The sequence below is a fragment of the Amaranthus tricolor genome, chromosome 1, assembly GCF_026212465.1.
Source record: "Amaranthus tricolor cultivar Red isolate AtriRed21 chromosome 1, ASM2621246v1, whole genome shotgun sequence".
Lineage (NCBI taxonomy): Eukaryota > Viridiplantae > Streptophyta > Magnoliopsida > Caryophyllales > Amaranthaceae > Amaranthus > Amaranthus tricolor.
The window spans coordinates 6,130,701-6,274,879 of record NC_080047.1 but is presented as its reverse complement, the minus strand read 5'-3'; the positions used below and the strand labels follow the sequence as shown (position 1 = coordinate 6,274,879).

General features: G+C 33.4%; 12 protein-coding genes across 22 annotated transcripts; 7 read left to right on the top strand and 5 right to left on the bottom strand.

Moving 5' to 3' along the window:
* The first annotated feature begins 4,378 nt into the window (after positions 1 to 4,378).
* On the top strand, positions 4,379 to 13,704 carry LOC130812579 (protein NUCLEAR FUSION DEFECTIVE 4-like). 2 transcript variants are annotated; one of them, XM_057678102.1, is made up of 2 exons: positions 4,379 to 4,866; positions 11,995 to 13,704. In XM_057678102.1, exons 1-2 carry the CDS (start codon positions 4,494 to 4,496, stop codon positions 13,395 to 13,397), a joined length of 1,776 nt encoding a protein of 591 aa, XP_057534085.1. In that variant the 5' UTR covers positions 4,379 to 4,493; the 3' UTR covers positions 13,398 to 13,704. The 2 variants fall into 2 exon arrangements, with proteins under 2 accessions (XP_057534085.1, XP_057534077.1); XM_057678094.1 differs by lacking the exon at positions 4,379 to 4,866 and adding an exon at positions 7,651 to 8,917 and having other exon boundaries at positions 11,995 to 13,703.
* Positions 13,705 to 20,691: 6,987 nt separating this feature from the next.
* Positions 20,692 to 22,012, top strand: LOC130812570 (serine/threonine-protein phosphatase 7 long form homolog). The gene is made up of 3 exons (XM_057678085.1): positions 20,692 to 20,789; positions 20,865 to 21,284; positions 21,363 to 22,012. The coding sequence occupies exons 2-3, from the start codon at positions 20,865 to 20,867 to the stop codon at positions 21,882 to 21,884; spliced, it is 942 nt and encodes a 313-aa protein (XP_057534068.1). The 5' UTR covers positions 20,692 to 20,789; the 3' UTR covers positions 21,885 to 22,012.
* Positions 22,013 to 32,177: 10,165 nt separating this feature from the next.
* On the top strand, positions 32,178 to 33,040 carry LOC130812561 (VQ motif-containing protein 33-like). Its single transcript, XM_057678076.1, has one exon. The coding sequence runs from the start codon at positions 32,296 to 32,298 to the stop codon at positions 32,893 to 32,895; it is 600 nt and encodes a 199-aa protein (XP_057534059.1). The 5' UTR covers positions 32,178 to 32,295; the 3' UTR covers positions 32,896 to 33,040.
* Positions 33,041 to 36,516: 3,476 nt separating this feature from the next.
* LOC130812550 (protein REDUCED CHLOROPLAST COVERAGE 3) lies at positions 36,517 to 50,452 on the bottom strand. The gene is made up of 22 exons (XM_057678064.1): positions 50,032 to 50,452; positions 49,861 to 49,922; positions 49,189 to 49,281; positions 48,613 to 48,685; positions 45,729 to 46,031; positions 45,315 to 45,376; positions 43,939 to 44,070; positions 43,697 to 43,738; positions 42,794 to 43,300; positions 42,537 to 42,688; positions 41,630 to 42,122; positions 41,483 to 41,545; positions 41,297 to 41,398; positions 40,747 to 41,157; positions 40,534 to 40,635; positions 40,339 to 40,443; positions 39,894 to 40,027; positions 39,608 to 39,791; positions 39,285 to 39,416; positions 39,076 to 39,188; positions 38,538 to 38,619; positions 36,517 to 38,421 (listed from the first exon to the last, which is right to left on the bottom strand). Exons 1-22 carry the CDS (start codon positions 50,102 to 50,104, stop codon positions 36,910 to 36,912), a joined length of 4,932 nt encoding a protein of 1,643 aa, XP_057534047.1. The 5' UTR covers positions 50,105 to 50,452; the 3' UTR covers positions 36,517 to 36,909.
* Positions 50,453 to 56,134: 5,682 nt separating this feature from the next.
* On the bottom strand, positions 56,135 to 80,312 carry LOC130812534 (uncharacterized). Of its 3 annotated transcripts, XR_009042067.1 has the most exons (12): positions 79,966 to 80,312; positions 79,311 to 79,386; positions 78,638 to 78,723; positions 75,743 to 75,836; positions 75,574 to 75,650; positions 75,223 to 75,350; positions 72,651 to 72,722; positions 71,504 to 71,574; positions 70,690 to 70,765; positions 70,244 to 70,387; positions 70,044 to 70,162; positions 56,135 to 56,273 (listed from the first exon to the last, which is right to left on the bottom strand). XR_009042067.1 is itself a non-coding variant. In XM_057678044.1 (11 exons), the coding sequence occupies exons 1-11, from the start codon at positions 80,215 to 80,217 to the stop codon at positions 70,120 to 70,122; spliced, it is 1,119 nt and encodes a 372-aa protein (XP_057534027.1). In that variant the 5' UTR covers positions 80,218 to 80,312; the 3' UTR covers positions 69,893 to 70,119. The 3 variants fall into 3 exon arrangements, 2 of the variants coding, with proteins under 2 accessions (XP_057534027.1, XP_057534038.1); XM_057678044.1 differs by lacking the exon at positions 56,135 to 56,273 and having other exon boundaries at positions 69,893 to 70,162; XM_057678055.1 differs by lacking the exons at positions 56,135 to 56,273; positions 75,223 to 75,350 and having other exon boundaries at positions 69,893 to 70,162; positions 72,658 to 72,722; positions 79,966 to 80,296.
* Positions 56,224 to 69,876, top strand: LOC130812495 (formamidopyrimidine-DNA glycosylase). 7 transcript variants are annotated; one of them, XM_057678030.1, is made up of 11 exons: positions 56,224 to 56,452; positions 57,078 to 57,129; positions 59,324 to 59,381; positions 59,760 to 59,828; positions 59,899 to 60,024; positions 66,353 to 66,403; positions 66,784 to 66,861; positions 66,980 to 67,079; positions 67,132 to 67,221; positions 67,905 to 67,939; positions 68,027 to 69,876. In XM_057678030.1, exons 1-11 carry the CDS (start codon positions 56,224 to 56,226, stop codon positions 68,576 to 68,578), a joined length of 1,440 nt encoding a protein of 479 aa, XP_057534013.1. In that variant the 3' UTR covers positions 68,579 to 69,876. The 7 variants fall into 7 exon arrangements, with proteins under 7 accessions (XP_057534013.1, XP_057533973.1, XP_057533966.1 ...); XM_057677990.1 differs by lacking the exon at positions 67,132 to 67,221; XM_057677983.1 differs by lacking the exon at positions 66,980 to 67,079 and having other exon boundaries at positions 67,119 to 67,221; positions 68,027 to 69,829.
* Positions 80,313 to 81,082: 770 nt separating the features above from the next.
* Positions 81,083 to 85,068, top strand: LOC130812469 (sulfiredoxin, chloroplastic/mitochondrial). 2 transcript variants are annotated; one of them, XM_057677982.1, is made up of 6 exons: positions 81,083 to 81,520; positions 83,482 to 83,548; positions 83,628 to 83,779; positions 84,105 to 84,138; positions 84,247 to 84,340; positions 84,720 to 85,068. In XM_057677982.1, the coding sequence occupies exons 2-6, from the start codon at positions 83,482 to 83,484 to the stop codon at positions 84,733 to 84,735; spliced, it is 363 nt and encodes a 120-aa protein (XP_057533965.1). In that variant the 5' UTR covers positions 81,083 to 81,520; the 3' UTR covers positions 84,736 to 85,068. The 2 variants fall into 2 exon arrangements, with proteins under 2 accessions (XP_057533965.1, XP_057533964.1); XM_057677981.1 differs by having other exon boundaries at positions 81,083 to 81,560.
* A 942-nt stretch (positions 85,069 to 86,010) lies between these two features.
* On the top strand, positions 86,011 to 92,402 carry LOC130812453 (protein FAR1-RELATED SEQUENCE 6). Its single transcript, XM_057677980.1, has 3 exons — positions 86,011 to 86,167; positions 87,654 to 89,867; positions 91,676 to 92,402. The coding sequence occupies exon 2, from the start codon at positions 87,715 to 87,717 to the stop codon at positions 89,713 to 89,715; it is 2,001 nt and encodes a 666-aa protein (XP_057533963.1). The 5' UTR covers positions 86,011 to 86,167; positions 87,654 to 87,714; the 3' UTR covers positions 89,716 to 89,867; positions 91,676 to 92,402.
* A 922-nt stretch (positions 92,403 to 93,324) lies between these two features.
* Positions 93,325 to 97,628, bottom strand: LOC130812437 (zinc finger BED domain-containing protein DAYSLEEPER-like). Its single transcript, XM_057677979.1, has 2 exons — positions 97,348 to 97,628; positions 93,325 to 95,605 (listed from the first exon to the last, which is right to left on the bottom strand). Exon 2 carries the CDS (start codon positions 95,599 to 95,601, stop codon positions 93,628 to 93,630), a length of 1,974 nt encoding a protein of 657 aa, XP_057533962.1. The 5' UTR covers positions 95,602 to 95,605; positions 97,348 to 97,628; the 3' UTR covers positions 93,325 to 93,627.
* Positions 97,629 to 101,380: 3,752 nt separating this feature from the next.
* Positions 101,381 to 112,487, top strand: LOC130812405 (PX domain-containing protein EREX). The gene is made up of 10 exons (XM_057677977.1): positions 101,381 to 101,662; positions 107,773 to 107,883; positions 108,482 to 108,580; positions 108,667 to 108,753; positions 109,196 to 109,304; positions 109,452 to 110,023; positions 110,243 to 110,407; positions 110,491 to 110,733; positions 111,330 to 111,545; positions 112,105 to 112,487. Exons 1-10 carry the CDS (start codon positions 101,471 to 101,473, stop codon positions 112,327 to 112,329), a joined length of 2,019 nt encoding a protein of 672 aa, XP_057533960.1. The 5' UTR covers positions 101,381 to 101,470; the 3' UTR covers positions 112,330 to 112,487.
* A 559-nt stretch (positions 112,488 to 113,046) lies between these two features.
* LOC130812421 (signal recognition particle subunit SRP54 2) lies at positions 113,047 to 120,721 on the bottom strand. Its single transcript, XM_057677978.1, has 9 exons — positions 120,264 to 120,721; positions 119,265 to 119,364; positions 118,709 to 118,862; positions 117,228 to 117,378; positions 116,967 to 117,115; positions 115,562 to 115,662; positions 115,306 to 115,463; positions 114,619 to 114,733; positions 113,047 to 113,747 (listed from the first exon to the last, which is right to left on the bottom strand). Exons 1-9 carry the CDS (start codon positions 120,492 to 120,494, stop codon positions 113,410 to 113,412), a joined length of 1,497 nt encoding a protein of 498 aa, XP_057533961.1. The 5' UTR covers positions 120,495 to 120,721; the 3' UTR covers positions 113,047 to 113,409.
* A 5,936-nt stretch (positions 120,722 to 126,657) lies between these two features.
* On the bottom strand, positions 126,658 to 141,256 carry LOC130812389 (uncharacterized). Its single transcript, XM_057677976.1, has 11 exons — positions 140,673 to 141,256; positions 137,591 to 137,659; positions 135,519 to 135,608; positions 135,310 to 135,425; positions 134,904 to 135,099; positions 133,071 to 133,246; positions 132,867 to 132,996; positions 132,285 to 132,445; positions 128,716 to 128,807; positions 128,191 to 128,290; positions 126,658 to 126,989 (listed from the first exon to the last, which is right to left on the bottom strand). The coding sequence occupies exons 1-11, from the start codon at positions 140,991 to 140,993 to the stop codon at positions 126,944 to 126,946; spliced, it is 1,497 nt and encodes a 498-aa protein (XP_057533959.1). The 5' UTR covers positions 140,994 to 141,256; the 3' UTR covers positions 126,658 to 126,943.
* Between the last annotated feature and the right edge of the window lie 2,923 nt (positions 141,257 to 144,179).

Sequence of the window (144,179 nt, the reverse complement as noted above, 5' to 3'; positions counted from 1 at the left end):
TCACGTAACATATATATTTTTTTTTTAGTAGTGATGTCTCCCAAATTTGAGGACGCTTTCCATAAAGTGGAGTTCGTTCCTACCCTCTTTGTGTTTTGTGGGAATTAGAAATATCTTTAAAAATTGTCTTTTCTAAAGGATAGACTTTTAATTCATGAAAAATTGTGTACAAGTCCAATCAAGTAATGCTATAATAAGCTATTTACTCATCAAATGTATAAGTCAAAGAAAAATAAATTTTAATTATTTTATTAAATAAAAGTTATTAAAAAATGATTTGCAACATATTAAAATTATTAACTGATATTCAACTTTTTCTGCGAGATAGGTTAGTTAATTAGCAGTTAGCATATTGCTGATCATATTATCTATAACCAGGGATGGCAACGGGTCGGATCTGGACCGCGTCCAGGTGGACCCGAATCCAAATCCGTTTTCAGGAACAGGATCCAGATCTAGACTCGGATCCGCGGGTCTAGTTTTGCAAGACCCAGATCCGGATCCGCGAATACTATGGATCCAGTACTGGATCCGGGTCTAAAACGGGTCTGACTTGTTTTTGTTTTTTTTGTATTTTTGAATGTGTTAAGATTGCAATAAAACGATATTTATAGACTAATGTTAATAATATATATAATTTCACAATCAATCACCCAAAAAAACATTATATAAAATTAAAATTAGACCAAATGCACACAACAACAATAAATCACTCTTAAACAATAAAAAGATTAAACTTTTTACACCAAATTAAGACATTAAACATAATTAGCAACATGGTTATTTACAAAAAATGATGAAAATGGATGCCCTTATAATTCCATATGATAATGAATAAGCTCTGAGATAATATCCTTATTTCTGACGTATATTATGACTTTAGACTCAGTGTACAGATTTTACAAATTCAACATACCATATATTAATGGTTTATTTTGAACTTTGTTCTTATAATTTACTTGTTTAGTTGTGTATAACTAGCTTTCTACGATTGACAGTAGTTTAAAGGCTTTAAGCAACTTAATTCTAAATGATATAAACGATTGCTCCTAACAATGACAATTTCTAACAAAACAAATTCCAATAAAGAAATCCAAGAGCAGCAAATGAGCTTAAGACTTCTAAAATAATTGTTCTTAACAATGACAATTTCCAATCGCAAATTAATCTTGTCAGGGGAATTTATTTAAAGAAACTGGAAGTATTAATTACAAGGGATTTAAAATATATATTTTAATATATATTTAATATATATATATATATATATATATATATATATATATATATATAAAGGGTCCTCTAGATCCGCGAGTCCGGGTCTGTGTATTTTTCTCAGATCCGGATCCGGACCCGTGAAACTTAAACGGATCCGGATCCGACCCGGATCCGACATGTCCAATTTTTTAGGACCCAGATCCGTGAAAACGGATACGGATCCACGGATCCAGGTTGGGTCCAATACCCATTGCCATCCCTATCTGTAACACATGAAAATTATTTTGAAATTAAATTTAGCTATCAACATTAAATGGTAAGAAATATAATAGAATATTAGTGTAATCTTAATAGGATAATCTTTCAAAAAATTTAATGATTATGCTTGTTTTATTTCAATCATCTCATTTTCTTCAAAAAAAATGCAATCTAAAGCATTAATTATCATTTAAAGAGGTAATATTATGTGCTAATGAAAAATTGTGAACAAAAATTTTACTTAATGATCAAGTTTCATCACCATGAGAATGACATGGTACTTACATTTCATGAAAAATTTATTACAATTCATTCTCATTACCAATTACCATTATTGTTTGGTACCAACAACCAAATGGATGGTAAGAATTAGGTCTGAATTAGTATCACAATTTTATTTTCTTTTTTGTTTCTAAGCATAGAATTCTAACTAGTAGGGCTACGCATAACAAACCTCTTGTATTAGATCGTTTCACCATGAGACAAGCCCATATAATTTTATTATTTATCTAATTAGTCACTTTAAGATCGAAATTGATCAGTTTAAGGTTATAAGTGATCATTCTATGACTATAAAAAGTTATCAGAAACTTTAAATGATTACTTTAAGACATTATATGTACTTCCTCCATTCCAAATTAGTTGCAACATTAGAAAAATGACACTATTTAATCATCAGTCTTAATTTGTGATTAGTTTTTAATTATAAGTTAAAATATAATCAAGTGAGATCTTGTTTAATTCGTCTCATTGCAAAGATTATTATTATCAAATTTTTATAATTTTTTTTATTATACATAAGTAGAGATATTAAAGATTGAATTAATACATTGGACAGCGTGAAAAAGCAAGCGCTACAAGTAAATTGAAACAGAGTAAGTACATTGGACCATCTCAACAAAAATGGTCTTACTTTAAGGCCGTCTCATTTCAGAATTTGTAAAAATAAAATGCTTTTCCATTTTTAGACTTTAGAATTTTAATAGGACATAGGAGTAAAACAAAATACTTTTTCCAAACTTTAGGCATTTGTAATACTATTATGAGTAAAACACCAAAATGATTACTATCATTCTAATGTGAAACTAAAAGCTTAGTCCAGCTTACTCATATAAACTTCCAATAATTTTTTAGCTCCAAAAATTGACTAGATTACACAATATTTTTCAACCTAAAAATCGTGGAAATACCAACTTATTTTACTTTAAAATTGTCTTTCCTAACCGCAGGACAAAGTCAACTCTGAGGTCTCTCTCCACGTATGTCACCAATCACCATTCTCCATGATCACTAATTTAATGGAGACCTATGACTAGTCACAATTTCACAATTTGTGTTGGAATATATAATAATAAAAACTTCTTAATCAAAGTAAATTTATATTTATCAATAATAATAACTATTACTAAAAAAGATTTACTAATATCATGTTATTCTTCCAAAAGTGCTTACGTGTCACTTCTATATAAAATTATTTCTTTAATTACAACATTTAAGACAATGGAAATTAAAATAGAAATATAATTCTACTATTACTCAATTTGTTTAGAGTGTCCTATTTGCTTCAGCACGCCATTAAATACACTAATTCTACAAAACTAAAATTTTATAAATGTTAATATTATGAAATTTGTATTAAAATGAATTAATGCAAACAAAATCCCACTTAATCAATTTTTAACTCAACTTGAAAAAATAGTATTCGATAAGAGCTTCAAGGGTTTTAGTCGTGTGAATTTGAAATCGGATCATTTTTGGATCGAGTCGTGTTGGGTTCAGGTAACCCAATGAATCAATGATTTTTCATGATTATTTTATCATTAAATTTTTTAAAAACTCTATAGAAGTATACTCTATAATATCTACTCCTTTCGTTTCCTAATGTTCTTCCCATTTAGAATATTTTATTTTGGAGAGAGAAATTTAATTAAGATTTTTAAGACATATATAAATGATAAAATATATCAATGTGAGATCTCGTTAGATTCGTCTTAATGTATACTTTTTTATTATATATTTTTTATAATTTTCTTGTGATGCGTATTTAGAGATATTAAGGTTCAAAATTTACTTTGAAAACTGTGCAAACTGCAAAAAGTAAATGGAAAGAACATTTGAAAACGGAGGGAGTAATATATTAAGTTTATAAGTAATATATTTTCTTATAAAATAGACTAATATTTTAAATTTTAAAGCTACAACAAATAAACGTTAACTTAAAATACAAAATTTAATTAGAACTATAATGAGTTCCGACTAAAAATGATGACGTGAAACTGAAAATAAAAAAAATCAACATGGTGAGGTCTAACCTAGTAACATTCGGTATTTATAATTCAGATCATTTTTGAGGTATGGGTCAAACATTATGGGTTATATAACTCACTAAATACATCAATCGGATTTCGGATTAAAATTTAACATGTTAAGTTTTAACTTATTTTAATAAAAAAAGGTGATTAATGAATACTTGAAAAAGGCAAAAGGAACCCTTTAAAAGAAATAAAGTGAGTATAATATAACCTTTTAAATAGTTTTAATATAAATCATACTCCCTCCAATTTACTATCTTTCATTTGCTTTTTAGTCACTATTCATCTCTTACTCTTAATTTGTATTTTATTATTAATTTATAAGTTAAAATATAATTAAGTGAGATCATGTTTAATTCGTCTCAATACAAGGATTATTCATATTAATTTTTTACAATTTTTAATCATGCACAATCAAAAATATTAAAAATTAAATAAGTGTATTGAATAGAGTGTATAAAGCATATAAGACATTAATAGTGAATACAAGAAAGTATATACACATCTATTTCACATATTCAATAATAATATTGACTATTGAGTATTGGTTATCAACTAAGTTTCTCAATCCCCATATAAGTACCATATACTAGTACTAGTCTAAACTAAATCCTATAAATATTGACAAGTTATACAACCTTCACATCACATTACTAAACTCAACTCTTACAACTAGTACTCCCTATAGGCTATAGCTAGTCGATCGTAATGGCGATGGAAGGTGGTACGAGTGGGGTCCACTTTGTGGGCCGAGTGTTAACCGGGCGGTGGTTCCTGGTGTTTTCAACCCTCCTAGTGATGTCAATGGCTGGGGCTACCTACATGTTTGGATCATACTCAGGCGTCATCAAATCATCTTTAGGGTATGACCAATCTACACTTAATTTATTAAGTTTTTTCAAGGATTTAGGGTCTACCGTGGGTATACCCGCGGGTCTACTCATGGAAATTGCCCCACCTTGGATTGTCCTTGCTGTTGGTGCTGTCCTTAACTTCTTTGGTTACTTCATGATTTGGCTTGGTGTTTCCGGTCATATTTCTAAGCCTACCGTTTGGCAAATGTGCCTCTATATATGCATAGGTACGTTTTTAGTTATATATGTGCGTGTATGTTATTTTTTTTCGTATACTCTATCTGTTCTTTTAAATTTGCTACTGAAACTCTGAAAGTAATATTTTTTCTCACAATATGTCACTTTCAGTAGGAAACTCAAAGTATGTTGCTATTGTTCTCTACATAATCTTGTGCGCTTATATGTGATGGATGATGAGTTATTATATTTTTTGATGCATTTTTGTTTAACGTCAACAATTATCAAAACAAAATATAGGAATATAATAAATCGATTAATCTCTACAAAAAAAAAAATTGAACTAAACAAGACAACGGTAATATAATACTGAAAACTAACGATTAAGTTAGTTCAGCATACATTCAAATATAAGCATTAGATTTATTTTATATTAGTATTTTGAAATCGAATTTGAGCGGATTAATGAATTTTTTTCATTTTAACGTTAGAAGAAATGGATAGTGTATAGAGTAGTTGAATAATTTTGAACAAAGATAAAAATAAAAGTGGGAAATATACCACTTGGGTACATTGACTTTAATTGGGAAACAACCTAACAAATCAAGCTTGCAGAATATTTGGCCCAACCTTAAATTTCCTAGACGATTGGATGATTTAATAGCGACTTTTTAAGCTAACAATATGAATAAGATCACTTTACGGTGGACAATATCCCTTTAAATATAGTATCAATATTTGATTATGTTTCCATTTTATGGGTTAATTGTAGATGGATAAGACTCGTTACATCCGCCATTAGGAGTATCTTCTTATATTTTCTACTTTCTAGCCTACTAATTAAATACTTCATGTTCTTTTTTCATCTTATTTTGTAAAAACTACCACGAACCCTACATACAAACGCTGCAACAAGGAATTATTTTTTAAAAATCTTTTCTAATATATTGGTAAAGTTTTCAAAATTTTATTCGAATGATTATAACTATAATCAAGAGTTTAAACTTTATCCTTAACTTGGGTCTGTTTGACAGACGATGATGATGTACTGAAATTGTAGGTTGGTTTGACCAAATAAAAGTATTGGCTTAAGAATCAATTATTTAAGAAGGCATCATGTAAATAATTAATAAAAAATTATTGTTAGTTGTTGGATGTTTGTTAGAAAAGTTTGTCAAAAAACCAAAAACTAATTAAAAAGTTAGCTTGAGTAGTTTGTTTATTTTGGCTTAAAATCATTTACCGAATACTTTTTTTAGCTAAAATATTTAACACTGGTCAAAAACTAAATTAATTTCTTACCCCCAACAATAAATCAAAATAGTCATTTCATAGAAAAAAAAAATTGCAACCAATTATATTCCTTATTACAAGATTGTAATATATTTAATCACAACCATTTCATACCGACGTGCAAATAGCCAATTAGGTAGCAACCACTAGTATAGCTTTATTTGTCATTTTGTAATCGAGTTAGTTGTCTCCATTGAGTCCTTTGCGTGTACACCGATATTATTGTCTTATTGTATACTAATCTATTGTTATTTTAAAATTTAATAAGATATTTTAATTTAAATGATAATAAAATAAAATTAGATTAATTTTAATGAACAATTTGTCACTTAGTTGCTAATAGTAAATAACGTAATCGCCTAATTGGTGTACTTCAATATTATCTCTTCACTCTGATTGAGTAATTATTGTATTTGTCAGTTATTGTTTGTTAAGGATGGGATAAACTATGAAAGGTTCTTTGTGTCGTGTTCTAAGTTGTTCATTTTGGCATGAATAATCACAATTGGCTATAACGCCATCAAACAATTTTTCCAATAATAAACTGCTATACAAAAGTGTTCATTCTGATTTTCGGTTAGATTTTAGATTGATATATTAGGTCAGTTTAAAATGAGATTTTGTATTGATATTGATTTTAATATAATTGTAAATTATTTTTGAAATCGAGTAAATTTAAATTCGATTACAAGATCAGTTAAATATCGAGTTATTAGAACTATTTTGAACACCTTTAGCTTTCGGTTAACTTTATCCAATCCGAAATAAACTTGGTTATAAAGTTAATTTAAAATTGTTAAAATATTTATATATTCTCATTAGTCGACCCGAGAATCGAGATATTATCCTCGCTTGAACACTCTATTGAACACCTCTAACACTAATAATATCTATTGAACCATTTTTAAATTAAGTGACTTGTGCTATCATTAGGACATGGTTATTGTATCATCATAATTATCCTCAAATTATTTCTAATTATTTATCCTATTTTTGATTAAAAAAAACTCTCAAATATTTATTAATTAATTGTATCATTATGAAAATGAGAGGCAACCATGGTCATTGTATCATCATTAATATAATTATCCTCCAACGACTATCATGTGTGGTGCATCTTTTGTAATTACACTAATCTGTGTTTAAGTTTTAATTAAACATAATTAGGAAGAATCTTTATAGATGCATAGAATAAAATAATTAGAGCTTAAAATATAGTGATAAGAGTATGGACATATTATAAATAAGACAGCTAACACTTTGAACAAGTAGCTCAGCAAATGGACCATTTTTTTACTTATATATTTCAACATCAAATCCTGCGACAATATCCTTGAATTCAAACTTGTTTTCCTAGATTAACATGTACAAGTCAACTATATATTACTCCTAGATATTTAGACTTATTAGTTCTTACCCTTCACACTTCAAACTACACTTTCAAAGTTTCAAATAATAGTGTTTTTGTTAAATGCTTTTTTTATTTCTTGATTAATTTTTTTGCTTTTGACTATTTGATTTAGGAATGGGTAGGGGACTAAAGTTTTATATGGGTTTTGAGTTAATTATTCATGTTTCAATATTTTTAAATTTTAAAGGTTTGATTAGTACTAAAACAGGTCTTTGGGTTATATATAAGTCTAAATTGAGTCCTAATAAATGTAGAATATGAATTTATAATGAATTTAAATTTATTTTGTGTTGTATAATAGATTGCATTTAAAGCAAGTCTGACGAGTTTGGAACGGGTTTAGCAGGGTTGACTCTTAATGGGTCCTAAGAGAAGGAATGGTCTGGGTCTGGGTCAGAAAACCCTAAACCCAGATTAATTTTTTTGGATCCAAAACTAAACCCAGATCCGTTGGGTCGCAAAAAATTGCACCTCAATCTTATTAGGGGCGGGTCCAATGGATCTTGAACCCATGATCATCCCTGATTTGGTTAGTGAATAGAAAAGGCATTTCGTGAATGACTTTTAAAGTTAACCTTTTAAATAAAAATCAAGAGCTACTAAGTAAATTTTTCATTGACTTTTATATTTTTTTACGTTTTCTATGAAAAACAAACAACAAATATTTATTATTTACCAAGTATATATTCATAATAGTTGGTTTGATAGCTAATAAATCAACCAATATTACATCCTTTAATATTAACAAACTAACAGTCATTTGCTAAATTAACACATAATAATTCTCATCATTTATTTTCTTAACTCAAAGACATGTGATACTATTGTACTAGCTAGTAGTATTGTTACTAGCATATGAGTAAAGCTTACCACTATAAATACATTCTTTTCACTTCAACATTAGTATACTCGATCAACAACCTTCACAATTTCTTCCACGAATAAACTTTACTATATACCAAAATCTAACACGACCAACATTTTTAGCTAGCGTACTTTATTTATAGCCATGGTGTTTGAAGGTGGCGGAGGTGATGGTGGCAAACTCGGGCTTCCCTTTATAGCCCGAGTCATAACCGGGAGGTGGTTCTTAGTATTTTCCTCCCTCCTAGTGATGTCCGCGGGAGGGGCAACCTACATGTTTGGGTTATACTCTAAGGACATAAAAACGTCCTTAGGGTATGACCAAACTACCCTTAATCTCCTCAGTTTCTTTAAGGATTTAGGGTCTACGGTAGGGATCCCGGCTGGGCTACTGATGGAAGTTGCCCCTCCTTGGGTGGTCTTAGCGGTGGGTGCATTTCTTAACTTTTTTGGTTACTTCATGATTTGGCTTGCCGTCACTTCTCGTATTGCCAAGCCTGCTCTTTGGCAAATGTGCTTATACATTTGTGTAGGTATGTCTAGTTTTATGCGTGGTTAATGTTTATCCCTCCATCCCATTCAATATGATGTGAAAGTCGCGTTTTGTTTTAGTTGGGCACATATCGTATCACTTTTCTCAGGAAAAACTTGAGTTCATTTCTCGTTATTGCTCTCTAGCTAACGCTCAACTTACCCGATACTAAAAATATGACACATTTCTTAAAAAAGCTCTTTATTATGAATAAGTCCGATTTATAAATTTAACATTCTTGAAATATATTTTAATTCTAATTTTTTTATTGTGAGATAAGGAAAATCTTATATAGGCAGTAAGAGGGAAACATTACATAAATATTTCTATAGGTGGTGAGAATCGAATTTATATCACAAATTTACAATAATAGAAGGAAAAACTCTACCTCATAATTTTGAAAAATAACTTTAATTGAAAATAGTTTTTTAACTTTTAACTGAAAAGTGTATTTATAGTTAATAAGAATGAAAGAGATTGAATTGATCATAGTCCTTGATTTGTTTGATTTTTTAGTTCTTTTACGCAAAATGTAGCTATTTCTTACTAATTTTATCATTCAAAGAAGTATTGTAAAATCACTATCTAGTATCTAGAACATATGAGCTTGATTATATCTTTGAGGGTACATATCAAAAAAAAAAAAAAAGGAGTTCATATTTATATAGAATTACAAAAATTAGATTAATTATCAGGGGAGAAGTTAGGTCTGGGTCGGTCATATTTCAAGTCATTTAATTTAAAAGTTATTATTGTTGAATCATCTAACACATTATATAAAAAACAATTTGAGTTGATTTAGTTTACATATAGAGATAATGATCTACCCACCTTATACTAAAGTCTTAGGTTCTTTATTACGAATAATTAAAAAATAAATTAAACAATAAAGACTCCTATATTTTTAGAATAAAAATATCTTAACATCCATCATCATCATGGTTTAATTTCATATCGATTTGCAATTACTTCGTGTGCTTAGAAAGTATTCCATTGTGAACAACACCAAATATATAATGTGATATGATACATAATACATATATAAATGTTCCTTGGTGGACGGGAAAAGCCATTGAATATATATGAATTTAGAATTTTGATGAGATTTGTGAAATCTAAATCTCGAGTCTTTAGACGTTTATTGGCTTGCATTGTGTCGTTATTGTACCACTAGCCCACTAGTAAACATGAAATGAGGATACCTTAAATTACTTAATAGGAGAAAAGAGTTAAAGAATGTATTAAATATTTTGAGGTTTTAATTATCACATATTAAGTTTTTGGTTGAGTTGGTTTCTTAATATGATATCAGTAGCTAACATGATAAACAAGTCACAGGTTCGAATCTCAACTACCCCTCAAATTTAAGTGGAATATTCCGCACCAGTTTAGAGGAGGTCATTTGTTACATTTACATTTCAAACAAAAAGGCTCTTATATAAGAGGGCGTGTTAGAGTATATAACATATCATAAAACCTCAATCGTTAGCTTAAGTTTTTGGTTGAGTTGGTTCATTAATATATAACATATTTGGGGCCTTAGGTATTTTAAGTTGGTTTAAAATCGAGTCTATGTCCACATTTAATTTTATATAATGGTAAACTCATTTTTAAAATCGGATCAAAATTAAATTCGGTCCAAAGTCGTGTATATGTCTATTCGTCGGCCTGTTGTGAACGCTTCACCTCTTTTAATGCAGCGTTGTTTTGTTTGACTATCGACTTCTGATAGATTTAGCTAGCAACCAAGAAAACACTAAACATAATCCCATATGGCCATATATATATATATATATATATATATATATATATATATATATGGTCAAGTTCTAGTGAAAACCAAGCTTATATGAGAATCCTGAGAACCAAAAAATGTATTACCTTTTTACAGGTGTTACTTTTGCACAAAAAATGTGTCACTTTTGTTTTTAAAAAAATCTGATACTTTTTACTAAAAAAGTGTAACTTTCAGAAAAAAAAATATAAATGCAAAGTAACACGTTTTTCTGGAAAAGTAACACATTTTTATATAAAAAGTAATACCTTTTTATGGTTCTCACGGTTCTCATATAAGGATAGTTTTCACTTGAACTTCGACCAATATATATACTTTCTTAGTTCGAAATTATTTGTATTAGAAATATTGCACTGAGATTTTGTTTGATTCGTTGCAATGCAAAAACTATTAATATTAAATTTTTATAATTTTTTATCATATATAATTAGATATTTTAAAGGTTGAATTAATATATTCGAATATATAAAAAGTCAAACATAGTAAGTATTTTAGAGGGAAAGAATATTAAATTACTAATTCATCGCGGCAATATTTGTCCTTAACAAAATTAAAATGAAATAGCTGGCGCCTTACTAATAATTAATGATGAGCATGGATCAATATTGTCCTTTACATCTTTTCTTTGCTCTGTCTTCTATTCTGCTGTTTATCACCATTTGAATATCCAATAAAAGGTCTTATTTGATCATTTACTAGCTAGCTCCCTAATAAAACAAAAATGTTGTATGCAAGAGTTGACCTCTAAGATAAGATGAGTATACCAATTATGCTCAATTGACTATAGTGGATTATGGTGAATTTTTATACATATTCAGATGGATAGGCGTGAGTATAAAATATAAATATTTTACTGCTATAGGTGATAAGGTAAGTGATGGGTATGAAAATTTTAGGTGAGTATGGCTCTAGGAGAGGACATATCATTTACCTGTTCATTTTGTCATCCCTAGTTATTGTTCATCTCCTTTATTATTCTAACTTTTCTAGATCAGAACTTTCTATAAAAGTGTATAATTGAGCGTTTAGACTAATTTATAATATGATATTTCAAATTAGATCAATCTATAGTTGATTTTATGTACATAAATATCATACCAAATTAATTTGTACTTTAATCATCATTTTCACTCCCACATCTTTATAAAAATCTAACATAAATAAATTTAATTATGATTGATTATAAATTTAATTATAAAAATCTAACATAAATTTAATTATAAAAATCTAACATAAATAAATTTAATTATAAATAAATAAATCTCATTTTCAAATTTAATTAGGTGCAAACTCTCAAGCCTTTGCAAACACGGGTGCACTTGTCACGTGTGTGAAGAACTTTCCAGAGAGCCGAGGAGTTGTCTTAGGCTTACTCAAGGGTTTTGTTGGTCTAAGTGGAGCAATCATAACCCAATTCTACTTGGCATTATATGGTGGTAAAAATTCCAAAGCCTTAATCCTTCTTATTGGTTGGTTACCTGCCGTTATTTCACTTGCATTCCTACGTACCATCCGTTTTATGAAGGTTGTTCGACAAAAAAATGAGATCAAAATATTCTATGAAATGTTATATATCTCTCTTGGTCTCGCCGGTTTTCTTATGATCATGATCATACTTCAAAAACAACTCACTTTCAAGCGATCTGAGTACATTGCTAGTGGTGTTGCCGTGGTTATTTTCCTTCTTTTACCTATTTACACCGTGTTTAAGGAGGAATTTAGGTTGTGGAGGAACAAACAACAGGTTTTGGAAAGTATCTCTAAGGTTAATGTTATGGTAAATAATGGTCAACATAAGGAGGAAATGGTAAATGAGCAACCTATCGTACAACGACAGGCAGATTCTTGTTTTCAAAACGTTTTTAGGCCTCCGGAAAGAGGAGAAGACTATACGATACTACAAGCACTTTTTAGTATCGACATGATTATTCTCTTTGTTGCTACGATATGTGGAGTTGGTGGTACATTGACAGCCATCGACAACTTAGGTCAAATTGGGTTATCACTCGGGTACCCCGCTAAGAGCATTAGCACATTTGTTTCCTTAGTAAGCATATGGAACTATCTGGGTAGAGTCGTGGCGGGTTTTTTTTCGGAGTACTTGTTAAAAAAGTACAAGCTTCCAAGACCTCTTTTCCTTACTTTCATGCTCTTACTTTCGTGCCTTGGCCACCTTCTAATTGCTTTCAATGTTCCTAATGGGCTTTATATAGCATCTGTGGTTATTGGGTTTTGCTTTGGGGCCCAATGGCCCTTACTATTTGGAATCATCTCAGAAGTATTTGGGCTCAAATATTATTCAACTTTATACAATTTTGGGTCGGTAGCAAGCCCAATAGGAGGATATATTCTTAATGTAAGAGTAACGGGCTATTTATATGATAAAGAAGCCTCAAAACAAATGAATGCTTTGAACCGGATAAGGAAACAAGGGGAAGAGCTAAATTGTGTGGGCCCAGAATGTTTCCGTTTGGCATTTCTTATAATCACGGGTGCTACTATTTTTGGTATGTTTATTTCATTAATATTGGTGATTAGAACAAGAAAGTTCTACAAGAGTGATATTTATAGAAAGTTTAGGGAGGTTGCACAACCAATAGTGGCTGACATGATCAATGGTTCCACTGTTCCGGTGCCGGAATATGGACCAAAAAAGCCTGAGACGAAGGCGGTCGAAAGTTCATAGTGTAATAAGACATACTATATATAGAAGTTCATTAGGTTTTATTTTCATGTAGTGAGTTTTCAAGAAGTTTCTATTTATAGTAACTAACAACCATTAAGTTTATAAGCTAAATGAAATCTAGACATGGAATCTTACAATGTAAAGAGAAAGGATGTATTCAAGTAAGTGAGCTACTTTTATCTTTTATGTGGAGTGATAATCAAATCTCTTTTTGCAAACGAGTATTATTTATTGGTCTGTTTTTATGATAAGTGTTTGATTCTCACTCTTACGTGTGGGGAATAATTCTTGCCCATAATAACGAAAAAATATTTTACTTCCTTGTCTCATCTTTGTAAATTATTGTGTGTTCTTACATTTTAATTAACTAGTAAGCTATGCATTGTACGGAATATTTTTTTCTATATATTACCTCCATTCCACTGAAAAAGAGATATTTGCTTTTTTATGCTATTAAAATGCACTTATTCAATACTTAATATTTCATATTATACATAAAGAAATATTATAAAAAGTGGATATTAATAATCTTTTGCATTGAGGTGAATAAAACAAGATCTCACTTGACTATGTTTCAATTTATAGATTAAGAAGAAAATACAAATTAAAAGGTAATAAGTGAATAGTGTCAAAAAGTAAAGGGAAATTATCAATGGTATTCCTGTGTTTTTGTACTTTATCATTGGTGCTCATGTGTTTTTTCGATTATTAATGGTACCCCCATTATTTAATGCTAATTACAACCGTGACATTAATTATGATTAGAAATTGTAGATGGTAACATAAATTGTAGACAATATTGTTGAGAGGAAGTCTTAGTAAATAACGGTAATTTGTAAAGTTAACAAATCACCCTTATGTGATAGGATTTGATAGAGTGAGAGTTTTGTGATTTTAATTTACTTTTTTTTGATTTTTTTGATTTTATTATTATTATTATTTTTTTTTTTCAAGTTGATTTACAAATCACGATTATTGATTAGGAATTATTGTATTATTGATAAGCGTCATAAATAGTAAATAGTAATGTCAACCAAACGAGAAGCGACACATACATTGGGAAACATTGATGCTCAAAAATAGAACAAATTAGTTAAATGATAATTTGAAAAGGCGCCAGAAAAGTAATTATTGACTCTAATTTATGATTGTAAAAATTGTACATTTACGTTGTAAAATGTTGTTTGCCTTTAATTATATTCATTTTTTGAATATCCTACACTAATTTGTAATATTTTTAAACTTTTAAAAAACATACTCCCTCCGTTCCTTTTTTATCTTCCACATTACTATTACGGGTAGTTTCAAAAGTTCTTCCACTTTAGAATACTTTCTATTTTTAGAAAGTTTTTATCTCACTTTTACCCCTTAAAATCCCCCTTTTCTTTTAATGTACCCATTTTCTTTTATTTATAATTATTTTCTCTCTCATACTTCCAATACAATCATTACTTCACACTACTATTTAATTAAAATAATACCCACTACAACCTCATACTTCCAATACAATCATTACTTCCCACTATTATATAATTAAAATAATACCCACTACCACCAAAGATTCTCTTTTTCTTAATCTTTGTGAAATACCCAAATAGGAAGAACAAATAGGAACAGAGGGAGTATTTTTTTAATAAATGTCCCATATTCATAGGACAATCAATGTGCATAAACGTCGTTTACACATCATACAATAAATGTATATTAAGTCTAATAAAGATAATGATGGTTTATTGTGAGATAATTTCATTTGAGAATTTGTGATGAAAAAATGTGAACGAAAAACTTTTTTATATCAATTTTTCATTATCATGAGAATAATTGATACATTAATAAAAATTTATATTATAAATTATTCTTATTACCATCATTTAATGGAACAATCAAATGGGTTAGAAATATAAAAAAATAGAAATGTTTTGCACATAAATTCTTGTGAGAGACGGTCTCTTTGAGAAACCAATTTTAATTGGGCCGGTCATTATATTTTTTAAAATATTGTAAGTAGACATTAAGATTGATCTAAGTAGACATTTAAGATATTGATAATAAGCACTAAAAATACGTTAAGTATGCATAAGGATAATGTAAGTAGGTATTAAGAATACGGTAAGTAAACATTAATCTTTAATGGATTGGATTTGAGATACGTCTCTCAAACAGACGGTCTTTTAAGAGACTAGCTGGTTGTGGCACACACAAAAGAATTGAATGAGACAATTACTATTAGGATAAAGACGTGGGTGCATGGTTTGGTACAAGTCATGTATCCACATATTTAGAAGTTCGAATTAACATTACATTCATGCATTTATTAGTAGCAATCCTGTTATTGTATGAATAGTAGTAGTAGTAATAGTGTACCAACACTTTTGGACATTCATCAAGAATTATGCCCCCAAGCCGCATGCTACCATTTTCAGCACGTTATATATTTGTTCTAAGCAACATTTCAAATACATAATCTTTTTATTGATTAAAATAAGTGATTTTAAGCGTAATTTATATTTTTTATAGGTATTATGATCAAGACTTCATACTTTAGTAATTATATAAATTAGTTTTCTCAATATATATAATCAGAGTATATTATTTATCGCTTTCAAAGTGAGTATATGTTTTTCATTAATATTTATTGACAACTAGTCTTGCAGAAATAACAATATTGAGAATTCAAATTTGAAATAGAATTCATTTCCAATTATTATTTTATGTAGTTTAAGCTAGGATGTCACTATAGAAATCCCCCTACATGAAAATTATTTGACTGGACTTTTTGCTTGATTTTTTGTGTCAATAATTTTTATAAAATTATATTTATATGAATCAAATATTAATACTCTCTGTAACTTTAAATTTGCTATATAATTTAAACTTTTTTTACTAATTTTTTTTATTAAGGTTGTTTCACCATAAGATAGGATCAATTACGTCAGTTCAAACTCTTTCGAAAATCCTATACAAGAATAAATTCAAATTTTATTATTTTCTTATTTATAGATTATTTATATAAGTTCGTTTCACGATAAGACAATCTTATAGAAAGCTTATTTTTTTAAAGTTGTTTAATGTAGGAATCATCAAGAAAAATGCTTTATTTGTAAAAATAACCGAGATTTGATTCAAGTATCTACGACAATAACTCAACCAGAACTGTAGTGATGTGATGTGTGCGCTGTGATATTGAATTTTGTATTCAATGACCTCCCTAAATTAGGGGCCGATCTAGCATGCTGTGGCGCTCGCAAATGACTTTACTCATATTTTTTAAAAAATTAAAAATTAACAAATTTTTTATTAAGAGTGTCTCATCGTGAGACGGTTTAATATGGGCTGGCCCAATATTTACTTTAATAAAAACTGAAAAAAATTGTTTTTAATTTACTTAATCAGTTGTTTTTTATTAAAAAAGCATTAATTGAGATGTTTATATGGGCCCGTCTCATGGTGAGATGGCCTCATACTAGACTTGTTGAATATTAGGGCATAAACTAAACGCCAATTACTACTGTGCATCCGTGGCTTGCCGTCTTAGTCTACCACCATGAACCACCGATTTTCGGTTTCCACCAGCCAAATTGCCCATCCAATTTTACAAATTATAGTCAACTTTATATTAAAAGTGTGTTTTTTTTATTAACCCAATTTTACAAATCTATTCAATTTTGCAAATTATTGTCAACTATGATAATATAAATAATCTTGATTAATTGCAATTACTATCAATTTTTTGAATAAATTGTATATATATATTCTTGATTACTTTCAATTATTATCAATTTTTTAAATTAGTTGTATATATGTTCTTGATTAATTGTTTGGTTATTATAAAATATTTTTCTATAGAATTAAATTGAAAACAATATTTTATTGTATTAATGATTTTTATTTTTTAAATTTTTATTTTGTCGATTGTGCTCTCACTGAATTTGAATCCTGGGTTCGTCACTGCCCTAAAATTGTCATTTGGATGCGGCAAATCATAAACAACACAATTTCTCCGTTTCACATTAGTTATGGGATTAGAATTATTGTACTATTCATTCATCACTTTTAATTTATAAATTAAAATATATAGTAGTCAGATAGTGTTGTTTAATTCGTTTCAATGTAAAAATTGCTTCATTTTTTATAATTTTTTACTCCTTATAGAAGTACAAAATTTGAGATACTAAATATTGGATTAGCTAGTGTAGTAAATTGCGTAAAAAACAAACGTTACAAGTAAGTTAGAATGAAGAAAGTATTTTAGATGATATCCTTTCTATCTCAAAAATTCATAAATTCTAGACTGGGATAATTTTAGCGTGAGAGGCATTACATACATAAGTTAAATATCCTAAGTAATAATATTACAAAACGTTCACTATAATCAATTTTACAAAACGTCTTTAATAATAGCTGATTTATAAATTAGCTTAATAATTAAACAAAAAAAAAAAGTCATTGCCACCAAATGATGAAACAAGCTAACAAATCAGGTAAACAAACAATTACCAAATACCCTATATTCAGTTGAATTTAGTTGCATATTACCATATCTAAACTAATTGGAATTTGTGTGTCTAAGTTGATTAGTGTCTTTAATCAACTTATTAAATATTATCATGCATGTATCTAAAATTTTACATATGTACTTGTCCTCCCTATGGTTTATGATCAAATTATAATAGTGAATCTATTCCCAATCTATGGCCAAAATAAAAAAAAATTTCCACTTTCCTTAAAATGGGAAAGTATTTCCAAGTTTACCGTCCACGTAGGATTGCTTTGAGAAATTTTTTTTTTTTTTTTTAATAAAACCGCTACATGAAATGGCGGTTTTATTCATGCATCTGAAGTAAAACGCCATCTGAGATGGCGGTTTGGTTAAGTGAATTTTTTTTAAAAAAAAAAAAAAAAAAAAATTAATATGTGGAGTAAACCGCCACTTGAAGTGGCGGTTTGGTATCAATACAAAACAACAGCTTCCTTCGACATTTTTCACAATTCATTTTGCTCTTCTTGCTTCTTGCCGGTATAACCCTAAAAAAAAAATTTCTTCACTCTCATTTACTTTAAATTTACAATTACTCTCATTCCACTAAACTAATCAACTACATTCCCATCTTCTCCTTGTGTACTAGTTTATTTTCATCCTCATTTAAGGTATGAATAAAATCCTAATTTTTGTTCAATATGCAAATTGTTTATTTTGTTCCTTATTGTTTTGAATTGAAGTTATAAAAACGTTAAATGTTTGTTACATTCTATTGTTTTCATGATTTATGCTTACGTTTTACACATTTGTAGTTGAATTTTAGGATTTGTTTTGTATGCATATAAAGTGTTTGATGAAATGCTTCAATGAAAGTTTATTACTTTGTAGGGTTAGTTTAATGGTTTTTGTATATATTCATGCTATTTTTAGCTACTAGGGGTGAAATGAACTTTCTAACAAGTGTTGTAATACCTTAATATCACAAATTCTTGTATTCAAATTTACACTTCCCTTACTCACATTCAACAATTAAGTGTATGTGAAATCAAATGAAAAATATGTTTGTACTTGCAGAATATGGATCATTATCCCGTTATAGTGTATTGGGGTGGGGAAGTAAGTTATACTGGATCCGATGTTGGATATAATGGAGGATTAAATACAGTGATGTTTATCCGTCGTCAAAATACGACTTTTGAGGTGTTTGTTAGCAAAGTGTATGATGTAATTGGTTGTGATCGCAACTCTTATATGTTAAAAATGGAGATGAAATACCCGGGGACTGGGAAAAATGTGTTAGTCCCTATGAAGAATGATGAAAGCATAAGTGCTCTTGCTTATGCGGCATCACAAGCCCCTGGAACGGCAATTGAGGTTTATGTTGAATTGGTTGCAAATTTGGATAATGCGAGGGAAGTCATGACTAGCATGGAACTTCCAGAATCAGGTCCTAGTGTACGCCATGATACATTCACAGAAATGTTAAGTAACCCGAATTACGTTAGTGAGCACTTGGATGAGTTTACCTCTCCAACTCATTCACGTGGCATTGGTGGTGGTGTAATGAACACCTTTTCCACGAGTCACTTGGGTAGGCTTAATGCGAACGAGGTTGACTCTTTAGATCAGGAGGATGAGCATATTGATTTTGATTCAGAAGAGGATGATGAAAGAAGAGAAGCTCTAGATGCAGCGATTAGAGATGGTGCTCCATCTCAAGATTGGCTTAGAATTGATGAGGTTGATCAAAGAAAGTATGTTTTTTTTTTTAATAATATGTTGCATCTAATAATATTTATATAATTATTATAACACTTATGTATGTAACAGCGATCATGGTGATGCCGGGCCCAGTTGATCCATCAGTGCTTACGCTTCAGGCGACCCACAGGAGCGTAGCTGCGTGGGAGGGCTCCACTGCCCAATTGGTTACTCGTCAGCACTACCAGGCGAGTACGTTACGGTGGGAGGTGGATGACAGGGTGTTAGACGTAGTCGAGCTAGCTGGTTTCAGATACATTCACCGGTTGTTGGGCGGGGGCTTGGAGCTCGATCGAGCTCTTATCACTGCATTGGTGGAGAGGTGGAGGCCAGAGACATATACATTCCACCTCACAGTTGGCGAGGCAACGATCACGTTGCAAGATGTGGCAGTTATCATGGGACTACCGGTTGAAGGACAAGCCGTCATTGGTCATGGGGAGGGAAATTGGCCAGCATTAGTACATGAGCTGCTAGGGGTTAGGCCGGAAGACCCTCAAGACCCCACCCAGCCCAAGATCATCGTTGGATCGTCATTGAAGCTGACTTGGCTCCGACAGCATTTTAGCGCGCTTGAGGATGATGCAGATGATGTGACGGTTGACAGACATGCCCGCGCTTACATCTTGTACCTGTTTGGATGCATCTTGTTTCCAGACAAGAGCGGCGACTCGGTACAACTGATCTATCTCCCTCTACTGGGAGATTTGGAGCGCGTAGATGAGTACAGTTGGGGAAGTGCTACCCTGGCGTATCTGTATCGTAACTTATGTCGAGCATCTCGTAAGGGTGCCAAGGACATTGGTGGATGCTTGATGTTATTACAGATATGGTCATGGGAGCACATTCATATAGGGAGGCCAATTATTCGGACGGTTCGACCGGATGGGCAAAATGATCAGGAAGATGACGCGGATGATTTTGAACCGATATTAGGGTCACAGCATCGGCGCGGGGTGGATCCTTTGGCAATAAGGTAGCAACACTCAATTCACTATTCAAATTCATAATTTCACTATTTTATGATAGATGAAAATGTTAATCAATGTTTATTTGTTTGCAGCTGGCTTCGCGTATATCTTTCGAGATCCCACTCCCCACATACTCTCGTCTACTACAGGGACGCACTAGATCGACAACGGGACGAGCAGGTTAGTAACATTTACTATTTGTATTAGTTATGAATAAATTGTATACATTACTAAGCATATTGATTTCTATTACAGATGACATGGCAGCCTTACACAGCGGCTAAGATGGAAGCTTTACCGCACATATGTACATCGGGCCACGAGATTTGGAGATCGCGTTGTCCTCTTATTTGCTTTGACATCGTCGAGCTACATCTACCGGATCGTGTCATGCGTCAATTCGGTTTGGAGCAAGTAATCCCGCAAGCCTGTGACACCCAACCTCAACTACATGCGATCGATCGGAGGACTGGGGACAAGAACTACCTCGTACGACATAGATCGCATGTAGATGCGTGGAACGACCGAGCATCTACATTGGTTGGAGGAGATAACTTCACAGGTCATAGCTCTGCTATGTACATGAGTTGGTACAGGCGCATCTCGATATTACGCCTAACGAACACCGCATTTGCGCAGCCAGGATCACATTACCATCCGACATCTACGTTTCTGGTACGTTTTCTTTCAACACTCATAACAAATAGTAATAGTTTTAAGTAACTCTTTTAACAATATAGTGATAACAAACAGGCTGAGCGCATCCGATCGGTGCTCATACAATGTAATGACACGATTCAAGGGGCCGCTACATCGCCAGTTGAAGTGGGGTATCGGCTATGTTCTCAGACCTTAGGCTCCATTAACGCGTCGTTGACCGATGCATTGAGTCAGGCGGGTTATGAGTACCTCATACCGACTCCACCCGTCATTGGCGAGGTAGATGACGCATTCCACACTCCTTCTCCAAGGAGTTCAGCCCATCGAGGTAGCTCTTCCGGAGGATCCAGTTCTCGGTCCACAAGAGGCCACCAGCGTTCATCTACTCGAGGTCGGTCTTCCAGATCGCCATCGACATCCGCTACTATGTCGCCGTTCGTTCCCCCGTCTTCCATCAACACTCCTCCTCCACATCCATCGCCTCCGCAAAGGATTATCACATATCAGCGTGCTAGTCAACGACGAGCTCCTGCTCTTAATGTCATTGCGGAGGTTGACGAGTTCACACCATCATCATCCACCGGTGCGCAAAACAAAAGGGGCCGGGGGTTGTAGTTTAACAAACTTTGTATATTCTTATATGACTTGAACTTCTTGTATGAGTTTCCATAATTGTAATATATCTTTGTATTATTTTCATATTTATTTTTTTTAGAACAAGCCGGTTCGTAATTGATTATTATGGAATTGATGGTATTGAACTACTTTAATGCATGTTGCGTTCAATATTTTAAAATGAAAGAAAAAAAAATAAAAAAAAAAAAATCAGGCCACAAGCAAACCGCCACATGAAGTGGCGGTTTACCTGGACCAAACCGCCACCTGAGATGGCGGCTTGCCTTCACCAAACCACCACTTCATGTGGCGTTTTTGTGCTTAAGGCAAACCGCCATCTCAAGTGGCGGTTTTGTCTGAAAAAATTTAAAAAAAAAATAAATTTTCCACGTGGACGGTATTGTGGGAAATAATTTCCCAAAAAATGCAAAGTGGGAATTAATCTGTTTTTTAGCATTAATCTGGGAATAGACTCTATAATAGTGCATGAAAATAAAAATAATTATAGATTTAAAGTGGGACATGAGTCTTTGATAATATTACACATAATATATATAACTATGTTTGATTTTAAAAGGATTCATAGTCCATAGAGAGAGAGAAAATATATAGAAAAAAATTATTTTATTAGTAATAAATACTTCCTCTTATTCAAATTATTAGTCTCATATACCTTTTAATATTTGTTGAGGTAATATTTTAACCATTAATATCTCTAATCATGTTTAATTAAAAATTATAAAAATTTGATATTAATAATCCTTATATTGAGGCGAATCAAACAAAATCTCACTTGACTATATTTTAACTTATAGATTAAAAATAAGATATATATTAAGAGTGATAAGTGAATAGTAAGCTTAAAAGTAAATGAGACTAATAGAATAATAGGAGGGAGTATGTTATTACACTTCTATATGATTAATATAACTTGCAACTTAAAACATATTCGCTTAGGAACAATATTATGTATATTTTCAATTTAAACATGAAATATTCTAAATTTACTATTTATTTAGGGCACTAAAACACATTAAAAGATGCTTTTAGAGATAATCGGGGCGGGCCAAGTCTAAATGGGCTTGAGTTGCCTTGACTCGTCAATCCTTCTTGACCCACTTTGCCCCGCCCCTTTAAGAGCATCTATTTTGATGATCTAATTTTAGATCACATGACCTAACAATAGAAATTTTGCTATTAATAGTGACCTAAATTGGGGCGGCTTGGGAAAAAGATTGAGTAATTGGGTTGTTATGTGACCCGCTTAGCTGAACGATCACTTAATTTTTTCCAAAAATTATGCCACGTGTCGCGCAGGGATTGGATGATGAAAAAAGAAAGTCTAGCTCCCTGACACGGCTGTTGCTCCCGCTTCCACCTGGCGGCTTCTGATTCACTGCCAAAAAGTAGTCGTTTATTGTATTTAACGGCTATTTTCGTATATAATTAATTTTTTATAAAAAAAATTATACCAACAGTCAGATTTTTTCGAGATCTATAAAATGAGACCCATTTTAATATTTTTGACATAATTTTATATGTACATATTTTCTTTTTATTTTCCTACTTTCTTTTGTTAAAAAAATACCAAAATAATCATTTCAAAAATCTCAAAAAAAAAAAAAAAGGATTCAAATAACCCAAATTATGGAAGAAATCCAATTAAAAAAAATCAAGAAAAAAATCTTCTAACAATCAAAGTGCTCAAATTCAGTATCAAAATCCTCCATTTAATTCTCCATTTTCTCAAAATACTCTAAATTCTTCTTACTATATTCCTCAAAATATCCCAAATTCATCTTATTATGTTCCTTAAGATACCCGAAATTCTTAAACTATGTTTCACCACCATCATCATCTCACAATGTCAACTCTAATATTGATAGCTATTCAATTCCGATAAGAGGTGAAAGTTTACACGAAAATGAGATGGAGTATGATGATGATGATGATGATGAAAATGATCAAGATGATCAATATGGTGAAGATGGAGGAAATTCTATTCATCATGTTGATGCTAGTCTCTACACCCAACCATCATTTCAAGATCTACTTTCACAATTTGGTTCACCACCGAGCTTCACTCAATTGGTTCAACCATCTCAACAGCAACCTAATGATAAAGCCCCTATACCTTCAAAGAAAAGTTGGGATTTGATTGAAGATATTACTCTCATATGTTAAGTCATGAACACAAGTACAGATCCAATTGTGAGCACCAACCAAAAGATAAGAGTGAGGTGGCAAAAAGTTAAGGAAGCTTATGAAGCAGCGAGGATGGAACGACCCCTTATGATCCCACGAAGAACCGCCGACATGCTTAAATGTCGTTGGGGTAGAGTTGCTCCAGCATGTTTGAAGTGGTCTGGAAGTTATGACGAGGCTCTTAGGAGGAAGAAGAGTCGCACGAGAGACGAAGATGTGCTTAAGAAGCGCATTTAATCCATCAAAGAAAACACGGTAACTTTAACTTGATTAAGCAATGGAAAATTTTAGGAAAGTATAACAAGTGGAAGCAAGTGGTAAAAAGTAATCAAAAAAAAACGATTGGATCAACAACCAACTGGTGGTGTTAGTAGTGAAAGTCGTAGGAAAAGATCAAGGACGGAAGAAGATTCTAAAACACCAACAAGTAAACCTCAAGGAGGATCATCTACTCGCCCCGAGGGTATGAAGAAGGCTAAGGCTCGCATGACTGGGAAAATGGTTGCAGATCAATCAATTCAAGCTTTGAGTGCATTTGGAGAGAGTCTTCGACTTAATTCAGAAATGATGAAGGAGAAGACAGAACTTCAAAAACAAAAAGAAGCCCGAAAACAAAAACAACTTCAAATGGAAGAATATCGAATGAATTGGGATATCTATCAAACATTAAGCAAAAAGAAAACTCTTCAGCCATGGGAAGCTAATATGATGGTTCAACTTGGACAATACTTTTAGAAATAGAATCGTCAGTAGATGGTTTAATTATGTATGTCTTAATTATGTTTTAATTATGTATTATTTTTAATGATGGTTTGATTATGTAATGTTTTAAAATGATGTTTTAATTATGTAATGTTTTAAGAGGATCTTTTAATTATGTAAGGTTTTTATGCATTAGTTCTTTTCTTTCCATCACCTTTTGGCATGCATTAGTTCTTTTCTTTCCATCACCTTTTAGCATGCATTAGTTTTTTCCTTTCCATCACCCTTTGGCATGCATTAGTTCTTTTCTTTCCATCACCTTTTGACATGTATTAGTTTTTTCCTTTCCATCACCTTTTGGCATGCATAATATTATATATATGCATATCCACATTCAATTGAATGTATAACTTCAACATGAGTTTTTATAAGTTTAATTTTTCCTCATCCACTTCAAGTTCTTCATCTTCTGATGAAGAGAATGAACTAATAGATAATATGGTTAATTATGCCTTTCAATACGCTATTCCTCCTATTGTTTCAACACTACAACCAAGGGTGAGAACCAACAAAAAATGTCGAATTCAAAGAGACCATTCAAAAGGTCATTCCAAACTATTTAATGACTATTTTGCTGAAAATCCTACATATTCTTCTCGATTGTTTCGACGCAGGTTTAGGATGAGGAAACATGTATATTTATGAAAAATGGAAGTTGTTTCCAACAACGATCCATGGTTCACTACCAACATTGATGCAACTAGTAAAAAAGTCTAAGTGCTTTACAAAATTGTATTGCAGCTCTTCGTATGGTAGCATACGGGGTGGCTGCTGATCAAGTTGATGAGTACCTCTGAATTAGCAAAAGCACAGCACGAAAAGCACTCACTCATTTCACAAAGGGAACAATCAACCAATTTGGGCAATATTATTTGAGAAAACCAACACCATAAGATCTGACGAGATTATTGGCCTTTATTGAAGAACGAGGATTCTCTGGCATGATTTGGTAGTGTTGATTGCATGCATTGGGAGTGGAAGAATTGCCGAGCAGCATGGAAAGGGAAATATCAAGGCCGAGCTGGTGTTGCAACATTAATTTTTGAAGCAGTCGCTAATCATGACTTATGGATATGGCATGCCTATTTTGGGATGCCAGGTTCATATAATGTCTACATTTATATTTATTAATTATTATTAAAGTCTACATTTATTTTTATTAAAAGATATTAGTTTTATTAAAAGAATATTTTTTTTAATTAATAAAAAGTAGATCTATTTTAATCAAATAAAAAGTTATATTAACTTTGTACATGAAAATATTATTTTATAAAAATAAAAATAAATGTTAGATAAATTAAGGGAGAGAAATTATAGTGGTGTAGAAAAAAAGTAAGAAAGAGAGGATAATGACTTTTAAAAAAAGATCATTATTAATAAAATTAGGTTGAAAGATAAACTTTTAGGAGAAAAAAATAGTAAAATCACCTTTTTATTAGATCACCATAAATGATGCTCTAAGTATTCATCTTAACTTGTCCCATTCTGGCTGATTGAATAGCTTTAGTTAGATATTATGATGTCATACAACATACTGATGTGTTAATTTGAATAATTATTAATTAATTAATATTAATATGATGTGTTTTTAGCATTAAGGGATTAGTCCAAGTGAATTTCACTGAGATAATGACATAACCTGTAGTGTTGGTTTATAGCTTGAGTTTAATCTATTTTATAGTTATACAACCATATTTTGGTATATAATTTTTAACTAATATAAAACTAAAAATAATAATATTGTTTATCCCATATAATTAGTACTTTTATTTTTAACATAATTTACAATATATTCTACACAATACTCCTTAATTATTGATTGCCTATGACTTCCTTATTTTCCTCATCATTTTAAAAAAAAAAGTGAATTAGGTAATCAATAATAAGATAATTAACATCATTCTCTATGTTAATTAGCTTTCATATCAATTTTTTTAATGGGACTCTTGTATATAAATATTGTACTATATTGTACCTTATCCAATTTAGCTTCAATTTGAAAAAAATTAAAATTTGAATAAAGTAAATATATATCGTCATGTAATCAACTACTCCTATCATCCACAAAGATAACATTATTTGTAAAGACTTTCTAAGATTAATATTTATTATTTTTCAATATTTTTATCAATTGTATGATATTATAGTATATAGTATGATATGATGATTAAAGTCAAATAAAAGAGACAAAATAATAAAATTAAAAGTCTTAATTTCACATGTATGGGGAAAAGATACCAAAATTGAGAAAACAAATTCATACAAAGTTGCAAGCAAAGACCTATAACTATAAGGGAAGCAATCCAAAAATGGCGTTTTTCTTTTGGGATTCATTTACCTATTGCCAATGTGTATTTCCTTCACGCAAACAATTTAATCAAGTAAAGAAAGACTATTATCACGTACTCTCTTTGTCCTCAATAAATTATCACACTTGTGTTATATTAAAAAAGATTAATTAATAATAAAATCATTTAAATTATATCAATAATATAAAAGAAAGTGTAATAGTGTGTGAAAGAGAAAAAACTAATGAAACCTTTCTCTAAAAAAAGTTATAATAAAATAAAAGCGATAAATTAAAAAGAAAAATAGGATAATTTTAAGGGATAGAGTGTGTAGATGAAAAGAAACATCCTATGGATTGGAAAGGCAAGTACTCCATCATTTTCCTATGATACACAACAATTCCATCATATGTACTCCACACCACAGCTAGCTTGATTACAAAGAAACCATACTACAAACATGCACATAAAATGATGAAATACATAACTACTTCTATTGTCTAGTAAGTTAAAATAATACTCCCTTTTATTCATTTTAGGTGTCCAATCCGTTTTTAGACACTATTTATTTATCATTCTTAATTTATAAGTTAAAACATAATCATGTGGAATCTTATTTGATTCGTTTTGACGTAAAAATTATTAATATCAACTTTTTATAGTTTTTAATTATATATAACTCGATATATTAAGGATCGAATAAGTGCATTGGATAGAGTGCCTAAAGTAAATGAGACACTTAAGATGAATAGGAGGGAGTATGTATTTTTACTTTTTAAAATGTATGTGTATATTTAATACATATATTTGATAAATAAATTTTTTTATTAAATATAAATAATTAATATAAAAAAACTCAAACAATGCACGTAATTATAAGCATGGAAATATGACATATGTGATTGCTTTGTAAATTTGATAGCAACAATTGTATGATTATTATAGTATATAACATATCCTTTCTTCTCCATTTCTTTTTATTCTTTCTCTATCTCCTCCTATTTTTTTACTATTTTTCTCTCTATTAAAAATTAACGGGTCTGAGTAGGGATGGTCATGGGTTCAGGACCCTGTTGGACTCGCCCTTGTTTTAAGGGTTCGGGTCTTATTTTTTGAAGCCCGTCGGATCCGGGTCGAATTTGGATCCAGAAAATATTTGACGGGTCCGGATCCGGGTCCCAAAGTGCAGATCTGAATCCGAACCCAGACCCTAGACCCGCCCCTCAGACCCGGACTTGGACCCTATACAATTAAATATTTTTTTTACTTTTTGGTAATTATTTTGTATTTGAATTTCATGGACTCGAACAAGTGTTTGTAATACGATAATAAGTTGTTTACAAAGATACAAAAAGACTCGCAAAAGGTTCAATTTTGACAATCAAAGAGACTCCCGTTAAGGACTCATTAAGGACCCTAGACTCATCAGATCCGGAGGGTCTGGGTCTGAAAATTTTGGACCCTGACCCTTAGGGTCCGAATCCAAGTCTAAATCTATAAAAAATGAAAGGGTCGGGGTTCGAGTTTGGCTAGACCCGCTCCAGACCTGGCCCATAACCATCCCTAGGTCTGAGTCTGAATCTAATTGCACTCGACCCAAACCTGACACATGACCTTCTATATTCTATACTCTTAGCTTTACAAATATACAAACACCTTGAAATTAATAAATATGCATTAAAATTAGGTTGGGATGGTTATCCCACATCAACAAATTAAAGATAGCATACACACTTTATATGTTATTGGAGCCTTTTTTTCATTGTCATATGGTTTTGGGATGGTGTATACCCCTTAGCTTGTGAAGTGCATGTGTGTACCTCGTATTTTCCCCAATAATTACTGACATTCACAATAAATCCAACCTAATTAAGATAGGTTTTTTAGGCGTCCCTCAAAATTGGGCTAAGGTAATACGACAAAGAAGAGTAAATTAGAAGTATTTATGCATGCAGGATGATATTATATGAAGGAGTCTTAGGTAGGCTATCTTAATTAAGTGATGGTGTGTTTCTGTCCTGAGGCTGAGGAGTCTGAGTGTGTTTTCTCTTCTCTCTCGTTTACCGTTTTCAATGCCATACTGACCCCGTTATGACACTCTTACACATTCCAGCTCATGCCTCACGCTTTTCATTTATTTTCCCCCTTCCTTCTCTTTTCAAATTCTAAACTTCACCCTATTTTATTATGCACTAATTTAATAATATTAATTATTTTAATTTATAATTTTACTTGATTGTACTTGCATTGTCAAGTAAAAATAATTACTATTAATTATTTTTTTCATTTCTTTTCAAATGTCTTATTAATTTTTAATACTATTTAGCAGTTATTTTTAATTTATATTTTATTTTCATATATTAAAACATAATCAAATGAGATCTTATTTTATTCGTTTCAACATAATATATATGTATAATTATATATGTATATATGTATATGTATAATTTTTAACAAGTCTAATCATACAAGATTTTTTCATTTAAATTTCCAACTCTATTTGTGACATTGCTCTTGTCTGCATATTCCATCAATACTAAGACTTTTATGGGTGATTTTAGTGTTATTAATTGGTTTGTTCTTTAATAGCATTGACTTTTTCTATTAGGTCTTAAGCTTGTTTTAAATTTGAATTTAAAATTTCTATTTAGTACTTCTTCCGTTTTTACTTGCACCATGGCCAGTTCTTTGCATAATAGAGGTAGTCAACCGTTTAGGGTCTCCAAAAATAAGGGAATTTAATTTTTCAAATATTAAATGATACTATTTAAACATTTTTTAAGTGATTGTTTGTAAACCTTTTTTATATTTAAATAATTTTAGAATATTATATTACAATATATTTTGTTTTAAGCTATTTATCTTGAAGTGGAATTTTTTTATCTTTTGATATAATAAAGGGGCCCCTTTTAAAAGACATTGAAAAATAAGTAGGGTTTCTAAATCTTTTCTCCGCCCCTGTCTTGCACCAAACATATTTTTGCGTTATCCAATAGTTTGTCGAATCACTTATATCTAGAGGTATGCATAAATAAAAAATTATAAAAAATTGATATATATATATATATATATATATATATATATATATATATATATATATATATATATATATATATATATATATATATATATATATATATATATATATATATATATATTATGTAAATATGCGATGAGACAAATAACACATGATCCTACATGACTATGTTTTTTCTCATATAATAGCCAAAATATATAAACTACCATAAAATGATATTTAATGCAAAAGTTGGTTTAGGTGCAAGTAGAAAATAAGAGAAAAAGTATTATAATGGTAGCTCTTAAAAGTCAATCACTGTAAAATTAGTTTAAGATTATAATATAAAATGAGAAATAAAAAAATAATTATATATTAAAAAAATGTCTGACATTTTAGCCTATTTTCTATATCGTTGTTTGATGCAACTCTAAACGACAGGTTTTTAGGTACGATATAGCTTTCATATATAGTTGAATCTAATAATTTCTCTGTTTTCATATGTTATTCTCAAATAGAATTTACGAATTTTAGTGTTAAACTTTGACTATAATTTCTCATCAATCGACATGAAAAAATATATTCATGTGGGATCTTATTAGATTTGTCACAATATGTATAATCTAAGTATCAACTTTTTTAGAATGTTTAAAAACTCGCAATTAAAATTACTTGACTTTTAAGTTTGTATTGTAGTCAGCAAAAAAAGATAAATGAAAAGAACAAATGAAAACAGCGATAGTACAACATGTTATAGATATAAGTGATGTCAACTAACCTTGAATGAATATATATCCATCTATAGCAAAGGTGAAAGAAGAATTGAAAAGAGGGCAATGTGAATCAAACCCCAACAGGCTAACACTTCATCTAAAATAAATGATACTTACTCGAACTGAAACAACAAAGACTTGATTCTATTGCATCTACAATTACTTACCCACAAACATGATCGATAAACCACATTTTTTGGTTAATCTACCTACAATCCACATAATGGCTTATTACTAGAAATCCTTTTTGGTGGGGAATGGGGGAATTTAATTTACGAAATGAACAAAGACATAAATGCAAATTTCAAAGTTTGAATTCTCCAGCAACATTAATAAATATGAAAACAAAAATTATTATATAGAATAGCCCATACTCACAAAACCTGTAAATTTTTAACCAACCCAAATTCAATCAAACTCGCTTTTTTCAAAAATTTAAATATATTTATTGATTTTCAGTTATATTTTTTGCGCAAGAAAAAATACTCTATTATTTTTCCGTCAAATTTTTAGATGAGTCACTATTTTATAACTATGACTTGAAAAATCTCTTTGTAGCACACAATTCCAATAAAAACTTGAAAAATCAATCGAACTAAATTTAACCAACCTAATATATATATATATATATATATATATATATATATATATATATATATATATATATATATATATATATATATAAATATATATATATATATATATATATATATATATATATATATATATATATATATATATATATATAACAAGATGATAAATAAATATATTTTGACACTTATATATCTATCTATGAAAACCATGTTTATATTTCTCTATTCTAATATAAAATTTTATTTCATAAATTGTATTGCTATCGACTCATAATATTCGGATCCTAACTTGTGAGGAATATTGGATTGATGACTATGACTATAACTGTTAGTTATGGAAAATATAACAACTATTTGTAACTAAAAGTATTTATTCGGGTTATTTGGTCAATTTTGGGTCAGATATTTCAGATCGGTTCAAAATTAGGTCTTGTGTCCACATTAATTTTTTCATTATTTTAATTTTATTTTTTTCACGGTCAAATCTATTTTCAACACCTCTATTTCTAACCTGAAGTAATAGTAACATTTATATGATGACTAAACATGTCTTTATTGCATGACAAAAATCCTCACTTTCCCACGCGGTACGTACGCCATTTTACACTCACACTATTATTAAACCCACTTCTTCTGAGTTCTAGCTAGCTGGATTCTCTTCTTTTTTTCCCTCTTCATATACTAACTTCCAAACAAACAATCCCTTAAAACCCATAACAAAAATCCTCACAAATTCCATGCTTTCTTTCTAATTTTCAACATCACCATAATATCATGTCTTATAATTCTAACTCAACCAACAACATCAAACAACAACATAATTCCATGCATAATTCATCTTCTTATGAACCCACAAACACCACTTTTGTCCAAGCTAACCCATCTAACTTCCGGGCCATTGTTCAACACCTAACCGGGTCTCATTCTGTTTCCTCCTCCTCACAACCCGGGTCGGGTATTTCCGATGTCGGGATTCGACAAACGACGTCGTTTAAGCTCCATGAGAGAAGGCAACACCACCACCAACAACAACAAGGTGTTATGAGAAAGTTGGAGATGATCAAGCTTAATGAAAGCCCTAATTATTATGGGCCGGGTAATGGGCTTTTTCGGGCTAGAGTTGGTAATGAGATGAGCCAAATGGCTATGATTTCACCCAATTCTACATTAGATGGGCTGGGCCTTGGGATTGGAAGCCCGAGCCCAAGGGCTGATCCTAGGTGTAGTTTGAGTGAAGAAGAAGAAAGGGTTGTTATTGTTGAGAAAGGGTTTTATTTGCATCCAATTAGTCCTTTAAGTATTGCTTCAAGAGATTGTAAGCCTCAACTTTTGCCCTTATTTCCCCTTCATTCTCCTAGAGATGGTCAAGATTAAAAATTGAATTTTTATTTTTTTATTAATAAATTTCTTGTTATTTGTAATTTGAAATTCAAAAAAAACTAATTATTTGGTGCATCAAATCAAATTAATTTCTAATTAATAGTTGTGTCTTATTATCATAATGTCTTTTTTATTATACAGGCTCACCGTGAGATACGTCTTATATATAAATTAAATAATCCAATAATATAAATTATTATTATATTAATTTCTTATTTGAATTCGTGGCACCGAAATACAATCTATTATAAGAAGAGTAGTTTATATATATATATATATATATAAATATATATATATATATATATATATATATATATATATATATATATATATATAGGTGTGTTATTTTGAGCACTTCATTACAATGTAGACTTCTTAGTATACATACAATATGCTTGAGTTGACTAGGATTGTTACTAATTGAATACATTTTCTGTTGAGCATTATTACTAAAATTGGAAAGGAACTAAATTGAGTGCATAAGGTAGTGATATGATCAAGTTTGGTCTATCCAAAAAAAAAAGTACTACGTAAATTAGAGTTTCATATGAAATGCAATATGGGTAGAATACAATAGTGCTAAGCTATATGGTTCTTCAAAAAGAAATAATTGCCAAATATATATAGTTTAAATGGGGTCTGATACTTAAAACAAAAAAGTATTAAGTAATAATTTTTAAGATAAGAACTGCATTTAAAGTTAAATTTAATGTTATACAAAAAATAGAATAAAGTAAGGTGTTGATAAATTATTATAAATAGGACAAGAAAAATATGTATTAAAAACATTATAATCAAGATAGACATGCATTTCGATATTCGATAAATCTTGAAATTCTCAATCGATGTATTGCTAGCGGTAACCTAATAAATAAAAGGTGTAACTATTAAGTAGTTACACCATTCATGACTTACTTTTTTCACGTCAAAAAGTAATTTGAATATTTATTTGTTATCATAAACCCCACGAGAAAATGATATTTGAATTTGGTATGTATTTAAAGACTTAGTTTTAATAAGTTGTGATTTGTAAGCATGCTTTTATGGAATTGTCGTCACGTAGACTATTTAACTTATGTGTATAACTGATTGCTAAATCAAATTACACCCTTATAAGATTAATTTACCAAATCATCATACATTGAGGGAATATAGCCATTAGAAGCCCATGATGTTAAATACTTTGTTTAGACATTTGAAGAGGTCATAACACAATGTACTTTAACTAGTGATGTTATATTATCTTCATACATCTTGAACTGAAAATTATGTTGGTTTGCACTTCATACTTTGATAATCATATGTAGGGTTTACCAATAATTTGATACATTGTGTATTAAAAGGAATTAAATTGAAAATTATAATTAATTAAGTTGAAAACAAGCCATAATATATCCTAAACTAGTTTGGAAAAAGGTTTCCTTAAGCCTTTAACCTTATCTTTGTAAATACATTGCAACAGCCAATATGGAGTACTCAAATCAATTGAGTTGATTGCTTATACAAATTTTGACATCTCCTTTAGTAGTGCGTGTCATCCACCACCAACCATTATTATATTTAGGATTTGGTTGACGTTTTTATCTTTATTTTCTGATAATTTTATTATTGGATTTGTACATAAAAAAAATTAAAAATTAAATTAAAAAAAAAAAACTTACACAAATTTAGGAGTGTTTCATTTTAAAACCAATAGATGTTATAAAGTATAGTCCATCAATTTTACATATTAATTTATTCCTTTGTAATTCTTTATTGTGCATCAATCTTATATGTTAATTTATTCTTTGTAATTCTTTATTGTACATGAAATCACATATGAATTATTTTTCCAAATAATTTAATGTCAACACTTCTCATTTGATAGAATGCATTATCAAAGGACAAGAAGAAGAATTATATGGTCTAAGTATGTTGACCAATTATCTCGCTCGTTTCTTCCAATTTGCTATAATTTTTTATTTAAATTCTCTGAAGAATTTAAAAATAACAAAATTTGGATAGTCATTCTCAAATTTCCAACTATAACTATTTTAAAAACAATGGTGAAATTTGATTTATATACAATTTAATTTATTCGTCTTACTAACCTAACAATTCAAACCAAAATAAAAATTGTACGTATACTGTATATGAATGCATGTAACTAAAATTGTACGTATTCTGTGCATGCCCACTCCATTCATTAGGGATACTTCTATACATAAAGAGGTATGGGGTAGGCCATATGCCTATCTATACATTATACTAAAGCAAAATACGGATGACATAAGCACACTTAAAAACTGATGAGTTGTCAACTTTTCAATAAATTTTTTCCCTTCATTTATCAAAAATGATGTCATGATTTGCTAATAGAGTAAATGGGAAATATGTGACTTATCATTTTATTAGCTTTCAATAACTTGTCTGAGTGGAATGCATATGACTTTTTATTGTTCAATACATAATAATAATTTACTAGCTTTCATTTTGAAAACAAAAAATTTGTTCTTTGTAATTATAATTTGCTAGCTTTCGTTTTAGAAACCAAAAAAATAATTTGTCACTTACAATTTTATAGTGATCACTAAGATAATTGAGCTAATTACATAGGTCCGTCTCAACATTAAGATAGTCTCATACAAGACAAGTTATGTTTAACTTTATATTTGTATTACTATTTAAATTATTTTTTAAATATATAAATGTTATCATCATTTAAAATATTTTATTTTAATTAATATTGTTGTAATATGTGTTCAAAACAATTTATTAAAATTATAATTTAGTTTTAACATAGTTTGTTATGCTTACTTAGTAAAGATTAAAATAATATTAAAATGACATTATTTAACATCATACATAACTTATAAAAAAGTATTTTAAAAATCAAAAATAAATTAAATATTAGCTATTATATGCTATTAATAATTCATAGAAAATGAATATATAACCAATAATTTACAATTTATTTTCTTTATTTTTTTAAATAATGAAAAATAATAAATAAAAAAAATCGTACATCGCACAGGGATTATCTAGTTAGAAAACTAAAATCTAAGTTCGGGTTTGTGTAGGCCTTGCCTGACTTGAAAACTTTTTAAATGTGACTAAAAACTCTGACGTAGCTGACAAGCTCCGAATTACACGTTCAACTAGAGCTTGAGAACCTTGTGAGCTTGAGTCAAAACGAGACTCAATCTAAACTCGAAATTAAACTTAAATTATTACTTTTAAAAACTTAGAGGTAATTGTTGTTAAAAATAATTAAAAAGGTTTCATTACATTGAGATAATTCAAAGTAACAAATTGCTAATAAAAAACTTTATAATTAAAAATGTACTAGAAAACAATTAGTGAGCACGTATATTATTTTTTTTGAGTGGATTCTAGGCAAGCTCGGTTACATTAGACTTACAAGCCAATTACCTCTATATAATTGTCGATAATAAACTTCATAAATAATCTTGACTCTAAAGTCTAAAATATCAACGAAATACATAAATATATACTTATGCCCTTGTAATAGGGGTTTGATTCTCACCAACTACCGCCTACGGAAAAATCGATTCCCCCTCGCCCTCCCCTTCTTAATCAATGAAATGGAAATACATATTAAATTGAACTGTGAAATAAGTTCATCAAGCAAGCATAATATTACATTAATGAATAACTGATAAATATTTATTTTTCCCATCCTCATTACACAATATTTGAAACTACTTAATATTAAAGCAAAAAGAACGAGTAAATTATTTGCTGCTGTTAAACCCAACCAACATCTAAAACTCCAATAGTGCTTCTTCATCAATATATCATCCTATTACTCCCTTTAACAAAGATGATCATTTCCTCTCCATCAAAAACATATTACTCCGTTCGTTTCTCTGAGTTTGCACCATATGACTCAAAAAACTCTCACATATTTGAATTATATGGTGCTTTCTCATAGGGCCTGAGCAACATCCGCAAAAATAATGGTGCACCTTGAATTATGGAAAAGAATAACTTAAACCCAACACTTTTTCAAGTGCATATTGATTGTTGTTGATTGTATAAATTACTTCCAACACCATTTGCTGCTATATGCTGTCGATTTCTCCTCCTCTTCGAAACAACGACAAACCCTTCTCCATCCCCGACTTTGTTGGTTAACTTAGCATTCATCTCGGAATCATTCACATTTATAGCCTCGTCTGCTTTTTCTTCGTTTCCTTGAAAAATCTTGATGATTGCACTGTCATTTGCTATAGCTTCTGAAGAATTCTGCCAGTTTGTGGACTTTTTAACACTCCTAGAAGACTCGTTTGAACGATCTGAACTGTTTTGGACTGATTTTACGATAAAACTAAGCAGTATTTGTCTTGCTAACTCCGCCTTCTCTGCCTCAGAAGTACTCTTCTTTGATCTATCATCTTTTGCCCCTTCTTTTCCATCGAATTCCACTACGTTCTTCATTGCATCAGGGGATGAAATCACGTCAGAAGTTAGTTTCTGAGGCACAAATTCAGGTGCATCAGGGTTCATGAGTGTCAAACCGGGCTTGTTAACAGGTGCGTAATGGTTTGTTCGGTAATATAAAGGTGATCTTGGACCGCATGCAACCCTAGCTGTAATCGGAGGAAACTCGACTGGCTCCAACAACAAGCCTTGGCTCACTCTTACATCATAAAAATTAGTCACTCCTCCATAGTTGGTTGGGTTAAATGGTTGAGCCGAAGCTGAAAGTTTAGACCCTTTTGATTCCGAGACCTTTTCCTGACTATCCAAACCCGAAACTTCTTCGTTTTCGGAAATCACAGCTGTTTCTCGTGGTTGAGAAGAATCGGTGCTGTCATCAGAAACTTTATCGTATTCTTCAGCAGTATTCTTCACAACCTCCACATCATTTTTTTCCCCATTTTCTTTGGAAGATTCTGGAACTTTCTTATTCTCTTCTACAATTGTCGCTTCTTCCTTTTGCGCCAGGGGCTTAAGAATAGTTCCGGGAGGTGACATAGCAACTTCTTTGTAGGAAAAAGCCTTAGAAGCCATAGCAGTAAGCGTAGTTGGAACTACGGAAGAAACTTTCTTGGATTGAATTTGAGCCCTTGATTTCTTCTGAGGCGAAGATTCCTTTATGATTACGTTCTGGTTCATCATTCGCTGCTGATCTCTTGGAACAACACCAGATATTTGCCCATTTTCTTTTGATTGTTTCACTCTTACTTTCAGATGATTAGGTCGTCTTCTACGAAACTTATTATCGTTTGCATTGGCATTAGCAGAGCGTACTTTTGAGTTAGCTTCTTGCCACCCCTCATCTGAACTTGTATCGATAGCCTCTCCATATACGACCTGTTCACCAAAAGTAACATCACTGTCATTTGAATTTGATTCTTCAGGAATTGATTCTTCCGCAACTTCCTCCTTATTAACGGCAGTTGTTTCTTTCACAGAAACAGTATTTGTTATGTCAAAGTCTTCAGTTACCGAGCCATTGGCTACAGGACCCTGACCCTGACCCTGACCCTGTGAATTTTCAGAAACCTGCATTATCTGAAAAACCATACACTTACATTAAGATTAATGTAAAAATTATCTGAACGTACAAATAGATTAGGAGCAATTATCATGAATGAAGTTAGCATAATCATAAACAACTTATTAGATACCTTTGAACGCCGATGTTTCTTCTGACCGTCACCACCTTTTGGGTCATGATCAGGACTGATATAATCAAGGAGATCAGATACACTGTCAAAAAAACAGATGAAAACAGTTACTACTTCAATACATAGTTGACAAACATAATATACTTGGTAAATATAACAGGATTCAAAGAAAATCGTCCTAATGCAATGCTCTTCCTTCTCAATTCTCATTTATGATGAAGAACGGAAAGATTGCGTCCCACCAAGAAGTATGATCTGATATGCAAACTAAGATTTCGATTTTAGTAGTGTTGTGTCATATCTCAGTGACATTCTTTGGGAGCATATACTCGAAAAATTACTAGTATTTTCCCAAAATGAAGTAGGGTAACTTTCTCTAGGAAGCTTTATGGTCTGATCTTAAGTATTGTCAATTACTTTTACTTATCATCCTATTGAATTAACTTAGTTTGTTGTAGCTAGCATCATGATTACCTTACATTTACCATTTGCATTACTTCCAACTAGCTACAACAACTCAGCCAAACATTTTTAGTACCTAAGATGCCCTTTGCTAGCAATCGAAGCATCCGGTTTTGGTGTTCCGGTTCTTGCCAGTTCCTGCTGTTCAATTACCTTCGATTCAAAATATTCCAGCCATGCTGCTGCATCCTGTAAAACCAATCGACTCCACGAGATAAGTATTGAGACCTCAAATTTCGATTTAAATAAAAGTTTACGTAAATAATGATTTAAGTTCTAAAGTACCTGAGTACGAAGATCTTCTGGTCCAAGCTTGGCTTGAAGAATTTTGAGCGTAGTTTGCTCATGCTGAACACTTAGTGAGTAGGCCTCCATAAGTGAAAGTGCAATTGCTATGGCATGATAACTTGCGGCAGTCTGAAAACAATAATGTCAAAACATTTTACTCACTCAAAACCATTTCAAACATCCTGAAATCGGTCATTTTGTTGCAAATTGGAGTTACACTTAACTAGGAGTAGATAAGCAACATTCAAGAAATTGTTTGTCTAAACTAAGTAAGATGTATTTTGTTGCAAATGAGCATTGAAAGGAAATCGATAAGATACCTGGATATGGTCCGCCCCTAAGAGTCGCTTATTGCAATTCAAAGCTTCATGGAGATAACGGAGAGCAAGGTTAACATTACCCATACCCTCTTCCATCATGGCTACATTTATATAAGTTGCAGCACTGTTTGGATGGGATAGCCCACAAGTGAAGTGAAGCAAAAATAATGCACGGTTGACATACCTAAAAACAAAGAACATCGATTTAATAAGAGATTTAACAGGGGACAGAGAGATGAATATATAGATAGCATAAAATGTAGGCCAGTGAAGCAGAAATACATACTTGAGAGCTAATTCAATGTGTTGCAGACGATAATAAAATACTGAAAGATCCCCGTAACTCTTCATTGTATCAGGATGATCAGGCCCGAGTTCCCTTTCATTTATATCTAATGCCTTCTGCTGATATATGGTAGCCTGAAAATGATAGGAACTTACTTTAAGCACTAATGCACTATGATTGTTGAGATCGTACTTGGGAGATGCAAATTCATTAGGATAAATATGAGATATAAGCAGTCAGCATATACCAGATAACTATTGCGTGTACTATATTTAGGTTGAAAAACATGTGCATTGTGCAGCATGAAATTAATTCAAAAGGTCGAAGGAAAAGCATAATGACAGTTTCAAGCATTTTTCTGTCAGAAATGTATACATGTTGAGAAGATAAAAATTACTTGAAAACAAAAAAAAATGATGAGCAATATCCATGGAATTTACGTTACCTGATTGAAATCTCCTGTGTGGTATAAGACTACAGCAAGAAGACTATAGGCACCAGCAGTTGTTCGATGATAGGGGCCACATACAGCTATGATCTTTGCCAGAGCCTTCACATTCAGATCATAAGAATTCATTCAGAAATAACAAAAATATTAAGCTGAAAGCTGGAAAGACAACATTGTAACTCTTATACGTACCTTTGTTCCATAATTAACGGCATCTTCTAGCTTCCCCTTGTCCAATGCTACCTTGGATGATTCCAACAGAGTTCGACCATCTGCAGAAGAACATATCACATGCTGCGGAGGATCATAAAAGGAGCAAACCATTAGAGAGAAGGAAATTGAAAAAAGAAAAGGAGAGGATAGGGAAAAGAGAATCAGAGATGGATGAGGAGCGTAAATATTCACCTTGCAGACAGGTATCATGCTGACGATATCATCTTTCCTAAACGGGTTTGGAGAATCCATATCATAGTCTCTTGGAACCAACTCAAGACCAACCTTGTGGCAGAGGCCTCGAAGAATTGCCAACTTTCTCAAGTGACGAAATTCATCGTTGAGCTTCCACCCGAACCTGCGTAAGAGGAATGCCTTCAACCATCTAAGTTTGAGCTCGTAGTCCTGACGTTCAACTTTTTCATTGTTATTTGTTGACTGGGACCCGAATAAGATATTCAAAGACGTAGCTATTGCTGCTGGTGTTTGTGATATGTCATCAACAGAGGCGATGGAAGCTTTTACGACATACTTGAAAGCCCTTGTGACCATCTCATGGACACATAGTGATTGTATGTGAGCAAGCTTCTCAGCTAACTCAACCTAAAGCACAAGGAAGAAAATAAGAACATCGCTACAACATGTAGAAAGATCATTACAGAAATAAAGGATTAAACAATAAGGGACTGAAAAACAAATCAAAACGAGACTAATAGTTATAATGACTTAAACATTTCCTCACCACACGACCCAAGGAACGCATCTTGAGTCCCCGGAGATGCATGAAATCTGTAAGTGTTCGTCCATCAACGGGAGAAAGTTCTAGTGATGCAAAATCTGTTACCTGAGCTCATATAAATATTTTCTTTTAGGCAAAAAAGGGGAAAAAACTCTTGGAAATCATATTATGCTTGAAAATTTGTAGTACCAGCTTCGGTAAAGCAATATCATCGTAATAGCTTTGAACCATAGTAAGAAGTTCATCTACAGTCTGTGACAGAAACAAAGACAAAAGCATCAGCAAATAATTCCACCACATCAAAGATCTTTCAATAAGTAATAAAATTCTAAGCACCTTAAGATGGAGGCCAGTCCCTGTTTCCTTCAGCCGTAAGAAGGCTTCTTTAGAAAGTATCTTTCCTAGCTCAGAAGCTTCCAGATCTTTACTGAGTCCTTCATCAGATTCAAGGCCAGAAACTTGCGATTCTTTCTCCTGCAGTCCTTCAGACGAGTCCACACTGTTTGGCTTTTTGTCTCTTTTCTTTAGCGATTTGAATTCCTTTCCTAAACCTTTAACATACAATTCACTATTTTTGGGATTTTCAGATTCTTTGGGATTTTTCTCACTTTCCTGCTTCTGCAAATATTGCACCCAACATGAAGCAAGTTCCCATCTAACACCCACTTCAGCCTCCTCTTGTTTTCCCTCCTCTAAATTAGCTAAGCTATCATCAAGTATTTTTATGATTTGAGATCTTGAAGTTTCTAGTTCATCAGGTTGCGACAGGACAGAAGCGCTTTCTCCTGAGACTTCCGCATTGACCGGCTTGTGTAAGGGCATCCTTAAGCTGTGAACAAAAGTAGGACGCCAAAACATTGTGCATTTAGTAAACTAGTAGACCAATGCAACAACAACAATGCCAAAGCCTTAATCCCAAAAGATTGGGGTCGGCCACATGAACCAAAAAACTATGCGTCACATTGCTGGTCCTGAGGCCAGATTAGGAGAGGGTTATCGATAGGTTTGTAACAACCAGCTGAGTAAAACCTACTCACATCCCGTGATCATAAATAAAAAAAACTAGTAGACAAATATAAGCTGAAATTTTTCCAAGTGTCCTATACAAAGATATTTTCACAGGCATGTTGTTAATTGGAGTAAAACTGCTAATAAATTTCCCCAACACCTGTTGGGGATTCTCCGGTCTTACCCCCGAATCAAAAAGTTTGACACTACAAAAGAGTAAAGATCAGAAAATAACCTGTATACATTGAGGGCATTAGCTCCTCCATCAGGCTGATCATTAATTTCGATATCATGGTGCTCGATGTTATTCTTAACAACTCCGACAACTCGAACAGTTGCAGTGTACCCACAATACCTTAAAGTAACAGTTCCAAGTGAAGAAATATCCTGAAAAGCAAAACAAACAAACAAACAAACAAAAAGGTTTACCAACATTATTAACAAATCATAACCAAATCAGGTGAAGCTTTAAAATGGTTTAAATCAACTTACTCGAACAGTCACATTTTCATCAGCAGTCAATCCTTTGATCAAGTTCCTTTGAGCAACACCTTTAGCAAATGTTTCAGACAAGTCACAGAAGAGAATCTTATCATCAGGCTTGAGGTTGGCATCAGCTGATTCGCGCTTAACTACAATATACAGATCACCTACACGGCATTCATGAGAATCTCTTGGAGAAGATTCTGATTCCACCAAATGACAAATGGTATCTACTGCTTTAAAAATTGAAACGTCGACAAATAAACTATGGAGCAAGAAAGCCTTCCGATCACGAATCACTCTCGCTTCCTCGGTTTTGCAAGGCATGCTAGCCAAAGCAGCAAACTCTGTTGCCCAAGGTCTAAGATCATGTTCACCGTCTCTTCCTTGGCCTCCTCCATTTCCACCCCAGTTCTCATCCTCGGTCGGTAAGGATGAGAAGTTCAATGGATTTTCCGCAACAGAAGGTGGAGTGAGCCAGCAATTTGCACGGAATCCATAAGGAAGATTGCCGAACTGAAAAATTCACATAATTTCATAAGTTTCATTTCTTGGTTCTTGAGAAATGCAAAACACTACTCTCAAATTAGGATGTCCAAAAAAATTGACTTCTTTCTTAATATAGCAATGTTTTGTGATTACAAAATTCCATTTACACAATGTCATAAGTAGCTCCCATCTAGGCAGGGATCGGATATACACAACATTATCTGCAACTTCTTATGATTGCTTTTTTTAATTTTCCCCATTTAACTAAAAAACAGGATAAACTTAAAGAGTACCAGAGCCATGACAAAAACATACATAAGTAAAATCATGTCATGCATTTGAAAGTAACAATACATGCTTATGGGAAGTACATACAATATGCCAAGTGATTTCAAATTTGGGAACTAGTAAAGGGTCAAATACCTTATTGTGCTCCACAAAAGCTTTGATTAGAGCATCATATGCCTGTGAAGTAAAAAAACATACAATTCAAATCAGTAATCTGCTAGTTGAGAATTACTCCTCCATCCCTCTAATATTGCTACATTTGTAGCAAAAACCTCTCATGTCGTTTTTCACAATATAGCAAACTGATAGGGACTGAGGAGTAAGATTGAACAACTTCATATGATCATTCAGATATCTTAGTTATCAAGAATGCTCACATTAGCAAATGCCTGGCTGTATTGATGCAGGAGATCCACTAGGGAATGAGACTGTACCAACTGCTTGCCCAAAGTGTAGAACCCTTTTGTGGATGCAACCACTTGTATTATCTTGGCATTGCAAATCTTGATCTATATTCAATTGCATTAGTGAACTACTCACATATAGAATCACTACAACAACATATACAATATGAAACATGAATGTTCACATGAAAAGTTCAGATCAAATAACTGTTTAATCAAACCATAATCAAGCTTGGGACTTAAACCAATACTACTACCTCCTTACCAAAGATATGTTCCATATTTTTATTCATATGAGTATTCAGTATTCAACCCAAAATCAGGGTGCTGATGTTCTTTAAATCAAATTATTCAGTCTCTTGCTATGCGTCTTTTTACTAAGGGCATATTCTTTTCAACTTATTCGTACTTTTATTGAATTCAGCTTATAACCAATAACTTCTAATGTTAATTGTGTTAACAATTTCAATTGAAAATATTCCAATAAAAATATCAACATTTTCACACTAAAAAATTATACTTTGTCCTTGTGATTTTGATATCACCAATTTTTAATAGAAAACTAAATCTAATCCAAGTATGACTTGACTAGACCGCACGTACAAAAATCATATTAGATTATTTTTACGGCTAGTCTCTTGAGAGACCGTCTCTTTGAGAGACCGTCTCTTTGAGAGACGTATCTCAAGCCCAGCCCATTAAAGATTAATATCTACTTACCGTATTCTTAATGCCTACTTACTTTATCCTTTATACTTATTTATCGTATCCTTAATGCGTACTTTCAATATCTTAAATGTCTACCGACATAATTCTTAATGCCTACTTATAATATTTTAAAAAATATATAATGGGCCGGCCCAATTAGAGATGGTCTCTCAAGGAGACTGTCTCTCACAAGAATTTGTGTTAACTTTATATATACACAAGACTCAAATTAACCTAACCTAAAATACCCAAATAGCTAGAGCCCGGCATACAAATCCGGGGTTAGGTTAGATGTCTAGATGACATACAAATCATACCCGTATCCTCTCCTAAGAGACGGCAGGAGGAATGAGATCAACTAGACCCCAAATAGCTAGAGCCCGGCCAAGAAAGTGAAGAAAATCACCGAGATTACATCAACCCAAAATGAAATGGAACAAACAACTCATAATCATGTGGAAGAAATTCAATGGCTAAATGAGCATAGTATGGGGTTTGGAGAAAATGACCAGACTTAAATTATGACACAGACACTGACACTGACACTGAAATTGACACACACCCAGAAATGGCAAACAAAAATTTACTGTTCAAAGGACCTATTAAAGGTAAGAAATATTCTTAAATTGATGAGGATATACCTGTAGTTCAAAATAATCTCCATCACGTTTGTCTTCCAATTTTCTTTCACATTTCTTGATACCTGCATTCCACCTACACTGTAAGTAATCGACAAAAAACCCTAAACACAACGACAAACAATATTCAAAATTAAGGGAAATTCAATAAAATACATTAAATTTTGGGCATTATTAGATCAATTTCTGTGCATAATTTGGATCGATTTGATTTGTTTTTTATCAATTGTGGTTGAAAATTCACCAAAACATGATTGCAATCAGAAATCTAGTCAGAATTTTAGTAAATTTTCAACCACAAACTGAAAAAATACAAATCAAAACAATCCAAATCATGTGCATACAGTGACAAAAAATAAAAAGAATAAAAAAATCTAGCCAATAGGAAAATTTTGAACAAAGAAAAGTGGGACCCACCTAAGACTGGAGGAGTGATGTGAGAAAAAGAGAAAAAGTCATAAAATTCAGACAATTTAGGTGTTGGGTGAAGGGCAGCCATGTCATTATCTTCAGAAATAACCGATATGGACGGCCCGTTTTTGATTCTGGGTTCTTCATTTGATGGGTTTGTGGGGCCCACTTGGGCCTTTGCTTTTTTAGATTTGTGGTCAGCTGAAGTGGGCCGTTGTCCCTTAGGCTTGTTGAACCATGTTGTACACGCGATTATGTCCAGTAGCCTTCTTACGTGGGCCATAGCTTGGGCCTCACTCACATATTCATCTGCAAATATACATAATATATTAATATTACTGGTCAAATTTACTTTTTGCATAATTTTTAACTGTTGATCTTGTATAAGACCGTCTCACAGTAAAAAGACCTCAAAACAAAAAGGTCATAAGATAAAAGTTTTTATTATTGGGCTATATAACCTAAGTATGAGGCATGTTTCATGGTGAGACAGTCTCATACAAAACGGGTTGTTGCATTTATTATATTATATTACCTATTCATTTCCTCTGACCTTGTGGAAAATTTAGGCAATTATTAAAATATTTATTATGTATTTTTTTGCTCTTATAGCTACTTTTCTTTAGGTCTTTAAGACCATATTTTAACCATATAAATATAAAATCATCTTTATTATAAAATGCATATAAAAATAAATTGATTAATAATATAGATAATCATTAGCTTCAAAGATATTAATAATCAAACATATATGATACGTTTAATTGTCAAAATTAAATGATAGAAATGATAATAAAAAATTTATTTAATTTTGTTAGGACAATTTCTTAACAAGTTTAATGACCGTGTTTATTCTCCTTTAGTTATCTCATTTTCTTCGCGAAATTTATTTTAATGTATTACCATTTGAAAAGATGTAATTAAATATAATCGAAAATTGTAGGAAAAATTTATGATTAAAGTTTCGTTATCATGAGAATGACATAGTACTTTTTACAAAAATATGCACAATTAATCATTCTCATTAGCATCATTTAATACCAACAAAGAAACATTAATGGATTTGAAGTGATGAATAAAGATATGAAATATTGATCATAGTACTACTACGTCAAAAAAAATATGTGAATAATGAGCGTGAAGTTTCAATTGTGACAATACCTAGTTCTTTATCATTATTTAATAATTAAATAGAATAAAAGATGGTACTACTAAAATATAAAAAGTTAAAAAAAAATCATATTTAAATACAAAAGATCAAACACTATCGAGTACATAGGGATTTGGGAGAAGGTCCATCCGAGCTAGATGGTTCGTCTCCCTTTCCTTATGTTTGTATTTTATGTTTTCTTTGTTTCAGTTGGGTTCGAAACGATATTCATCTTAGATAATTTATCTTCTTATCATTACAAATTGTATTCCTTTTCTTTTGAATTGTACTAGGGTATTTTTGATAATATTTTTTTTATAAAAATACCAACACTAATACATAGGTTTTGGGGTCAATGCATGAAAATACATCATTAATTATTTGGTTATTATGAAATTCAAAGAAAATAATATGCATGAACCATACATGCATAAAAAGTTGATAACCATAATTATTTGATAATAATTACATATGGTAGGTTAAAATATGCTAAGAAAATATTTTAATTAATCAATAAAAATTATTCCTTTTGCATTTAAATATTTCATGAGAATGTAGTTGGAAACCTACCGAATGCAAGAGAACACATGTTTTCTCATATTGTTTTTACTACATATGTAACTCAATATCATAACCTCACAACAATCTGGAATATTTCTTTATATTGGGAATTGATTTTTTTTAAATAATTAATAAAAAATTTGTCTTTCACTTTGTTCAGGGGAGCTCTGTTCGGATACCATTAAAAAAACTCAGGTGCAACACAACTAGAGTTTTTCAACCACTATTTTACTTTACTTGTCTGATTTTTTTTATTTGTAATATTTTTATTAATGTACAAAATCGTACATGTTATAGTTAAACATTGCAATAATTAAAATAAACCCAAGAAAATGATTTTTTTTCAAAAATTTGTATACAATCAAATTTACATCTTTACTTTTAAATTTCAGTTATTAAAAATAGCTATTAACTAAGCATATAATAATCTTTTAACGGTAAATTTTAATGTCATTTTCAACCCTTCTATAGAAAGCAATTAGAAAAAATATTCTTGAATAAATGGTTAAATTATAAATAAATAATTAATTGTTAGTCTCACCAACTAATTTGGATGATAGTTATTGTATAAATAAATTCAATCATGAATACTTAATCTCTTGAGTATAGATAGCTTTAAAACTCATACAAGAGGACATCATATTAAGTAAATTAAAGCACGAAACTACCTCTATTTCTTTAAATTTATAATATAAGCGTTTATAATATTTAGTTTAATGTTATAAACTCAAGCGAAATTAAAAAATGACAATTTTACAATTTTTTTTACATAATATGCTGAAAAAAGAAAATGGTTAGGTAAAAATAAAACCCAAAATCTTACTGAAAAGAAAGTAATATTTACTCTAACTAATATAAGACTCAATTTTTAACCTTACGCCCACTTTTAAGTCAACTTTTTAATGTACAAAACTTAATTTCTAAAGCTTAAACAATACTTAGCGCAAATTTCTCTACTTCATCAATCATTTATAGGCTATTAAACTCTAAAGTAACCCTAAAATTAAAAAAAAAATGGAATGTGTTCCCCTTTTTACAACCAAACGTACCTCGAAGGATACGTGGATCATTTTATTATTAAATATGTATAATTAAAAAAAATAATCAACCCACGTGTAACATGATTTAATTTAATTTTAATGTACAAAATCGTTGAAAAGAAATTGCATAGCCACCTACCTTCAATCATCTTCAATTGACATGGCTTCAAAGAAGTAATCTCCATCTTCTCATTCAATTTATGTCCTTTTACCTGAAATCATGGGTTTCACTTTTTTTTATTCATATGAATTTATTATTTTAATCACACAGAAAAATATCTACCAAACAAATGATATATAATGTTTTATTTATGGCCGGGCTCATATTTAATACTTCTTCCTATTTATTGAAAAAGAGACATTTGTTTTTTGACACCATTTACTTATTATTGTTAATTTGTATTTTATTTTTAATTTATAAATTAAAAATATAGTCAAGTGAGATATTATTTTATTCATTTTAATGCAAAGATTATTAATATCCATTTTTTATAATCTTTCGTTATAAATAATAAGGGATATTAAGCATTAAATAAGTGTATTATATAGCGTGGAAAAGTAAATATTCCATTTTAGTGAGTAGGAGTATGAATATATGATTATAAGCAAAATTCATCCATGAATAATTTACAACACAAATGGAAATTATGAAATTAATAAAGGGGAATTGTTAGCATTTTATTTTAGAGTACTAAAAGTGAAACATTATACTAACCTCATGTGACAAAGAGTAATTGGTAATATGACATGTTTCCACATTTGAAGCTAATAACCTTCTTATATCAAGTATCTTATCAGTTGATATGCCCTGCATATTAATTACCCAACAACAATACAACTAATCAAAATTCAATTCCATAATTCATCTCCATTCTTCTATGTATTTATTTATCTGTCCTCTTTATTTTGAAATAAAGAAAAACTATTGATAATAATATAAATTTTTTACTTATTTATTCTGAATAATTTTCATATTTTTTGAAAGGAAATAATAATTTCACATTTTAATTATTTTTTTAAAATTTAATATTTATTATTTATTTGCTCTCAGCACATCTGGTAATTGCAGTTCAACCCTAAACCTCAACAACCAAATCCATCAATCTAACATCAAATATGCCGAGAACAAATACATAATAAGTATAGGATATATATATATATATATATATATATATATATATATATATATATATATATATATATATATATATATATATATATATATATATATATATATATATATATATATATATATATATATATATATATATATATATATATATATATATATATATATATATTATATATATATATATATATATATATATATATATATAATTTTTCATAGCGAATGAATAAAAAATTAGATTATTTTCGATAATGTTACCTTGAGAGTGACTAGAGAATCATATGGGGTGATAACAGTAATGTCAATAACAGAAGGCACAACTGCAAAATCAGGAAAATCCATAGTCAGTAAACATAAACAATCATTCAACAATGGTGAAAAATAAATGATAATAATTAATAAAAATAAAAATAAAATATAATAATAGACCTTTTTCTTCTTTCTTTTTCTTTTCTGATTTGGGTTTGTTGTGTCCCTTATTGCGACCGGATTTAGGGGCCATTGTCTCTTATGTTTAGGGTAAGAGTTGATGAAGAACAGAATAAGGTAGCAAAAACAGAGTAGGAGAAGAGCGTAGGATTGAATAAGAAAAAAAGAAGATAGGAAGATAAGGGGAGGTGTTGGGGGTTTTGGTAGCTTTGAAGATATGTGGGAAATCTTAGCCTCTCAGTTCTTATTGCTTGAGATATTGTCTTTTTTCTCACTTTCTTTATCTCTTCTATTTCCCTCATATCCCATACTATAACTAGTAACATGTGATGTGGGCTCTAACCTTTTTAAATAGAGAATGAGAGCATGAATTTTTTTTTTAATAATTTGCCAATACAGTCTTAAAATTTAGCATTTTTACGAATTATAATGTTAAATGTTTATTTTTTACGAATTACAACACTAAAATATTAAAGTTTACAGGTTCAGCACAAAACACAAAATTTCGACCATTTTTTAAGTTAAGTGGTCGGAGTTTTGTGTTTTGGGCTTGAACCTATAAACTTTAATACTTTGTTGGATGTGATTTGCTAAAAATAAATATTAAGGTTGTAATTCGCAAATTATTTTTTTTATTATTATTATTGAAACACGAAGAGAAATAAAGGTCATGTAAGAAGTGAGCTTAAAATTTTATTTGAGGAAAATGATATTTGCTATAACTAAATAAAACCCGTTAAAATTTTAAATTTTTTAAATTTTCAACTATGCAAAAGGTGTACATCCAAACTTTTCAATTTAATATAAATAAAGTTGTTTATTATGACAATTTGTTATGTTTATTATTTGGATGGAGCTAAAAATTTATGGAGTATTTTTATTTGGATTATTATGAATTAACGTAAAATGACTCGTTTATTATGCGCACTTTTTATTTATGTAAAGTTGTACGTAAAGTTTGTTGCGGAATGAAATAGTGATATATCTGCTTTAGCATTGATGCTATATGATGGAACATACGTACAATTATGAGTATTAATCAAGTTTAGATGGTATCTTAATGACTTAACGTATAATACGATGAAAGAATACAGTGGTGTCAAATAATCTTTTAATAAGTACTTTGAGTTTTATTACGAAAATATATTGTATAATTGTAGTATTATTGAGCTTGTTAAGAAAGTGTACTCAACATTAGGCATTGATCTGGTTCAATCGACTATCATTTGTATTATAAATGACAGCATTTTGCAGGATTTAGTTTCAGGTTTCTATTTAAGATGCAACTACATTTAATTATATTATAGAAGACTTAGCTGCATATTTTATTTATATGGCGTATTGAATGATCATGATGTATTCTATATAGAAAATTGATATTTGAGAGTTATAAAGAGAATGAATGAGAGAAGTTAGAAGGTATGTAGTGATTGGTTTTTATTAAAAAAATATATTTTTTAAAATTATTTAAACATTTAATAAATATATTTAAGTGACACAAAAATAAATTAATTACATGAGTCCGTCTTATAGTAAGACGATCTCATACTAGACGAGTTACATCCTTTTTGGATTGTCTCAAATTAATTGTTAACTTTTTTATTAGGAAGATTTTATCTAATCAAAACCTAATTAATGTAAAAGAAAATCAAAATAGTAACAATAATTTTAGTATGATTAAAATGGGAGTGTAGAGTATTTAATTATCCTCAACATCATCATCCAAATGAGTCCTACCCAAGACAGAATATAAAAAGGACGAAAAAGAAAATATATTAATACCCTTATCAGCAGGAGTATTTGATTATTCTATTAGAATATATAACATATCTTAAAACTTCAGCCATAAACTTAAGCTGATGGATGAGACTTCATGATATACTATATACTCTAATATTCTAAAAGGAAATACTAATAGCCAAATATAAAAGAATGTGTTTTATTTTATTAATATACTTCTATTAACCAATATTCACACCTAATTAAAAAAAACTCATTTAAAGCAATTAAAATGAAATGAAGTACAATATATATACTTCAATTTATACTACGGGAAAACAGATTAATTAAACAGAAGCTAAAAAATATTTCCATCATATCATTAACATTTAGAAAAATTGTAAGGATGAGAAGGCAATTGTGTGGGAAGTTCTATTGAGTTTGTAGGGACAGATTAAATTGTTTTTAGTATGAGGAGCCATATATCAACTTACACAATGATGATGGAAAGGGCATAAAAAAGGGAGGTCAAATTTATGCCACGTGGCTGCTAGATAATGTATTCACTCAATTATTATTTTTGGACGTTAAAGGCTTTTTTAAAGCTACAATACTAAATTTTTATTTTATTTAAAAACTTACTATACTTATTTTGAGTGTTTGATCAACTATAAAGCTAAAAGTCAAATCTTTTTGATTCGTTAGTTATAAAACAGTTCAATTTTTGGGATCGACTAACTCAAAGTATTAAGTGTTTTTGTTGTTTTCAAGTTATTTTAATAAGATAGACATTTACACAAATAATGGATTATTAGTTATTTAGGTGTTAATTATTAGTTATTTGGATAAAAATAATGGATCAAGTAGTCAAAAATCATTACAAAAAGTTGTTCTGAGCAACTTTTGCATTTTGACTTAAAAATCATTTAACAAATGAGTATTTTTGATATTAAAGTAATTAACTAATAAATCAAAAGTCAATAAAAAAATTAATTGGCCAGACAAAACCTTAATTAAGAAGCGTTTGACAAATAGTTATTAGCCATCGATTCTTGGCTTTTTAGTTGACTCATTCGATCATCTAAAAGCGTTGATTGTTTTTATCGATTTTTTAACTGATGGATAAGCCAATTATTCAGAAAATATTTGACACAATTAGTCACTGAAAAAAAACTAACAAAACTATTTTTCATTTTCACTTAAAAGCTAAAAAATTATTTTCCTCACATTTTTTTTTAATTTCTAACCAACCTCAAGCTAAAAACCAAAATTCCAATATAGTTGACCCAAAGAGAAATCAAGATACATGAGATGTTTCGTAAACCTAAATCTATTTATCTATATTTTTACCTGAGGCTATAATATGTAGTAGTATTGTAAAAAGAGAAATCAAGATACATGAGATGTTTTGTACACGACTAATAGCTGATAAATGTTAGTTGGTTTAACTAAACAAATTTATATACTTAGAAGTAACTTGTTTAAAAATAATAGATTTATAACAACAAACAATTTTAATTAACTAATTTACCAAACACTAGCATTACATAGTGCGATCCTTCAATTATCTATACGTGCTTAAGAAACTAAATTATCCGATAAATAATTTTATCAAGCACTTATTAAAATTTTCGTTTCGGGTTGTACGATCAAAGACTGCATGATTGATGGCTCGAGCCGTCGAGGAAGGAGTACTAATAGGTCGTGATAGCATTGTGCTCAAAGTTCACCAAATATGGCATTTGATAACGCATGAGCACATGGGGGGTGAATAAGGTGAGTCGTGTCGTGCTGTGGGCAAAACTAAAATTTATTTATTTATATTGTTTTATCAAAAATAATTATAAAATGATAGGTTTTGCTTGTTATGCCGATGAGAGCCACGGTGTACTGTATGTCGTGCCGTTTCATTTTTAAAAGATGTTGAATGGGCCTTCTCGTGGTTCATCTTGACGGTTCGTTTCATACATGGCTGCAAGCCTGCAAGTTTTGTTGTGTCATGCCAAGAGCGAGTTGTGCCCTAGCCACTAGCTGCTGACCAACCTGGTTTTCTAGTTACCCGCATTTTGATCTGACAATTAGAATAATATATAAAATTTATAGATTTATAGGAGAAAGACAGATTTTAGAATAATATTTTCTATCGTCTATTAAATAAAAAATATGAAAATGAGTTTATAAATGAAATTAAAAGAGTAAATATGAGAGTAAATACAAAAATAAAAATGTATCAAAATCTTATAAACAATCCAACATAACAAGTGTAGCAAAATTAAAAGACAAATTAAGAGAATAATAATAACATTATTTATTATTGAGCTTGATATTGAGTATACCCTTTATCCCAATAAATTTCATATAATTATTGTGTTTTTTTTGAGTGAATTTGCTATATTTATTCATTAGATAAAATTACGATAGATAAAATGAATGCGCCAACTAAATTAAAATGAATTTCCTATCATTTATTATTTTTTTTGTTTGGTAAATATTGGTTTATTTGTTGTATTAATCACTAACTAATGCAATACTCCACTTGACTTACAAAAAACCTTGGTTGATCGGAGTGATATCACTTGAGCTGCTCAATTCTAGACCATGACAAATTTTTGTTATACCAACAAGTTGAAATCAAGGCATGCTAAATGCATGCAATTAGATTCAATAATTATTCCTTAATCAATAAGTTTAGGAGTTTCTTATAATTAATACCTAACCTTTGACCTAATGACTAATGCTTGAGGATTATTGAGGCCTTGCATGCATTCTTCCCTTAATCATATTTAATTTTATAAAGATATAATCATATAACATGTTGGATTGTTTCTTATATTCCACTCCCTCCTGTCATAAAAAATTGTCACAATTATATGTTACATAAGGATTAAAAAATAATTGGATCATTTGAATTATGTGGATAATATTAAAAGAGAATTAAATATATAGATACAAAAAATAAAAGTGATGAAAACATTTACAGAAAAATAATTATAGCAAAATAAAAGAAACAGAGTAAAAGGAAAATGTGACAATTTCTTAAGTACAAAAGGAAAACGTGACAATTTCTCTTTCGGCCTTGATAGTCAATACATTATATATTGGGGTGTTTGGCAAACAACTAATAGCTGGTAGCTGATAACTGATTATAGTGGCTAATTTGATCAACTCATATTAAATCTACTGCCATGAGCAGTTTGTTCAAAATTAGTCTATTCATAACAATAAGTTTTTTCAATCAGTTAGTTTACCAAACATTAGTATGAAATATTAATATTTATATCAATATAAGCTAAAATTACCTATCAGCTATTTAGCACATTTTCATTAAATCCGCTGCTAGGAACCTACAGCACGTATAAATGTCGTGTTTGTTATGCGATGCCCATTAGTAAATACTATTTTATTTCTAAAGTATATGTCGTCTTGTGTGTTTCTTTTATTACAACAATAAATTGGACATATAATTGTTTTTATAAACTTTTTAAAATTTGAAATTTAAAGACACGTTAATACATACTACTGATTAGGATAGACCTTGAGATATGAGAGGTATAGGGCACAACATTAATTATAGACCTCTAATTATTAATATACTATTACGAACCTTTAATCACTAACTATAATAAAAGCATTGTTCTATAATATTTTTGTTGGAGACTACTTGTCCTCTTATTATAGGGTCGACCCTGTTAATAATGTCATTCATTTAATTACTCCTCCTAGAAAATAAAATCAACATAAATTATATATTTGATAGTTTGAAAATGGAAAGTAAATAATTTTAAATACACCATCTTGTTTAGATAATAACCAAAAAAAATATTATATGAATTATATTAAAAGAGACCATAAAAAATAATATTAGTAAACAATATTTTCATAAGAATTTAAAAAATCAATAAATAGTTCTAAATTGAAAATATAGCAATTTTATTGAGATAGTGAGATTGCACATTTACACTTTACATTATGCCTCGTTTGATTGATAATACTAAATGGTTAAAAAAGCCCTATTGAACTTGTTTTTTTTTTTTTCACAATTTTCATTATCACATGTTAATACCATATTTTTAAATAATAAATAACTAAATTTCGTGAAAAAATAATTAGACTAAAAACATACTTGCCCAAATACCTAAATAATTACACAAATTTTAAAAGAGATAATTTTATAGTGATATTATCTCTATTAAGCTGAACAATATACATTAAATCTATTAAAATAATCAATTATAATTTTAAAGTAATCAATTAGAAAAATAAACTTTATATCGTATAACTCTCTATTAATAAATAAACTATTTATAATCTCGTATAAAACGAACTAACGTAGTTATTTTATTTCAGGTAAAAAACATTATATGGATAGACGGTAATAACATACAAGTATATCTGTTACTTGTCTCGGGACAACAGTTGAGTAGACCTAAAACGAAAGAAAAGCGCGCGAAACGCCCCCATTCCTCCTTCGCCATGCCAGAACTTCCGGAGGTAGAGGCAGCTAGATCCGCCATTGCTGAACACTGTATCGGTAAGAAGATTGTCAAAGCAATTATAGCAGATGATACCAAGGTCATCGTTGGTGTCACTCGTTCCGATTTTGAAGCTTCTATTCTCAATAAAACCATCGTTGCTGCTCATCGCAAGGGCAAAAACATGTGGCTTCAGCTTAATTCCCCTCCTTTTCCTTCCTTCCAATTCGGTACTCTTTTAAAACCCTAGATTCTTTTTAATTTCCCCTCCTTTGGTGCTAATTTAGGGTTTAAGTAAATATTGGGAGAATTTGTATGGACTAATTTAATTTACGATTTATAAGTAATAAGATGCGCTACATTTGTTTGGTTTCTGAATTTCGGTGTCAGTATCCTTGTGCTTTTTACTTGATTGATTATTTGAGTTAGTGGAATATGGAAATGTGAATGTAGAGATAGTTGGCAATTACGTTGCTTTTGATTGCGGATTTGTGATAGGGTACATTGCATGATTTTTGTCTTCTGTGGGAATAATTTGTCTTGTTAGGTTTTTAGGTTGAAAATCAAGAAAGCGGATGAATTCTCATAATCTAGATACACTACATTCCACCTCAACACAATAAAACGGTCTTACAAATTCAAAAACAATCAATTTTATTTTTGGGTTTACTATAGAATAGTTTGGTTAACATATTTAGCCTGTTAGGAATTGGGATGTAGGGACTAATGAGTAACTGTCACAATAGATGGTACTTAAGGAACAATGATATGCTTTATGTGTGATAAGGTATTCTTACCTTTATATTTCTTCAGAACAACATCTTTATAAATTCAATGCCTAATTTGTTGTTATAGGGATGGCAGGTGCTGTGTACATCAAAGGTGTAGCAGTTACTAAATATAAAAGGTTTGTTAACATTTTGATTTGAGTAATTGTTGCTGTGCATTGTTTTTCTCATTGCTGATCAATTGTCATTGTGATTGTAATCATCTTGGGTTGTAGTGTGTGCTTGGTTTTTAATGGTTTGTGAGAGTAGCACTGGATCATCAAGGTGAAATTGTGTGCTAAACAATGATAATTGAGTATTCTCTGGAGGTTCAGACCAACTTCATAGTGTTTGACTTTGACTTTGACTTTGACTAAAACTTTATAGTAGGAGTTTGGTACTTTGTGGAGATAAAGTTATCTTATAGATGTCAGTTGGGCAATTTTTTTAGTTTGGAGGTAGGTTAGGCAATCCCTACCTACCATCAAGGGAAAGAGAATTAGAATGAAATTATGTCACAAGGGTGAAAGATTAAGCCCTCACCCAAAGGCTAATCAAACTTTTGTGAGTTGACCAAATTTAATAAGTTCTTTACCAATATGTTTGGATTGAAGGAAATAGAGGGAAAGGACGGGAGAGAAATAGGAGATTACATTTCCTTTATTTGGAAACCAATAAGGGAAGGGATGAAATGGAGAGAAGGGAATTGGAAGGAGGAACTCCTTCACATATTAACCATAATAAATCCTTTTAACATTGGAAAGATTTGAAAGGAAAACACACCAATCTTCTCTCTTTTCCCTTTTCCTTCATTTCCTTCCCTTCCCCTCCCCTTCCTTTCCTTCTAAAATTTTTATCCAAATAGAGCGTAAGTGATTTATCCCGTCTCTTTAAAGAACGAAAAATCATTTAGCCACTTTTAGCCACTTTTAGCCACTTACATTAGCCTATTGTAATTTTTTTATATAGTCTTCTTATATTTGGTATCATTTATATGATTTGCAAGAAAAGCCTGTAAATCTGTTTGAATTGATTGCTGATTTTCTTTTGGTATGTGCTACAGTGTGTTGTTCCTAGGGTTTTATTCTTGTTGTCGAAGAAAGCAGATAACTACCTTATGGGACAATGGACAATATCCAGATCTGCGAGATTCTTTGACTTGTTATTTGCGAAATTTAAGGATCTTTCTAACTATGGATTGAACCAAAACACAAACTCCCAAACTCCGCCCGTGAGTGTTTGTCGCGTATAGCGGGTAAAGGAGGAGTGTGAGTAGTAGGTTAGTAATAATTAATTCAGTAAAGCTTAGTCACAACCTGATCATGAACCAAAAATCAATTGAAATTGATGTTTTGGTTCATGTAGTCGACCTTAGTATTTTGGGATTAAGACTCTGACATTACTGAATGTGGCATATGAAGCTTTAACCTTGGTTTGAATAGCTTGAAATTTTTTCTCTTTTGGTGCTAAATATTCGTTGATTTCAATTATATGTAGCCATGTGGGCGTTTATAAGTATGCAAGTACACCAAATGATTCTTCTAGGAAGTTTAGGAAAATGGGCATTACTTTATAAGATACCTTTATAAGCTAATGATAGACACTCTCTTGTAAAAGTCATTCAAAACTGAAAGTCTTAGATTTACATTGTTACAAGATACCTTTTGTTCCATTTCCATCAAAGAAATTTATGGAACTGATTAAGTGAATCTTCACTGAAGATTGATGTACAACACCCCCTCTCCCAGTCCTTTACCCTGCACTGTATTAGAGCCTTTTTGGAGTTGTTTGGTAATGTCAATGTAGATGCTATGTTACAGTGACACATTTTATTAGCTTAAGATGTTTGTTAATAGCCTTTTCGTAAAACTATTTTCATCACATCTTATTAGCTTAAGATGTTTGTTAATAGCCTTTCCGCAAAACTATTTTTCATTTATCTCTACAACTCTTGCATTTTTTGTCAGTTGATGTTCTTATTTGGCCCATATTCCACTCAGGAAGCAAGCTGTTGTACTACATTGTAACTTAAAATTTTGGTTGGCCTTTTTAGGTCTTGTTTTTTGACCTGATATTTGAGTTTCTTGTGAAAACTTATGTTGAAATCTGACATTCTATGCTTCTATAGTACTTCAACTGTTATTTTAGCCTTGTAATTTGACAGACATATTTTGCTTTATTGCTTGGTTGTTTTCTGGATGTCTCCTTTCTGCATCATCTCTATTCAGATGATGAGGTCCTCTTTATGAATGCTCTGTTTTTGCCATTGCTTATTATTTAAAGCTTAGTATGGAAAAAAGGGAATCCATATGTTTTGTATTCTATTGTCCGCAGATCTGCTGTTAAGGATACTGATGAATGGCCCTCAAAATATTCCATGTTCTTCATTGAAGTAAGAGTTCTTAAATTCTGCAAACATTTCTTATTTTGTTCATGTTCAGCCCTAAGCAGGTTAGGTAAGTTGACAGTTATTTTTTAATTGGTTATGATTCAAAGGCTGAACTTGTTTATGGGTGGCAACAACTTGTTTTTAGTGTTGGAAGTTTCCTGAACTATCTAATTGCTTCGATTTCAAAACCTTAACTTGGTTGCGGGCATGAAGTCTCAACTTGACTTTAGAACTGTTAGATGGTACCTTCATCTACGCTGAAAGAAGAGGTTTCTCTTTGTTGGACTCATATATGTGCTCTTTGACTTTTTTTTTATCTGTTTGATATCACTAGGCGTGTGTGGCTGATCTTCAATCGATATATATATATTTTTTTTGCAGTTAGATGATGGTCTGGAGCTTTCGTTCACAGACAAGAGGCGATTTGCCACTGTGCGGTTGCTGGATAATGTATACACTGATTCCCAATTCGACTATTTCCGCATTAAGTGCACTCTCTAATTATGGCTTTGTGGTACAGCCTGCTTCTGTTCCACCAATATCTGCACTTGGTCCTGATGCTTTGTTGGAATCCATGACAGAAGGGGAGTTTTTTAATTCCTTAAGCAAAAAGAAGACTGCTATTAAGGCTGTACTGCTTGACCAGGTCAGAATCTTATGTAAAGTTAATGCAAATCTACAATCAAGAGTGTAACGAACCATTTTCCGTTGATTGCTAGGCTTATGTAAAGAATCAACTATATCAGAGTATAATGAAATCAGTAATGAACTTTCCAGAAACAATCCACACAAAATTGATTGAGTATATTGCTGTGAAAATCAGAGCAACAAAAGCATACCCCACTTCGAGAGGAGGCTCTCTCCAAAACAAACTTAATAACCAACTTTCTGATGCCCATTATAATCCATGCCTCAAGTATTTAAGCAAACAGAAATAACAAACTAATGACATCACTCACAAAAATAATGACATCATAAAATATTCAAAATATTAATTAACTAATTCTTAGCTGTCCTTTTCCTTGAGTATGTGAAAACGATCGGTGGTTTATTGGGCCGACCCTGTTGAGTCCTTGCATCACCTCCGCCACAAAGAGCCACCTTGTCCTCAAGGTGAAAATCAGGAAAGCGAGCATCCAGAGAAGCATAATCCTCCCAAGTGGCCTCAAAATCTGGCAGCCCTAACCATTTAACCAGCACCTCCGCAGTTGCAACTCCCCCATTAGATTCATTACGAACCCCCAATACCTCCTCTGGTTCAGCCACCAAGATCATATCCTCCGTAAGTTGAGTAGGAACAGTAGGGTTCACCTGAGCAGAACCAATGGCTTTCTTGAGCTGTGAAATGTGAAAAACCGGGTGTATCTTGGCTTCTGGAGGTAAGGCTAACTTATATGCCACCTTCCCCACTCTCTCCAATACTTCAAAGGGTCCAAAGTAACGAGCAGCCAGCTTTTCATGTAGCCTGGTAACCACCGATTTCTGGCGGTAAGGTTGTAATTTCAGGAACACACGATCCCCCACTGCAAATTCCATATCCCTTCTTTTAGCATCAGCCTGTTTTTTCATGATTTGCTGAGCCAGAAGTAAATGAGCCTTCAAATCATCGAGTATGGCATCCCGTTCCTGCAGCTGTTCTTCAAGAGATGAATTGGCAGTACTACCCTTCTCAAAACGGATCAATGCAGGAGGATCTCGCCCATATAGAGCTTTGAAAGGGGTACAAGATATTGAGTTGTGATGGGAAGTGTTATACCAGTATTCTGCCCAATCCAGCCATTTACTCCAACTCTTAGGCTTATCTCCAACTAAGCACCTTAGATATGTTTCAACTCCCTTATTCACCACTTCGCTCTGACCATCCGTTTGTGGGTGGTACGCTGTACTTCTTTTCAAGTGAGTGCCTTGAAGGCGAAATAACCCCTGCCAAAAGTAACTCATGAAGATTTTATCGCGATCAGAGACAATAGTGGAAGGAAAACCATGTAATCTGACAACCTCATGAATAAACACTGCTGCTACTCCTTGAGCCGTAAACAGATGCTTGAGAGGAATGAAATGAGCATATTTAGATAGGCGATCCACTACCACTAATATCGTATCGTAACCATGTGATTTCGGCAGCTTCTCAATGAAATCCATCGATAGGTCTTCCCAAACCTGAGATGGGATGGGTAGAGGTTGTAGTAATCCTGCCGGGCTGAGGGTTGAGTGTTTGTTGCGCTGGCAAATAATGCAAGAGGATATATACTTAGAGACACAACGCCGCATTCCCGGCCAATACCATTCTCTAGCCAAACGTTGATAAGTTTTAAAATCCCCTGAATGACCACCAATGGCAGAGTCATGATATTCCGCCAATAATTTAGTGACCAATTGCGAATTACCAGGGATAACCAACCTCCCTTTGTATTTAAGATTTCCATGCTCAATATGATAGCCTTTAGGCACCGTTTCCCCTTGTTGAATAGCACGAACCAATTCCTGAATAAATGGGTCCGTGTGCAGTTCCTGTTGAAATTCTTCCCATTTGATCCCACCAGCTGAGATGAGAGCGTTGCAATCGAACTCGGGTTGTTCCTTACGTGACAAAGCATCGGCCACCTTGTTATGAGCCCCCGGTTTATACTGAATTTCAAATTCATACCCCAAGAGTTTACTCATCCATCTTTGATACTCCGTTCCCACTTCTTTCTGAGCCATGAGAAACCTGAGACTTTGTTGATCTGTGCGAATAATGAACTTCCTTCCCAAAAGATACTGGCGCCATTTCATTACTGACAGAACGATTGCCATCAACTCCTTCTCATATATTGATTTTTGCCGCGCTCGTTGCCCTAAGACTTTGCTGAAGAAGGCTAGGGGATGATCTAATTGCATAAGCACCGCTCCTAGCCCAAATCCAGATGCGTCTGCTTCAATGACAAACAACTGATCAAAATCTGGTATGGCCAATACTGGCACCTGGGTCATAGCGCACTTCAAGGCTATAAAGGCTTGGGTGGTCTCCTCACTCCACTTGAATTGATCTTTCTTGAGTTGGGCAGTGAGGGGTGCTGCTATGGATGCATAACCCTTCACAAATTTACGATAATAGCCCGTTAAACCCAAGAATCCTCGGAGTTCCCTAATGTTTGCAGGAATAGGCCATGAGGTTACTGCTGATACTTTTGATTGATCCACCGCCACTCCCGCTTGTGAAATAACATGTCCCAGGTACGCCACCTCCTTCTTCCCTATTTCACATTTCTTCCAATTGGCGAACAATTGATGACTAGAAAGTAACTCTAATACTTGTTGTAAATGCAGTATATGGGCATCCCAAGACTTGCTGTAAATCAAGATGTCATCGAAAAAGACCAAAACAAACTTCCTCAAGCACGGTCGGAATACCTCATTCATGACTGCCTGGAATGTGGCAGGAGCGTTAGTCAATCCAAAAGGCATCACCAAGAATTCATAGTGACCCTCGTGTGTACGGAAAGCTGTTTTGTGAATATCTTCGCATCTCATTCGTATCTGATGATATCCCGATTTTAGGTCTAGTTTACTGAACACCTCAGCCCCACTCAACTCATCCAATAACTCATCTATGACCGGAATCGGAAACTTGTTTGGGACAGTCGCCTTGTTGAGTGCCCGATAATCCACACAAAAACGCCACGACCCATCCTTCTTCTTCACCAACAAGACCGGACTGGAAAAAGGGCTCCTGGAGGGTTGAATTATACCAGCTGTCAACATATCTGCAATTAAAGACTCTATCTCATTTTTCTGTCCTTGAGGATATCTATAAGGTCTCCTGCTAATAGGATCGGTACCCTCTTTGAGTACTATGGCATGATCGTGAGTTCTCTTAGGAGGTAAACCCGAAGGCATGTTGAATACGTGTTTAAACTCCTGCAACACCATACGTAGTACTGAGGGGATTTGCCCCATATCCAACTCATCATTCTTCTGTTGGTCACTTGACAACTGGTTGAATTCCACTAAGTACCCTCCCCCCTTTTTCTGTAAGGTTCGTATCATGGCTTTCAATGAAATTTTTGTTCTCCCCAGTGAAGGATCCCCCTTAAGTGTTATATGTTCACTCCCCAGCTGAAACTTTAAGGTTTGGGTTTTCCAATTAGTCATTATGGTTCCCAATTTCTCGAGCCATTGAATCCCTAAAATAACATCAGAATTTCCCAAGGGAAGAGGGAAGAAATCCTCCATAATAGTCATACCTGGAAGCTGCAGACTCACCCCTTTGCACAGCACAGTACCCCTTACTGACTCCCCTGTTCCCAACCACACACCAAAGGATTTTGTTGGGGAAAGTGGAACCCCCAATGTTTCAATAACTTCCCTTGAAATGAAATTGTGCGTAGCCCCCGGATCGATCATCACTACTACTTCCTTGCCTAGTATAAGACCCAGCATTTTCAAAGTTCGAGGGCTCGTGAAACCCATCACTGAGTTAAAAGATATTTCGGGTTGTATTTCTTCCACTAACTCCGTATGCGCCAACTCCTCGGTTTGCATCTCTGTATTTAACTCTAACTCCTCTCCGTGTTCATCATCCTGCGAAATCAACACACTAAGTTCTTTTCGTCGACATCTATGGCCAACCATCCATTTATCGTCGCATCTAAAGCATAAACCCTTCTCTCTCTTCTGTTGGACCTCCCGTTCCGTCAATCTCCTTATTTCTCCAGGTTTGTGGTGTATATTTGTGGAGGTGTAAGTTTTAATTTGGGGTGTAATTTGGTTCTGGGTGGAAATGGGGACACTCGTGGAGTAAGAGGATGAGGGAAAAGTGTTTAGGGTTTTTGGGTTGTATTTTGAAAAAGGGGAAGTTTGGTATTGGGCTGAATGTTTGCGGGAAGGCCCAATTCGTAATTTCTCTTCTATTTTTGCCGCCAATTCCATTGCATGGTCCAATGTAATTGGGCCTAATAATCTGATTTCGGCCCGTATCTCCTCCTTGAGGCCATTAATAAACTGACCCATTGCAATTTCTTCGGGAACCCCTTCCAAAGGAGCCAAGAGTTCAATGAACCTTCTTCGATATTCGTTCACTTCCCCTACCTGACGATTACTCAACCATTGTTCATGGAGAGTGCCGGTGGAGGTAGATCGGAACTTCCTCAGGATTAACCCCTTCATTTCGCCCCAAGTGGTCATAGGATGACGCTTGTGCTCCCATTGATACCAAAATAGCGCGTCACCCTCCAGCGCCACCACCGCCGCCTCCAGCCTGTCCTCCTTTGAGAGCCGATAAAACTTAAAGAAGCGTTCAGCACGGAGGATCCATCCATCTGGGTTCTCTCCATTAAAGGCGGGCATGTCCAGCCTCTTAAACCGCCAGTTAGCACCGTTGCCTTGGTTCCCTCCCAATCCACCTTCATCAAGAATACGATTAGGAATGGGCGTACCTCTTGTTTGTGCCCTAGCATCCGATTCCCCTGACTCTCCTTCGACACGTGAACAAAGGGCTCCCAACGTGTCACGCACCTCTCGCTGGAAGCGCTCCTGGTCATCGCGATTGTGCGCTACTCGCCCATCTAACTGTAGTGAAAAAGCCGCCAGTTCTCGCCGGAGATGTTCAGAAAGCTGTTGCTGTTGTTCAGCTCGAGAAGTGGCTAGGGCATTTGCAATCTCCTCAGCCACGATTGCACGCATTTCCGTCATCCCCTGCTCCAGTTGTTCGATTCTCTGAGTTACCGTTGATGGCGCCATCGACCTGTCCCTCGATCGACGATGCTCTGATACCAGGTTTGTAAAGAATCAACTATATCAGAGTATAATGAAATCAGTAATGAACTTTCCAGAAACAATCCACACAAAATTGATTGAGTATATTGCTGTGAAAATCAGAGCAACAAAAGCATACCCCACTTCGAGAGGAGGCTCTCTCCAAAACAAACTTAATAACCAACTTTCTGATGCCCATTATAATCCATGCCTCAAGTATTTAAGCAAACAGAAATAACAAACTAATGACATCACTCACAAAAATAATGACATCATAAAATATTCAAAATATTAATTAACTAATTCTTAGCTGTCCTTTTCCTTGAGTATGTGAAAACGATCGGTGGTTTATTGGGCCGACCCTGTTGAGTCCTTGCAGCTTATTTGTTTCTGACATCCTAACTTGGAAAAATAATTCTAGTATTTTATGGTTGGGCCTTTTTTTTTTCCTGCAATCTCTAAGCAAGCTATTTCGATCACACTCTATGTGCTTTAAAAATCTCCTCCTTATGCGATCTAGTTTTTGACCTGATCTTGAGCTGAAATTGAAATGCCTTGTGTAGTCCTAACATGTTTTTTTTTTATCACGTACTACACTCATAAATGTCCAAAGATTCTTACTTGAAAAACAGGGACGGTAGGAGTTTCATTCTAATGGGTTCAATTGACCCCACTTGGATTTAAAATTAATTCAATAAAAATAAAATTTTCCACAATATGTTAAAAAAATATAGTTCAAAAATTTAAAAGTTGAACCAAAATATCTTAAAATATTCTAATACAAAACGTTATTGAGGACAATTATTGGAAAGAAAAACATAATATATAGACGTTTGCTAGGTTTTTGTTATGTAATTTAATCGGACTATTTTATTTTTTAGTAAGTTAAAAAACGTATTGATTTTTTTAAATATTTCCTATTTTGATTTATATACAAGGTTGACATTAAAATTGACTTTGACATTGAACATTTGGACCCCGCTCAATATGATACCTACATCTGCCACTTTCGAAAAATACCCTTTTGACTTTTTTCAAGGCTACTATCGTTCTATCTGCCTCCCCTTGCTTTGTCATTGAGGCTAACTTCTTGATCTATGGCCATTTCTGTTGTACACTGTACTCAGGCATAGTTTTTGTTATTTGTTATCAATTCATGGTGCCATCCTTCAAAATTTGATGTCTGTCAATTGCTGTAACTTCTTTTCTTTCCATTAATTCCAATTTTTCTTTTTTAGAGTTTTATTTCTGGTATTGGGAATTGGATCGCAGATGAAGTGCTGTATCAAGTAAGTTCACAACTAGAAATTTATACTTAGTGCATTAAATCTTGCTTATATTTAAGTTCTTGTAAGGCCAACCAAGTTCAATTCACAATTAAAAGCAAGTGTAGATTCGGGCAAGTGAGTTTGGATAATGACCAATAACATTAGATTAGGAGTTTTCTGGTTAAAAACTACTGTAAGTTAAGAACAAAACCCGAGTATGTAATCATCTTTGAGATTTGTCGATATTTTTGGGGTTCTCTCTATAAACACGGAAATTTTTGTTATCAATTTACCCTTGCAGTAGTTTCTTTTTAAGTGAACTTTTATGCGTTTTGTTAGACATAAAGCTGCTTCAGTTATCTTATCCAAGGGAACTTATGATTTTACTTAATTTTTCACAGGCAAGGATTCATCCTTCACAAAGTGCCTCTTCCCTTTCAAAAGATGAGAGTTCCAGACTGCTGAAATCCATAAAGGAGGTGGGTCGTCCTTATACTTGGCTTCTTTCTAAGAAAATAGAAAGTGCTTTAGTATGAAATTTCCATCTTAAAGGAAGTTTAATCAAATTATGAGTATATTTAGACCCAACATTTGTAGGTTATACATCTTGCGGTTGAAGTTGATGCTGATGCTCAACAATTCCCTTTTGATTGGTTGTTTCATTTTCGTTGGGGTAAAAAACCTGGAAAAGTTGATGGTAAGATTTCTAATAAACCATCATTTTCCATTTGACTAGGTACTTGAAAAAGCTGTTGAGGTTGGGGCTGATAGTAGTCAGTATCCAACTAGTTGGATTTTTCACTCACGGGAAAAGAAGCCCGGAAAGGCTTTTGTTGAGGGTTTGGCTTCTGACTCAGAATTATTTCCCTTGATTTTACTTAAGTCAATTTTTTGAAGATGATTGCATCTTTGCATTCTGCATGGTAGATCATTTTGAATTTGCCGACTTTGTCAAATGTTTGTGGTTATTGTGAAGTTTGCATCTCTTGAGGCTAAAACCTTTTTCATTCATGGGTCATATGACATCCAATTATCTTATAGGTTATCTAGTACTCTAGTTGTTTGATAACAGATTTTATGTGGATGTTAAACTGCCCTCATAGCCTTACAGGAGATGGCTGCTTGATCTGTATGAAGACGCTCAAATTCAGCCTTGATTGTGATGTCTTGGTAGTTGGATTAGTTGGTAACTGATATTGTGACTAGTGGCCACGGAATTATGTTGATCAAACGTTTCAGTTCAACTCTTTATTTTCTGAAAACTAGGACGTTATTTTGGTTCAAATCTTGTTATGTAATTATGTAATTATGTCCATATCCAACCTGAAATGCTCACATAATCAAATTTGGAAACTTGTTGGTACTTTGCAAGTCATGCACTCATGCTTTTATTTACCTCTCCTGTGATTCTGCCGATAGTTTCACCTTACGAATTCATATTTGTTCATTGGATATGGAAGTTCGCTTTTTCTGGCAAAAAACTTGAAATTAAATTTCAACTGTATTTTTTCACATTGTTCAGGAAAGAAGATCGACTTTGTCACTGTAGGGGGAAGGGTAGGTCGTCCTTCTTTTTTGATTGAGAAAAATCCTTTGCACTATGTAGTGCAGTAATTAATTAACTGCAGTTTCCTTCTTTGTCAGACAACAGCATATGTACCGGAACTCCAGAAGCTTAATGGAGTGCAAGCCACAAAAGCGCCTGCTAAACCACGGAAACAAGCTTCTAAAAAGAACAATAATGATGATCACAATGATAACGTTGATGAAAATGCCCATAATGGTCATGGAGATGGGGATGACGTGGAAGAGGCAATAGAGAATGCGAAAGCTAAGCAATCGAAGAATAGAAAAGGTGAAAAGCAGCCTCCTAAAAGGATGAAATCCACTAAAAAAGATGAAGATAAAAACGATGATGAAGAAGAAGATGGTGAATGTGAAAAGAAGGCAACCCAAACTCGAAATCGCAGGGCTACCGCCAAAAGGAAATCACAAGAAACTGAAGAAAGTAAAGCTGATAATAACAGCAACACATCCAGGAGCAGGGGAAAGAAGGTTAAAACTATGTCAAAGTCTAACAAAAATAATGTTTCTGATGCTAGTGATGATGATGGTAACGAGAGCAAGGATCAGAAGAAACAAATGAAAGGTGACACCAAAAAGCCCCAGAGGCAGACCAAAACAAAATCAAAATAGGGTAGGCTTTCGGGTAGCACAAGTGGCTTGTGTACATTCTTGCTACCTGGACAGGTAAAGCCAAGCTTCTACAAGCATCAATTTTGGAAGCCGGTCATTCAATATGTATTTAGCAGAACAGTAAGTAACTTAACGTCAAGTAAGTTCATTTTGCAGTGTCGGTTGTTGGGCAGTAACTTAACGTCAAGTTAGTTCATTTTGCAGTGTTGGTTGTTGGGCTTAATGATCCCTTAGTAAACTCCGATGCTCTCTTGTATCTTCTAGCTTCTAGGCTATTGATGAGATGTATTCTGTCGTATTACGAACATCATGATTTGGCCTATCCTTTTTCCTAATATAACGACTTTGATTGGTCGATCAACTGTAGCAAATAGCTTTTGCAGAGAGCACAGCACTCAGCAGCTGGTGATTCTTTCAGAGAAGTGGGAATACAGTATGATTCATGAATTGATGAATATGACTAGGCCTATGCCTATCCTTTGTTTGTTGCATGATATGAACGTGCTTGTTTTTTTTGAGTGGACTTTGAAGGTAATGGAAACCAGTTGATTATAGCAATGTGATTAGAATAAGATGGCCACTTTAAACTGCCTGGCTAATGATTGCTTGCACTTTAATATTTGAAGTAAAACATGAATCTCGTGGTTGCACTTTTTACTTTAATAGATAATAGATAGGAATGGATCAACTTGAATCTTTTCTATTAAAGGAATTCATTGGAAACTATCATGAAAAGTTTGTCTCTATTGAACATCTTTTTTTGGTACTTTTCTTACGTTGGACAACAAATGACAATGTTTATCATACAATTTAATGACTTTCAAAGTTAAAATGGCATTCAATTATATTTTGAAAATAATTATAGAACTCTTAAACTTGGGATTCTAGGTTCATTAGTAGTATTATTCTTGAATTTATGTTGGCTATATACCACTCTGGCTTCACCTTTTCAATGGAATGGTTGAAGTTTGGTTGGGTTATTTTGTTAATATAACAAGAAACCTATCTATAGAAAGAAACTTAGCAAAAATCTTTGGGACTTCTTGAATTAAAAAATATAAAAAATCGAGTCTTATTTTAGTTGAAAGTAAATACCACCTTTTCAAATAAGCTCGATCTCACTTATTCACCTCTTCCATCGGCTTAGCCAGTAAAATAAAAAAGGCATATTGAAAAGGACAAAGGTTAATTTGATGTGTGAATAGTTTTGAGTTTTAATCTATGGATTATACTGGTCGAGTTAGTTTAGATCCCTATTTAAGAGAGCAAAGGTGGCTCAAGTCTCTTGATTCTTGGACAACAGATTACAGTAAATGGCCAGAAACTTAAGATCTCTTATATAAACAAAATTGAATATACATGAATTTATGAGGTTTTAGGAAAAATAAGTTCAAAAAGGGCTATTCAAGTTTAATCATGACTAGCGGAGGCCAATAAGTTTTTACATGGGTTAGCAAGTTCTTACCGTTGGGCTATTACATATGCACTTTGTGACTATCCTTCGACCACTCTCGTAATTAGCTTCTAGATTTTGAAACTGATCATAAGAAGAAGAATCTCAAAGCCTCGATTACTTTCTCAGGCCTGTTCACATAATATCAATCAACTTCTGACAAAGACGGTCTTGGAGAGCAAGTCTCTATTTGAACAAGGGAATATACTTACCAGTCTTCTTGTGGCATATGACCTGCTCCTTCTATTAGTTTAAGCTTAATGACTGAAGGATTACTCTTTTGAAATTCTTCTGCAACTGATTGCGGAAGATATTTGTCCGATATACCCCATGCTACCAGTGTAGGTTTATCCCAGCTGCAATATTGATAATGACTATCATTAATCACACTGTAATATCGAATTATGATTTTCTGTTACTCATGCACAATTTGTTAACCCTTCGTTACAATTTCCAATACATGTATGAGATTGAGGTGCTATTTAAGTTCCTGTGCTTAATTTGCAGACCAATAGCCACTTCCAGCATTTGTTTACAACAAGATAAATGTTAAGTTTGATGCCATTTAGGAAACATGAAACTTTACTTTCCTGATGCATATTAGAGTTGATAAAAATATAGCCATGTGACAGGTCAAGCTTTAGAGTTGTAATGGTACCTTCCTGAGGCAAATCCTGCAGCTATTTGAGTTGCTACCTCTTTGAAGTTCATTCGTCTGGCGGCTTCGAGCAAGGCTACAACACATCAAAATCACTCCTTCAGCAAGACGGTTGCACATATTTTTTATATTTAAGAAAAGATGCATTTTTTATATTTAAGATAAGATACACAGCTATGATTGCGTTCTGCCAAGGGTCAATAGAAAACAACTTCTTTGTTATTACAAGGTTGTTGCATACATCTAACCCACCCAGACCCTGTACACGTCGGAGTTGGAACAGTGGGAGCCACTTAATTACATTGGGTACTAGGATGGTGTTGCATTGTATGTAGCTGTGATTCTCAAATACGTGTTTGAAAAATATTCTCATAAATGTACAAAATCCAGATTACTCATTGTGAAAGGCAAGGATAAATACTTTTAACTGCCATTTTCTGTCTGCTAAATTAAAAGGGAGTCTACATAAACAAGTTCATTTTGTCAGTTATTGCCCCAAACTGACCATCGGAAGACGGCTAATAGTCAATCTCAGTGAAAAGCTTATCAACTGAATGGGCAGCTTGCCTGTAAAGGATGTCGAGACTTCAAGCTCCAAGTCTAGTTATCTGGGCCACAGACAGAATTAACCAGAACACTTCAGTCTCAAGTTTTAGGAGAGTCATGGAAGTCTACTTCCCCTCGAAACTGTTGGAGACTAACCCACTACATTTTTGGGCTAACCTCATAAGTCATATCCAACATTTTTATAAATTGTACTAATCAAAAAAAAGTTATAAATTGTGACAAACAAGAAAGGAAATAGAAGACAAACCAAATCCTGGACCACTGCTTTCCAGATATGGTAACCGGTATACATCAGCTTTCTCCAGCTTCAGAACATAACTGTCATAAAAATAGAGTCGAAAAAAGTTTCAAGCTTAAACAAGAAGCTCTTATTAAAGAAATTGGGACCCTTCAGAATTTTGAAATATTTTCTACATGAGGCATGTTTACAGGTTAGCTAATAAAGTTGCAGATCAACTTTCAATTTAAAAAACAGTATGCTATACATACAGAAGCCAGTTTCTGCGTAACTCTTATAGATTATGTGTCCCTTTACATTAAGCACAAACTGTTTCAGATTCACCATGACATATCAAAAAGTAAAAGCATGAACTTCCCAGCTAAATCAATAAATTAAAGTACAAGTATCATAAGGATGTTCCAGTACCAAAATATCGGCCTCTGCCTTCTGTTCAGCTATTCACCCCTCTAAACTTATGCATCAGCATGGTTGTTTTAGTGATATTCAATTTCTCACTTGTAATCCAATTGGTATCAGACTTGTACATTACACAGGGAATTCTTTTATCTCAACCATAAGAATGGAAATTTCCATGACTCCAACAGCAGTATATCATTATTCAGCTATTTCATTAGTTCTCAAAGTCACAAACAAAAAATCAGGAAAAAAAAAATTATGTTAAAAACTGTTTTTTGACTTTTTTTTCCTACTAGGAAGTTATTGCTAGCTGATGTACCTTAGATGTATTTGTTCATGTCCTTGGGGAATGGATTACTAAGCTTACAATTTCAAGAAAACTATTGAAAGGGATGAAAAGGTGTTCCTGAAATAATGTGGATGGCACTGAGTTCAAAGTTGCATGAAGAGAAGCCTCCTTGTGTAGTTGCAAATTGAAACATGCATATACCATCTAGAAATATCATGTCTAGAGAGATGAAAAAAACATGCTCGGTGATTTTTTTGCTTCCCATCAGAAATTCTTAAGATTAATCTAAAGGACAACTAGGTCAATAGTAATTAACACATTCCACGCAATGGGCAAGCAGAAAGTGATCCAAGTCGCAATTCATCAACTATCTTCTCAACAAAAGAAAAAAAAGACATGCATGGTAATAATGGGATATAGGCATATAGAGATAAGAAATGTTCATGAAGAGTTGAATTGTGCACGTACGGGCTACCTCCTTCTATGAACCGCTCGGCCATAATAGCATTCTGGCTTGTGAATTCGCCAAATAGAGGAATCCTGTAGATAAAAGCCATTTAATTTACTCAGAAATTTGATTCAACAAGAAAGAAAAACAAATGACAAATGTAGATCTACAGTTTCACCAATTGAAATTATTTTATACAAAAAACTTTCATGGATCTTTCAATCAGATAAAAGTCTCCTAATGCTAATGAGTGAAAAAGAGATCAGATTGCATCATTATTTGTGCAGGTTTATCAGTTTTCAAGCAGCACCTGTCCAAGGGCTCTGGACAATACCAACATGAACTACAATTTCTTTACGCATCTACAACAGTTCATTGAAATTAGGCTAGGCAGAGTAAAGTTTTCAATTATGTAGCTAGAGATTAGAACTTTCTAGAACCTAAAAATACCAGGCACTACCCACTCCATCCCACTGGATAGTGTTAAAGTGCACATATATACAGTGGCCAGAGCAAATGCAAGTCCTGAGAAATGGTAGGTCCTTTACTGCCTACTGTACTTTATTTTGTCAGAGCTACACACTTCAAAGTTCAATCTTCAAAGACAGGTCAGTTTCCAATGTGACTTAATAATTACTATACAAGCTTAATGGAGTTTAGTCATCCAAATGACATCATATTGACTCGATTCAAAGATGCTTTGACTGGATGATTATCATTTCTACCCTAGAAACTTCGTTTTATGTCATATTATGATGCCTTCTTTAAGAACTTTCAGGCCCTCAACAGCTCAACTACCGTAGTGCATATGCCTACCAACCTAAGGGTTATATCATGTGCTGATGAATGAAGATAAATTTGAAGTGGCAAAGTCATCTTGCTAACATTATGTAATTCAGGTAGTTAAGCATCCTCGAAACAGCATCAAGGCCTAGCATTTGGAGCCATTTTCAAGTTTGGCTAAGGCTAAGGCGAAGGTTAAGGCATGAGGCCATGACAAGGACACACAAGACCGCTAACAGCACAGAGCCAGACGGTAGGATCACTAACAGACTCAATGAGAAATCCACCAACAAGGGCAGAATTAGGGCCAATTCAAAAGCAAAAAGAGACAAGGCATCAATTTACTTGGGGAATTAACAATGTGGTAGGCAAAAATAAGGGCAAACACCCTCTCAAGTCTCACCAATCAAGAGCTGAAGTTAAAGTACAACTACCTCAAATAGCCAGGTTTGGACTTTCGAGTCTTCCAAGAGATCTTAAAGGAACATCAGTATAAGAAATTGCAGGGAGGAATTCCTAATTCATTTTTAATAAGTGTGCATCCAGCTTTGAGTATCAACCTTAATTGGAAATGTTAACTGTATATGATCTGACATAAACCTTTTAAGAGATTGTAGCTCATTATATAGCACTTACAAATTAATCAGTGGAATTTCTCTTGAGTGTCTAACTCAGATAGTCTCAGAAAAGCTATGGCCAAGTCATGAACAGAGGAAAACTTCAAGATACTGAGAAGAATCTTTTAAAAAAATTTGAAAGACTCACAAAGAAATTCTAAGTGTGGTCCACATGGCAAGCTAGATGGCCTAGATCACACAGATATCAAACTTAAAATTGCTCCAATAAAGCCCATCTTGAGATCTAATTTCATGTCTTAGACTTTCACTGTTAAACTTGATGAAACCGGAAAAGATTTTATTAAAGTTTATAATCTCCAAAACCAATGATCACAACCCACAACATTCCTTGTCAACAACACATTTATAAGCTGTGGCCAACTTTTTCACCACACCAGTGATAAAGCTAGGAAACTATCAAGCTGAGGTTTCTTGGTCCTAACCATCCTAAAGACATTCAGGATACAAATTCATTGAAATAATGACTTGCAAAATTTTCCAAAAGAGCCCATATAAAAGAAACTTCCCGTGTGACCCTTCTAAGAGCAAGTAACAAAGCTTGACGAAAAATGTAGGGAAGTCAAATTGGGTTGTACAGCATCCAGGCTCAAAGATATCATACCAATACCTGTTGAGTATTGACCTCTGCCAACACTAAGATTCATGCTCAGAAAACGTTAATAGACCTTACAAGACAATCAAGACTAGCGTTTTGTCAGTAATTTGTAATCACTTCCAAGGCCAAGAAGTCCTTTTAAATTCACTCAAGCACTTACGGCGAATTTCAAAAATTTGCAAAAGAACTGGAAACTAAGCTTCCTTAGGTACTAAGAATCTTCTCCATAATTTTAAGGTCTCAATTATTCTCGGACCTCTAATAACCTCATAATATTTTTATTAGGTATTACTACTTGCTAAGTGCTTAAGAAACTTGTGGAGAAGTTCAAAAAAACCCAATGTGGTTTTAAATAAATTCTTATGTCTACACTTTTCAGACCTCAATCAAAAGCCAAACATCTTCACACAATTTTCCTTTTTTTTTTTGAAGAAACACACACCACCCTGAAAAAAGTTTCTGAACAAAAGATTAAAGGAATGCAAGCCTCACATATCTCAAATGCAAGAATTTAAGTTAAGAACTATTGATTCATACATGAACATAATGACACATATAGTAGTTATAGAGCTAAACCTCAGCTGCTGAAACAGTCCAGGGACTGGAGATGAGGCTGTTAGTGGACTATTCAGTATTGCGAGTTTAGATATCCTGCTGGGATTTTTCAATGCCCAAGTCAATCCGTAGGAACCTACTAAGAAACCCTACAAGAATACAAAATTTATAAAGCATATATAGATAAGGTGACAACTTGCTGATCTAGTATCTTTTCATCACTCAAGACTTATTATGCTATAATAAAACACCCAAAATGGGAAAAATGCTGTTGAACTGACAAACTACAAAAAAGTTAGTTGTATGGTTCAAAGATGGCTCACAAACAACAGTTGAATCAGGGACATTATAAATAGCACATGTCATTCACACCTGTACGACCAAAAGGAAAGGGGATTTCACTCCCACAACTTCAAGTAATTTATCCAACTCATCATGGAACTCCTTTTCTGTCAAGTAGGTTTTAAGTGTCAGAAACTTATCCATACATGGACAATTCGATTTTAACTCAGAAAGAGAGAGAGATGAATAAAGCATAAACCTGTATAGTCAAAGCCATATTTTGGATATGGCTTATCACTGAATCCAAAGCCTATCCAGTCAGGTGCCACGCAGTGAAATCCAGCATCAGCCATCTACCACGGACAACCGTATTGTCAGATACAGATCAAAGTTTATTAAGATAGAACACTTTAATAAAGCTAATTCATTTGCTTCTAAATTTCCAATAGATTATTTCTGGACTATATAGGAAAGAAAGATTCAAGGAAAAACTACACTAAGATAGTTAGCATAAACAAAGAAAATAAAAAATTTAAGTTCTTCAAGAATGTAGAATAAATACTCGCATCGGACAAGGAAACAGAAGAATTTGCAGGGCAGTAAAACCACAGTATCTCAAAAAAAAAATACAAGTCTTCACAACAATGCTAAAAGTTGCAAATGAAACATAGGCAAATGAAGCAACAAGGTGATAATCGTACTAGCATACGCTGATAAAAGGTTGGTTGATATTGAGCTAATAAAGTGTAAAACATAATACACAATTTTCTTAATGAAGATTCAAAGGGAATGCTCCTAATTGTCGGTCAAAACATTGAGATATAACCAATAAAGGAAAGCTACTACATCATTGGCATCATAACATTAATTAGTAAGACAAAACAACCCTTCAACAACAGCCACTCACTTATTTGGGTCTGGGATGATAATAAATGTCTTCTTTGGCCTTATTCTTGAGACCCCCTCACGTACTCTTTAGCTGTTTATATAGTAGACAAATCATTGCTTCTTCAAAGCAATTCTTGCATTGGCATTATACGGATTATTAACGATGGGATGTGGCGTTGGAGTGGCAAAAAGAAAGGAGTGTGAGCTAGAAGGTATATTTTACTTTTCTTACAGCTGCTTCCTACTTTATTTGGAAGTTCTGCAAGTCTTTTTGTGGGGAAAATATGGTTGCAGAAGAGAATATCGAGATGGAGGTGCTGAAAAGACTAAAACTTCTTTTAAGCTCTAAAGCTATTGTTGAGACCATAATGCAAAAATAAGGCCGCGTCACATCGATTGTGTTGTAAAGTTTTAAAATAAACGAACCAATATTTACTGCATTGTAAAGGTGTAAAAAAACCACGTTTTGAGCCATTCATAGGAACATCTCATGTTTTCGGCCGAAGTTTAACGTTACGATGACCACATCATCATGTCATTTCCGCAATCGCGATTATTATCGCATTTTTATTACGGCTGAGAGAGTCTAAGTTTAGAGTAGCGTATTGTTGAGTAGTTTTTCTCATTTCATTTGTTTCTTTTGTCCAATTCTAAAGTTGGATTTTCCTAGTTTATCTTTGTACTTCAAACAATTTTGGATTGTTGCCTTTCCCTCATTATTGTAGTTTTTCTGTTACCAAGTATTGAGCTAAACGGGTAAAAAAATGTTTACCTTTGAGCCAAAGAGGAAGACAACCAATTTTGTCAAAGAAACAAGAAAGGCGTCTTTCATTGCCAAAAAACCAACATGTTTCCCATATATCAGTTATCAACAAGGGCGGAGCAAAAATCCATATTAATTTTTTAGGCATGGTCACTTTACATTTTCTAAAATTTTGAGGCTTAAAACAAGTATCAAACTTAAGTAAATGTAAAATAAACTGATATACACTAATATATGAGGCCCCCTAATGTAGGGGGCAGTATGATCGGACACCTTACACATGCCCAAAACCACCCAGAACAACCTTTGGTTACAAAGAGTTTCTTTGGTTACAAGTGCATTCATTCGATCATTTCCATTAAAGACTCCTTCAGGGACTCAAACCTTAAATCAAAAATCTATTACTTGCAACTTCAAAACATATGAATACCCCTTCCTCCTACAGAAATGACTGTTTTGAGTTTTCACAAGTTTGAGAAAGATAAGTCGACTGGAAAATTTTTATGTTATAATTTATATTCACAATGGGCTCTATTTTCTATCTTTTTTGTTTCACAAAAATTTTATGGTGTTCAGTGAATCATTAGGGAACTGGAATGTTGCTTGGTGTTGAGTGAATCATAGCAACCACTGTTCTAGTTCAAAGTAAATTACTTCCTCCATTTTATATTAGTAGCATTAGCAACCAAAGGGAATACACACATATTAAGAAAGAGAGAGAGAGGGTATTGGGGCATGGGGGAAAAGAGAGAAGAAAATGAGAGAATGTAGATTGAGCAACATATCTATAATAGTAATGTCGCAAGTAATATGACAATTCCTAAAATGGGAACTGTTGCAACTACTTGCACACATAGTAAGAATGAGAGTTCGAATAAGACAAAGGTGACCCATAACTTTTAAGGGACTTGTAGAATATTGATGTTATTTTGGGGCATCCCAAGTAGGAAAGATATATAGTGTTTGTACCAAAAGATGGTTTGACTGACTAGTCAGGTGTTTTCTCTATACATCAATAACAACATTTCGTGACCCCAATGCTATTAAATGGCTCCCAACTGTAGGGGTTTTGGGGGATCAAATATATGCTTAGTGTGGACAGAATTAAATGATGCCCCGTAGTTTAGAATATCAGTTTCAAGTTCTCAATTTCGGATCATTGACCTCGCACCTTTTCTTTTCTTTATTTAGATAGTAGAAACATGTACATCCTCCTCCTGTTCGTTTTGGTAGCAATGTTTGACCAATAAAGTTTTCATATCATAGTGTCATTCATTGCAACTAAAAAAATTGGAGGAGTATTTAAATCGTGTAAATTCACAAGAAACGCGGCTATAAACATTGAAACTGCCAGATTAGGAAAGATAAAGTTCACACAATTAGTCGGAACTCTGCACCATATTGTACACAAAAAACAGCAACCATGTCCGTGGACGCCCTAAATATGATTTAATCAGGCATCCAGGGTGATAAACAATCCAGTAAATTGTAGTAGGTACAAACCTGTGACATAACAACTCGATAACTATAAGATTGTGTTGGAGCCCCATGAAGGAAAACAATGCTTCCACGTATACTATCACGTGAACCTGCAGCAAAAGATACATCAGACAATTAAGTAGTAACACACCCTCACATCCAAACTTAACTTAATTTATGACAAAAGACTCTAATTAGGACTTCAACTTAAGTTCAGTTTCGTACTTCATTTTTTATGTGTTAAATAGTTGATCAATACTCATAACTCATACGTGCATCAGTGCTTCAATTCAGTTCAATTCATTTTTCCACTCATAAGTCATAGGAGTATAAATTATTATTTAAGTTCAGTTTAGTTCAATTTAGCACTGATAAGTGTTAAGTTCGAGCAGTTCAATAGAAGTTCTGCACTAATAAGTTCACTTCAGTTCAGTTAGACCTAGAGAACGATCCCTTAACGTGACACCCTCGCGAAAGAATAATTCTCCTTTGCCCTTTTCTGCATTAACATTTTAGTGCCATTGTGCCATACATATTATTGCAAGACTATTTAAGCTCACAGCAATGGCTTTATGTAAAAGGTGCAAGTCCAAAACACTTGAGATGTCAGAAATTTTCCAAGGATTTAATAAAAATAATGGTCAGAAAGATCACAATTTCAACAAATAAAAATAAATGGAGGGAGTGTTAGTGTTACCTGTTTCTCTAACAAACCATATTAAGTCACCGGATTTTTTAAACCGCCCATATTCCTTTCCCTTGTCCTCTATCCTCTAAAACAAATCACATAAACACATAAATACACTTAAAATTACTACTATAAGCCTTCATTTTTCAATTACACACAAAAAATTGGTAGGAGTATCAAATACTATTAACAAAGTGACATTTCACTACTAGTAGAGTATCAAATACAACATTCTATCAATACCAAAATTAACCCAAGGTCACCAAGTAAAATAAAGTCGAATGTACACAACCTTATTCTAAAAGCAATCATCTATGCTACTAAGGAAAACACTTTAACAATTGGCCTTCAATTTTGATAATTATGTCTCATGATGATCAAAGCCAAACTACTAATGAATATTATATTATCTAAACATGGGAATCTAGGCCCGGGCATGCTACACCATGGACCGGGTCTTTTGTTCAAAAACCCTAATAATTTTGAATCTTGTGAACATATACTTCTAAGTTAGAACATGTATCCTGAGTCTCACTGATTCTAAAATACATCAATCAATATCAAAATTTAACCAAATATAATCAATCAAACTCGATATTCAACAACAAAAATGAAACTACAAATAACAATCAATCAAATCACAAAGATGATTGAAAATACTGACAGATATCATCTGGCCGACATTGCCATCCTCAGCGGGGCTTTCAGGGAGTTGAATGGCGCTTTTGCTGGAAGGATTGTCAGTGACGAAACCAAATGGATTAAACGACGGCGTCTTACTGTCCTCATTGTCGCCACTTTTGGCGAAGATTCTAACAGGAGCGGTCCTTCTTGCTGAGCTCCAATGGCGGATGCTATTAGCAGCGGCAGTGGAAGAGAATGGGGGAGAGAGAAGAGACCAAGTAAAGGCAGCCATTAGAGTAGATGAAAGAGATGGCGGGAGATGAATTAACTGTTTTGAGAATTCTTAACGACCACTTGTTTTTTAAAGGCTCGTTTTAATGTGATTCTTATTTTTTATTATTATCGGGCTAAGCTGAAGAATTTAGACAAGGCGGAAATTAATTAGTTGGTTAAAATTGAATTCTTTAATTGTAAACATAAAATAGAAATGAACTCCCGTACAAAGCATGAATGAAAGAGTACCTAGAAATTCATGTTTAAATTTAATGTATAAATATATGTATTTTAAACTTTTTGTTAAAAATTTATTTCAAAAATTTTATAATACAACATATGTAAATGTCATTGCTTTCTACTTATTAGATTTTTGAGCGATCAATAATAATAACAATAATAATTATTAATATTGTAGAATTATTCTTCTTTATGAGTATTATTTGTTATTTTCCTTCTCTTTAAATCTTGTTAATAGTCCCTATGATAAAATAAATCGGGTATAATAATGATGATATTATATACTTCTTCCGTTCTAAAATACTTGCAATATTTGTTTTTTAACGCTGTTTAATACACTAATTTAATTTTTAGTATCTATAATTATGTATAATAAAAAATTATAAAAATTTAATTTTAATAGTCTTTGCATCGAGACGAATCAAATAAGATCTCACTTGACTATATTTTAACTTATAAATTATGAGAGATAAATAAATAGTGCAAGTATTTTTAATGTTGCAAGTAAATTGTAACAAAGAAAATAAAATCTTATAAAATTATCATTTGAAATTTTCCAATTAAATTATTATACTGTATGATTATATAAATTAATAAGATTGGTTAATTTTGAGTCTTTTGACTATTTTATATGTATTATAACCACATGTTTAGGGAGCAGTGGATATGAATTTATGATTGTTGTGGTGTTTACCCAAAGCAAAAGAAGGACACAAAAGTGAGTCTCGTGGATTGAGGGTTGTGGTTGTAATATATTTCTCCGTTTCCATATTCTTCTCAAATGTATAATTTAGGAATTTAAGTGTCAACTAGATTTTTTATTGATCTATATAAAAAATAATATTTATGTGAGATTATTGATAAATTTGTCTCAATATATATTTTTAAATATTAACTTTTTATAATTTTTTAAAAACTCACAATTAAAATTATTTGACGTTTAAATTTGCATTTGCGTTTAGATCAGTATAATAAAGTACTCAAAAAGTCAAAATGGGTCGAGGCTGATTAAGAGCACTCTTAAACATAAATTTGTGGCTTTGATTTGTATTTGAGAAAGGGCAACAACAGTCAGATTTGTGGTGAGTTGCCATTCTTTCCCCCTTTCTCCGTTTGTATGAGGTTCCTTTTCTTGCTCCCTCCTCTTTCTTCTTCTTGCTCAATTTTCTTTTTCTTAAGGTTGCATTAAGTTTGCATTGATCTTTTTCATTATGATTAATGTAAACTAGTTATTTTGAATTGGGGATTTTTACCCAGTTATTTTTCTTGTGAAAATTGATGTATCGGCTTGGTTTTGATTGTTTTTCATATTCTTATTGTTACCCAATTTGTGTTATTGATGCTCAAATGTTGTCATGATAATGTGAATTAAGTTTTTGTTCTTGTTGCTCAATTTAGTTTTAAGTATTAGAGTTGTTTCCATATGTTGAAGATATGAATTTAAGGGTTTTGGAATGAATTTTTAGATTTATGATGTATTTTATTTATTATGTTTTGTTGGAAAATTCTTGCCTTTGGTGTCTAAACCTTTACCGTAAAGGTTTGTGGTATTCCCAGATAAAAGTTTTATCACAAATTCTTGCGAGAGACCGGTCTCTTTGAGACTACCATCTCTTATTTGGGCCGGCCTATTATATATTTTTAAAAGTATTATAAGTAGGCATTAAGAATGATCTAAGCAGACATAAGTAGGCATTACGGATATGGTAAGTAACCATTGAGGGTAGTGTAAGTAGGCATTATAGATTCGGTAAGTAGGCATTAATCTTTAATGGATTGGGCTTGAAATACGTCAATAAAGAGACGATCTCTCAAGAGACTAGCTGAAGTTTTATTAAAATGAAGTTTTTGAAGTATTATAAGCAAAAATTATACATGAAACAGTAGTTTGGAGTTTATTTTGCATTCAAATGTATCCTCTAATCTCTATTATATAATATCTATAACTAAAAAAAAGAACATTGAGGTTGAGTTACAAGGGTTTTAGAGTTTAGAGATTATACGTTTATTTGGAAATTTGCTTATTTTGCTAGCTAGTAGCATCAACTAATTTGCTAGTTGGTAAGCCACCTACAAGTTGTTAAATAGATGTTTCGGTAAAAACTACTTGTTGGTTGTTGACTGTTTATTAGAGCAATAGTCGGTCAAAAAGGACAAAAACCAATGGAAAAACTACTCTAAGAATCCTTTTGATTTTAGCTTAAAAGTTATCTTTTCAACCAGCTTAAAAGTCGTTAACTAAGCACATTCATTAAGTTGTTTGGCCTACAAAAGGCCAAAAGACGAAAGTAAACTAAAAAACTAGCAAAAAGCCATTTGAAGAACACAACCTACATCTAAAGTGTTGTGTTTAGGGTGTTTGAATTTGTTATATACATATTCAATGTTGTAATAGAGTACTAATTATTATTTGTAGGTCTTTGTTTTGTACTGGTACCAAACTACCAAAACTGTGAACATCATTTAGAGGTTTTTTAAATTTGTGTTTGCACTTGCTACAAGGTACATCTGGCACCCTTGGTTAAGTTCTAATAAGGAAAACTTATGTTTAGTTTTCGTAAAAGTCTTGTATAGACTTGATTTACACTATTTTGGTGTGCACCGCCTAATAATAACGAGAATTTCCCACTAATTGTACTTGATTGTACTTGTCAAGTAAAAATACTTCTTATTTTAATATCTTTTAAGATTGGTGCACACTAAAATGGTGCAGATTAAGTTCATACAAGACTTTTTCTTAGATTTCGAAGTCAACCTTTGAGTTCAACGGTTGTTGGTTTGTACTTAATGTGAATTGGATGTCTTGAACTTAGCATGGAGATGGAAATGAGAACTTTGATTGTATAGTAGACATACATGTTTATTAGGACAAATTTATGAAATATATGCATTTCAATTTGCGTGACAAATTGATCAAGTTCATTTTATTATAATATTGAGATTAGTTATTAAGCAAGGTGGCTGGCAAGATAATATTGAGTTGAGTAACTATTTGATATCATGATTTTAATGTTGATTGTAAACTTTTCATTTGTACTTCTAGATGGCAAGCTTTTATCTCCAAGGCCCGGCTATTTTTAGAAGCATTTCCGTGTCTGCTTCATCTAATGGTATATATCGATTTGTTTCTGCTCACTCTTGTATTACTATTTTTAGAAGCATTTCAAGCTTTTATCATATTGTCTACAGGGGTCCCCTCATCAACTCAGCAAGGCGGGCCGGTATTTTTGGAACTCCCATTGGATAAAATACGGAGACCCCTAATGCGTACGAGAGCAAATGATCCTCAAAAGGTCCAAGAACTCATGGATAGCATTAAGGAAATTGGTCTTCAAGTCCCTGTAAGTATCTTTGATTGTAGCATACTGATCTGTAAGTACTATGTATTTCATAATTCTTATGTAGGGTATTCTGATTAAAGTAAATGTTGGCACTGAATATTTTCTAGTGTATTGAGCACCCCTCGCCCTCTCATGTTTTTTCTTGGTTCAACGTTGATGACTATTTTGTGTCAAGGAACCAAGTCAACTAAAAGCTTAAGCTGATGCCGCCTAGGTGGGAGTCATCTAATGACATTAGTGACAAGTAAAGAAATGTTGCATTCTGTTTTCTGGGTTCTGTTGGGTTTTTTTTTTTTTTCTGAACAAAATCCTTTTCTGTTTTCAGATTGATGTTCTTGAGGTTGATGGGGTATTCTATGGTAAGTAACTTCTGGTTGATCTTTACCTGTGCTTGTAATATTAATCGCTTGTGGTTAATAATAGTAAAAATTTATAAGATATTTGTTGCTCTATTCTTTTTGCTGCAGGGTTCTCTGGCTGCCACCGATACGAGGCTCATCAGCGGTTAGGACTCCCAACCATCCGCTGCAAAGTTCGGCGTGGAACAAAAGAAACCTTAAGGTTACACTGCTGTTTCTAATGTGCTCGTGTTTTGTACTGTTAGAGTATATAACATATTCTAGAGCATCAACCATCAGCATAAGCTTTTGGTTGAATTAGTTCCTTGACATAGTATCAGAGCCAATGTGACAAGAGGTCGCAGGCTCAAATCTCAACCACCCCTCAAATTAAAGTAAAATATTTCGCACCATGTATAAGGAGGGCATGTGATCCATCCACACTTCTAGCCTAATGGGCTCTCGTATGAGGGGGCGTGTTAGAGTATATAACATATTCTGGGGCCTCAACCATCAGCTTAAGCTTTTGATTGAATTGGTTCCTTGACATATACCTCTTTATTTGGAACGAGATTCTAAAGTCTTTGAAACCTGTGTTGCAGGCATCATCTTCGATGAACCCCATAGAGTAATCTTCGTTCTCAGTTTCGAGCACTGTCATATGCTTCCAGTAAAGTCGAACGAAATCAAGAGTTTAAAACAGCAATGGGCAGTATTTCATGCAGCATTGCTTTGCTCTTAGAATTATGCACCAGGCACCAGGCTTTGTCATGTTAGAACTCCTATTCATCCTAAGGGATTATGCACACATATCTAAAGCTGTTGTAGCAATATCTTACCTTTCTCTAAATGGAACTGTAATGTATATTATGTTTTTGCAATGTTGTAATCCCTCGGTTTGACATTATTGCTCGCCTAATAAACTATATATTTTAATAACTTTTTATCGTACCTCTGTCCAATTGTTGCCCGGGCAAGGTTCTATTGCTTGCATCAGTTCACTCTTCACACCAAGTTACTGGCTTGCTCAACTTAGTTCGAGTTGTTTTGGCACTTGAAATAGCAATCTCAATGGTACTCTTTGCTAGAATGCCTTGAGCGTCTTCAAGCAAAATGGTGTAAAGAAGAATTCTTTCTTTTGTATATTCCAATCGCAGATGCTTATAAATATTTGTGAAGTTTTGTGCAATTCTTATAGGCATGAACTTTTGTAAAATGTCGTTAGTCGCAAATCTTAAAAAAATTTCACAAAATAACATTGCACTTTTGGAACTTAAGTTGTTGTAATATTATTGCTTAAAAAATGTTAGATTATACGTTAAGTAGTGAAATTTCATTATCCATGTCCTTTTCATTAAAATACATTAAGTAGTGAAATTTCATTATCCATGTCCTTTTCATTAAAATACAGTAACTTTTTTTTCTTAAAATTCCACAAAATAGCATTGTAATTTTGGAATTTAAATTGATGTATCATTAGTGCCCAAAAAATATTAAATATACATTAAGTTGTGAAATTCAAAAAATACAACGTTATTTTGTGGAATTTTTTTTAAGATTTATTATCACTAGCCTTTTATAAAAGTTCATGCCTAATATGTAAAATATCCCATTAAAATATAGTATAGGTCACCGTTAAAAAAAGCAAAACTCACACGGTGAGCCAAAAAACATGTAGTAAAACCCGTTGGACCGAGAGGCTATTTGACACGACTAAGACCCATCTTCTCAAGCGTTTGGTTCCTTATTTTTCTATGAACACGAGTCAACCCCAATTCCCAACTAACCCAAGTGCACAGTTTTTCGTAAGCCTTGAAAAAGGGCTAATTGAAGTAGATGTAGAATTATGGAACGAAATATAGAATTTTTCGTTTTCATTTTGATAATGGAGTAAAAGAATAAGAAATAATTCTGTACAATCATCAATATTTCCTTCAAAAACCCAGGAAAAAAAGAAATTGGGTTCTTCAAATTCCAGTTCTAACTTCCAAGTTGAGTCTACAATCAGGCTGAGATTTCTTCCAGTAAATTGGTATATTTTTCAATTCAGGTACAATGTCATGCTTCAATTGGGGTTTTCTTTTTCTTTCTTTTCATGCATATTCCTTCTTGTAATTTGCTCAATCAAAGGGGAAAAGCATTTCTATGAAATTGAATTTTTTAGGGTAAAATAGTCATATTCTTGTTCTAGCTGGATTCTAGATTATTTCGATTATTAATTATGATTTGCCCTAAAATTTATAATAGCAGTTGATTGTTCTTTAGTTACTGGATTGTTATTAACTTTACCATTCGGATTGTTTCCATTGTTGAAATTTGAACACTTTTGTGCAAATTATCTGCTGTTGATACTTCAAAGTTATAGCTTACCTTTGGTTTATTTAGTATTTTAGTAAATTTGCAACCTTTTGGGAATTTATAGATGACCAACACCATTTTTGCACCTTATGTACTACATAGATATTGAGCATCATAATTATGGTGCTGTAATGTTGATGGGAATTTCAGACCCTATTTTATTGATATGAAAGGTCAGAGGTTTGAGTCCTTGGAGCAGCCTCTTGAAGAAATGCAGGGCAAGGTTTGCCTCCATTACACCTTTGTGGTGGGACCCTTTCCATGACTCTCAGCGGGGACGTTTCGGGTTGCCCTGCTTTCTTTACTTTATTCTGCTCTGGGAATGGGAAAATTGTTGAAATTTTATTCTTCATAAAATGTGGGATTACATTTGAGACTTATGGGGTCAAGTTGATTTCATTTGTGTTCTTTAGTTATCTACAGCCTAAGTACATATTTGGGTTCAGTGAGTTTTCAACTGAATTTCTATTATACTTTCTGAAAATTATGAGTTATCACTTATCAGAAATAATTTAGTTTTGAATTTAATGTGGGTAGGCATTTGAACTTACTATAGGAACTTATTGAAACTTATCCCTTCCATAAGCAATGGGACTTCCACTCATAGTGCAAAATTGTAGTAACGGTCACGGTTGCGGTAATGGATATGGTGATGTGGTGGGAATGACGTGGTTGCCGTACCGCCAAATATTGGTCTTAAGTCTAAACCATGAACATCGCTTGGAAAGTCCTAAAATGCAGTTTTTACACCTTTACGATGCGGGTAGTACTGATTCGGTATATTTGAAAACCGTTACGATACAGCCGATACGGAACGATGCGTTCTTATTTTTGCACTATGCTTCCACTACATTTGCTAGAACTAGAAAGAAGAAGAATTTTATGCTAGTTTTCTACTCTGATAAGTTAGTTATGAACTCTAATAATTTGATATTCATAAGAAAAGGAACTGGCTGTTCAATTTTCTTTTTCTGTGACTGGATGGTTCTTTTACTGACTAAGCATTTATATTTAGACATTTCTATTCTCATTTAGGTGGAAGTCACTTAACCGCATTGGGGTAATTGTAATGTTGTACTCTCTTTAAAAATATTAATTCTTAGTAGATTTGAATACTGGTTAGTTGCCAAAAAAATTATACGCGATTATTGGTCACATAATGATTATTTTATCTCCAGGAGCCTTGACCTCTACGACTCTACCTTGTCTTTTTTTCTTTGGCGCCTACTCCCTCACAAGATGGAAGATGAATCACGTAACGTTGGACAAGTACCAGATATTGATGGCAGTATAACTCTGGAGAGTGGCAATGACAGGGTAGAATTAGATGCCCAAAACATATCTACTGATGGAAGAAAAGAATTTGTTGCTCCTTCTATTGGGATGGAATTCGAGTCATATGATGATGCATACAACTATTATGTCTGTTATGCCAAGGAGTTGGGTTTTCGTGTTAGAGTGAAAAATTCATGGTTCAAAAGGAACAGTAAGGAGAAGTATGGTGCAGTACTTTGTTGTAGCAGCCAAGGTTTTAAACGAATCAAAGATGTAAATCGTTTGAGGAAGGAAACTCGTACTGGCTGTCCAGCAATGGTTAGAATGAGATTAGTAGACTCAAAAAGATGGAGAATTCTTGAAGTTACACTTGAACACAACCATTTGTTGGGATTCAAAATGTACAAGGCAATAAAGACGGTTGATGTGGACTCGAAGAAGAAGCCTCTCTCGAATTCTAATGCGGAGGGGCAGACAATTAAGTTATACAAGGCAGTTGTGATAGATAATTTAGAAACCGAATACTTAAATATTGGTGCAAAAGAAATACAGGGTTTTGCTAACCATCCAAATCAGCTGAACCTCAAGAAAGGTGATGCACAAGCTATATACAATTACCTTTGTCGTATGCAGTTGACTAATTCAAACTTCTTTTACGTGATGGATTTCAGTGATGAAGGGTATATTAAACATGTCTTCTGGATTGATGCTAGGTCTAGGGCTGCATGTGGTTATTTTGGTGATGTTATTTTCTTGGATAACAGTTACTTGGCTAATAAATATGAAATTCCCTTGGTGGTGTTTGTTGGAGTAAATCAACATGGCCAAACGGTGTTGTTGGGTTGTGGTCTGCTTGCCGGAGAGACAACAGAGTCATACACGTGGTTGTTGAAAACATGGCTCAAATGTATGTCTGGTCGCTCGCCACAGACTGTGATTACTGATATGTCTCAGGCTTTGAAGAATGCCATTAGTAATGTAATCCCTAGATCACTTCATCGTTATGGTATTTCGCATATTATGAGAAAAGTCCCCGAAAAATTAGGAGGGTTGCACAATTATGACGCTATCAGGAAGGCGCTGACTAAAATAGTATATGAAACTCTGAAGGTGGGTGAATTTGAGGCTGCTTGGGGACATATGGTTCAACAATATGGGATATCTAATCACGAGTGGCTCTGTTGTTTGCATGAGGATCGGGCTCGATGGGCACCTGTCTACTTGAAAGACACCTTCTTTGCCGGTATGTCAACAGCTCGACCTGCTGATATTCTTCATCCGTTTTTTGAGAAGTATGTACATAAACAAACCCCCTTAAAAGAATTTCTGGACAAATATGAGTTAGCTTTACATAAGAAGCACAAGGAAGAAACCCTGTCTGACGTCGAGTCGAGAAGTTCAAACTTGCCGCTTAAAACAAGGTGCTCTTTTGAACAGCAGCTTTCTAAGATCTATACAAAGGATATATTCCAGAAATTTCAGCTTGAGGTGGAGGAGATGTATTCCTGTTTTAGCACGACACAGATCCATGTTGACGGGCCATACATTATATTTTTGGTGAAAGAACGTCTTATTGTCGAGGGCAACAAGAGAGAGATTCGAGACTATGAAGTATATTACAATAGAGCATCGGCAGAAGTTCGTTGTATTTGCAGCTGCTTTAACTTTAATGGTTACCTCTGTCGACATGCATTATGTGTGCTTAACTATAATGGGGTAGAGGAGATCCCCGCAAAATATATTTTGTCGAGATGGAAAAAAGATTTTAAACGCTTGTATGTCCTAGATAACAATACAAACGTTGTAGATACCAATGATCAGATTCAATGGTTTGATCAATTGTATCAAAGTTCATTACGAGTTGTCGAGGAAGGGGTCATCTCTCTAGATCATTATAGGAGTGCTTTGCAAGCCTTTGAGGAGTCATTGAACAGAGTGTACAGTGTAGAAGAAAAACATGAATAGTATGAAAATATTATGTTCATAAATGTCGGTGCTGCTTGGATGTTTCGGTACAGAAATGGGTTCTTTCTCCCTTCACTGGATCTTTCTTCCGATCAAATGCTGTCATTTCTAATGTGCTACAAGAAGCAAGCTACATCACAGGAAATGTCAAGGTAAGTCGACCATAACTGAGTCATGGATACGTATTACTTAATTTTGGCTAAGCCTGACACTATCTGCTGCACGTTTGTTGTTGAAATGGTAACTTTTTTTTGGGGTGTGATAGGATAGGCCGAGGGAGGGGGTCAATGAGAGTCAATGCAATTAAATTAACACATCAGAGTATAAATATTTGCATATTATGTTTGTGCTGAGGGATTATGTCTTGTTTTCTCGTTATTTCACCCTCTTTCTCATAACACCATCTTTCCACAAAAGTTTGAACATGTGATTTTGACTGTGAATATGTCATTTATGTGGAGCATTGTTACCTGAAACGATAATCGGTTTGGAAACGGGAACAAGGAACGCAATCTAGAATGACTCGGAAATGATTAGGAACGAGATACATTATATATAAAGAACATATATTTAAAAACAAAATTAAATTAAAATGATTTTTTGCATAAAGAAATTGTTTTTAAATGGAAATTTTAAAGCTTTAGGTTCCATCTCGTTGTTTCCTCCTTTTTTTCCTTTAATTTGTAAAGGAAGGCCAAAAAACCTTTTAAAAAAGGTCAACTACACCGAGACGTCACCTTGAGCAATTTGGGTTGCATTTCGTGGTGATTGGGGAAGGACATTCCTGGATCGCGGGATGTGGTTACATTCCACGTTTCATGTAAGCTTTGGTTTTGTGAAATTCAGTTTCAGGATAACTATTTTCCTCCAACACATCCTTAAGGATCTTATAGAGGAATAGGAACTTTCGAGCTTTTAAGACTAACATTAAAAATATATACGATAACATCTAAATACATCTAAAATTTAAATTAGGAAATCAAATTCATACTGTCTACTTCAGATTGATGAAACCCTCACTTTTTTTTTCTTTTTTCACCAATATCTTGTATCATACTTGTAAACAAGGAATATATTTAACTTATCTTTTTGTTGTAAAACATGTTTTACACACAAAAGAATATACTCATAAACATGTTTTAAATCGTTCAGACTTGAGAGCGTTTTTGGATGTTTAGCAAGACTTTAGGGTTAATAAAATCCTAGATCATGGTACCTACTACGCGACTTCACCAACTAAGCTATGGTGTCGTGATATCTATGTCATTTAAATGCGGTGCGACTGTGATATCTTTATTGTGCTCGTTCATCCCATCTTTAACGACACTGAGAAAGTTTCCCAGCTTCATTGTGCTATATCCTAGAACATTTTTCTCTTTAGTTCTGCACTTTTGATTATGCTTTGTGAGTTCAGACTTCAGTTAACGGAATATGTATTTGTGGAGCCATGCAGGAGCTATAGTGATCATAATACCTCGTAGTTCTCATCCTTGATAGATTTTATGTCTACTTATATTTTGCTACTTCGCTAATTAATGGATGAACAATTTGCAATTTACAACCTTTTAGTTTGGGGGGCGTTTGTGAATTACACCCTTCAACTTACTGAAGTGAACACCATTGCAGCCAACTGAGCCAAGTCACCCGATTTCGGTGAATTATTCCCAAACTACCATTTGACTTTCCTGAAAAGCCAAGGGGACTAAGGAGCAAGTCAAAGGGTATTATGGGTGAAATTCACCAGAATTCGGTCACTTGGCTGCAATGATGTTTACTTCAGTAAATTGAAAGCCGAAATTTTGAAAGTAAAACTTTAAGGTTGTAATTCGTAAACTAAAAGTGAAGGTTGTAGTTTGCATTGCAAAAGACTCTGGATGGATATTTGTTTGGGTTTTTACATGTTATTGAATTTCTGCATTTATTTTGCATGGTAACTTGCTTTTTACCTTTTCTTTGCTAGATGGACATGGTAATTCTCAACACTGCTAGCTTTCAGGAGGTGACGTTTTCATGAAGCTGAAAGAGATCGACGAACATGGCGGAATTACATTAGATTTTCCATCAAAATGGCAAAGACTGAAGTAGAAAAACTCGCAGATTTTGCTGTTGATGTGGTTTCTAAGTCTTAGCATGCTGAACAACATGATAAGCCCATGATTATATGCTCTTTAGGCTTATATTCAACGATTGTTCTTAGAAAATAGACCATTATTCTTGTAAAGGCTCTTCCTCCTGTGGAATCTTTGACCTTTCACTACTTATCATGAGTTCATGACCATTAGTCCCTAAGGCTGTGTTCGGAGTTCTAGGGTCAAGTTTTCGAGTTTCATCAATGAGTTGCACATTCTATTATTAATGTTATTAAATGACTTGGCGGTGTTTGTAGGTCCAGTTTGAAACAACCTTAACTTAATAGTTGATGGTGATAACGAAAATTGTTTTCAATTGGTCAGTATTATACGCAACTTCACATAAATACGAATAATACATGATTAAATACGTTATTTTTTAATAATGCTTGTTGTAATCTAAAACCAAACCAAATAAGGCCCTATTTATTTTTTAACCATTCATAAATATTTCATATGTTCATATGAATTTCTGGTTACAAGTCCATTAAGATAAGTTGCAAATTTAAAAGGACTGGTTACAAGTCTATTAAGATAAGTTCTAAGTTTAAAGCAAATTTAAAAGGACGAAAATAACATTACATTATTCATAAACTTACGTAATACTCACTTATTCTAAATTGTTTTTTTTTGATGCTATTCACCAATTACCATTAACATGTAATTTGTTTTCAATCTATAAGTTAAAATAGTCATGTAAAATCATGTTTGATTTGTCTCATTGTAATTTTAAATGTCAACTTTCTATAATTTTAAATTAAACACAACCAAATATATTTAGGGTCAAAATAGTGCATTAACAAATATGCAAAACCAAATGAAATATTTAATTAGCATAAGAGTGAGCAGTAACATAATCTCTCATTCCCTTGATCTACAAAGCCCAACCCAATTTACAAAATCACCTACTACGTGCACGTAGTTTGCAAAGACACCTACTATAATTTTTAGTAGGTATTTTGAACTAGTTAAAATAAGTATTTTTGCATATTGAAGTAGATATATAAACACCTATTGTACATACTATAAACTCCTACACCAAATAACCTTAACATCTACAATACATAATATAAACTTACTAGTCTCCTGAGAGACCTCAGACTCAGCCCATCAAAGCTTAATTAAAATAAAAGATGATTATGGGTTGACCAAATTAGGGATGGTCTCTCAAAGAAATCGCCTCTCACAAGAATTTGTGAATATAAAGTCTTACAACACATGCCCCCATTCCCCAATACCCAATTAAAACTGTTTCTTTAAAAGATAATCTCTCACAACGATTTGTGTTTATATTTTGTTCATCAGTAATCTGTCCGCTAAACAAAACAACCATATTCACACATGCCCCCATTCCCCAATACCCAAAAAAAAGTATGGCAAATTCCTAAACTTTCTTGTTCCTTGGTTGATAAATATCTTAACATCATAGAATGGACGGATTCAGGTAGTAAATATAAATATAGTCAAAACCATGAAAATATGAAATGTTTTGCATAAATTTTTTATTTAATTAAATTATTGACATCATTTTTTTGGATCCACTATTGGATCATAGAACATTAACCAAAGGAGTAATACAACTACAACGAATCCAACGAAAGAATAATGAAAAATACATCTAATCCTAATTTGTAAATAATAGTAATTACTTCTATCTTCAAAATTGTGGAAGCAGAAATTAGTGGTGACTAGCAAAACCCCCAACAGCTGTTAGGTTGCAATTTGCAAACAAAACTTGAGCTTGTATGATCGAGATATTAGATCTAAAACAAAGTTAAAAAACTTACTGAGTTTCCATCTTTAAACCAACTCTTGAGATATCTGATAAGGATGTATTACTATCCTGCTCCTGTACTCCATGCTGCAACCAATTTTTAGCACAAATGAGGGCTTCTAATGTATCATGCTTCAGGGAGCTCATCTGACAATCCAACTTCTGGCTTGCTGTACTAAAAACTGAATTCCCCGAAATTGTAGCAAACGGTATTGATAATAAGTCAGCAGCCATATGGGAAAGATTTGGGTATTTGGTTTGGTTTAACTTCCACCATTCAAGAATGTTAAACTCCGGTTTGTCTCTTGGCAAAAGCGACTCTTCTAGATACTGATCAAGTTCTTTGTTGCTCGCAATGGAGGTATCTATTGTGGAAATATAAATGTCCAAACCTGATTGACCATTGTCAATGGAAAAATCTACTAACTGTATATTCAGTGCCATGTACTCGAAATAAAGGTCGTATATACGCTTCATAACAGCGTTAAAAGCCGTATTAAAATCATTCCCGAAAATTTTGAGAAAACAGTGTTCCACCAGCCTCAGCTTATATCTAGGATCCATTACTACTGCCATGGTTAAATCCACATAACAATCTTTCCAATACCTGTAAAACATGTCATACAAAGGTTTGGCAAAGTGGCTTATAAAAGGATCCTTGTCCAAGCTTCCAAAAGCAAGCTTCCTCAAAACTGTATAAGCTTCAAGGAAAAAAGTATCAGCAGTAGGGTAGTTTTCAGTTGTGAGAATGGCAGATGCGTCTAAAAATAGTTTCAAATAGGTACATAGGACCTCTATACACATCCAGTCATCCACTGAAGGAGCTTGCTTGTAATCAGGACCATCAGTTTCTAGACGGGAAAAAACTTCCTTAACCTCGCACGCTGTGGACAGCATATAGTAAGTTGAATCCCACATTTGTGGATTATCAATGACTAAACTCTGCCCCAAAGGGACTTTGAGTTGTTGACTAAGATCCATGGCTTTTATATACTTCACACAGTCACGAACTTTGGTAACAGCTTCTTTTGAAGCGCAAAGGGCTTCGATTGCCATACGATTAATGGCACGGGCATAGCAATTTGATATTATCGTTCGACCATTCGGCATATATTGACATGTTTTAGAAAGCAGGGAGCTAAGATTCTCAGTAACAGATTTTTCTGCACAAGACATATCTATAGAAAGTGCAAACAGCTTGCTCGTCAAACCCCACTCAGACAGGCAGGAAATAACAGCATCATTGAAAGCAACCTGTGATTTAGGGAATGGTACTAGAACAAATTTGAGAACCCGGCAATGAAACTTCCAATCCACATCAATAAAGCTCCCAGTCAGAATAGCATAACCTACAGTGTGGTCTGAAGTCCAGAGATCTATAGAGAGGCTGACACGCGAAGGGATTTCAGCAAGAGTATTAACAAGAGAATTCTTCATTCTAGTATACATGGTGACAATTTTATTCTGCACAGCGTCAAAACTCACCATAGATAAGTGTGGTTGAAGCAACCGAGCAAAGCCAATGAATCCAGGATCTTCCACCATGGATACTGGGTATTCATGAAGTATAATCATTCTAGCTATTTCACTAACATAGCGTTCTTGATCTAAGGCGACGGTTACAGACCCAGGGGATGCTCTGTAGCGCTTTTTTGATGGAGCTCTAACAATGCCATTTTGAGACGCTGAAAGTTCGTTCCTAGCACGATCTGCTGGGCAGATACCTAATATGTGTCGCTTGAGGTGGCTGGTTCCTGATTGTTTTTTACCAGTAATGTAAGCAAATGACTTCTGGCACTTCTTACAAATAGCCCTGGTACAGTCAGCACTAACAATTTCAGTAGTAAAGTTATCCCAAACAATAGACTTTTTTCTCCTGCACTTATTTGGCTGCAAGTCTGAAGTCATCACATCGATATTAGCAGTTGTAACAAGGCCTGTACAATTCACTGTGCCATCATCATCACCATTAGCAAGCATCATCTTCCTGTTATAGCCATTAACATCAGCATGTGTCATTTCATTGCCATAGCCATTATCATCAGCATGTGTCATCTCATTGTTATAGCCATTACCATAAGATTGTAATTTTTCCTTTAAAGTTGGATTTTTTTCTAGGTTTACTTAGATGGATTTTTATATTTTTTGATGAGTTCACTCATTATTTGACCTTAAACAATCTTAAAAGAGAAATAATTTGATGTCTAATGTTGATTTTCTCATCTCAAGCTAGATGCCGAAATGCTTTCTTCAAAATTATGAACTTTTAGGGTAATTGAGTTATGTCTTTTTCAAAATATGCCACTAAAACTTTGTGCTTTTGATCTCTTGCAGTAAGTAATGCATCTGCAATGTTATACTACTTATTGCGAGAGATCAAAAGCACAAAGTTCTAATGACATGATGTGGACAGGACATAACTCAATTACTCCAAAACTTCATAAATTTGAAGAAAGCAATTCAACATCTAGCTTGAGATGAGAAAATCAACATTAGACATGTTGATGTAATTGGTGACTTGAGTGCACCAAGTAAATTCTATACAATATGCGAGCATAGTGATGGAATCCCATGGGTGGATTTATGTGAGTTAAGTGTGTGCATTAAGTATGCACATTAAGAGGGAAGTTTATGGTGGTGTTTAAGAGTGTGTTCAATGCATTAAGTTATGAGTGTATTGATAGGTCTCTTAAACATGGATATTAAGTTGGCATGATGAATGATAGTTAATGAGAAGACTAAAGGGTGAAGATTCTTGTACAAGGCATCAAAGTAATGAAGCATCACCTTGATCGAGCATTGGATTCAGTTTTTGACTCTTGGTGTTCTTTGGAGCTGTTTATTATGGAGTTAATCTCTTGGATTAAGTATGCAATACTCATTACCTAATCACCTCTATAAATAGAGATCTCATATGCCATTGTAACACATTTACAAAATACCCCAAGCCTAAACACGTAGTCTATATCTCTTCTCTATTGTAATTCTCTATATTTGAGAGTTCATTAAACTCTTTTGTGATAATATAACCGAGATACTATACACCGGAGGACGTAGCATCAATTGGGTGAACCTCGTTAAATCTTTATGTAATTTTTATTGCATTATTATCTCCTACAAACATTATTTTCATTGAAAGTGTAATTTGTTATCACAAGACTTCATACACCCGAACTTGGTAATATTGGAGTTTGAAACATAGTTTGAACTCTAATATAGAGTCGTTTTTCAAGGCATCAAATCTCTTTTAAGATTGTTTCAAGGTCAAATAATGAGTAAACTCATCAAAACATATAAAAACCCACCCCCTAGAGAATTAAAGTAAAACTAGAAAAAACTCCCACTTCAAAGGAAAAATTACATGCATCCAATAAATCATCAAAGAACCAAAGATACCAAAATAAAATCATCAGGTTTTCAAAACAGAATATCACTCAGGGAATCACAATCAAGTAAAAAACGATTCCGAAACACTTTAGAAAACCCATTTAAACAATTTACAAGCCATATGAAATAACAAAACTATATAAAATTATCACAAAACTTCACAACTTTCATACCTAAATTTACAACCCTATTCAATCATCACAATATAGCAAAATTAACTCCAACAGAAATAATAATAATAACAAAATGTAACTTGAGGCATTACCGACAAATAAAAAAGGATTATAAATCTTTAAAATAACATTTTAAATAATTCACAATCCATGACATGACCATAATTACCTTAAACGCCAAACGTTGCACCGAACCACAACAGTACGGAACGACGACCAAATAGCCGGCGCAATGTTCCGATTGATTATTTCAGAACCTTGCAAGCCCTCCAAAATTGGTATTGAGAAGAAGAAAAAAATGCAGTCTAAGAACTAGAACCCTAACAAAAGAGCAAACGAAAATGGAAGAGAGGAGAGGATGAATAAAGATTACAGTTAGAGGTTTATTCGAGGTTTAACAAATGCGCCGCTCCTTATTCTTATACTTGACTAATCTTAATCTTGATTCTTAATTACGACTAATTCAAGCGCTCTCCGTCCTTAAAAATCTCAAGTACTATAATTTATTTAAAATTAAGGAAAGTAGGTAAAAGACTAAATATAGTTGTGTTTGTAAGCGGGTTTGAACGGGTAACAGACTGAAACTTAATGTAAAAAATTTATGTACTGATTAAAAAATTTGTAGGTTTTGTAGATTTACTTTATTTATAATTAAGTATATAATTTTTTTAAGGTTTTATTTTTTAAAATTATAATTTATAATAAAAATTTTAGCTTTGTTGATATAAAAATGTAATTTTCTCACCTTTATTCAATAATAATTATAAATTACTTAAAAAATGACTTCTTATGAACATTTATATAAGATAATAAGTGCATAAACTTTTTGGACTAAAACAATAATATACAATCTAAAAGTTATTTGAAATAACTACTCTTATCTTAATATATAAATTAAAAGGTATATAAATATAAATATATATTACAATTATGCGGACGGATAAGCTTACTAGCTAATAACTTTTTTATGTCTTTATCTTCGTCGATAATCTTTAACATGTTGTTTTTTGAGTCTAATGGGCGAGTGTGACGAATAACCTGCCAATGATTAACTACATTTAAGTAAAAAAAAAAGTAAATTTTATGAAGAATAGGGATAAATGTATAGTTGAGATGAAAATATAAGCTAAAATATAATTGAAATTTAAGGAAGAAGGTGAGTCAATGACCAAAAACATATTTGGCTAAATTCAAAGAGACATATTAAAATAGAAAATAAGGCTAATTTCTTTGGGACATAGAGGAATATTATGAGTATAGTCAACAAAATATTGCTCATGGTAAAAATCGGCTCGTTTGGTAGTTCGTATTAAAGGATGAGAATGATAATAAAAACTTAGTATAATTTTGGTATGAAAATCTCAACAGGTTTAATGCAACATCTTATGAAATTGAGAAATGAGAAATCAAAAAAAAAGTATGATGAGTTTCAAATACCCTTTTCAAGGAAAAATAATGACAAAATCCAAAATACGTGCTCACAAGTCCACCAAAAAGTTTACTCCCACACAATGACGAGATTGGTTAGGTGGAAAAACCCCAACCTCTTTGCTTCTTGGATCCTCCTTATGTCAGAAAAGTTTCGTCATGTTCACATTAAGAAACAAACCACGAGATAGTCCTTCATACCTAATAACGTGTAGGGCCTTGGCTGACCATGAGGGTGTCACCAATAATGGTACTATCATCAAGGTACCATGCCCGGAAGTTTAGTTTACAAGACTGATTATTTCAAAACCAAGGAATACAAAATAAGGAGGAAGAGCAAAGAGCCAAGAGGATCTCCTTGTTGAACATATTGACAACTCTTAGAGCTGTTCATGGGCGAGTTACACGCCAAGCTCAAAAAACAAGCGGGTTTGGATAATAATTTCGGAACAAATAAATATTTAGGCGGGTACTACCCAACAGCTAAGTTAAACAGGTGGGCAGCGACACAAAAATAACACCCACTGGTAAATCTATCTGCCCGCTTCTTTTATAATTATATAGTTTTTCTAATTTTTATTTTATGACATTGAAAATTTTATGCTTTATTAATTGGTTTTTTTTTCTTTAAGTTATGTATTTTGTGTTCTTTAGAGCCTCTTGTAATTATGAATTGTAATTAGTTAGTCTTGATTTTCAGTATTTTGTATATTGTCCAAGCAAGTTTCTACCTATTTTTCTTATGGTATCTACTAAACTTTGGATAATGTATTGTATTATTTTAATTGTTGTTAAGACTTAACTTTAAACTTTGTATTGTTTTTTTAGTTTTTATAATGGTAATGCCCATGACCAAATCACATTCTAAGTTAAAGATTCGTTTGTCCGAGGGTCTCGCCCGTTAAGAAAGAGGGCAGGTAGCGGCAAATAAGATATGCCCGCTAAAACAAGGCTTTTGAAATTTTAGGCCCGCAGATATGTTTCTAAGGGCAAGCTAGTCCGCTGCTTTCCCAAACCCGCTCATGAACGCCACTAGAATAGAGAATATAGTCCCGATAATACAACCTAGCAGGATGGGAGCCTGAGAGTAGCATAACTCATCCCAAGGAGCAAGAGAAGGACATTGCACCCTTGTCTCAAACAATATAACACTCCTATCAACAAGGTTTAAAGCATCCTTAAAATCCACTAAAAGCATAACAACATCACCCCTGCATTCAATAAGCATATTAACAGAATGAAAAATAGCCTCACCTCCTCCTTATGCGCCAACACCAAACTAAAAATACTTAAGATAGGCATGTAAGGCTTCCCCGACAACGAATTAACAACCTTAGAAACAAGCCTGCACCACTCTGTACCAACAACAATTAGGCGAACTCCACCCCGGCTTAAAGTAAAAACAACACAAATATTGATATTAATATGGATATACTAATATCATTAATAACAATCATTGTTGTTAAAATCACGAGTTAAATTGTAGAATCGTACCCCAGATTGGACCCAATGACTAGGATCGTCAGTGGAATCGAAATTAGTGGGATCGTTGTTGGCATAGTTAGAATCGGCTAGGATCATTGGCAAGATCGTTAGGAATGTTGGTAGGATCGTTTAAAACTATTAATTTAAATTTTTTTTGCAGTATCTTTGTTCTTTTTTGCTTACTATGATTTATTATTATATCCTTGTATGTATGTGTTCTAAATACATTATGTGTAATGTATATCTTATATCAGTGGCGGGCCTAATATTTGAAACATGGGGTTGCGAGCCTAATAAAAGCGTTTTGATTCTCATTAACAAGTAAAACATAACTTGGAAGACAACAACATAAATAAAATAAAACGAAGACGAAACTCAACTGACTCATTACAAGAATTAACAAATAGAGCATTTCTTGATGATATTTAATTTTATTCACGAACAACAATCTATGAAATCATACACAAATACAAATTCTAATCTAAATTAAAAATTATCATAATTTAAAGCAAATAAAATTAAAATTGTCATAATTTAAAGCAAATACAACTAAAATTATTATAATTTTAAAAAAATTAAAATTCTAATTCATGAACAAATAATACCCAAATCATACACAAATAAAATTGAAATTATCATAATTTATAGCAAATTAAAATTACACCCAAATCAAATCATACTCAAATTCACAATACAAAACTTAATTAAGGAAATTGAATAGTCATTAGTTTACTTCTTTTAATAAGTCATTAATTGTAATTGTTCTTGTAAACTATAAATTATATTAATGTTATAAATTATCAAATATAAATGTTGTAGCTTAGTGGTATTGAAATGGGATTATTTATTCACATTTTGAACTAGGTCACCAACTTGTCAATTCTACAAATTTGTAGGATCGTCCGATCCCACCAGTTGATTTCGAGCTACTTAGAATCACGATCCTGACAACCTTGATAACAATAATACTAGTACTCATTCCATTTCATTTTAAAATTTGCGTTTTTCAGTAATATATAATATTAAAATATTAATATTAGTTTATTTCGATTTATATAATTTCAATATATACTTTATATAATTTTCTATGTAGTTTATTATTTTTTAGATATTAAAACTTGAATTATAGTTAAAAATTATGTAAAAAGTACCAAAATATAACCAAGATTGCAAATTAGGAACATACCTCGTTATTCAACACGTGCCAAACGATCCGAGTATAAAAATGGTTAATAGACACGTGCAAAACACGTGGTTTAGTCTAGTAGCTCCCATTTCTTTTAACTGTAGTAGCCAACTAGCCATAGTTCCACACTTAACAATTCAATTCCTCGCCAAAAACTTGCAAAAAACCAAGAAATTTCAGTCCAGAAAAGATCATGAATGCATATGGGATGGATTTCTTATTTGACGATTTGGGAGTATCAGATCAATTCTTGTATGAAACCCTGACTCGTGAATTTCACTCTTCTTCACCCCTTCAACAAGAAAAAGTTGAATCCGCCTTTCGCCATGATGGTACTTCCCCTTTACCTTTGGGTATGGATTGGAGTCCCCCTCCTCAAAAATGGGTATGCCTTTTTATTTGTTTATTTTTGATTTTTTATGGCTTATATGCTAATTTATTGATTTCTGGGATTTGGGTTGTTTAAATTAATTTACTATTTACTTGATTATTGTGAGTTTCTGTCACATTTAATGTTAGTGAGCTGATTTTTTGATGAAATTTTAACTTGGGGTTTTGTTAATTAGGGTTTTGGGATTTTACTTAGAGGATTCAGGATGATACAAGGGGTGTGCTAGAATGTGGGGGTTTTATTTGGATCGAATTTAGTTGTGTGAAATTTGTGTAGCTAGAATGTTTTCTAAGATGTTGGAATGAAGTAAAGAGGCAGTCCGGTGCACAAAGCTTTCCACCACTAGGGTCTAATGATGTAAAGTGGTATAAGCATTCCACATTGTCGGATGTTTTCTAAGATGTTGGAATGAGAGAAGGAATATGCAATTGATGAGAAATTTTATTTACCGCAAGTGCTACGATTAGGCCTGGTGTATTGGGCCGGGGCCCACTGGAGACCCCGATCCAACCCTAAATTATTAGGGTTTTTCTGAGAGACCTTCTATAGTATAGACGCCTCTCAAAAGAGCCCAACCCACATTCTCGACTTACTATATTTATAAAATATCTTAATTTTAAAAGAAATTACTGTTTTTAAAAAAATCATGCGCGTGTCATTCCTAAGAGAAGAAAAATGCTGTCTTGTTGAAAAATGAAAAGTTTTCTGATTAACTGTATATTCCCAAGCAAGCATCATTTATTAATAAATCAGATTTTTTCATCTCCCATCTTCAACTATTGAACATACACACCTTCTACAACCTCAAAATATTGTCTAACAATGGAAGAAATGATGCTTAAATTCGATTGTGTTTTTTTTTTTTAAATAAAGCTTCATCAATGGTGGAAGAAAACAGTGATGTTGAAAAAAACAACAATGTATACTATTTGGGGAAGGTAATAAAAGATGTTGTGGTTCTGATTTTTTTTAAATAATTAAGGTTCATCAATGGTGGAAAACAGTGATGTTGAAGAAGACAACTATGGCTAATTTTTGGAGAATTGTAATAAAAGCATTTGTAGTTATATTTTCATATATTTGGGGATATAACCAAAATATAATTGGTATTTTAACTGTGAATGTTTGACATAGGTCGATGTAGTTGGGGGTAAACATTGTGTAGTAACAATATATTTGGAGTTATAACATAATACATTTGGAGTTATAACATAATATATTTGTGGTTATAAGTAACATACTCCCTCCGTACCATTTAATTTGCAGCATTTTCCATTTTGGTCCGTTCCACTTAATTTGCATTATTTTTATTTTTGGACTATGGCCCACCACTTTCTTTTATTCTTATCCATACATTTTTACTATCTTCTAGTTTCAACCACACAATTCATTCTCTACCATTATCTACCTTTTTATTAAAAAACAACTACTTTCTCTTTGCTTCAAATTATATGGGACAGAGTAGTATATATAATAACTTAGGGTTATAACATAATATATTTGGTTTTAAAACAACATATATTTAGGGTTATAACATAATGTATTTTTGGATTATAACAACATATATTTGGGGTTATAACATAATGTATTTTTGGATTATAACAACATATATTTATAGTTATACAATAATATAATTGGTATTATAACTGTGAACATTTGACATAGGTTAATGAGTTGAGAGTATAACATTGTCTAGTGTGGGTTATAACATTTTTAGTTGGTTTTATAGCATAATTTAGTTGGGAGTATAACATTGTTTAATTGGGGTTACAACATAGTTTATTAGGGTTTATAACATAGTTTAATTGTGATTATAATATTGTTTAGTTTGGGGTATAACATTATTTAGTTGGGATTATAACATTGCTTTATAGATCCAATATATTATAAACTACACACAATTATAAACACAAATACAATCTACTATAAACCTATATGTATAACATTATAAATCCAGATACACACTATTATAATTCCAACATAATCCCAAATATGAATACATAACAATACGACAAATACCAATATTATAAACCCAAATACACAATATTATAAATCCAAATACATAATATTATAACTCCAGCTACTATAAGCCTTTTGTTTGGGTACTTAATCAGCCACCTTTGACTGTTAAGGGTTGTTATTTTGATCCTTAGAAGAAATTTTTTTGATCTTCTTTGCGAGTACAGAAGCCAAGACATCACCATCACTTATCTTTCCCAATTTTAAACCCTAAAATCAAGAACAAGTAAAATCAAAAACAAACAAATTAAAATATTAAAATACAAACTTTAATTAGCTTAAAACACTAACTTACTTTCCTTCTTCAACATCACTATTTCCACCATAGTTGTCTTCTTCAACATCACTATTTCCACTATTGATGAAGTTTAATTTAAAAAAAAATAAGAGGATTGTAATTCCAACTAATATATTATATATAACACAATTAACCCAAAAAAAGTGAAAATGAAAGCTTTGAAAACGAAAATGGTGAAGATGAAGCATAAATACATACCTTTGATGGTCTTATAAATGTTGAAGAAGATAAATAGAAAATAAACAACAATGGAGTTTGAGAGAGAAAGATGGAGATTGAAAATCACTAATGGAGTTTGAGAGAGGACCATGAGTGGTTTATGTCAGGAAAAAGTGAAATGAAAACTGAAAATGGAAGTTGAAAAGTTAAGAGGAGCGCGTGTTTAGAAAATTTAGTAATTTTTTTTTTTAATTTATAAATTGGGTTAGTCCAAACTTGAGATGACTCTTGTATAAACGGTCTCAAGTAAGAATTTGTGTAATTATTAGAGTTTTAAAAGAGTTGGGTTGAATAAAAGTTGGGCTGAATAGGGGTTCTATTGAAATAAAATAATAAGTGATTCTCCTAAGAAACTGTCTTTATAAGAGACAGCTCTCCAGGCCTAGGTCCAACAATTTAAAATAGAGAAAAATTTAAAAATTGATGCGCGTGTTTGTCCCTATTTGGAGTTGGTGTTATAACCTATTGAAGTTGGTGTTATAACCTATTGAAATTGGTATTATAATCTGTTAAAATTGGTATTTAAAATTGGTGTTATAACGTATTAAAGTTGGTATTTGGAGTTGGTATTATAACCAATTTGGAATTGGTGTTATAACCTATTGAAGTTGATATTATAACCTATTAGAGTTGGTATTATTACCTATTAAATTTGGTATTTGGAGTTGACATTTTAACCAATTATAATCTATTATAACCTATTAGAGTTGGCATTATAACCTATTCAACTTTAATAGGTTATAATGCCAACTTCAATAGCTTTAACACCAACTTCAAATAGGAAAATTACTTGCTAGACACGACGAAAGACAAATTTTTTAAAATAAATTAATTAAACATGAATCTGAACATGATAATGAACATGAAATCAGAAAATAAAGAAAACAAATAACACAAATTATAGTAGTAAATTGCTTGCTATGGAGGAGGAATGTATCTAGAATAGAAAGGAATGCAAAAAAGTGTATTTCTGATAAATTAGGGCTAAAGGAAAGAGAGATTGCAAAAGTGGAAAACAACGTAAAACTCTAAAAAACTGAATAATTGCATCAAGTGTTTCTCAAAATATTAAGGGAAATTCTATATGGTAAACACCAACTATGGCAAAAGGCGAGTGGTAGCGATTATTAAAATTTTTTCCACAAAATAGTACTCAACTCTTGGAAAAGTAGCTATCGTAACATTATTAAGCCAAAAACGTTTAATTTCTGTTAACTATGGAAATGACATAAATACCCCTGTTTCATTTCATTAAAAATCAGCACCTCCTTCCTCTTCCATTGAATGTGTTCTTGTTTGTTCTTGTTTCTCCACTAATGTTCTTCCTCTTCCATTGAGATTTGAGAGTGTTTGTGGGAGGGGTTGGGTATTGGGAACCAAAAAAGAGGCTAATCTGTTCACGATGGAGCAATTTGTATTAATTAGGTATGTTTAGGTTAAATGGATATTGCATATCCCTAATCCCTGCAGGCTGCATAGATAATATATATGGATCGAATCAACGACTAGTAATAAAAGTTCTGCTGCTTCAGAGTGTCCCTTCATCATTCATGCCTGTCTAAGGAACTTCTCCAATAATTGTAATGGGAATCTAAAATTTGAGTTCCACTTTTGAAATTAATGTGTTTTGTAGTTTGAAATTAATTGCAAAGAAATTATCCGATAAAAATAGAATATAAGTTTATATGGTTGTATTTAATTTTTTTTTTTTGGTTAAATTGCAATTAATTTGTTTGAGGTAAAGGTAGTTTAATTGAATTGGTAGTTTAAATTGTGAAATTATCCAATAATTGTAATGGTAGTTTAAATTGTGAAATTGGTAGGGAAGATGATTGAATATTTGGGATTCACATGAATATATATGAAATTTTTTAGAAAAGAAAGGGGATTAGGAGAATTATCAATTATGGGAAAAGATATTGACGATGAGGGAATTTCTAGGATGCAACCATGTGAGAGATTTAGTTTTAGTGTAAGAATTAAGATATGAATGGAAGCCATGGAAACTCAAGAACACACTGAAATGAAGAGGAAGAAGATGCTTCCTTTTATTGAAATTAAACAAGGGCATTCGTGTCATTTCACCATTCAACGGCTAATAAACGTTTTTTGCTTAATGTAGTTACTGTAGTGAGTTTTCAAACAATTAAGTGCTATTTTGTGGAAAAAAATTTAAGATTAGTTACCACTCGGCTTTCCCTATAGTTGGTGCTTACCAAATATTAAATAACTACCGTTTCTTGTAACTTGTAACAGTCTACCCTTGCTAACCTAAAATTGACTAAATAAATAAAATAAATAATTAAAACAATTGAAATGCTCCAAAATCTAACGAAACAACTTTCCAAAAGGTAACTCCGACTCAGCGTCCAAGAAATATAGGTGGAAGCCAAGTCGACTTTTGTGCGCCCAATATTCCTGCTTCTAGAAGTTAACACCGACTCATCGTTAAGAAAAACTAGGGTGAAACCGAGTCGGCTTAAAGTGCGTTCTCCAGCTTCAGCACCGACGAAGACTCGACATTTAGGTAACCTCCACCTGAAGTCGAGTATTGGAGATGTTTTAAGCTCCATTTTGCATTTATCTTGATTGCATCCCTACATATTAAATCAACCAAGTCTTGTACTAAAAATTCTTTAAAATCACACATAATAATTCAGTTGCTCAAAAACCATTGTAATAACATATAACAGAGCAACAAAGCTATATTCACCTAAAACATTTCAGTATTCCAGTAAACTAAACTACCAAAAGAAGTACATAAATATGTAATTTAAATTGCACTTATCAACAATCATGGTGGCTAAAAGATGAAGAATGGTGATATATTTGTCTAATGATAATATCATGAGTAGTTTCGTACTTAGATGTTTGGTATGTAAGATTAAGGTTGTGATTCACATGGAATTTTAAGCGAACTTGATACAGAGTTATATTAAAGTTCTAAGAGTTATAACCATGCCTTTTGGTTATAGGTTGTGCGTAAAATGAGAATGAATATAATTTGTCATTTGCAGTATGCATTGTCGAATTGTCATTGAGTTGCAGTAGAGTTTCATAGTTAGTTTTGAAGAATCCGTTATTTATTCTGAAAGGAAATACTGCGATGATACGAGTGGTGAAATATTTGGGTTGAACCTTTCCCTTCAAGGTATGTGGCCATCGACATGGCTGGTTGGCGTGAACCCTTTCGGCTTCTAATGATCCATGATCTTGTCAACAATTGATACTGCAATGTCCCATGAGCTCTTTGCAGGGTTTGGAACAAAAATTAAAGTGTAGTTCAGTTGTTGGTGGATAAGGTAAAGAATTTGAATTGTGTGGATTATATTAAAAGAAGAAGAAATGTGTGAGAATTAAACAAATTGGTGGGGACAAAGGAAATGTAGCAAACTAAGTGGTACGGACAAATATGAGAAATGTAGCAACTCGGGGACTTAGGGAGTATAATTTATGTATGCCTATTCATGGCTCATTGTTTGCTGTTGGTTATACTTAATATATTGCTTTTCACCTTGTGTTTAGATTATTGTCTTGATTTGACTTGCGGTAATTGAATTTTCTGCAGGAAGGACGTAAGACCGTTTGGCCTCATGATCCTCACACCGGATGGAGCTACTGTGTAACTGTTCCTTCTTGGACTACCATGTCAAATTCAAGAGGCTCTGGTCCAGTTGTGGTATGTATTAAATTTATTTGTTGTATTAAATTTATTTGAACTCATTTGTCACTTGGATTCCTAATGAAAAAACAAGCAGTTACAGAGCTTGCCTTTGATTTCTGTTTCATGCTATAATCGTGTGGGGTCAATTCTAGTCTAGATGATAATATATGTAGATAATCCTTGTTCATTCTTCCTTCTAAATATTTCATTCAAACTTCAAAAAAGCTAGTTTCAAGAAAATGCTGGCCATCAAACTTTCTTTCATCTTCCTTAATAATTTTTTAGCGTATGTTTCTAACATTGGAGCAAAGGTTGCCTTTGTTTTGTGGTTAAAGTCCTTGTCCCTTCTTTTTTGGATCATTTTTTGGGACTGCTGTGGGAGGCTGGACTGGTTGAAGTAATATACTATTATTTATGCTTTGATTTAGGCGGTATGCCTCATGCCTGTTCTGTACATTTGGGCATATATTCAAAATACTGTTTTCTTTCTTTTGATGGTTCTAGTAAGTGGTATTCACTATAGTCATTCCTGTCCATATAGCCTCCCCACTGTATGATTTTTATTCGTACATGGCTCCTTTTTGGATTTTGTTCACACTATTTTATGGGACAGTATTACAGGGTTCAAGTGGGCATACAAACACCAGAAGCAGTTACAACCACTCGATTAATATTACGAAGATTTAGTGAATTCGTGAAGCTGTTTTCAGAGGTTAGATTAAATTATTCATTAGCTTTAATGCTGTTGTAGGACATTAACTATAGCTCTAATTAATATATAGCTCCTCCTTTTCACAGCTCCAAAAATTATTTCCCAAGAAAGTTCTTCCTGCACCTCCTCCAAGGAAGCTCTTAGGAGTTCAAAGCCAGATTTTGGTTGAAGAGGTAAAATTTTTATTAAAAATGATCGCTATAGAAAGATTCCTCTTTCTTATCCTTCTAAAATGAATGTATTCACCTCTTTTTATAATGCAAAACTTGTTTTCCATTTTTATGTCCAAAAATTAATTACACGGGCATCAAGAATAGCCCAATGTAGATTTTGGAATATGATGATCTACTTGTTTGTGCTGACTAAATTTCTGTGTTTGATCTCTGTCTTCCGTTGCTCCAGAAGGATAACTTCTATAGGCTAAATCCTTATTTCAAAATCTTGTTAAATTGGTCACTGTTGTATTTTAAAACCACTTAGGATCTTCTCTCTCCAGTCCGCCGTCGAAATGCACTCAAGCGTAATGGGGTTTAGACTTTGTTGTAATATCTTCAAACTTTCATTGTAATATGAAAAATGAAGGACTATTATTCAGCAATTGTTTCTTTTAAACAGAGAAGAATTGCTTTGGAAATTTGGATGGAGAAATTGTTATCAAACCTTGGCGTGTCAAGGAGTGCACCTGTGGCAATCTTTCTGGAGCTGGAAGCTGCTGTCAGGTCTTGTAGGTGTTTTCCATATAAATCTTAGTTTCCATTGCTGTTTAATACTGTATTTTTTCAGTGGGTGATTCTCGAGCACCTTAACTATGTTACTAAGTTTTTCAACCTGGCAACCTAATCAAACAAGTGATTTGATTTTTTGTATTCAGCATTCAATGATTCATCTGGAGGCAGTGTCTCTTCATTTGTTGAGTATCAGTCAAGTTCTAATGTCTCTGTGGTTGGTGATGCTTCATCAGTCGCATCAGATTACTTCGATAGTGCTAGTTATGAGAAATCTGATGCTATAACACCTAAGCATGATAATCATGCTGTATCTGTAATTAGCGGGGAAAATTCTGCGTCAAATTTCGACAAAGCTAGTGGTTGCAGCAAGGAGGATAAATCTAATGAAGATTCTCTAGGAAATCTTACGCACCTGCCAACTGAAAATTCTAGAAATGGAATAAGTTCTAAAAAAACTAGTGAAATTTCAAAGTGGGAAACATCTAGAGCTCAGAGTGAAGGTGAGAATTGTTCTGCGGGAGAAGAAGGTTTGATAGATGAAGGTCTACAATCTCTTAGCAATCTATTGGTGGCTCTTCCATCAGATGACCGCAATAAATTTAGCAGGGTTCTTGTTACCATGCAGAGAAGACTGACTACCGCAAAAGCGGATGTTGAGGACCTTGTTGCTAGATTGAATCAAGAGCTTGCAGTGAGGCAGTACCTCACAACAAAGGTACTTTTCTAAATCAAGATTTTTTTTGGTTTATCTATTTTTATCCTCCCTGCATTTTGTTAGATTATGCTATGTACCCCCCAAGCTTCACTTTGAGACCTTACTTGATGGCAATGGTGGTTGCCCCTTCATGTCCATCCTATAACTCGACCTTACATTAATAGGCGAAATACTTTTGATAATGGCTTTGTAAAGATTTGTGGGATTTCTTTTCCGCAGATCACAGATCTGGAAGTAGAGCTGGAAACTACTAAAGTGAGTACAAAAGGAAATCTTCAACAAGCTTTTTCATTTGACAAGGAGAGGTACACTCAGATGCAATGGGATATGGAGGAACTTCGGAGGAAGTGTTTGGAAATGGAAATGAAATTGAAATCTGAACAGGTTTGAAATCGTACAAACACTTGTGACCTAGAATAATCGCTTTTTAGTCTTTTTTTTAAATAATTTATTGTGTGATCTTTCAGGATGAAAGCATGCGTATAGTTTCAGAAAATTCAGCTATTACCCAGGAGAATGAAAACCTGAGAAAAGAATTAGATGTCACGAAGGATCAACTTGAGAGCTTACAGAAAAATCTAGAAGCATCTGAAACAAAATCGAAAACGGATTTGAAAGTGCTTGGTAAAGAGGTTAAGTCTCTTCGAAGTTCACAAACAGATATAAAGCAGGAGCTTAGCAACTTGATGAAAGAAAAGCTAGTACTGGAGGTAGTTTTTATTCCAAACGCTGACATATCTTTTATTTTTCACAATTGGTATGAAGGTGGTAGTCTGGTAGATGATTGTTTAATCTATACGCGCATAGGGCAATGTATCTGCATTAGATCACCATTGATCATGGATTTTTCATTAGAGCAAGTTTCCAGTCATCTTTTTTGAAAGTCTTACGTATATTGTCTATGTCTAAGCTTTAGTTGAGATGATTTTCTTGTTCTTTTTCTTTTTTTGGGAAAAACAAAAAAAATATACCAAGGGTCAATCAGAAACAATCTCTTTGTTGGCATTATCAGTAACATGGGTAAGATTACGTACATCTAATCCCTCAAATCCCCACACTGGGAGCCACTTACTGGCATTAGGATGAAGAAATGTTGTATTGAACACATGGGTAATATTACGCACATTAGTAACATGGGTAAGATTATGTACATCAGTAACATGGGTAAGATTACATACATCAGCAACATGGGTAAAATTTCCATGCCAGTCATGCAATTATTTTTTTGGTAACTTTTCGAATGTCAATTCTTTTTGTACATCGTTTGTGTTTTAGTAATATCTACCTATTATCATCTTGATACCAGAGAGACCTCAAAAATGAAAAGCAAAGAAAGGAATCTGCAAAAATTGTCAATGATAAGTTGCTGCTTGAATGTTCAATTCTTCGAAAACGGCTGGAAGAGTCTAGTGTGGATGTCCTAGTTGAAGAGGAAGACAAATTAGTGTTGGATACTTCGTCATCAGATGCTATTGATCTACTTACAACGTCTGATAATCGAATTGGTCTTCTTCTGGCTGAGGTACTTTCTTGTGCAGTTACTTTTTCGTTTGTTTCATGTTCCTTATGATCTTAAGGTTATCAACACCCTCCTCCCCTCATTAATGATTACTGATCCCTTGCTGTTCTTTGGATTGATCCTTAGCTGATTATTAACTGCTAATTAGTTTTATGTCAATAGGCCGAGGCCAAATTATACATCTTCGCCACTAATTTTGTGCCTGCATGAATTAGTTACCAATTTGTTCCTAAGCTCAACAAGTCAGATCTAGTGATTTGGTCGAAAGGTCCGTCAAAGGGACCAAAGTTTTCTGGAAAGTAATTAAAATTGTTTTGAAGGGCGCTCTGATAAATTTGTCATTGGTCTTGTGACCCATATAAGAGGAGAGTTGGCAGCACAAAAACCTAATGGAACCTCATAGGATTTGTGTGCGGCCAACTCTCCTCTTATGTGGGTCTTGTTGTGTACAAGCCCAATAACAAATTTATCACGCTCTTATAATAATTTCATGATTATTCTAGTTTTTACGATCTGCTTTCTACGACCTGGTGGTTTCGTTTTAATGACTTTTAGTTGACAGGCACAGTTGCTTGCCGATGATGTTGAGAATTCAGACAAGTCAGCCGATTCAGCCATATATGAGCTTAGAAAGATGGTTACTGAACTCTTTATAGATAATGCCAGAACAAGGAAGCAAATCAATTCTCTTATCCGATGCGTTGTTAAGACACAAAACCAGTTTGATAAGGAGGATGAAGGAGAAGTGGCATCCCCGAAGCAAACCGTCTTGGGCAAGTTTTTGTGAGTATTCGAGGTTAATAATGTACAGCTATGTTCATTTTGAATGTAATATTTCGAGCAAATTGTTTGAATAATATTGGACTATTGAACTATTTAATCGGCAATTCCCTTAAAGGACATATGTAATAAAATAAAAGAAAAACGATAATTTTTTTTCTTTTCCGTTGCTGTATTGGCTTAATGATCATTCTTAAATATTCCTCTTGAAAGGATAAATTTCTGTTCCCTGTCAATTTGGGTTGTAAAGGGCATAATTAGAGGAGCAAAGGCACACAAAAGTGCCCAAGGTTAACAATACAAGAATTCATCCCAAGCACTATTCCTGCAGTATCTAAGGCTGTTTAGGGTAAAAGGTTTAGGTCCAATTTTATTGCACCTTATTTTTTTTTATACCCTGTTCCTCTTGATTTGCACCTCTAAATATAAAGATAACTCCATCCATCCCTTGAAAAGTAGGTGCTATATCAAGAGGACAAAGGGAGAAATTTGTAATTGGTGAACAAGACAGATAAATAACAAGTTGATTAAAGAAATAAATAGTGGAGAATAAAAGATAATTGTAAAAATTATTACCAAAAGAGAAAATTGTGCAGGGTAAATGAAAATTGAATGCAAATTAATTGAGACAGTGTTATCGAGCACTCGGCATTAAAAGATTACAGTCATCCCCTTATCCAAGGCAGTACCCTTGGGGCACTAGCATGACACGAGAACAAACTTAATTAACCCAATAGGTAATCAACTTATTACTAATAGACAAATAAATATAATTGTCAGTAAGATTTATTAATGTTAGTAACAATTAACCGGTGGATAGATAACTAATTGTTTACAATTCTGATGTATGAGCTTGAGTCTTGAGATAGTAATTACTAATTAGTTTACAATAAAAACAAACAAAAATAGAAACCTATCAATGAACGTACTTTACAGCAACGAGAGATCAAAGAGCAGGCAACTCGAATATTTGGCCGTAAATCTGGGAAGTAGCCGGAGAAAGCAAATTGGAATTTCGAAGATATAGCCAAAAAAATTCATGCCAGCAGAAGCTAATAAGAACGAACAGCACATTTGAAAGGACTGATCACTTGTCTCCTCCGCCAAACATACCCATCATGTCTTTAGCTGAACCCATATTTCCCAATTGTTTCATTAAGTTCTGCAAACCACCGGTACCTCCTATCTGCTTCAACATCTGCGGAGGAAGAACCTTGCTCATATGCTGTGCATTCATGTTGCGTGACAAGGCGCTCATATCTCCCTTCTTAGGAATCTTAAGTCCCTTCATCTTGCTCCAGATCTTGGCAAGACGTTTATATTCCTCCATCATATCCATAACTTCTCTAACAAGACGGCCAGATCCACGAGCAATACGCAAAATTCGTGATTCGTTCATAATCTTTGGGTTTGAGCTGTCCAACTCTGCAACATCAAGATCAAAAATAAAACCAAGAAAACTATGTTCAACCATTGTCCAGGAAAAAAGAGGAAGTATTTTCTTTACAGATTCTACCCTAAAAATACAACAAATAACAGAAAAACTACGATAGAAGTAATAGTTAATTTCTTGATTTTTAGTCTTCAAGTATTGCTTCGGTTTTATGTTTGATCAAGCACACACAAGAAACCATCCCTTCTTTTATAAAACAACAGACGTGCAGACATTAAGATAAGACGTTCAGACATGAAAGTATATGTGTAGTTTAATCAAAAGAAACGATACACAAGTCGTCCCCCACCCATCATCAACATATACACAGCTCTTCTATAACACCTCTAAAAAATAGGAGTGAAGGGATTCTCATTTGACATTACTAAGCTTCACATAGTAAATAGCCCGATAAAAACTTCTAGAAGCATTGACAAAATAAAGCAAACACAGTTTTCATCTAAAGAATGCCTTGCCCAGGGAAATTGGACCACTTCATGTTTCGAGAATTGTGCCAAAGTTAAAGTTCAAAAAACAATAGTGTACCAAATTAAAGACCTTTATTACAATGCCTAGGGTTAAGAATTGATGTCTCCACTTTTTCTTCACAATCTTCAATAGAACTTCCAATTATTTTCATTTAACCTGTTATGATTTTAAGGCAATCACAAAATAAATTTTATTTGTTCACAATCATAAATCAAGCTTTCTTGTGTACCAGAAAATTTCAAACATGAAACACAAAAGCAATCAAAATACAAACAATTACAAACCTAATTATAAATCAATATTCATCCAAAAGCAAATTTTTAATATAATGTCACTTATTTTAATCCAAAATGGAACATCCTAAAACCCACCTACCTTCATCTGTCATTGAATCCATCATGGTCATATAGCGTTTGATCTTTGCTTGGCTCTCTTTTTCTTGACCTTTGGGCATCAACTCAGAACTGAATCCAGGAAGCATAGAGAAAACCTAGCATTAAAAAACTTATTAGAGAAGAGCTTAAAAGGTGCTCAAAACTCAAAGCAGCTACCTACCCTCACCAACAATGACTAACACTTACCATCAGGGGGGAAATAATCATAAATGGAAGGGACAAGCAGACATGAAACACAAAGCACCAGAGAGATGTGGAGATGAGGTAGATAGGGAAAGAAAACATAGCATGACGAAGATTGAAGTGTCCAACTTGCTGCCGTTGAGAGTAGAAATAAGAGTACTATAATAGATGATAAAAAGTCAGGCACCAGACAGCTGATCAGCGCATTGCAGCTCAGAAGACTGGAACTTTAGTAATTGGATAGATAGAAAATTAGAAGGTAGAGGCGTTTTTGCAATATGAAGTTAAGCCATAGAAAGGGCAGTGAGAAAAAAAATGTGAGAAGCAATCAGGGGGGAGGATGTATTAGCTGAGGAAGAGAAAAAGATCGAGTCACCAGCCAGTCAACAAAGGTAAACATATAAGTATACAAATTACCGGTGCAATCAGAGCCATGCCTAGAGTTGACATACAAACGTCAATTATAGAGACGGCTACAGCATACCTGACCAATAGGACCCATCTTCATGATATTCTGAAACTGCTCATACATGATTCTGAGAGTAAAATTCCCCTCAGATAATTTCTGCAAAAGCTCAGGCTGCTGGTCCATGGGAACCACTTCATGTATCTTATCCATGAACCCTGACCAGTCACCCATACCTTATGGAAAGAAAGAAACGGTATGTCAGAGCAATCAAACAGTTACAGCACAAATGTACAGAATAAATAAGTACAAAATACGAGGATGGGGAACATACCCAAGAGGCGGCTAACAAATGGCTTGACATCAAAAACCTCAAACTCATCCATGTGCTCTCCTGTTCCAATGAAAATCACAGGACTCTTGGTCGCAGCCACACTGCACGGCAATTACATCATGAATTTACATCAAGAACTTACAGACTAAGAGAATAGAGGATTACAAAGCACCTTTTCAACATATCAACAACTCTATTCAAGCACAAAGACTTCAAATAAGAAAAGGCAACCTAAAAGCCCCACTGTGTCAACATCCTATGAATTCTAAGAAAAAGTTGTTCTGAGCAAGAAAGATGATCCTAATTAACAAATCATGGTAGGTTAGCGTATGCAGTACATCGATAATCTCATGATCGAGCTCATACAATAAATAATCCCGCAGGATAAAGACAAAAATAGTTTTACAAATATTGTTATGACTTATTATGAGTAATACAAGCTTCTTTACGTGATACGAGCATTCTCTATTGCCAACGACAATAAGTTTCCTACTCTTTCATAAACCCATCATCCCCCACGTCTTTCAAAGATTTTCCCCTAAAAACTAACAATAACTCAATCTCTTCAATTGCAAAGTTTGATGTGATTCGAGAGATGGTACTTTTTTTCTGGCGTAGGGTGGATCCCCCTTGCAGGCATAAGGGGGAGGGGCGTTGACTGTTGAGACTTAAAACCTTTGTGCAAGGGTAGAAGAAAAAGCCTCCAACCACTAGGCTAACCAATAATTCTCACAATAGGAATGGTTCCCACCTCTTATAATATAATAGTTATTAATCTTAGCCTCCACTTCACTAACAGTACGTGTTGCTTTCGCTAGCCCTCCAAAAAGACAGTGGTGGTCTTAGTTAACTTCAATTCTGGCAACTTGAATTGTTGATCCAACTTGGCCTCCAAATCACCAATAACTCGTTAATATGCTCCATCATTGCATGAACTTGGCCTCCAACATTTGATTTGATTTATATAGTAGAATAGAAAAAGAGAAAAAAAAAAATGAAATATGACCTGCTACTCTCTGATGCACTATCAAACTGTTATCTGTTATTTCTTTTACTGTTTTAAATTGCTCGATCAAAATTTTGCTCGTAGCACCCATAAACTCTTGCCGATACCATATGCAATGGTACACTCGAGTTAAGCCCCGAGTTTGTAAGAATAACTTTAGATTAATTGAAAATAAACAGTTAAGATAAGAATTTTGACAACTACGACAACATCCAATAAAAAAAGACTCCTTACACCATCTGTACAACTACACCTGCTAAGTCATACCAAAAACATGCTTGCTCCAAACTCTTCCATGAAACCGTTCACAAACACAATCTCTTCTACTTGGCATTGATGGGGAGAAAAAAAAGGATAGCTCTAGAAACATATATACTTTTCTAATACCACAATACTTACGCACTAAGAGCACCACCTCCCTTTGCATGACCGTCCATTTTACTAATAATCACAGCTCCAACTGCAACACTTTGCTTAAAAGCTTGAGCTTGATCAAATGCAGCTTGACCAATACTACTATCCATGACAAAAATGACAAGGTCTGGTTTCTGAAACAAAACACATAAAATAAGCAAGGTTCGTCTTCCTTCACTCACAAATAAATGCATACAATAACAAACAAATCCAAATCCAAAGATAATAAAAAACTCAAAAGATTACCGTTGCCTCAGCAACTTGTCGCATTTCTTCGAATAGAGAAGCCTCTTGCTTGTGGCGTCCACTGGTATCAATGATAATGAGATCATATGATTCTTTTTTAAATGTATCTACACCATCAACAGCAATCTTCACTGGGTCTGATTCCGTGTAACTGTTAACGTAGAATGTAATTATCAATGGATATAAACAATGGTCTTCAAAAATACATTCTTGCTCGTGTTTAAATTTTAAAACCCAGGTACCAAAATATCAAAAGAATTTAAGCGTCATGATACAATGGAATCATATCTTAGAGAAAGTAAAGATTGCAAACTAAATCCAACTATCAAAAATGGGACTTTAACTCTACATATTGCATAATATGTCGATCTGATAGGCTAGTTTTACCAGATAATAGATATATCAAAAACATTGTAGCAACAAAGATGTAGATTCTGAAAAAGTACAAAAATTTGTCATACTTCTGTCTAAACTCCATTTTGTACCTTGTTATTTCTTCGTTAATCAGCATGAGGTACAAAGCCTTCTCCCAAAAGTGCCTAATACACTCATGACTTGCACTCATTACTTGAAATTTAAATGTCATGAAGATTTCAAAATTCTACAATTACACTAACGACTGCCATAAATGCACATATTTATTCCCTATTATTTGACATTAGTACTTGCCACAATGAGGATAAAATGGAGAGATATATTCAAAAAAATAAAAAGAAAAAAATCAATAATACAACGATTAATCATTGTGCAATCACGTAATTAACAGACCACATCACTTGAGCTTTGAAAATTTAAAAGCCAAAGTTCCCTTATTTGGTCTCAATTCTTTTTTCTCCCTTTATTGAGGGAAGAGGGAGTGGTTGGTGTGCTCACTATTAGCAATTCCAATTCATCAATATTTCATCCCCCTTGTCCTCTATGCAAGCTACAAGACAGTCAAAATCTACCTCTTAGCTCATAACACCATCACGAAGCATATTTTTCGGTCCCCCTCCAAGAGAAAAAAAAACATTCAAGACTCTATGTAAAAAGAAAAAATAAACAGTGATTCTAAAAAACAAGGACGTGATAAATAAAAATAAGCTAAAGACAAGAGAGATTAACTTAAGAATTAGACACATCAAAAATGAGGTAGATTCTTCACAGTTTCAAATCAATTTTATACATACTGTGTTCCTTCTCACCAGCCTACATTCTGATTCAAACTCGAGAACAATCAATCTGCCTTATCAGATTAGATAGGCATCACAAAAACCAAGCTCTAACAATCAATTAAGTTATAAGTGTCAATCTCCCTTCAACCATAGCAAATACTTGTCTCTTCTCTTCTCATTCTCAGAAAAATTCTTCTACTTTCTCTTTCTCTCTCTCTCTCTCCCTACCCCCAAAACCCAACAAAAGATCTTCTCTTCCCAGCAATTTCACCCATCTACAAACAATAGGTCAGCATATTCAAAACAAGAAAAAAAAAATCACAATACCTTCCAAAAAAAGGAATCTTAGCTTTATTAGCATTTTGCTTCAACTGATCATAAGCACCTGCCCTAAAAGTATCAGCACAAACCAGAGCTGGTTTCCAACCCTTTTTCTGATGATAATAAGCATATTTTGTACATGTCGTTGTCTTTCCAGACCCTATAATTCAAGCACACAGCATAATCATTACTCGATGACATTATCAAATCATATCATATACAAGAAAAAGAGAGAAAGGTGAAATCCTCCTTTACATATAGCTTAGACATGAAAACAGGAGGCAAAAGAAGGAATGGAAATGGAAACCATTTTCATTCCAAATTTTCAAAAGGCGCAAGCTTCGAGAGATTTGATTCTTAAAAAAATATTTCATCTTTATTTTAAAATAAGAGGGAGAGCTCCCCTCTTTTCTCCTATCTTCTTTCCCTCCAAATCCTCCAGCCAAACAAAATATCTAAAAGGCTAAACTCTAGCTTACTCCCTACTTGCAGTTAATAGTTTCATGTAATAAAATTAACAAGATCAATAGGGTTTGCCCGAATATATTAAGGACAGAAATACCTTGCAGACCAACAAACATGACAATGCTTGGTTTTCCTTTCTTTGGAGTAAAAGATGGCTTTCCAGCATCCAACATTTTGCAAAGCTCATTAAATACAGCCTAAAAAACACAAACTAATTAGTCGACTCCAGAAAAAGCAAACCTCCAACATGTAATCTTTGAAGCAAGCTTATAAATCAATCCCTACCATGCACCTTGGCGGAAGCTACTTTAGTGTGCAATGGGGCTACATAAGTTTGCAATCAAATCTATCCCTATAGAGGAATATAAACCTAACTAAATTACAATTGCCTTCAACTAAACAACAAGTGTCTTTTTCTAACCATTCATCTCATGTACTATACCAACTAAACAGCAGTTTTAATGCAAGATGATACAATGACAACAAATATGCATCACCCCAATGTCAATAAGCGAGTCCCGCTCAAGCGAACAATAAGTGGCTCCCACCCAAGTGGGATTAAGAGTCATCTCCGACAACAGAGACTATGTCCAATGAAACTTTGGTAGCAAAGGTCATCTCTAACTTCACATAAACTGGACCAACACATAATTCAATGCAAAAGGATAATTCAACACAAAATCTCAAATTTTCAACCAAACCAAATCTTCGCAACAAAGCTTCACTTCCTTCAAGCTCGTAAAATTTAAGACTACAAACTCACGAAATAACAGAGGGGTGAGCACAACCTAATTTGTATAAATTCCCAATTCGCTACCTATTTTGCAAAATTAAACCCAAAGAATTCATTTTTTTTCCCTTGCAATTCGTAGGGTTTAGCAATTAGAAAAACCCAATGAAGAATGATCCCAATTTAGCCCTACAAATTTACTGCTTGTATTACTTATTTGCGATTGCCAATAAAATTATCTACGCTACAGTAAATATGCAAGCAATCCATCAAATTCCAAAGATCAATACGTTAAAACCAACCATATACATCTAATACACCAGAAACAACAAAACCCTAAAATTGACAATCGAAACCGGAAATTACCTGTTGAATAATGCGACGCTTATTATGACCAGCTGCAAGATCGTCAAGATTAACAATCTTCTTAATATTAGTGGTCATGTCTCTAACAAGTTTAAATTGAACATCGGCTTGCAAAAGGGCACGAGTGATCTCATTGAGACATTCATTGAGAACTTTCTCATCAATGACTGTCGCATTGCTCATCTGCTGAAGAGCACGCGAAATGCTCCCACCTAATTGCGCTAACACCATTTTCGCTGAATCGAAAAAATTGAAGGTAGGATTACGTCGTCTTGAAGGTGATGATGAATTCGTAACCCTAGAATTTGGGGAATTGCAGTATTGAGGCCGAAGTTAGACAATAAGACTTAGAGAATATAAAGAGAGATCAATTAGAAATTTAGAATGTTTCGATGCGTTTCATGATGAGTAATGACAATTATACATCAGCTAAACCCTGGAACCCGATTAGATCATGAATGAATGACGGATTTTTGAAAGATAATTTTTAATTAGATCGGCTTATTGAAAAATATAACTTGTAAGTAAATTTTTACAATTAGTTGGTTTCTTGAGAGATTGTTTTTTTTGAGAGACATCTCTTAGACTCACCCTATTAAAACTTAATTAAACTAAAATATGATAATGGACTGACCAAATTAGAAATGATCTTTCAAAAAGACTATCTTTCACAAGAATTGAAAAAAAAGTCTTTTAAGGAGGGAATGAGACTTTAGCCTTAAAAAAGTTTAAGTCTTTGTTTGTATTAAGGAAATAGGATAAAAATTGAAAAAGTTCTCAAGAAAAGCGTCTTAGGGGAGGGTGGTATTACTTATTCTTATTAGAATCAGATTACATCAAATCAGATCAGATCAGACCAGACCAGATCAGACCAGATCAATTCAGATCAGATTAGAAAAGTTCAGATCAGACCAGACCAAATCAGATCAGATCAGATCATATCATATCATGATTACTTATTATTATTATTATATTATTATTATTATTGTTATTATTATTATTATTATTATTATTATTATTAGAGAAAATTCTAACAAACTACCTATTCTATACATGAATTTGCAAAAAACTACCTTTTCTAATTTTTTTTGAAAAAAACTACCTTATGTAATGCTTTTGTTTGCAAAAAACTACCTCTTAACGGATATGAGAGTTTGACCGTTCAAATTAACGTTTGACTCTCACGTGTGACGCACGTGACCCATTAATATTTGAACCTTCTTCATTGCTGCTTTTCAATTCAGTACTGTTCTTCGTTGTTCTTCGCTGCTGCTCTTCGAAAGATCCATACCTGTCCTCTTCTTCTTCCAAAAAACCGGTTCTCAAAGTTCTTGAATTCCCTCCCTTCTTCCTTGAAACATCTTCCAGCTGAAGCATCTAACCTTTAGAGGTATGTAGTACTACTCAATTAAGTTTTTGTTCTTCATTCTTGTATTTTATTTTGTCTTTAATTTCGCTCCCTTCTTCCTTTGGCTGCTGTTATTTTCGGATTTAATTTCCTCTTTTTATCTTGTAATTTGTTAATTGATTATTGTTGTGTGAAAATAATGTATAATGGTTCCTAAAATTAGATAAATCAGTAAAATGAAGAAATTGAAAATCTGGAAAAAAGGAAGTTCTTCGAAAATGCAGCATTCTAGGTTGGCAAATGAGTTGATCAATGTTAGGACAGATGAGGTGGAGCTTGAAAGAAATGATGTGGCACATGAGGTTGTGGATGACCTGGAAAGAGCAAATATAGTTGTTGATGTTGGGAAAATGGGACCACCAAACACATATACGGGTTATAAAGAATGTTTAAGTGCTAACCCTAGATCTAAAACAAATAACTCAGATGCTATTTCAACCCTAAACCTTACACCAATTGAGAGAGGTTTAACCCTACAGCAACAACTTTCTGATTTTAAGGATAGTAGTGATGGTATGCCGGGACGCGAAATGTGGCCGACAACCAGTTTAGCCAAACCTCTTCCTCCACCATTTCGAAAGATGCCTGGAAGGCCTAAAATGAGGAAAAGAAAAAAGGAAAATGATGAAGGTAAAGGAGGTAACAAGCCTGTAACTGCTGTTCGAGAATTCAAGGAACGAAGATGTGGTAATTGTGGTGACTTAGGCCACAACAAAAGAAGATGCAAGAATCCAGCCAAAGCACATCCAACAGGGACGAAGTCAAAGGGTGGAAGGCCTAAAATGGGAACTTCTTGCTCCAGCAGTCAACAAACGCAAACACCAACAGCATCTACTTCATGTATAGTGGATCAACAAAGTCAAATATAGAGCTGTATTTGAATTGAGAATGTAAAATTTGTTTCTTTGAATCATTACATGCTGTATGTGATGTGTTGTATGTCTGTATCAAAGCAACAAAAGGTTAAGTTGCTGAATGATTAAGATCATTTTGTTTAACATCATTGTTCATGCTCAATGTTGATGCTGTATGTTGATGAATGTCTATATGTCTGATCAAGTATAATAGCTGTATCAATGTTGCTGCTGTATGTTTAAGATCATTTTGTTTAAAGAAGTCTGGTTGTGTTAAGCATGTAATGAAAACCAGCTGTATCAATGTAAGCATGTAATGAAAACCAGCATGTATCAATGTAAGCAAAGTGTTGAATGAAAACATTCAGCATGAACAAACAGCAAAGTGCAAAGTGCAAAGTGCATTGTGTTGAGTATGACAGCAATTTGCTGAATGCTTAGATACAGCTACTAGCCTTATCAAACATTCATTAGCTTATCAAACATTCCAAAACAAACAACATTCCAAAACCAAAACAAACAGCAACCACAGCAAACAGAAAAACAACCCAGCAAACACCAAACATACAGCTACTAGCCTTATCAAACACAGCAAAGAGCAAACACACCAAATAGCCAAAAACAACAAATAGCAAACAGCAAACACAATACACATTACATAAACAAAAGTGTATTTACAGTTCCTGCAAAAGAAATTAAATTGAAAAAATAAAAGCTTAATTCATGAATCATCATGATCAATTTACAATACCCAAATCACTGTTACAATTAATCTTAAATAGGTCCTAAACTTCAAATACTAGCCTTGATTAATACAAGAAACAGTAACAAAAAACAAACGAAAAACCCTAATACAAAGCTTGTAAACTGATTTCCATGCTTCCTCTCATTCATCCATTTCTTCTTGATCCTTTTAATTTCTGAAATTGCTTGTTCCTTTTCATGTTCCAAGCAACAAACCTTTGATGTCAAAATCTTGATTTCGGTTGCCAATTGTCGCTTCTCCTCCACAAGCTTGTTCGTCACTTCTCTTTGCCAAACAACCATTTCAGGATGATCAACCCATTTAAACTTTTTGCATCCCCTCCAATTTGTATCAGGATCATAAAAAACGCAAGTCTTAAACCTTCTTCCTGGATTTTCCTTGGTCCATGAAACCCTCCTTGCAAAGGGAACTCCACACCCACATCTTTCAGGTATCGAGTTTTGCGTTGAAGAAGAAGAAGACATTACTGATTAATTTAGGGTTTTTCGAAGAGGAAGGAGAGAAAATTAGGGTTTTTTCAAAGAAGAGGAATGAAATGGGAAGAAGAGCAGTACTGAATTGAAAAGCAGCAATGAAGAAGGTTCAAATATTAATGGGTCACGTGCGTCACACGTGAGAGTCAAACGTTAATTTGAACGGTCAAACTCTCATATCCGTTAAGAGGTAGTCTTTTGCAAACAAAAGCATTACATAAGGTAGTTTTTAGCAAAAAAAATTTAAAAAGGTAGTTTTTTGCAAATTCATGTATAGAATAGTAGTTTGTTAGAATTTTCTCTTATTATTATTTTGGTCTGAGCCTGATGTTTGTCACATGGGCGATCTTCAGAAATGAGAATGGCTAGAACACACTCGGCTGTTTCTTCATCAAACAAGGACTGGATTAGATCAACTTTCCAGCAAACATTATCCCAATTAATCAAATCATGAACCAGAAGCTCCATATCGGCATCATTTCGTGGGCGAGGACATGTAGCTTTGTTTTTCCACACAATCCATTTATCACTCCATAGCCTGATGTTTGTCCCTGAACCCACTCGCCATACTAAGCCGTCCACCAGAAGATTTTTTGCATCCCACAAACTACGCCATGTAAAGCTAGGGTCGTAGCCATGAAGAGAGACCAAGACATCCGAATGTTTGAAGTAGTGTGCCTTGAGGATAGCAGTGACTGCTGGGTTTACCCCTGAATGGATTCTCCAAATTTGCTTTGCAAGAAGAGCTTGGTTGAAGACCTTCAGGTTGCGGAACCCCATGCCTCCACTTCCTTTCGGTTTGCATAAAGAGTCCCAACTATGCCAATGCACTTTCCTTTCTGAACCATTTGAGCCTCACCAGAATCGGGCAAGCATGCTGTGAATGTCATCAATAATGCCATCTGGGATACGAAAAGATACTCATCATATATGTCGGTATCGCCTGCACTACAGCTTTAATCAATACCTCTTTGCCTGGTCATGAGAGTAATTTTTCCTTCCAACCCTAAATTTTCTTCCAAATTCGATCTTTCAAGCACGTGAATATCAATTTCTTCGATCTGCCAATCAAGGTTGGTAACCCCAGATATTTTTCATGTTTTGCTACTTCGCGCACGCCAAGCAAAACACTACCTTATAACGGTTTTTCATTAAAGTCCAGGTAGAGGAAGCACACCCAAGAGACAATAGTTTGATAAACAGAATTGAGTTTATGAAGAAGGAACGATCCAAATTGTGGTTAGAGGAATTTAAGGATTGGATGGATCAGGGCTCTGAGAATTGGGTTGATGAAGGTAAGATTGCAACTCTGTCTTTTGGTAACAGCAATCTGGGAGACACATCTAAATGGAGACATATTGGAGCAAGCTCAAAATACTTGGAATCTGTATCGGACTCCTTTATGAATTCAGGAGATGATAGGAGTTCAAATGCTCAGGAAACTAATAGCTCCTTTGCAAGTTCTGCAGCAGGCAATCATTGTTGTCAATTGCTTCAGTTTGCTACTGAAAAGGGGGAAACAAAGTCCCAAATTCTTGCAAGGGCTCTAGATGGAGATCCTTCAAAGCTTTATTTTGCTAAAGGGAAAATATATCGGCAATTAGCAGATTTTAACTCTGCTGCTGCTAGTACCAGTGCAAAAGATGGTGATGAGGAAAAGGATGGTGTCAGTAGTAGATCCTTGACTGCCACTAAAAGTATTGAGGAGTTAGCGCCTTCCTCTGGACCCCGAGTATCACCTCCGCACTATGAGGAGGACATTCTGTATCGTCGCCACTATATGGAGGAAGAATTTTGGGTATGCTTCCTCTACCTGGACTTCAATGAAAAACACTAAAATGAAGAAGGAGATGGGTTTAAAGAATCACGTGACTGTCACGAGACGATCAAGGGTTAAATTAAACGGTCAAAAGGTAAAAACCGTTATAAGGTAGTGTTTTGCAAAGAAATGTATTATACAAGGTAGTTTTTTGCAAAAAATTTTACATAAGGTAGTTTTTTACAAAAAGGGTATAGATTAGGTAGTTTCTTATAATTTTCTCTAAAAATAATTTATTTCTTATAATTTTCTCTAAAAATAATTTATGGAAGTCATAACAATGACATGATCATCCAATTTTAGGGGGAAAACTTTTATCGAGAAAGTGACACTTAAGCAATTTTTCACAATGATGATGTCAGTTGTATTTTGTTTTAATAATAGTTATAGATTTTAAAAGTGGTATGTGTATATAATAGCGAAAAAATAAGACATAATATAAGTAAATGAAAGAAATATGTTAATAAACTAAAGTGTCATAGTAAGTTTACGTCAAGATTGAGAGTGCGGGAAGTCGAGAACACAACCAAAAATAAAAATGTGACGTAGTAACAAGCACAACTGAAAATAGATAACATAGTGAACTTAGAGACAAATTGAGTAATTTCTTCTCATTATAAGAAGTAATAAGATTCCCCATCCTCAAGCCTCTAGCTTATTACTTAACATCAAAAGAACTAACTGCAGCTTGTCATTGCAGTCTGCAGAGATCATACCTGCATTTCCCTAGTCTTACATATTCATGAAAACTGAATATCTTAATGAATAACAGTGATTCATAAAGTTAACAAATCACTTTTATGTGGTAGGTTTTGATAGGAGGAGAGTTTTATGAATTTTTATTTATTTTATTATTATTATTATTATTGTCTTTTTGTGTTGATTTACAAATCATGGTTATTGATTAGGAATTAATGTTCATTAAAATAGGTAATAACTGCAATAGTATTGCAGTGAATTAAATGTTAATTAATTTTGGTAATAATTTTTTTGAAATGGCTACCCCTTAAGCTCGATATGGGGGGATCGGATGTAAATTTTAGGGCATTCCTTAAAGCAAATAGAATCTTCATATGATCAACCAATGTACTTCAAATCAAATCATCTGTTGCATAAGGTCTAACATTCTACATTTGCGCATTACATTATATGGCAAGTAAGAAAAAAAGTAACCTTCTCAAATCTCAGGCTACTAGCCCTTTACAAACTGCGCAAAAGAATCAAAAAATTGCGCGAAGCACAGAGAATTAATCTTTGGTAAAGCAGCCAATATGTTTGCTTACTCAACTGCTTTCTTTGAGGCGTATCAAAATGCATGCTCACAATAGAAGGTGTCTGAAATTGTTTTTTGAGATTACAATTATAAGTTATCTCTGATCCATTTTAGAGCACCATTTGCAACAGACCTGCGACAACCATTGATTAGTCCAGTTAGATGTGAATGATGCATAATGTACTAAAGATAAAAGAAGTAAAATTACAATTTTATCTGGGAATACACTCCCCCAACTTATACAATGTATCATTGTTCTTCGTAAATGCATTGAACTTTCATAAACTTGTGCAGGAATGTGTATGAGAAAATATCTATACAAAGCAATTGCACAACCTTAATGGATGTTCACAATTAAGAGTACTATATTTTGTTTCAGACTTGTCTAATCATTCATGGGTGGCAAGGAATCGCTATAGATAGCATGATAGTTGCAATAGACATTAAAGAAAAATAAATTTGGGGTAGGTCACCCCTAAAAATATAAAAACACACCAACCTAGTTTATCGTACAAGAAATAGTTGTGATTAGAGGTAAAACTGTATTTAGGGATCAAACCCAAGCGGCCAAGCCACTTCATACCCAGATGGATGGGGATGGGTCTAATTTTTGTAGGTAATGGGGTTAAATAAGAAAAAAGATGGGCCCGTACTGGGTAATAGGGGAGACTTATGACCCCTTTTTTGAGTGCTTTAAAGACCAAATGTTGTGGGTATTAAAATCCAGAGGAAGTATTGCATTGGCCTCGAAACTAAAACAATACCCAAACAAAATAATCAGCAAATAGGAGCTTGTATCAGATCATATATTCCAAAGGCAAAAAAAAACTTTTGTCATTTTTTTTATCAAGAATATATAAAAGAAAGAAAATAGCAGATGAAGACCAAATATGACTTGGCTGGCTGCACTGAAGAATGATATGAAGCAAAATGAGTCTACATGACCATATAACATTAGATAGAAGTAAAGAGAGGGGGAACAAAAATTGTAGACTATTTTAGAAGAGAAACTTTTGGCTTTTGTAGCAGATCCCATCATTTGGGATCAAGGCAGTGGAAATCTGAAGGCTTTAGCATTAATATTGAAATTCACTTTTTCTTCTATGAGCGGGATACACTGGGCATGATAATGATAATAATGATTGAAATTCACTTTTTCGAGGAAATCTACTGATATATGCCTTTTCACCACCAAATCAGGTTAGATGCATTGGTTAAAACTTAATATAACAGTAATTGACAAGACAACCATGATAATTAAGATTTACTGGCAAATGTGCAGAAAACGAAAGATCACTGATTAAACATGAGGTTGCAAGGCCAAGAGAATCTACCCTGCAAAATCTTTTAATTTCTTCCATGGGTCATCACTCTGATCTCCAGATTCCTCGCTTTCTTCTGCGTCTTTACTTGTTTGAGTCTCTGTCACTTCAACTTTACAAAAGAGGCAAATTAGCACCAAATTATTATTTGTAGCATCTCCTTTTATGTAATCAAATTTTTTTGTACATTCTGTATGCTTATAGAAAATCGATTAATAATCAAAATCAATATGCTTGATTAAAGAAGATTCTAAGTTTCAAGTTAAGAAAGACTCTTAAACTACGTTTTTTCGTCAAAAAAAGAAAACAATAAACTAATTCAAACGTATCACTAAACAGTCTTACTTTTTTCCTATTGGGTTGTGCAGTAGTGAGTTAATCATGGCCAAAAAAGCCTTATTATTGCAGCAGTACAAGGCTGCACATATCAGATTCCTCTGCTTTGACACCCCCCCCCCTCTCTCTCCTTTTCTGTCCGAACAAGATATTACGGCCAGTAACATTCTGCAGCTTTAAGATAAGGAAATATTTTCTTACCTGCTGGTCGAGGTTGAGGGCGAGGACGTGCTCGACTCATTTTAGTGGTACTTAGGACAGAAAGTTCTTCCAGCAATTCACGTTCTCGGGCACTGAAAAAAAATACATGCATATATAATTAAGCATTCCTACTTCAAAGACAAAGTAACAAAAAAGCATTACAAAATTCTCCTTGTTGAATCACATGATAGATTCAAGCCCCGACATCCCCGGGGAAAAGGGAAAGAGGGTCATGAGACTTTGCAAGGCTTCTTTTCAATGGAGCTATTCGTTAGATAAAGTCACCAGCATTGTTGTTAAATCGTGTTATGGATCGTAGAATCGTACGATTCTACGACCCAGATCAGACCCAACGACTAGGATCGTTAGTGGAATTGGAATCAAGTGGAATCATTGGTGGGATTGTTAGGATTGGCTAAGATGAGCTTGGATCGTTGGTAGGATTGTTAGGATCGGCTAGGATCGTTGGTAGGATCGGTAGATCATTGGTAGGATCGTTCAAAACTACCAATTTAAATTTTTTGCTAGTATCTTTGTTCTTTTTTGCTTACTATGGTTTATTATTATACCCTTGTGTGAATGTGCTCTAAATATATTATGTGTAGTGTATATGTTAAATATATTTTGTCATTTCATTAAGAATAGAGGAAAAAACGGCATTAAAAAGGTAAGATATGTATGTATATTAAAATTAAAGCAAAATCTTAAGAAAATGTATGGGTTCTTAATGCTTTTTTATATTGAAAATGATCAAACAATAAACATAGACATAATACACTTGTTAATTCTGCAAATTTGTAGGATCATCCGATCCTATGATCAAATCCTACAATCCGATCCCACCAGTTGAATTCGTTCTTACGTAGAATCCTGATCCTGACAACCTTGGTCACCAGTAAAGATTAGGAACCATGATGTCTAGTTTCCTAACATCATATCTCCCAGTAAATTAATCCAAATAGAGCAACCAAAAACACTATCAATAGAAGACAAATTTTTTTTCCCAAATTCTAAAGAATTATATCCTCCCATCACGTCAGTGGGCAGGTAAGAGGCTACTAGCAGCAAAAAAAACAGAAAAATCCACAAGGATAAGAAAAAAATAAAGAATGGGTTTGTTTGTTCAGAAAAAGCACCTGGACCCCCATATCATGTTCCGTAAGAGGCTGAAACCAACTTAGCCCTTGAGCCTTGACATACAAAGCTCTTAACATCAATTTCTTTATGCCTACTTCCATACTATGTAAGAGAAAGAGACCTTTGCTCCACCACTCTAGCCTCAATACAATATATTCTCCTTTGTTAACCCAACTCTATTATACAAACCTCCAATTTGGTAGGCCCGCCACATATGAAAAGAAGAAAATTTTGGTTTGACATTCCAAAACCTTACAATCAAATTTGCAAGCCCTAAGTCTCATCAGATGCCCCTCTGCTTGTGTTCAACTGTAGCCATGTTTTTCCTTCATGGTGTCAAGTGTGTCAAATGGAAAGCTTGACTTTGATGAATAATGATTTGATCATCCTTCTCCCTTACGGTGCCCAAAACCAATCAACGATCTCTACAAATATTAATATGGGGATGAAAACGTGATTGGCTTGGTGCGGGATGCTAGTTGGTTGTAGGGTTGGGAGATACTAATAATGAAACTGAAAGGAGATTGTGGTTGGAGATGCTAACGATCTCTACACATTTTGTTCTTAAATTTATACTCAAAACAAAATTTTTCTTTGACTATGAATTTAATAAAACAATGAGGTATTTTATGATTCTTTTACTTGGGCATATATTAGAGAATTGAGCCTCCATTTGGAGGTGTTTTCTTGGATAAAAAAGTGAAAATCATACTTCACTTTACGCAGTTTTTTTTCATAAATAAGAGATTTTAATGTCCCTTATTTCGATGTGGCAAAAAATTATTGTTCTTTGGTTTCAAAATACAATGAACTATTGAGCACTTCTCGTTTATGTAAACTTGATGATGATGTTAACTACCAAGGGTCAATCAGTTGCAACCACTTTATTATCACTCTCCAACCCCCATACCCCACCTAGGTGGGAGCCACTTAATGGCATTGAGGTAATGTAATGTTTTTGTAAGCAAAAGGTTCTAACATTTGTGAAGACCTATATATGAGAGTGAGTATATGGAATCAATATTCTGAACAGTCTAACAAATTATAATGGCTCATGTAGTAATTAACTACTAGGCTACTACCAACAAATACAAGTTATTGAAGGAATTTTGTGGAAAGAAAAGCAAATAAACATTACTGGCCTGAATGTAACATGATGGGATTACCTTAATTCCTTTCTGATCATGTAACAGTACTATAGTGATGCATAGGGGCATATATTTTTTTATTTGCCTAAATGGTGAAAATTTTTTGTTTTTCTATCTCGACCTGCCCCCTGCCCTCAAGTTTTTGGTGCCATATTTCAAAGCAGAAAACTAGTTAAGGAAAAAGGTCAAGGGTTTGCTTAATGCATCCAGTTATAGAATTCCCTATTCTGAGAGGAACTCGCCATTTCTCACAGATTTCATGCTTTATTTTATAATACCTTACAGCTACGTAAGTATATAAAAATCCTTTTGCAAGAACTCAACTGTTAGCTAGATTTCCTGAGTGCTACATCAGACTTATGAGTAATTTATGCTGAGGCTTCAGCCATAACCATTTCGGACAACTAAGCCCCCATATAAAAGAAAATAAAATTGAAGGCTTGTAGAGAGAGGTTTGATGATGATATGGGTGGTACTAAATCTCACGTGGTCACTGATTTTATAGATTTAAGCATGAATGGGGAAAAACACATTTACCTAAAATGTTAGAATACTATAGGACATGTTTTCCTCCAATTGAAGGTATATTATAAACAAACCACAAGTCCACAACTCATTATCACATACAAAAAATGCCAATATGAAACCCCACTTACAGTTTTTTTGGATTACAGTTAAATATTAAAAGTTCGATTTGCAAATAATCTGATGACTAGCCATAATTTTCTCAAGAAATGACAAAGGACGTACTGACAAATTATAGATTCTATGAATGGCCAGCGTGATCGCTAGATTTAATGTGTCCCCTGCACTTAGCAAGCACTGGACACTAATGTGATCAGTTTATACATAGAACCATTTTAGTGCGTTTGATCTTTGATCATTCCATTCTTATTACTAATTTATATCAATGCAACATGAACATATGGTTCCCATATATAACAAACAATGCCATCTTAAATTTCAAGAGAATCCATATGATCCCAGTCGATTATCATCATCCAATTAATCCTAGATAAATGCAAGTCCCTAGATCAATGCTTGAGGTTGCAGGTTTGAGGCTTTGTATAAACAACATTTGTAATATTCCAATCTTACAGAGTTAACTTCAAGTAAGGATCTTTGCAAAAGGGGGTGGGTCACATGATGATTTACTAAGTTGTCATTATTTTTCAATGATAGCATCAGCATGAATAGGCCAGCAAGAAGATCAATAATCACCATCACAATTTTCAGTTTCAAATACAAAAAACACAAGGACACTGAAACAAATAATGCTCCCACCTGATGCGCTTTGGTATAGTAACTTTTACTGAAAATAAGTGATCACCACGTATGGAGGGTTTGTTCAATTTTGGTGCACCCTTCTTTGCAAGAACAAGGACGTCTCCTGGTTGAGTACCGGGTGGAACCACCAAATCAATGGTGCCTTCGACAGTCTTAACCTGCAATAGAGAAGATGACGATTACTAAACTGTAACTCCTATAATATTTTCTGACAGCGCCAAAATCTACAGTACAAATCATTTTGTTGGATACTGAGAGAATAATAGGAATGTTGCATGTATTAGAACTTAGAAAATTAGTTGCAAAATTTCTTGGAAAATGTTGTCCTAGCTATGTATCATCACGGAGATAATAGTCAAAATTTGACCTTTTTTTAGTGCCATCACTCCCATAAAAATCAAGAAATATATGGAGCATCAATATATAACAATTCCAGCCCACACCCCTTGAAAGGTACCATCCCAACTTGCAATTATTTCACAGCATAAGTACAAAAACTACTGATGCATCAAGTGAATATGTGATATTTCAGCAGGTTTTCATCCAAAATAATGCAAGAAGACAAAACGGTAAGCTTACCTTCACAACAGTCCCAAGTATGGCATCTATGTAGCTAATTGTGATTGATGAACGAAGATTTATACCATCTCTTTGAATATCAGGTATCTCTTCAACATCAAGGTAAACATAAAGATCTCCAGGTGGACCCCTAACAATCAAACAAAACTCTGTCAACACAAAAATTTTAAGGGATCTGATTGAAAGCTACAGTAAATACCATACCCTTTTGGTGCAGCATCACCCTCCCCAGCAACCCGCAGAATGCTACCCTTGCTCACCCCAGCAGGAACTTTGACTTTGATATCCTTTTTAGCACGGACCCGCCCCTCACCAGCACATTTGCGACAATATTCAGCAATAACTTCACCATTACCACCACAAGTAGGGCAAACAGAAACCTAAGGGACGTTGAAACCAATAATAAGGTGTGGTCCAAACATCAGACTGAACGGAAAGAAAAAGACTTGACTTTATCATAAGTTATAACCAAGATTCCGGGAAGTTATATTCAAATCAGACTAAACATAGAGATACAGATAAATAATTGCCTGTACAAGAATTGAAAATGCTAAATCAACAGACTCTACAAGGTGCATTCTAAATAGGCAGATAAGTGAGCAAATTTCTAAACACATAATATCTCATCAGAAGAATATTATCCAACCACTATACTAAAGGTAAGGAGACACAACATAAAAAATAGTAACACTTTGGAGAACAACAAAGCATACATTAAGTACAATCCAGCATAAAGAGCAGGGTCTGGAGAGTTTATAACTTCAGAATATACTACTGCTTAATGCTTAACAATAGTTCAGCACTTCAGCTTGATGTCAAAATTTGTCTGCCACTCAAACTCGAGAACAAGGATCAAGATTCTAGATTCAAGCGTACAGTTCCCAGGATGCTTTAGAGAAAATGTACTATGTGCCAAGATATTCATAAATATTACTATAATTTAAGGACAAATGCATAACTGATAAACATTTTTTTAAGTTATTCCAATAAAAACTAAAAAGTATTAAAAACAGTGAGATCAGGTAAAAAAGTTTAGTTATTTTGTGGAGAAGGAGGTGAGGAAGCCAAAGTTCAGTGATGCAAGTAGGTTTGTGTCTAGAATCTTTCTCAAAATGATCAAGATCTGTTTCAACTTTCAATAAAAAGGTCTAAACTCTAAATTGGGCCAATTGCTTCCATGGCTTCTTCAGCCCCCTCTTTTCTCCTGTTCCTAACAGCTGACTTTCTCTACATAACTAGAGAGCACTTCACACAATTTTGTTTCTGACTAAGCGGAGAATAGCAGTCTAGGTCTCACTAACTTAAATCTGCAGACTTCAGCCAATGCCATGGAAGGTGCCATTGGATTCAAGATCCTTGTACACCAGCAACGACCATAAATTCAAACTCCAGTCACATTGAAACAAGGCCAAATTCTTTAATTGTAAGAAATCATAGTGCTTATTTCTTCACATCTGGTCCTGAACTAATGGCAAAGATGAGTGTCAAAGGGCAAAACCCAATTGGTGTTAAATGTTCACCAATTTTCATGGTCATTTCTACAGATCAAATCAATAGAGAATTCTCCCAGGTTTTAAGTATACAATTGTACATTTCTAACAGAACAGTTCAACAGAGGACTAAATTTATAGTGCTTTTGGCCAAATATTAACTAACAATTCCTGTTCTATAGCAGATGGAGATGAAAATTTTTTCTTTCTAAAACAAAAGAAAATTATCAAAAGGACATCCGGGGGGAAGCTGTGGACCAAATACCAAACACGTGATCAATTGGTCACCCATGTAGACAAAATTAAAAGGTGCACTCAGAGGGAACATCATGGAGAACTATTGCAACTACAATATTGCACATTGTCGTTTGTCGAGTATGAAATCCATTTAACAAGAAATATGAGCAACTGTTCATGGAGCTTCTTAATATAACTAGTACAATGGAGCAACAGTTTAGCCAAGATACTAAAGGTAAAACATAAGAGTAGAGCTATGAAATTGATTCTAAACAAAGTACCATAATCAAAGAAGTTAGAATCAACTGACCTGGGAGAACAAGCCAAACGGCGTCTGCTCAGTTCGCATCACTTGACCCCTCCCTCCACATGTCGAGCATATTCTCATCTTAGAGCCTACTTTTGCTCCAGTCCCAGCACATGCCTCACATGTTTCTAAATGTGAAAGTTCAAACTCTTTCTCCACCCCAAATATAGCCTCAGAAAATTTTAAAGTCATGTCATAACTGAAACACTTTAAAATCACGAGTCAACTTCTTATACAATGTAGTGGAGAAAGGGTGTTCCACGCACCAAATTAAGAACTACAATTTTACAATATGGACAACTTGACACTAACATTCAGGATCAGGCTCAGCAAGAGAAAGGCCTCAAAAATCAATTCAAATAAAAAGCAGAAAAATTGTATACGCAGCAAAATATGGTACTAGACTCACCGTATATCTTCACCTTTTGTGACAGTCCGACGACGTGTTCCAAATGCCGAGTCTGTCCCAGGAAATCCACCCATACTTGCTCCGAAAAAGGTTTCAAACAAATCAAATGGATTCGTCTATTAAAAAGATGAGGGATGGGGAGGACAGCAGAGATCAGATATTGTGATGGAAAAATAGAAATAAAGAGCAAATCAAAAAACTAGCAATACCGTATAAGCACCAGCTCCTCCTACTGTACTTTTCAGTCCATCTTCACCATATTGATCATACAATGCCCTCTTTTTGTCATCTGATAACACCTGACAGTATTGTACTTCAGCGTTCCAAATGTATTATCAAGGTCTAAAGGTTCCACAGATACCATAAGTGATGACACATACAAAAAGAATCCACAATGACAAAATCCTACCATGTTTGAGCATTACACAAGAGGATGACATGATTACATATTCACCTCAGAGAAACCTACACATGCTCGATGACTTCTAATACAAAACATTAGAACACAATTCACAGTTAGCCAGATCTTGCTGTTCGAACTTAATTCAAAGTATGGATATTAGGGACCTTAGGCTGACAACTAACAAGATAGCAATAATTTTTATTGGTTTTGCATTTTGTCCTTCCTGCTGGCCACTGGGGCAAGCTAGAACCAAGAGTTTCCCTCAAATTCTATTAGATAAATTATTAGCCTCTCATATAAAATCTTGGCAAATTGTCAAATTAACATTTCCCTCAAAGTTCATATGATAGAAAGTTATTAGCCTCTTGGAAGTGATGTGCCACTTGTAAGCAGTAATAATACAAATTATCCTTTTTCTCTCTTAAAACACTTTTCATTTCATCTTTTCCTATTCGCTTCTCTTTCTTTCTTTCTTTCTTGCCTCTGATCTTTTCTCTCTTTTCCTATTTCTGGCTGATTCTGCTTCCGATGTGAAAAGCAACACCAACATCAACTTAATCCAGTAAATGGCCCCTTTAACTAATAGTAATGCATGTTCATATTTGGTTGTAAACTATATATATATAATATTGTTATATTCTTCTGCAAGCGCCTTTTTACATCTCAATGATGGGTGGTCTTACTTGGCGCATTACAGCATTCAATGAAGAAATAATCAATGTCTTAGAGGTCAGGGGAGGCAGTAGGCTACATGTCATACACGCAAAATTCCTGCTAAGTGCCTAAGACACAGAATCCAAGCATGAAGGACAAGGGTCAATCACTCAATCTACACCATGCAATTGATGTTAGCTACAATACCTTCAATCAGACCTGGATCGATAGCGATGTTTCATACCAAAAAATAGGCATACAAAAATTTCCAAATGGCTTCATCAATTTCCAGTTTTTTAACTTAACAAATAAACCCTTTTGAGACAAGATCCATAAATTTCATTAGCCCAATGTCATTAAGTGGCTCCCACCTAAGGGGTTTGGGAAGGTAGGTTGTACAAAACCTTACCCTTGTAAACAAAAAGGTTGTTTCCGATTGACACTTGGTAGCAAACATCATCAGCAACTTCACATATATAAAAGTGCACATGTTTTCATGAGTCATTTTAATATAGTTCATAAGAAATCCTAAACCAAAGAACAAAAAATCATTTGCCCATCGAAGTAAGGAGTAAGGACATAAAAATTACAATCTCAATTTTTTTCACATCATAAAAAAGCAACAGAATTATATTTGATAAAAAATATTTACTTAAGTGAAAGCAATTATAAAGAGTTACGATTCCTCCTTAAATATCTAAATAATATGATTTTCAACCAAAAAAATAATTTCACTAGCTCAGTCTTCCCTTGGTATAGTGGATTACCTAAATGCAACATCAATCACCTGCATTAACTCGCAACTAATAAACATATGCCAGGTTATTGTAAAACAGAAATTACAAGAAATTGAGGAACATGAAAAAATCAATATACAATATGCTAAGTCGTTCCATACAAATCAATAAACCAATGACCCCAAATAATGTTACTTTATCACATCCACCAACACTTATTACCTTGTAAAACATGAAAGCAAACGTAAATTAAACATATACCAATCATATTGTTTTCTAAGATACCCTAAAACATAACTTCCTATACCAAGTGCCAAACTTGCAAAGTCCAAACAAACTTGATTGATCACAAGTAACAAAGTGACATTCACAAGCAATATACCTAGCATATGACAGCTAAAAAAGGATGCGATTTCACCTTACCATACAACATTCAATAACCGATCACATACATAGCAAATAAATCTTGCTTTACATTTTCACATACCTCATATGCAGCACTAATCTCCTTGAACTTTTCTGTTGCACCAGGTTCCTTGTTGACATCCGGATGATACTTGAACAGAAAAACAAAATTCCCGAATCAGATTATGACAGAAAAAGAGACTGCATAACAGAACAGTTCTCCCCCAACATCTATGTTTTAACAAATAGGTATTAGATGATCCGTGAAAAATTCATGATAATTTATGATAATCTCCCCAACATTATATCCCCAGTTCACACAGTGACTATAATTAACCACATCATTGTGCAAAGCAAATAGACGATATTAAAGTCAATTAGTCAAGTTTAGTTCACGGAAATAACTCCTTGAAAACTATTGGAGCTCGTGCCTTAAGGTGAAAGAGTCATTAGTCATCTTCTGTTTGTTTCTCCAGGATTCTCTCTTTCACACTTAGCTTAAGCCTTGTTTAGGATGAGATGTATCAACCGTCAATTTGGTTTAAAATTTTAGGATCTTTTCATAAAATAGCCAAGTTAGAGTGTTGGACATGTGTATTCATGTCCATCATGGGTGTACGAGTCCAACTAAAATAGTTTCGACATGTTCTAGTAGCTAGAAAAGAAGTATGAAGAAGCACGCTGAAGATGGTTAACTCACAAATCACAATAAGATTGTGTGCTTGGAAAGATAACGGATTTCGAAGATATAACTTCCCATTGTCAAGATTTTATTTTTCACTTTTTTAGGCTTTGTGTTGCAAGAGTTAGGTTTTAGTCTCTGAGCAACTTATGAAGTTCCTGAATTTTGTAGATAACTTGGTCTCATGATAGTTTGTTAACATAAGTTTCTTTGTCCTTGGCCCTCCTTTCGTCCATGGGTATCCCCTTTGTGAATACTTCTACAATCTCACTCACTTATTGAAGACATACTGTTTTGACGATCATTTTCTCTCATACTACTACGGATTAGAATCTTCTATGACTCCTTGATAAAAGGGGAATTATCAGCATTTTCCTGAATCCTATTAGTGTTAGCATTTAGATGCAACATTATGACTTCATAAAAAAGGTTCTACGATTTGGTACAAGGGACACAAACAAACATATGAGCTCTATAGATTTATTAGTGTTTGTAACACGCATTCAAACACACCCTAATATGGCACTCCAAACACTCGAGCAATAGATCAACCACAATATCATATCCTCCAGTAATGTAAATTTGCATCTTAGGAGTCCTAATTTGATTCCAAATTTAGAAACTAATTCTTAATTAAAGTAAAATTATTTATCAATTTTTCAACACTATTAAAGCCAATTCACACCAATCACATTACTCAACCTGCACAGCAATCTTATCGAGAAATAACAAATAAAATCAAACACAGCACATATATAATCTAATATTGGAGTAATAACTATAATCAGCATCCACAAATTAATTTACATCAGGACCATTTATTCTCAATATTCCAGTCCCTCCATTTCACGTTACTGCTCATTTTTTAAAAAAATCATTGTAAAGACCAAAAAAATATCTTACTAATTATAGCCTAAAAATAAGTTTGCATCCCATCGCATCGACCGCGTAGTAACGGTGTAAAACCGCGTTTTGGGCCATACCAAAGGATATCTTATGATTCAACCGAAATTAGACGTTATAATAACCACATCACTCATGTTACTCATCACCATTCTGTTACCATGATCGCAATTGTTACTGTTAAATTAGGCTGGACTTATTGTGAATGCCAGCATATTAACGGGGGGACACAAGTGCACACACTTCATAAGCCAAGGAGATATATACCATCCCAAAACCATATGGCCATGGGAAGAAGGTCTCTAATAGCTTATAAAGCGTGCACACCATTTTCAATTTATCGATGTGGGATAACTCATCCCAACACCCCCCTCACATGCGAACCCCCGTCAAGTTCGCATGTGGGAGTAATCAATTAGGGTAGGAAGCATTTTTACACTATTTTATTAATCAATTTGCATAACTTAAGAGCTATACACCCTTTCTTTGGGACTTATGTCAGTTGAATCATGCCTTAGCTGCCTAAATTCCAAGTCTCATTCCTTGAATTCCATAAAACAAACGACTCCTTAGTATTTAAGTTGAGGAAAATAAACATATAGAAGTTGATCATCCACGTGAAGTTCATGTTGGGCATTTAGAGTATAGTTAGAAATATTCCCTATGGCCTCATTAGCAAAATGCTCGTCTGAGCAAAGGTCACTCAGTCGAGCAAACAGAACAAAATAGAAACCGAATGTTACAAGAGCCGAATGCTTGTCCAAGCACCTACAAGCACTCGTTTGAGCAAATGTTGCTTTGGGGTTCCAATAGCATCTGGACCGTTTAGAGCATGGGGTATTCGTTTGAGCACACAAGGTGCTCATTTCAGCAAGCTCGTTTCTGATGCATATGCTGAATGGCTGCGATGTTTGATAGCATTTCTTAGGCGATTTGAAAGTGTTTATGATGGTATTCAGAGGGATTGAATGAAGGCCATATTCCTCTATGAATAGAGGGCATTGGTCATTCATTAAAGTTTTTAAAACCATACACAAAATTCATATTACTCTCACAATCTCTATTCTAAGCTTCTGGCTTACTCTTGGGACAGCAGATTTTCTTATTCATCTACAACCAAATCCTATTGTAGTATTGTGCAACTTTCTTGATCATTGTGTGAGTGTTTGTGCCACTATTTTATTCATTCGTCCAAGTACCTATGTGGAACAAAAAACACAATAGGAAAGTGCTTGCACGCCTACATATCAGTATCAAGTCCCTTAAATATACCTTCCTAGCTTACGTTCTTTCTTTTTGAAGCAATCTTGCTGTTGTTGGAGATTCTAATCATAATTTGTAAAGAGCTTGTAATAATCATACTGATACTTCCATAATTATTGTACATTAAACTTCGTGATAATTCATTTGGAACCAAAGTAACAAAACATTCAGCAAAGTGCAGAAAACATGAATGCATAACGTTTTTTACCATTGTCTACCTATCAACCAAAAATGCCGAGTTTTTTTTTCAATATGAATAACATAACTAAAACTACAAACACAAAAAAGTTAACCGAAAGAATAAAAAGAAAGCTACCTGACGAGCTAATTTCCGATAAGCAGCTTTAATTTCCTTAACAGAAGCAGACTTAGAAACTCCTAATGTAGAATAATAATCCGACGAAGCCGCTCTTACTATAAACCTCGAGCTGAATCTCTTTTTCTTACTAAAATCAACACTACTCCGATTAATCGGCAACGTAATAGATATAAAATTGCAATTGGACTTAAAACTAAGATTACTGCAACTCCCGACGCCATTGATGGACGATGAGAAGCTTATTGACGGCGACAAAAAACGGTCGGAAAGTGTGACAGAAAACGAAGGTGAGAGATGATAGAAATGTGTGGCAGCCATTTTTTGGATAATTTAGTTTTAGGTTTATTTATAGGATTTATGATTAATTAGGGAATAATGGTAATACAAGTATCAAGCATTTGATTGTTTGTTCATGTCTCCATTGAATGGATAAGGAGGAATGGTTGTATACTTGTATTTGTGTTTGTTTCGTGAATTATGCGCTTTTGGATTATGGAGATTGGAATTGGAGCAGAGGAAGAACCCAGAAAACATGCACGAGTGTGGTGTATCAAATTGTGTGCCCATGTGTGAAAAATTGAGCCGCTAATTTTACACCATTCTTGTAAGTGACTGTTTTTTTGGGAAAACATTTATAATTGAACCGGTCTATAAAGAAAAATACAGAATAAATTACTCAATTGGCATTATGGATATTATAGGTAGATGATTAAGATTTTGTAAGTACAACACGCTTACTCAATGGACGTTAAGGATATTTTAAATAGGCATTAAGGATATAATAAGTAGATATTAAAGATGATGTAAATAGGAATTAAGAATATTATAAGTAAGTATTAAAGATATGCTAAGTACGCATTAAGGATATAATAAGTAGACATTAAAGATGATGTAAGTAGGAATTAAGGATATTATAAGTAAGTATTAAAGATATGCTAAGTAGGCATTAAGAATACAATAAGTAGGCATTAAGAATACAATAAGTAAGCATTAAGCTTTAATGGACTGGACCTGAGAAACGTCTCTCGGAGAGACAAGTAGGCATTAAGAATACAATAAGTAAGCATTATGCTTTAATGGGCTGGACCTGAGAAACGTCTCTTAAAGAGACGGTCCCTCAAGAGATTGACCATTACGACAATTAGATTTTATTCTCAGTTAAAATAATTATTGTCTTTTTTATCATTAAAATTTGCACAAATTTAATAATCATGCTACCCTTAGTAACTATAAATTTATCCAATCCTTAAACTTCGCCGTCCTTTTCATTTTATCGTCACCCCTACTTTAATAAATTGACAAAAATGCTCTTGGACTTAAAATTTGTTATATACACTCCAATCTCATCAAAAACACCTTTATCACTCTAAAAACACTAAATCAGAACTTAAAATTTGTGGAGCTAAAGCTAAGGAATTCAAAACGCAAATAATAATTCAAGGTAATTTCTAAACGAATTTTTTTTCTTTTAAATATTATTATTATTATTATTATTATTATTATTATTATTATTATTATTATTATTATTATTATTATTATTATTATCATCATTATTATTATTATTATTATCATTTTAGAAATTAATAATAATAATAATAATAATAATGATATTAAATTAATAATTATTAACTTATATAATATATTAATTAAATGTTTATTAATTTAACTTATTAATTTAACAATATTTATTTTAACTGTTTATTAGTTTATATGTATGAATAATCTTATTTGTTAATAATTAATATTATTAAATGTATATTAAATTAATATTGTTAATGTAATTAAATTAATTTAATAATATTTTTAGTGTCGGAAATTTATTAATGTTAATTACGTAATCGTTTTCAATCATGAATTAATATGGTAAGTAGTATTATATTTTTATTCGTGTAATTGACTTAACGTAATATTTTATTATTGAAATTTATTATTAATAGTCAATTAAATTATGAAAATTGTAGTAAATGGCTGGTAACCAAGGAAGAGAAAAAGGGTTTTTTTAGAGGCTTGTTGAGCGGTAGTAGTTCTAGGCCTACCTTGCTAAGAGGGCCCCCTCATGAGAGGAGGGTTACATGTTCAGCTATACGGGCTAGATACGAAGAGGCGGCCAGATATAGTCAGGCCCAACGTTCGAGTACACTACACCAAGTGTGTACTCATTTTGATGACCAGACCAACCTATAGAGTAATTCGGGGGCTCTAGTGATGATGATAGTGACTACGTCGGCTTTGTTTGTCAGCCAGTTGACTGGACGGTTGTGCGAGGGCATGCCGCTAAGTTTACACGGGCAGACCCTAGTACAGTAGGCACTTCTGATCATGCAGAAGACAACCAGGTTAACGATGCGGCTCCACGGGGGAAGAGACGCCAGCAGTCCGCTGAAACAGACTGGCTGATCACATCACCCCAGCCTGGGGTCCCCACTGACGCCCGCTTGATACCCAACTACGGAGGGCACATAGCTAAGGTAATTTTTGAGGGCGCTGAGCATACGCCTCCGATATTGGAGTGCCTTAGTAGGAAGAAGCCGCTGGAGGCGATCATCAGACTGCAGGACATGTCTGATGAGCTGTACGAAGTATTACCTGCCACACTCCTTGGTCGTCTGCCACACATTATGCACCAGCACATTGATAGTGTTTTGATTACGGCCTTTGTGGAAAAGTGGCAGCCGGATACCAACACCTTCCACATGTCGTGGGGGGAGATGATCATTATGTTGCACGACGTGCAACGCATTTTAGGTGTTGGTATTGAAGGTTCACTCCCGGCGAACCCACTGAGGGTGAGTGGAAGCTCGCGCTGGCCGGTCTATTTGGAGAGCCAATGTCCGAGCTGCGTAGAAAGGGGTACTTCACTAGCGGGTCCATCAACGTTAGTGAAGTTATGCACACGTGCCACCGGTCTCAGGCTTTAAAGACGCAGACTACAGCCTATTACATGACTGTTGTGGGTTCGACACTGCTGCTGGATAAGAATAGAACTGGGATGCAACCTTACCCTATACATACTGTGAATGCCGATCCGGATGAGATTGCTTGGGGTGCAGTGACTCTAGCGTATTTATATCGGCAACTGGGTATGGCGTCTAGGGCTGGGTGCAAGACTATTACTGGTTGTCTTACATTATTGCAAACATGGATCTACGAGTACTTCCCGGCCTTCTGCCCCCATCCTCAAGCTGATGTGCCTAACAAGACGAGGGCTGAGATGTGGTCCACGCAGAAGCCAGTTCGTGAGCTAAGCAGACTGAGAGACTGTAGGAGTATATTGGACTCCATGACGGAAACTCAGGTTTTGTACATCACATCACACATTATTATACATTTTATTTTAATTTTATATTATTTTGTTTATGCTAATTTTGCTTGTGAGCAGGTGGAATGGACTCCAACATTACTTCTCCAAGGGCATTATTAAACTGAGGATGCCTGCTGTCGTGGATATGAGCCCCCGGGAAAGACAAACTGTCGATCTGTACATTGAAGAACTTAGAGATTTAT

Bases quoted from the DNA above. Each gene is read 5' to 3' on its own strand.
- LOC130812469 (XM_057677982.1), top strand. From the start codon at position 83,482: ATGGCAAGCTTTTATCTCCAAGGCCCGGCTATTTTTAGAAGCATTTCC. The intron at 83,549-83,627 runs GTATATATCGAT...TATTGTCTACAG, and splicing joins CGTGTCTGCTTCATCTAATG to GGGTCCCCTCATCAACTCAG. The intron at 83,780-84,104 runs GTAAGTATCTTT...TTCTGTTTTCAG, and splicing joins AAATTGGTCTTCAAGTCCCT to ATTGATGTTCTTGAGGTTGA.
- LOC130812389 (XM_057677976.1), bottom strand. From the start codon at position 140,993: ATGGCTGCCACACATTTCTATCATCTCTCACCTTCGTTTTCTGTCACA. The intron at 135,609-137,590 runs GTATGTGAAAAT...CAATACTGTCAG, and splicing joins AGATTAGTGCTGCATATGAG to GTGTTATCAGATGACAAAAA. The intron at 135,100-135,309 runs GTGAGTCTAGTA...AAAGTGTTTCAG, and splicing joins ACAAAAGGTGAAGATATACG to TTATGACATGACTTTAAAAT.
- LOC130812437 (XM_057677979.1), bottom strand. From the start codon at position 95,601: ATGATGCTTGCTAATGGTGATGATGATGGCACAGTGAATTGTACAGGC.
- LOC130812561 (XM_057678076.1), top strand. From the start codon at position 32,296: ATGTCTTATAATTCTAACTCAACCAACAACATCAAACAACAACATAAT.
- LOC130812550 (XM_057678064.1), bottom strand. From the start codon at position 50,104: ATGGCCCCTAAATCCGGTCGCAATAAGGGACACAACAAACCCAAATCA. The intron at 49,282-49,860 runs GTAACATTATCG...ATTAATATGCAG, and splicing joins ATTCTCTAGTCACTCTCAAG to GGCATATCAACTGATAAGAT. The intron at 41,158-41,296 runs GTGAGGAAATGT...CTTGTGCTTTAG, and splicing joins TGCGTTCCTTGGGTCGTGTG to GTTGAGTTAGCTGAGAAGCT.
- LOC130812570 (XM_057678085.1), top strand. From the start codon at position 20,865: ATGACATGGCAGCCTTACACAGCGGCTAAGATGGAAGCTTTACCGCAC. The intron at 21,285-21,362 runs GTACGTTTTCTT...GATAACAAACAG, and splicing joins ATCCGACATCTACGTTTCTG to GCTGAGCGCATCCGATCGGT.
- LOC130812534 (XM_057678044.1), bottom strand. From the start codon at position 80,217: ATGGCTGCCTTTACTTGGTCTCTTCTCTCTCCCCCATTCTCTTCCACT. The intron at 79,387-79,965 runs GTCAGTATTTTC...GATTTGTTTTAG, and splicing joins ATGTCGGCCAGATGATATCT to AGGATAGAGGACAAGGGAAA. The intron at 75,837-78,637 runs GTTTGTACCTAC...TGTCCGTGGTAG, and splicing joins ATCGAGTTGTTATGTCACAG to ATGGCTGATGCTGGATTTCA.
- LOC130812405 (XM_057677977.1), top strand. From the start codon at position 101,471: ATGAATGCATATGGGATGGATTTCTTATTTGACGATTTGGGAGTATCA. The intron at 101,663-107,772 runs GTATGCCTTTTT...AATTTTCTGCAG, and splicing joins GTCCCCCTCCTCAAAAATGG to GAAGGACGTAAGACCGTTTG. The intron at 109,305-109,451 runs GTAGGTGTTTTC...TTTTGTATTCAG, and splicing joins GGAAGCTGCTGTCAGGTCTT to CATTCAATGATTCATCTGGA.
- LOC130812495 (XM_057678030.1), top strand. From the start codon at position 56,224: ATGCCAGAACTTCCGGAGGTAGAGGCAGCTAGATCCGCCATTGCTGAA. The intron at 60,025-66,352 runs GTCAGAATCTTA...TTTCTTTTTTAG, and splicing joins AGGCTGTACTGCTTGACCAG to AGTTTTATTTCTGGTATTGG. The intron at 66,404-66,783 runs GTAAGTTCACAA...AATTTTTCACAG, and splicing joins CAGATGAAGTGCTGTATCAA to GCAAGGATTCATCCTTCACA.
- LOC130812579 (XM_057678094.1), top strand. From the start codon at position 8,530: ATGGTGTTTGAAGGTGGCGGAGGTGATGGTGGCAAACTCGGGCTTCCC. The intron at 8,918-11,994 runs GTATGTCTAGTT...AAATTTAATTAG, and splicing joins GTGCTTATACATTTGTGTAG to GTGCAAACTCTCAAGCCTTT.
- LOC130812421 (XM_057677978.1), bottom strand. From the start codon at position 120,494: ATGGTGTTAGCGCAATTAGGTGGGAGCATTTCGCGTGCTCTTCAGCAG. The intron at 118,863-119,264 runs GTATTTCTGTCC...CTTGAATTATAG, and splicing joins CATGTTTGTTGGTCTGCAAG to GGTCTGGAAAGACAACGACA. The intron at 117,116-117,227 runs GTAATCTTTTGA...GTTTTGTTTCAG, and splicing joins GACAAGTTGCTGAGGCAACG to AAACCAGACCTTGTCATTTT.
- LOC130812453 (XM_057677980.1), top strand. From the start codon at position 87,715: ATGGAAGATGAATCACGTAACGTTGGACAAGTACCAGATATTGATGGC.